Source organism: Nelumbo lutea, chromosome 3 (assembly GCF_056320005.1).
Source record: "Nelumbo lutea isolate HS-2025 chromosome 3, American lotus-T2T, whole genome shotgun sequence".
In the NCBI taxonomy this organism is placed as follows: domain Eukaryota; kingdom Viridiplantae; phylum Streptophyta; class Magnoliopsida; order Proteales; family Nelumbonaceae; genus Nelumbo; species Nelumbo lutea.
Window position 1 is genome coordinate 102,373,727 of NC_142686.1, and position 135,412 is coordinate 102,509,138.

A 135,412-nucleotide genomic window follows, 5' to 3' on the forward strand; every position below is an offset into this window, starting at 1 on the left:
TTAACTAGTTTCCAATCTGCTGCGCAGTTGGGCTTCTTTGTATGGCGTGGGATCCAAGCATTGATCTACACACCAATCCCATGGGTTCGGCCCAACCTTTATTACAAGGCCCAGCCGAATTCACTAAAAAAGCTCAGTGTACCCCTGAGCCCATCACATGGACCCTATGGGCCCAACACTTACGTTAAGAGGTCCCTGTGCCAATCCATCTTATAAAAACCCAGGGACTGTGGGCAGGTGCAAGATTAGCCTATCAGGTACTATCTTAAATGGCCTTACACTTATCCTCTTAGCCCATAATGATCAAGCACTACCCGACAAGAGAGGACATCTCCCTCAGCTGCAAGGAACAGTGTTGCACTCTCCACTCACATGGATCCTGGGAATTAAAACCATTTGCAAACATTTTGAAACCATACATATATATATATATATATATATTTATTTATATATTTTAATTTTGCAAAACAAAATTCTAATGATTGAAATCAACTGCCGGCAGTTTGGTTTCCATCAGAGAGTGCATTCCCGATCATTACATTTGTCCGACAAAGAGGATGATTCTGTCACTATGATCACCCACTCAGATGAATTCTCAGACTGCCCCAACATGCCTAGGTTTTGACCCCCCACTAAGGATCTCACTGATTGGCATATCAAAGATAGCCCAATCTGACACCCAGTGAAGTATCATAATCGAGTCTAGGGGTCAGCTGTAACGTTTCAGTTTTGCCCATCTGTCTCCAAGGTCCAAGGCAATACTGAAAATCTGGTCTGGTTAAAGGATTCGAGTAATCCCATACTGCATGTGCCTTGGGTCTTACCCTGGTGGCCGAGATAGGCCGTCCCAAAACTTGGCGGCACACCAGTATCAGCCTTGGCAGGAAAAATCTCCCCAGACTTATCCAATGGCTATGGGCATTTAAAACTAACACGAGCCTCAATAAGTGTCCTGTTTTAGGTTCTTACACAGAATTATACCAAACAACATGAATCAAACATGCACTTTATTTATTTACACTAAATATCAAAAGTACATCAATTCAGATTGAAGCTAAGGGCATACAATACAGTCTAACAACCACAGCCTCCCTTAATTGTATGACAACCTCCTCTGTTCCCATAAGAACCACCTCGAGTACTAACTAATGTTGATCTGTCAGAAGTTATGTTAATCCTTGAGGGTCTAAGAGATATCCTACGGAGACGGGAAAACACTTCTAGAGTAGGGAGAACAGATCCTCCTAATATCTGTGCCCTAACAGGTTCATACTCTGCTTTCAGTTCCATCAAGAATACCGTAACATCTAGTTGTTCCATTTAGTGTTGCTAAATTTTAACGTCCAATGTTAAGGGACGATAGACATTAAGTTAATTCCAAAGATTTTTCATGCTGGCATAATATTCTTCAATATTCTAATTTCCTTGTTACAAACTAAAGTATTCTTGATAAATCTAATAAACCCTTGTAGTGTTGTCTTGTTCAAAATGGAGTTTCTTGGCATGTTCCCATATATCCCTTGCTGTATCTAAAAACATGAAGTTAACACTAATTTTAGGCTCCATACTGTTCCACAACCACTTCATGATCCAAGCATCCTCTTGCTTCCAGTCACTAAAACCCAAGGATTCAACACTCAATTTCTTCTCTCATACATATTTCACTTTCTTTTTTGCCTTCAGAAACACTTCCACTAACTTGGCCCATAGAACATAGTTTAAACTATTGAGTTTGATGGATGTCATTTGGACACTTAAAAAATCAGAGGAGATCATCGCACTCGATTTCTGGTCACCACTTGAATCACCCACTAATGCCATTTCACTCTACAAAACTGGTTCTGCCTATCACACACACAAAAGGAGAAGTTTCAACTACTGCACTACTGTTCTTCAACTTCCACACCAACACACTTATAGTCACCACTAGCTTGCCCTAGCATGCATTCAACCACTTTGAACACCATTGATCTATGAACAGGCAGATTTAAAAACACAGAGAATTCCTCTTGAAACAGTTTGTTAGAGGGTTCAAACCACAACCACTACACCTACTTGACCACCACAGTTGTCACACATAGTGAAAGCAGTCCATACACATTTTTTTTTTATTGTTCACTCAAACTGCTGCAGTCGTCTACTATCACGAGAAACATGGGTTTCTTCACAGTCCTCTAACCCAAATTTCTCACACCATAAAAAATGTTGCCGTAGAACCCTTACTGTCACAAAATCTTAAATGTTGCCACAGAAATCCTACTGTCACGATGAACTAGATGTTGCCGCAGAGACCTAGGTTTCTTCTCTAACCCAACATCCACACCAAAGAAAAAAAAAAGGAAAAGAAAGAAGAAGGAGAAGAGAAAAGGTTGCAGTCGACTTCTATTAGTGGTGTTCTGATACCATGTAAGCGTTCAGTTGAACTGAGAAAAGAGAGAAGAGAAAAAGTGTCGAACTAAGAAGACTATCCGTCTAACCAATTGGCCATATACTTAATCTTGAAAAAATAAATTACAAAGACTGAAATGCCCCTACATATGAAGAAACATACAACCAACACCTTACATAAAGGGAAAAGACCAAAATACCCTTCTCTAATCGACTCTAACAGTGGTTTTATGGAAATGGAAATGGTGGGAAACCAATTTATTTGGAAAAATAGGACTACTTGGGAACGATTTAATTGGGTTTTGGTGAATGAGAATTGGAGAAGACTATTCCCTTGCTCTATTTTAAAAAATCTTCCTTTTTTACCTTTTGACCATACTCCCCTTGTTCTTCAAACTGATGTACCTCATACTAATGGCCCCAAATCGTTTAGATTTGAATCAATGTGGTGTCTTGACCCCACGATAACAGATATTGTTTCCCAAGCCTAGAATATTGAAGATGATGGAACAAGAGCAGTACAATTCATTAAGAAAAGGAATAGTGTGGTTAATAATTTAAGGAATTGGAATAAAAACCATTTTGACAATATCTTTAAGAAAAAACATGACATCCTCAAATCCCTTGAGGAATACCAAGTTAGCATCTAATTAGACTCATATTTCTGTTCAGGGCATGAAAGAAGGTATCAAGAGCAAAGAAAGACAAATTGGATGATTTTTCACAGTTTCAACATCATTCAGTAATCTGGGCTTAACTCGCATATCTGAACCCTGTATGGGCTGATTCAAGATCCACTAGAAAGTTAAAAGAAAATGCCACATGTTTTGGGCTTTTGCAGATTCGGCCTACATCGAAGTCAAATCCGGGCCCAAAGTTGGGGAAATTCGTAAGAAGGCCCAATCCGCAGCAGAAGCCCAACTTGCAGAAAAGTCTGGCTGAAGCCCAATTCACAGAGGAGGTCTAATACGAATCCAACAACAAGAAACTGAGAAGAGTCCTTCCAAATCTAAATTCTTGATGTAATCTTAGAAAGATAAAGGGATTGAGTTCATTAGATAAAAAGATAATATTAGAATTAGGATATGACTCTCTATTCTTGTAAAGATTAACTTCAAGAGGAAGTAGGAGACCACCCCCTCCCCTTTAAGCTATATAAAGGAGGTGGCAGACCAGCTTTAGGAATAGACAATCACTCAATCTTGGGGATTGAATCAAGAAGAAAGGAGCAAGAATTCAAGAAGAAGGTGGCAGTAAGAGGAGGAGATCTCAGCATCATGGGCGATTCCAAGAGTTCTTTCTTTCCTTTTGTTTGCTTTAATTCTTCTATCATGAACTGATTTGTTTCTTACTAGGGCTGAGGAAAGCCTAATCATGTTAATGAATATATTTTTATCTTTATGATTTATCCAACATTGTGATTTTCATATAGTCTATGAATTATTGTGCTTAATGCAATCAATAGCTTGACCACCTCTTGATTGATTTGAGTTATGTGAATGAATCGAGATAGGAATTCACATAATCGACTGAATAATTCATAGTGTGAATTGAATAGTATATATAGATATATATACATGATTCATCTAAATTTCATGGTCTTCTTGGACTTAATGCATTCCCATCTTGAGAGTTCTACTCGAGAGATCGAAGGGCTACCTGATGGGCGTAGGTTTAGTATATCTCGAGAGAGAATATTAAATAAAATTTGGAAAGACCTCAGCTTATGAGAATGACAAATAATCTTGGCTAATCGAACCCATCAATAATCATTGCATTGGTGAGGTGGACCAATAGCCCTAGCGATTCCATCCATTACAGATTTGATTAGCGATCACCTTCATTTTTATTTTCTTATGCTAATTTTTATTCACAATAGTTCTTGCTCAATCTAAAATTCGGTTGTCTAGATAATTAGGGACGATTGTGATTCTAATACTTATTTTGTTAAATCCCTGTGGGAACGATATTTTATACTACTTTATAACTAGTGCACTTGCTAGGGTTATATATTTATAGCTATCACCATCCCTTCTAATCTCCACTATCTATTCTAGGGCACTCTCTTTTTAGCATTCTAACCCTATGAGACCTAACTTCTAATCTTCACCATTCAGCCTTTAGCCATTTAATCTCAGCCTTACATAATATTTGGTGCCTTCTCCTTTTCTTTTCAGCCTTAAGATCACCCTAGAACCATCCTAACCCTTTATTCTAAACCCTAGGGCACCCATATTTTTGCTAAAACCCAGCTATCGCCCCCTATTTCTCTCTAATTCCAGTTATATCCACCCTTCTCTATAAAAAAGACCCTAGGGGCCCTGGAGAAGGGATCGGTCAATTCACCCAATTACAAGGCTAGGTTTTTTGAGAAGTTCAAGGGTTGTAGAAGGGGATGATGCCCAGATCTTCTCAGGAGGGTTTCCTACAAGCTATTCAACCATTCTGAAACTACTGCCACTGGATCTGATCAACCATTCTTTTCTTTTCTTTATTTTCTTTTCTGTTATTTTTATTTCTACAATCTTTTAGACTTAATTATTTTTTGTTTCTCTATTTTGTATATCCGAATTCATGCGGTTCAAGGCTAAGGTGTCTCGAGGGTTGTAGAAAAGACAAACGCCCGGTTCTTGTCAGGAGGGGTTTCTACAAGTTGTCTGGATTTTGGATCATTTTTTTTATTTATTTCTTTTATTTCCTTTGTTGATTCCCATACTTTATTAAATTCTTATTTTTATTTATTGTCTTGTTTAAATGTGAAACATTTACTTTCAGCAATAATAGATTTTATTTTCATATTTTCTACCATTACTGAATGCACTCTCTTGTCTGGATCTAAGTATATATTAATTTTTCACTTGCTTCCCTGTGGATATGACATGTTCTCACCCATTTACTACGTTAGTAGTTGTTTGAGAAACGGTAAAAATTATAAATGTTTAAAACTGGTGTTCTGGATTGTTTAACGACACGCTTCTGGACACACTAGTTTCCCTCACTCTTATTTTGATAGTGAGCTCAGCAAAGAGCAAGTGAGGACTCTTTCCGAGATGTACCATATCCCAGGGGGCTATACGGTTAAAGTCCCCTGTGTTGGTAACCGACCATTGTATCCCATCGAGGGGGAGTTGTGTGTGCATGAGCACTACCTCCACTTCGGCCTTCATTTCCCTTTGCCTCCTCTTATCCCTGAAATCCTCAACCACTATAATATTTCCCTTAGTTAACTTCCTCCAAACGTTGTTAGGATCAAAGTGGCTATGTTGGTGATGGCTTTCCTACAAGGTGTGTATGTGACCCTGAAAGTCTTTCAGAGACTATTCAACTTAAGGAAGCATCCCGATGGGGACGATCTATGGTACTTGCAAGGCCGACGGGGTAGGGTAGTGGACAACCCATCATCCATCCACAACTAGAAGAAGAAATGTTTCTTCATTCATTGTCCAGAGGGATGATTCTTCCGGTGTGACTGGGGGACGTCGGACACACTGGCCAAGAGGTTTAGGTCGTATGTCAGACGTCGGACTCACTGGTCTCCAGTAGTTCGATCTCCTACACTCTACAGGAGTAATCAAGATCTGATCTTGATACCAATCGTTTGGGGAAAAGATTGATTGGAGTTGTATTCACAAGCCATCATGTTGATTCTTGCGAAGGGTCAAATTCTTTTGGAAGAACATTGTTGATTTTGCTCCATCCTGCACTGCGCCATCTTCAGTGGGAGCAGATTTTGGATCCTTCCTTGGACGTGAACACCTCCATTGGGAGATACTGTTTCTCTATATCAGGTACATCCTCATTCTTACTCTTTTTGGTTCAGATCTGGTTTGGTTAATGGTTCAAGATTGATCATTGAAAAATATGTTTTTCTAAAATAGGGAATTCAATTCCCTACAAAGATGGGAGACATTTTTGAAATTCGCCCCCCTTATTCCGCAATCTTTGGGCATCCATAGGATGGATCTCTCATCCCTTCAGTGGTATCAGAACCATGGTTCAAATCTTGAACCAATTTGTTTCAGATCTGAACCTGTGCAAATGGGCAGAAGGTGTTCTACCCGATTTGCGCAGATATGGGTTTTGGGAAATTTGTTCCCAAAATTGATGGACAAATAATCTAAAATTTTATTTAAATCTGATTATTATTTAGAATAGTTCTTTATGATTTTCTTGATTTATGGGTTGTTCATACAAGAGGAGATCGAATTCTTGGTTTACGCAGGGAACTTGCAAGATTTGCAGTTTCTTGATTTATTTATTACATTTGGTCTGTAAATAATTTTTTTTTAATTTTAGACTCAATGTATTAGGCATTCAATCTGATGTAATCATTAATAGAAATAGGATTTCTATTTATTTTATTTTTGGATCGAAGATGGCGGTGCAGAAAAGGAGATTTCATAGAGAAGAAGATTTCACAGATGAGAGAAATACAATCTGCGATTTGCAGTTTATGAAACAGCAAACTGTGATCTAACCTCTGTTTTGCAGGATGGATTGTGTGAACAGCCCTCTTTGACTGATTCTTGATTTTGCTTTATCAGTTCTTTAATTTCAGATTATTTTCTTGAATTAAAGATTTAATTAAAGATCAAACCCTAGACCCATTCGAACCAAGATTGGTTCAAACTGTTTGGACCAAATCTAGGGTTTAATCAAGGCTGAAAGTCAGCCCTAATTTTTCCCACTAATGGGCCTGAGGATTGATATTTAATTAAATGGTTAATTCGGCCCAACCTATAAAGGCCCAGTTTTAAATAGTTAAAACTGCCAAAAGCCCACTTCAAAGGTTAAAGCTATATGGGCCGAACTAAGTAACCCTTATTCAGCCCATATACCTATATAATATTAATGGTTAATATTATGAATTTAAAACGGGCTTCCAATGGGCCTTACAGATGATTAATTGATTGGATCAATTTATCCCTGCATGAGATGTATGGATGTGTGATGTGCTACGTACATGGGCCATAAGTGCTTGGCCCATGCTCAATCGACAGTGGCTCTTGCGCACACCATGGCTGAATGCACATCATTGCCATAGTGCCCCTTTTGGTCATTGGTTGACCTCCCTCAATGGTGGGCCCCACACCTCATCAATAGGTTACATGTAGAACCATAGCCGATTAAGGCCCACCAAAATCTGACTTTATGAAAGTCAGTGGGAGCCACTTTGGTTTGACCTAAATCAAACTAGGGCGTAATAATTGTTCCCTCCAGCTAATATGAGTCCATGTGATAGGGAGATTCATATGATGAACTCTCTAAAGGCCTTCCATCATTAGCATGAGGATGGGTCCTTCAGTAATGAGGAAATGCACCAGAAAAATGGGCTATCCATTTGCTGTTGGGCTTGTCTGAGTGTTTCATAAGATGATAGGGACATCATAGACCGATGTGGGAGGGGCTTCACTAGAAAATGGGAACTCTCTCACAGTACCTTGGCGTTCACGAACATGATGGGTAAGCACTCATTGGACAGAAAGGTTTACCTGAAAATGGCTCTGAACCTTGTCTAACAGAGGCCAAAGGGAAAACTCATATGATGAGTGGATATGATCCTTCACAGAAAGGTGGTGGGGTTATGCAACTCAAACAGTTGGCTCCATGCGCCCTATGTGATTTCCCACATTTCCAGAGACAACCCGTAGTCTCCGTCACTAAGAAAGGAGGGAAATCTCAGAGATGAATAAATGGAAATGAATCGTAGATTAAAATCCATATCTATGTAATGAACATGAATCATATTAGGTTGTGGACTGATGTTTGTTCTTTTATCAGAAAATGGCAAACGGATCAATTGCAAAGCTTCTTGACGACAACAAGCTTAATGGCCCAAACTATGCCGACTGGTACAGGAACCTTATGTTGGTCCTAGCTTCTGAAAAGCTAGACAAAGTGACAAAGAATCCTACCCCGAAGCGTCCGGGTGACAAGGCTTCTGAGGCCCGAAGGAGAGACTATCAGGAATGGGAGGAGAAAAACTCCCTTGCCCGGTGTTACATCATTGCCTCCTTGGACAACCCAATACAGAGGCAGTTCGATCAGATTGAACTAGCCAATGACATATTGGACAGTCTCAGGATGATGTATGAAGAGCAAAATCGTTCTACTCGACAAAAGGTCTTGAAACAGTTCATGACCACACAAATGACCAAGGGCCAACAAATTCACGACCATTATCTTCGGATGATGGGATACATCAGCGAACTGGAGGCTCTTGGATCCGGGCTGGACCTTGCGACCCAGATAGATGCTAACCAAAATTCTTTGCCTCCTTCCTTTAATTCGTTCATTATGAACTATAATATGAATAAGTTGAATGTCAGCTTGCAAGAGCTTAGCAATATGTTGCAAAGAGCTGAAGAGCTTAGTAGAAAGGATGAGCCTGTAGCTATGCTTGTTGAAGCTAGCAAGACAGGCAAGAGAAAGAGAAAGGCAAAGAAGCCTGAGAAGAAAGCCACTAAGGGTAAGAAGTAGAAGAAAGACAAAGCATCAGATGCCTGTCACTTCTGCAAGAAGACCGGCCACTAGAAAAGGAACTATCCTACCTACCTGGAATCCAAGAAAGGTAATTTCAAAACTTGTGTTATAGAAACCAATATGTTGGTAGCTTCTGCATCCTGGCGTATTGACTCTGGGGCTTGAACTCATGCGTGTGACTCACTACAGGGGTTCAAGGTAAGCAGAAGGCTGAGTGAAGGAGAAGTCACACTCTACTTGGGGACTACTGCAACTGTTGTAGCAGCGGCCTTAGGAACCGTGGAATTATTGTTTAGAGAATGAACAATTGTACTGAAAGATTGTCTTTATGTACAAAATTTAAGGAGAATTTTGATTTCTATCTCAAAACTGTGTACATATGGTTATTCTGTCTTCTTTAGTGATACGATTACTATTAAAAGAAATAACAGATTCATCGCATACGGGGAACTGGAGAAACTATGTCAGCTGAAATCCCCAAGAAGAGAACCCGTGATACAGTTAATCCCACATGTTTGTGGCATTACCGACTTGGCCACATCGGTGTTGACTGAATCACAAGGTTGGTAAAGGATGGTCCTTTGGATTTTCTAACTATAGAAGATCTTCCCACCTATGAGCCTTGCCTATAAGGCAAGATGACAAAACGGCCATTTAACGGTAAGCCTGAAAGATGTATGGCCACACTTGACCTAATACATGCTGATGTATGTAGTCCCCTGAGTGTTAGGACATGAAATCAACACGTGTATTTCATCACCTTCATAGATGATTTTTCACGATATGGTTACGTGTACCTAATGAGACACAAGTCTTAATCCTATGAAAAGTTCAAAGAATTTAAACAAGAGGTCAAGAAACAGTTAGAGAGAGAAATTAAAGCCCTTCAATCAGATCGAGGTAACGAGTATCCCTTTGATGAATTCAGGGACTACTTAAAGGACAATGGGATAGTATCACAATTAATTCCTCCTGCTACACCACAACTTAACGGTGTTTCAGAGAAGAAGAATAGGACCTTATTGGATATGGTTTGGTCGCTTCTCATACACTCAGAGTTACCCACATCCTTTTGGGGTTACACATTAGAGACTGTGATTTACGTGCTGAATCGGTTCCCACCAAATCTGTTCTAAATACTCCATATGAACTTTGAACCGAAAAGAAACCAAGTGTCAGACACTTGAAGATTTGGGGTTGTCCAGCACACATTAAAAGAACGAGTGCAGACAAGTTGGAATCCAAGACCAGTCGTTGCCTGTTTGTAGGCTACCCAAAAGGCTCTGTAGGTTACCTATTCTATGGCCCAAGTGAGCAGAAAGTGTTCTGCAGTCAAAATGCACAATTCTTGAAAACAGATTTTATCCTGGACACCCATCGTCAGGAAGTTGTTCTTGATGAGGAGAGCTCAGGAGCAGTGGGAGATGTCCCACAAGTTCCAGGTAGTGACCAACCTAGAAGATCCACTCGGGTATCTAGGCCACCAGTCCGTTATGGTTATGACTAGGATAGTTACCTGGTGGAAACCTTGACTAGTGAGGAGGATCCTGTAACTTACGCGGAAGCTATGTTGGACATAGATTCCCAGAAGTGGGTGGAGGCCATGAGAGCAGAGATGGACTCAATGGAGACCAATGGAGTCCGGACTCTAGTAGATCCACCCTCCGGGGTAAAAGCAATCAGTTGCAAATGGATTTACAAGAGGAAGAAGGGCCCCAATGGTAGGGTTGAGACCTTCAAAGCTTGTCTGGTGGCAAAAGGGTACACTCAGAAAGAGGGCATCGATTATGAGGAAACCTTTTTGCCTGTGGCCATGCTTAAATCCATTAGGATCCTGTTAGCTATAGCACCGTACCATGATTATGAGATTTGGCAGATGGATGTCAAAACTACATTGCTGAATGGAGATCTTACTGAAGATATCTATATGCAGCAGCCGCAAGGCTTCATTGTTGCAGGTCAGGAAAACATGGTATGTAAACTTAATAGATCCATTTATGGACTTAAGCAAGTTTCTAGAAGTTGGAACATCCATTTTGACTCTGTTGTCAAATCATTTGACTTCGAGCAGAATCCAGATGAACCCTGTGTCTACAGGAAGTACAGTGGAGATAAGGTTACCTTCTTGGTTCTGTATGTAGATGACATTCTACTCATTGGAAATGATGTAGGAATGCTAACTATGGTGAAAGTATGGTTTTCACAGCAATTCTCCATGAAAGATCTTGGAGAAGCCTCCTATATACTGGGTCTTCGACTCTATAGAGATAGATCGAAGTGGATAATAGGATTATCCCAATCAGCATGGAGAACTCCAAAAAAGGAAATGTTCCTTTCAGGCACAGAGTCACTCTCTCCAAGAAGATGTCTCCCAAGACATCTAAGAAGATTGATGGCATGAAAGACGTTCCCTATGCCTCTGCCGTAGGAAGCATCATGTATGCCATTCCGTGCCCTCGTCCTGACATTGCTCAGGCAGTGAGTGTAGTAAGCAAAATTCAGGCCAACCCAGGGCAAGAGCACTGGACTGCTGTGAAAAACATACTTAAGTACCTTCGAAGGACAAAAGAGTTTTGTCTAGTATTTGATGGTAGCTCACTACAGATCCAAGGATATACAGATGTTGATTTCCAGTCGGATCCATATGATAGAAAGTCTACATCTGGAAATATTTTCACGATAGGATCGTGTGTTGTTTGCTGGAAAAGCAGCAAACAGGGGTTCACTACAGACTCCACAACCAAGGCCGAGTACATTGCCGCAAGTGAAGCTGCCAAAGAAGCCGTGTGGATGAAGAAGTTCATTCACAAGTTGGGAGTAGTTTCGTCCAGCACATCACCCATCTCATTGTTGTATGACAACAATGGAGCCATTGCTCACGCTAAGGAGCCACGAGCCCACTCGAAGTCGAAGCACATCGAGAGGAAGTACCACATATTGTGGGATATTGTTGGTAGAGGGGATGTCCTGATTCAGAAGGTAGCATCAACAGAAAATGTAGAAGGCCCATCGACGAAGCCACTATCATAGAAAGTGTTTGAGAAACACATGAAAAGCATGGGACTCCGGCTTGTAGCTGATTGAACCTAAGTGCAAGTGGGAGCTGTTAGACAGTTTTGTATGCCCTTAGCTTCAATCTGAATGATGTATTTTATGAGTTTATTGTAAATGAATAAAAGTGCATATTTGATTCATGTTCCCTTGGTATGTTTCTATGTAATACCCTTAAACTGGACACTTAATGAGATTCATGTTAGTTTAGAATGTTCACTGCCAGTGGGTCAGTCTGGGGAGACCTATTCTGACAAGGCTGACACTGTGGTGCCACCAAGTCGGTTGCGGTGGCTTGTCTCAGCTGCCAGGGTGAGACCCTAGGCACATACAGTGTAGGATTAATTGAATCTTTGAACTAGACCAAATTTCTAGTATTGCCCTAGACCTTGGAGATTGATGGGCAAAAAACTGGAAAGTTACACCCGACCCCTAGACTCGATTATGATACTGCACTAGGTGTCGGGTTGGGCTGTCTTTGATATATCAATCATTGAGATCCTTAGCGGGGGTTAAAACCTGGGTATGTTGGGACAGTCTGAGAATTCATCTGAGTGGGTGATCATAGTGACAGGATCAGCCCCTTTGTCGGACAAAGGTAATGATCGGGGATGCATTCTCACTGATGGAAACCAAGACTGCCGGCAGTCGATTTCAATCGTTGAGATTTGTTTAGCAAAATATATTTTATATGAGATATAAAAGTATATATATATATATATATATATTATGGTTTCGAAATGATTTGCAAATGGTTCTAATTCTCAGGATCCATATAAGAAGAGAGTGCAACACTGTTCCTTGTAGCCGAGGGAGAGGTCCTCTCTTGTCGGGCAGTGTATGATCATTATGGGCTGAGAGGTACAACCAACACATTCTTGTCTTCAGAGCTGAAATCACAAGAAGAGAGAATTCTACACCCTGCGAATACTCTCTTGCCGCTTCCTTCCTGCAGCCGCTGCCTCTAGCAGTTCGATCTCCTACACTCTACATGAGTAATCAAGATCTGATCTTGATACCAATCTTTTGGGGAAAAGATTGATTGGAGTTGTATTCACAAGCCATCCTGTTGATTATTGCGAAGGGTCAAGTTCTTTTGGAAGAACACTGCTGATTCTGCTCCATCCTGCACTGCGCCATCTTCAGTGGGAGCAAATTTTGGATCCTTCCTTGGGCGTGAACACCTCCATTGGGAGATACTATTTCTCTGTATCAGGTACATCCTCCCTCTTACTCTTTTTGGTCCAGATCTGGTTTAGTTAATGGTTCAAGATTGATCATTGAAAAATATGTTTTTCTAAAATAGGGAATTTGATTCCCTGCAAAGATGGGAGAAATTTTTGAAATTCGCCCCCCTTATTCCGCAATCTTTGGGCATCCATAGGATGGATCTCTCATCCTTTCACATCATTTCTCGGATCTGCATGATGACATCCCGTTAGTGGCATGCCGACTATTCCGCCCTAATTGGAATGTCTAGGAGGGTGACTCTCTTAGCAACCTAGTCATCTGTCATGCCTTAGTCACTAGGGTGCTTCCCATGGGGGATCGGCACTCGTGGACCCAACTCTCAATCCAAGCCATTTGGGACACCCTACTCGACAAGCTGGTCGAGGTAAGGCTTGATCTTCACTTGCTTAGTGCTACTCTCCTACTACTTAGTTTTTTCAACTGTCTAAGGTTCCTTGTGTCTTTGCAGACATCTTCTTGCGTCGTCAGTCTATGTGATTAGATTGAGGTTTTGTTACAGCACCTCCGATTGTCGTAAGAGGAGAACAAGCAGCTGAAGCACCAACTGGCCGAGGAGTGGGCTAGCTGGGAGGCCATTGCTGAGCTGGCCCGTGGGGAACACGAGTGATGCAAGAAGCTCAAGGCCAAGCTAGTGGCTATGAGGGAGCAGCTGAGGACTGCCAGGGCCTCCTTGGACAAGGTGAGGAAAAGCTTTAAGAGGCCTCCGTTCGAGCCATTGAGAACAATAAGGCCTCTGAGGCCCACAAGGATGATTTAGCTGTGTTCAGCGTTGCTTCATACTTGGAGGGCATTGAGGATACTAAGTCTCATGTGCTGGTCCTCCTCCCAAATTTTGATGTCAGCCAGCTGGGGCCTCGTCTTCCAAGCCAACAAGCGGCTGAGGTGGTGGGGCCGGCCAAGGGCCAAGGTGGTGCTAAGAAGCTTGTGCAATAGGAGGTGGCTGACGACAAGCACATCAATATTGAGGCTGAATGAAGACTTCCGTGTAGGGCTGAGGCTCCCTCCGAATAGATTTTTGCTTCTTTTCCTTTTTTGTTTTTGTAATCTTTTTGTTAAGGGCTCGACTTCCCCCATAAGAGGTCTCTTTTTTGTAAAAGAAAGTTGAACGATGAATACACTGAATACAATGAGTTTTTTCTTAAATTTGTGCCCTTTTCTTCATCTTCTCTTTTCTTTCTACGTAAGGGGTCAATGCCCCCTGAAGAGGCATAATTTGCAAAGAAACTCATGACTTCTAGCTTAGCTACTCGCAAAGGCGTTCTCCCTTAAGATTGTGAAACCGAGGCCGACTCTTGTCGTTGAGGTTTTGGGACCCACTTCCTTAGTGAGAAGGGAGGCTATAGCCCGCTTGGTGAATTCTTCCTTAAGGGTTTAGGGACTAGACCTGTGCATGGTCGAGGCCCAGTGGATGGTGCTCGGCTGAGACCGCAAAGTGCCATTGCCTTATGAGGTAGCATTATTTGTTTAGTGTATTTGTTCATCGTGTTTTGTGTTAAGTGATGGATCGATGTCAGCTCTTTGGCTTACACAAAGATTTGCTTCTTTTGAGGGTCTCTAAGGCCTAAGTCGATGTCAAAGGTCGCTTATTAACAATGTCGAGGTCCCGTAAGCTTTGGACTTAGCTAGAAAAAGCAATTAGGTGTATAACCCTCCAGGAGTCATGTGCCTTGGGCCAACATCCAGTTTGAGAGTATATTCTTGGTGAAGGTTGTGTGCTACGGCCAGTCATTTAGTCGAGGGGTCCTAGCGATTGGATGAGACGAGAAGTTTACACGAAAGTGACTTAAGCCGAGGTGAGAGGAATTTGCATACTTTATTCACAAAGTTTCTACAAACCATATTTACATCATTAACAAGGGGTCTACCGAGGTGAGAGGAATTTGCATACTTTATTCAGATGTCCTCAGAGTTCCAGGCACAAGGCATTGGTCTTCCATTCACAAGTAGAGTGCAGGCAAGTTGAAGCCTGGCCGAAGACTTGATTACCTGATGGGTTTTATCTTACTTAAGTCCATTATCCTTGGGTCTTCAAATGATGGTTGAATTCATGGATCATTTACACATAAATGTTGGGCCCGTATTGAGCCACAGTGCTCAGGGGTTCACTGCGTTTAGTAGTGAATTCGGCCAAGCTTTTTTACAAAGGTTGGACTGAACCCATGTGGACTTATGTGAGGTCATTATGGGGTCACATGCCATACAAATCAGGACTAAGTTGGCCATACAACATCTTGGGCTGTGAGCTTTTGAAGCAAATGGACCTAAGGCCCATAATTAATAAGATTAAGTAAGTTGTCACATGACAACTTAATAAGATTAATAAGATTAAGTTGTCATGTGCTTTGAATCAAATTTGGGTTTGGAAATGGGTATGGAGCACCCACCCTCTTAAGAGGATAAGGCTTATCACTTACTAGAGTTCAGATCCAAATTAGATTTGGATAATTTCCTAATTTGATTAGGAGAAGTGCTTCATAAAGAGAAAAAAGAATAAGAGGGTGAACTAGACTAGAACATCACTCTCTCTCATTCTCTCTTCTTCTCGTTTGCCTTCCAAGAAACCCTACCATGACCTAGTGTTGTATGATTTCTGCAAGTATACAGATCGTGGGCAAGTAATAGTGTGTGAATAGTGTGTCGATCCCATAGGGAAGGTGTTGCCAAGTACCAAATTTTAAGATTTCTCTATTATTTAGAAATTAGAAATTCAATTCTCAAGCCAAATTAAAGAAATGATAATGCAAGTAAATAGATTTAATTCAGAATATTATAAAAAGCCTAGGATTCGGGTTTCATCAAATGATTACCTATGACATACTTATGTTTTCTTAGATTGGTTTATTGTTGTAGTAATTTATGATTAGATTTCCCCAAATTACATGAAATTCTCTCTCAAGATATAACACATGTGTTTATGCTAGCTGCATGTCTACTCTTGTGATCATGGGCAATGAACACAAACCCATTAAGGTCAATGAAAATCAGTTTAATGATCACAAAGGAGTGTTCTTATCTCTAAGCAACACATACCCTAGGTCAATTATCTCAATGAACTATTATTATGCTCCCACTCTCGCTACTTCACACAATACCTTAATTCCAAGTAATTAATGGCCAATTAATTACTAGCATTAAGCCCTAAGATAAAAGATAAGTCCCAACAATCAATGACCCAATCAATTAAACAAAGTCTATCATAGGCAAATCAAAAGACTACATCCAAATCCTAGATCAAGAAATTTAGCTATTCATATTATTAATGAAAAGAATCATTCCAACGATAAGATTTAGATTAAATATAAGTGAAATTGAATAATAACAGAGAGTAAAGTTCGAAGAAAAAAAAATCTTGAATAGAAGTTGATTGAGGGGAACTCCTCGCCCTTGAATCTTCAATTCTCCTCTTCGTCGCCTTTCTTCTCCTCCTGGGTTGTTGACTGCTTCCTTGGAGGCTGAAGCTCTCTTGGAGGATTTCTCCTTGATCTCTTGATTGATTGATGCCCGGTGCTAGTCCCCCCCCCCTTTTATATAGCTTTAGGAGGAGGGACTGTTTCCAACTCCTTTTTGGAGTTCTTTCTCAAAAAATAGAAAGTCCTAATTCCAAATGATTAGTTTAGATCAAATCATATCCTATCTCTCATCTGGTAATCTCAATCTCCTTTATCTTTCTATAATTACATAAGAAAATTAAATCTGATAGGACTCTTTGTAGTTTGCTTATTCTTGCATTCGTATTGGACTTCTTCAACGAATTGAGCTGCTGCAAGGCTTCTCTGTGAACTGGGCTTCTGCTGCGAGTTGGGCTTCTTTATGAATTTACTCAGAATTCGGGCCCAATTTTGTCTTTGATGCAGTCCGAATCTATCAAAACACAAAACATGAAAATTATAGAGTTTTTCCTTATCTTTCCAATCCATCTTGAATCATATCAATCGGATTCTGGATATGAGAGTTATACCCAGATTACTATGCGGTGCCGAAACTGTGCAAAATTACTCGATTAGCCTTGTTTTTCTCCCAACGCCTTCTTTCATGCCCTGAATCGAAATACAAGCATAATGAGTCCAATTAAGTGCTAATTAAGTATGAAAGACTGAATATTTATGGATAAAAATATGATAATTTTTATTCTTATCACCTAGGCTTTCAAGGACTGATTGAGATCAATTTTCTTCTGATTTTTGCAAGAAAAATTTATAGGAACTTCAGGCTAACCTTCTCCAATTCGATCAAAGCAGTTGGGTTGCAGTTTTGCTGAAAACTATGTTGCTAAACCAACTTCAGGAACACACTACGCCATCTTCAGTGGAGGTTGGTTTTAGGACTGATTTAGGCAAGAACTTCCACCTTGGGATATGCATTTATGGTATCCATATCAGGTATACATCTCCCTCTTTGTTTGGTTTCATATCTGGTTCGGTTCAGTTCAAGACCGATCCTGAAAAATGCAATTTTCAAAACATAGGGAATTCAATTCCCAGAAGGATTAGGAAATTTTTGAAATTTTGCCCAGCCATCTAGCATGGTTTGGCCATCTAGGGCTATTCATAAGAAGGCCCAACCTGACCAAACCGACCAACCCGGACCGACCCAACCCGAGTCAGCTGGGTTTTCATCAGCACCGGTCGGTTTTGGGATGTACAAATTCATAAACCGATGGTTCATGTCAGTTTCAATTTTCTTGTGTGAAAACCAAAACCGAACCGAACCGAACCGACTTAGTTCCTACTTAACTAAAAGCTGAAATATCCAAAAATATATATTCCAATATCTATATCTAAAAAATATATATTATGAAATATGCCTGATATATATTTCTAGAAAATATATATTCCAATATATTTGTATGTATAATATATGTATATATATATATATATATATATATATATATATATATATATTTCTAAAATACATATTTTAGTTTTAAATATATTTCCAGAAAACTAGGCGGCCATGGGGGGCATGGATGAACTTAGAGTCGAAACCAACCCAAATCGACTCAAACCGACCAGGTCGGTTTTGCTTAACACTAGGTCGGTTTCGGTTTCCATCTCAGGTAAACCGGCCAAGTCGGGTCGGTTGGAAAAACCTCAATAAACCGACCCAACCTGACCCATGAACAGCCTTACGACCATCCATATGATGGATCTTAACCCTTCCAATATGGATAACTTCTCTGGCTGGGGATCCAAGAGTTCTTCGATGGGGAATTGCTGGCCCATCGACTGCTATTGTTGGACGTTGAGGGGTCAGCCTTCCCTGGACTGATCAGGTGCCTGTCCAATGGAGCATGAGTGGATCGTCCATTGTATTGTTCTTGGCTTCCGATGGGGCAGCTACCGTGCAAGCGGCCTCCTGCCGGATGCCCCAACTCATCCAATCTTTGGGCCAGGTTGTCTAGTCTGTCGAGGACCATCTTGAATTGGTCCATAGTGACTAAGTTCTGAGCATTCTAGGTGTGGTCTTGCTTATCGACCAAGTTGGATATTTCATTAATTAAGTTAAGTTATTCTTAAAGGGAAGTCTTGAAAATGTTCCCATAGATGGTGCCAATTGTTGTTACCAAAGATGGGGCCGAGGGCAACAAGGGATTTTCGCTGGTATCCAAGGCCGACGAGTCCAACCTATAAGTAGGAGAAGAATACATGTCAGAGGCCCCGGGTGTTATCCTAGGGGCGGAGCCCTTGTCAAATTACACAAGGGCTCAGAGCTTAGTCCTTAATAGCCAAGGATAATTCTATTGGGATTCCGAATGCAAGAAAGTAACTGTAAGTGCCTTTACCTTGAGATGAGCACCCCCTTTTATTGCTGAGCTTGCCTTGGAGTGGTTGGAGGTAGTTAGTGATGTGCAGCTAGGACTTGATCTAGCCGATGCCATATGGCGCAATCTGAGGCCTACCAAGTATACCTACATCAATAACCATAACCAAAATTTTGCTTCACCAAAATCAAAGGGGGGTTATGCAATGTGCATAATTGATGTGGCATGTTTTCTCTTCCCCTTTTGCTTTAAAGGCTATATTTGCAGTGATACAAACATATGGGAGTACAAAGGCAAACGGCTGAAAATTCTGGTTCAACTTTCCTTAGATCTTTATTTTACTTTACCTCTGGTTTTCTTATACCTTACCCACACCATAAAGAAACAAAGGGTAAAAGTTTAAACTAAAATAGCTAAGAATTTGCACTCAAATAATTAGACTCCCATACTTTTGATCGAATTCAATTCAAAATCTCATGACCATAAGGTTGCATTTGCACTCCGACGCTTAAGTCAGTAGGATCAAGAAGGATGAGGCCGAGCCGATCAGGTTGAAATGGTTCTGGTCCGGGCCGAAGAGATAGTACAAAGAAGTATTCAAAGAGTATCATCCCAAAAGAATGTCCCTTACCTTGAGCAGGGAATACCTATTTATAGTTGGGTGTTTGAACTAGATGGATAGAACTTCCGGGGTGGTCAAGATGAGGGCATTCACGAGGTCTTTGGATGGTTTCCTCTTTCCCAACAAAGTCCGCTTCCTTGTCCATGCAGGGCACTCCTTCTTAGTCGTACTCTTCCATAACGTGTGGTGCCAATGTGACTTGAGAGGGGGGAAACCACAGAGATAGCCACGTGGCATCCTTGGCCAGCTAACCATCACCTGAACACCACTCCCCCAGTTATGAAGTTGAGCATAGTGCTTGGTCGTGGCTGGATGTGGAAGAATTTTGTAGTATCTAGCTAAGGAACTTTAATTTTTCGAGTTGGATGACTCGGGGTAAGATTGATTCGCTGGGCAGGCCGGCTGCTTCAACGCCTATGTCATTTCCTTTATGTGTTGATAGGTGGGTCGTTTCGTCTTCCCGAAGTCACGCGCGTGCGAAGTGTAGTGCCAAATCGGCACCGTTGATCTGATTTGGTCTAAGCCATTGGCTGCATTTATAAAGAGGGGGTGGGTGAGCCATTTCACTTTGTCATTTGGGAAGAGTCTACCGATGTTTAGATACTTTCTCCACTTGAAGAAACACAAGTAGGGTACTATTTGTCGGCCAAGTCGAACACCAAGGTGTTCATTGGGGCCCTCTCTTCCATTAAGCACTAGAAAGAGGGTGTTCTTTGTGAAGTACCAAGGAGGTTAGATGTTCTCCCTCGCCCTATCCATTCCGAGGACCAAGGATAAGGGTCCTTCCCAGGCCAAGATGTTGAGAAGGAGATAGCTGCTGTGAGGAGGATAGTCTAGGTGCACATCGGGGAGTACACATCGTCCCGATTGCTAACCTTGATTTGGCTAATGTGCCCTTTAGCCGACCAACCCTTGTCCAGTCCATGGGTTGCGTAGTCTCATTTTTCACTTGGTTCTAACTTTGTGGTGAATTGGGTATATTCAGACATGACTGGTACTAAGGAGAGATCTTGGCATATGAAAGTTGCGACCACGAGGAAAGCATAGGTGGATAGGGCCTCAGGTGGCAGCCCAATTACATGGATCTCCAATTTCGTTCAGTAGAGTGTACATCTCGACAAGGGAGGCCAAGGTCGATAGGGGAAGAGGTCAAGGTCAATAGAAGAAGTCATGGTAGTTGACTCTGAGGAGGCCATGACTTAGCTCGAACAGTCTTCATTGTAGAGGAGTGCACTCCAGAATACGCTTTGACTGAGGGCTTGGATGGTGTCTGTGTTTCACAATGATCGGTTCGGCTGGAGGACACCCTTGAGACAAAGGGGGTGGTCGAGCAGCTTGCCTTGGTTATGATGCCCCCTGGTATTAGGAAGGAAGGCAGTAGTCACACCAGCAACTTCTTGGAGAGCGAGACTCTCCATTAAATCATGGTTGTAAGTCCAGCTTTACTTGTTCTTCCTTGTTTCTCTTCTTTTATACTAACTATTTGATGCCCTATAGTCAATTTGTTCGGTCATCAGCCTTGTCGATCACCTCCTTGGGTTGTGGTGATTTTATGAGTTGCGACAAATTGAGAATGCCCAGTTGAAGGTGGAATTGGCTTGAGATGAAGAGCGACATCAAGGAAAGGGATGAAATTGTTTGCAAGCTAAAGGGCCGCATCCATGATCTCAAAGAGGCATGGGATGTGCTAAGGAGGGAGTTTGAGGAGGCCAAGGCAAAGATAACTCGAGTAAAGGGGGAGGGCATCTTCAAGTATAGAGCTTCGGAGACCCATCAGAATGAGCTAGACGACTATGCTACCGACTCTTGGTAGGAGGGATTCGATCTTTGTTAGTAGAGGGTGATGCGTCAATTCTCGGAGGTGGTTGGTGTCGTTCAAGGGCTTGGCCTGTTTGATATCGAAGAGCCTAATGCTGGAGATGCTATCGTCACTGATGCCTAGGAGCGTGCCGAGAACCCCCCAATGGACAATTGATGTGATGTCTCTTTCTCCCCCCTCCCCTTTTTGTTGTACACAGCTCGGTATACCGAGCTTATAAAATTGTATCAACTTTTTCATTAATGGAAGTTTGGTCTTTTTGCCAAGCACATTATGTGTTGTTTTCCCTTCTTTTTCTAAGTTGTTGTGCTTCGGAATTAGATTGGTTGGTAGGGACCATAGGCTGTGCTTCTATACTTGCTCTTAAGCTAGTCGAGGTTTTGGATTTGATGTTGTGGCCGGAGTCTTTGGCTTTGCAACATCAGTCTTACGTTGGCTGAGGTCTTTGGCTCTAATTCTCACCGGCCAAGGTCTTTGGCTTAGTGGCATTGGTCTTATCCTGGCCGAGATCTTCAACTTTGTGGCCTCGGTCTTATGCTGGCCAAGGTGCTCCCAAGCTCTCAACATTGTTAGGGAGCTCAATGGCAACTAGTCTTGGAGAGCTTCACACTCTACTCCAACTACAAGTCGGGATGGTGTGCAGAGTTCGATGGCAGTCCTCTTGCCATTATGTGGCAGGGATATTGTTCCCGCAGTGCCCATTGAGGTTTTGTTCTAGCCTCGACCGTCTGTGATTGGTCGAGTCTTTCATAAGGTTGTTGTTGCATTGTGACCATTGGTCAATGCGGAGTTCATCCATTGGAGTTCGGTTGAGCTATAAGCAAGCGTTTGAATTCATGTGTTTAGAAAATTCTTCGTTTATTGAACTTGTACAGCCCGGTCTCCATTAGTGCTTGCATTGATCATCATCAATACATCTTACTCATGGTACTCTAGCTCCTCGAAGTAGGTCTTCCGCGCCTAGTTTCCCCTTTTAAGGGCTGTCCCCCCCAAGATGATAGAGATGACCCAAACCGAGGGAGCTCGGGTTGGGGGCTCATCGACATGGAGCAGTTCTTTTTTGGGTTTATGCTCTTTGATATCGATGAATCCACAAAGGTATCTGTGTCGAACGGGGTCTTCTAGGTGGTGGCAAAGGTCGTGGCAACTTTCGGTGTCATAATTGTGGCCTTGGTGGAAATAGAAATACTTGTCTTGATTTCTCTTGTTGCCTTGGGTTTTCATCTTCTCTGGCCACTTGACAAAGTTGTGGTCATGGATTTGCATCAATATGTCAGCCCATGGAGTGTTGAGTGGAGTGAATTTGTGATACGTCGGCAGCGTGGTCCTCGGTTTGTGGTTAGGTCGACGATCTTGTCTCTTGGCATCTCGGACTAGTGGTTGGCCATCATGGTCTCGGTCGTGTTGGTCTTCATCCTCCTTGTGCAATGCTTGGGTCTCTTCAGCATTCACATACTTCTATGCATGTTTCATGAGCGTGGTTAAGTTGGGCAGAGGGTTCTTTTGCAGCAAGAAGCTAAACATTAAGGAGCGCCGTCCGTTCATGATGGTTGTCATAGCTATTAACTGGTCCAGAGCTCGAACATAGAGGGCCTCAACGTTGAATCTCGCCAAGTATTCCCTCAAGTTTCTCCTTTCCTTTGTTGTACTTGCATGAGACTGGCCGACGTCTTCCAGGGCCTTTACCTGACGATGAACTATGCCAGGAACTATGTTTCTAGCTGCTCCCAAGAGGATATGGACCACGGTGGAAGGGGGCATACCAAGTTCTAGTGACTCCGTGGAGGGTGGCGATGAAGGCCTTGCACATGAGGCCCTCGGAGGAGCCGTACAACATCATTATTGCCTTGAACTCTTCAATATGGTTTTTGGGGTTTGAGGCCCCATCGTACTTTTCGAATTAAGAAGGTTGCCATCTGCCTAGGGGAAGTTCATCGACAATCTCTTGGACAAAGGCGGGCTCTTTAGTGGATTGCTAACTATGACATTGCTCTATTGGTCAAGCCGTCGGAGGGGCTGCACTTCTATCTGCTTGGCTGCGCTCTAGTTCGGCCAGCCACTTTCTCAGTCCTCTAATCTTGACATCTCTCTTGCTTGGGATGATGTTTGCAGACTTTTTCTTTTTGGGGATCGTAGGTTTGTTTCAAACCAAACTGGATTATGCTATCGAGATCAGAGGGTGTAGTAGACGTTGGCCAAGTCGTTCTTTCACCAGCACTCAAGCAGAATGATGGGATCTACTATGGGTGTCGTGCATGCGAGGTCGGGCTGGGGACTCGGGTCTTCTGAACAACTGTAGTCACTCACGATCGGATTGGGCCCTATGCTTGTTTGAGTGGCACCTTTTGGAGTCCGTGGTGCAAGGATTGGCCATGGCATGTGCCTACGCGGCAAGGCGAGTGGCTTGGGGGGTTGTGCACTTGTTGTCCCAACATCTCCATCATGGTGAGGATACAGTCAACTTTTTGCTACATGGCGAGGAACTATATGGGGTCAATTGCTGCTTAATATTGGGGCTCCCGAAGTGGGGAGCTGTGAAGTGAGCGGGATCCCCAAGATGGGGAACAAGCTCTGGAACGGTCGAATGTGTTCTTAGGCATAGTTGCTTTTAGTGCACGGGAAGGGGTTTGGAAAATAACTTTTTATATGTTTTCCACAGACGATGGCAATCCGAGGTGTTTCGAAATGATGACACAGTCAGATAATCCTGCCAACTGGATGAGGCTAAGGTGGAAGGATGAAACTGTGCACGAAGGTCTACAACCAGGAGAAAGGTCAAAGGCCTAAGGATTTGTTCCTCGGGTAGGTACTCCGATGCTCAAGTTAGTAGGATCAAGAAGGATGTGGTTGGGCCAAGCAAGTTGAAATGGTACTGGTCTGGGCCGAAGATATAGTACAAAGAGGTATTCAAAAGAGTGTCATTCCAAAAAAATGTCCTTACCTCGAGAAGGGAATACCTATTTATAGTTGGGTGCCCATGTCCCAAATGGATAGGGCTTCTGGGATTGTCAAGATGAGGGTATCCGCCAAGGTCTTCAGGATGTTTCCTCTTTCCTGATGGATTTCGCTTCCTTGTCCGTATAGGACACTCCTTCTTAGTCATGTTTTTTCGTTACACAACATCAATGTAGTCTAAAAGGAGGGCGACCATGGAAATAACCACGTGGCATCCTTGCCCAATTCAACCATCACCCGAACATCTGGTACAAAAAACTTATATTATTTACAAAATAATATATTTCTTATTTATTTTTAATTTTGACTTAATTTGCTAGGCTAAGGCTCCAACGGAAGAGCAGCCGGTCGTGCATATCACGTGAAGCACGTGAAAGCATGAAGTAATGCAACCAAAGCCACGTGCAGGGTGAATTGCTGACGTGTGAGGCCCACGTTGAATATCAGGGTGACGTGGCGCACCAATAGTAACTCGTACCGCCCTGAGTGTTCCCGTTTCCGAATATACGAACAATAATAATTGTAGGAGTTGGGAGATTCTGCGTTTATTATTAGGCATCAGATCCATACGCTCCAACATTTGTCAATATGATCTGTCATCGTACATCTCACTCGTGATAAAAGTGAGTGCGACCCACAATTTACAAAGTCAGACCATGGAGACCGGAGAGCAAACAAGAATGGGACCCGCCCTCCACCTCCAGGATCCCTCTCTTTTTTGGAGATAAATGTTTGTCGGGGCTACCCTGGATGTGGATCCCATTCCCATCAAAATTATTGTCAGGTTTTATAACTTGTTGACGTGGACATTCCAGTACAATTTTGTCACAGTCAACAGCACAGTTATTACAATTTTGCCATTCTCTTTTTTATTTTACAATTTTGTCTCATTCTTTTCAAAATTATTGGGCTTTTTGCACATTATAAAATTCGGAGAAGTAAGGATTTGCCCAATGCAGATTTTTTATTAACACTGTAGGGGTATAAACATTTAAATGAACCTATATCCACATTCTATATGCATTCACAGCTGTTCATAAATTGGCATCAATTCCGAATTGGCACCTATTCCATACATTAAACATACAAATTCTGATATTGGAGGTATTGGTCATTCTCCCTATAAAATTTCCTCATTTGACAAATTCAGTTGTCTTTTCAAAATAATTGCAAAAAAGTGGGCGGAAGAGATTTTAAATGTTAGGGTTTTTACTATCCACTCCAGTTTGGGATGCCAAATTAATGGGATGGTATTTATAGGGGGAGCTGGTAATAAATACATTTTGAGAAAATTCCAATTCTGAGATAGATTGAACATTAAAAATCCCTTTAATTAATTAATTTTTTCATTTTAAAAATCTATGATGCAGAAAAGATACAGTATGAAAAGGGTTTTATCAATCAAAACTCACCCATGAATTTTGTTCACTATCATGTTTATGATTCTGATTTATTGGTTAGTTGTTTTTCAGATCTTATATCTTTTCCATATTATAGTGAAACCCTTATGACTATATATATATATATATTTATATTATATTTGCAGGCATGCACACCACATATATAGATCGAAGGCACAACCAGTTTGGCCTCTTCTTTAAAACATTGATCTCATTATTAGAAATAAAGATAATTTTGTGAATTCACATCAGGCCCCACAAAGGGGGCACCCCACAATGGCCCACTCCCGATGACATTTGATAAGCATCTGAATCTACTGTACTCTCGACCAATAAAACACGTCCCAACCCTCTACCAATCTCATCTAACACCACACATCTCACCACGGGAGTGAGACCCATCATAAATAAATAAGATGTGCGAGTTGAAATCAGCCCCCAAATAAGATAGTTTCCCATAATGTCCCACACCGCATCCTCACCATGTATTGATAACATTTCATGATGATGCTTCATCATTTCTTTTACTATCACCGGGAGATATTCTCAATACACAGCAGGGATATACTGTGGGACGTTGTGGGAAACCATATTGTGGGGGGCTGATTTGAAGTTTTGAACTCGAGATGTGCGGTCTCAATTCATGTTGGTAGATCCAGACTCTCTCTATCAGCTCCAATTATCTGGATACAACTCACAACAAGGGTAAGAATAAATCTAATCAAATGATCCAGGCTAATTGCGAAAACAACCCAAAACCAAGATCTAATCAATTTTGACATCCAGGTGCTCTATAACTTGCTAAAAAAAAACCACAAACATATTTGAACATCAAAAACCTTTGAACACAACTTTTATTCACTATCAGACCGTTTAATAATGGCTGAAATCGTTCTTTCAGTAGGAAAATTCATTACAGAGAAGATACAGCAAGACAAGCCACCCAACAAAAGGCGTATAAGCCAGAGGGCGGTTCGGATTCTAAAAACACATTGAAGATTCCTTCTACGAGCCATATTCGCAAGGTTATGAGACACAGTATTTTCCGATAAATTTACATACAAAATGATACAGAGATAAAAAACACAGTATTCGCAAGGTTATATTGAACCTGTGTTGTTAACACAACAAGACAACAACAAAAAAAAAAAATTCTGTGCTGTAATTCTGATCTGCTCTGCTCAGTGCCGTAGCAACGATTCAATTGCTTAGTCATGGATTGTCCCTTGTTATAGTGAATAAAATAATCATATAGTAAAAAATTAGGCATATTCTAACCAACCCAACATGCCATTCAGTAATAAGGATTGCCTAAAAGGGCTAAGCAATTATGTTAGTTCAACTACTTCGGCGGTTATCCCACAATTCCTAAAGCCACTTTGGGCCAAAACATGCATGGATTGGGGGATAAGATAGATGTTATAAATAAGTTACAACCAATTAAACATCTTTAAATATGTTAGAAATAACTCACTACTTAGAAATTGTATACAACATCTTAAAAAGATGCAGACCTAGATATGAAGAAAATATTAGAAATTACATTACAAACATTTGGGCAATGTACAAAAGTGAAGAAGAAAGAATTCCCATGTAATCAGAACTTAGATAAGTAAGCATTGATCAGTCAAATTAAAACACACAATCACAGCCTTTGCACAGAAGATAGTTAGCACAAAACCAGTAGAATGGGTCAAGAGTCTGTTTGTTACTCTTTATTTTCCCATTTTCCATTGTTTCATGGTTTCAACTTGTTTCTGTTTGTTACTACTTATTTCTGTTTCTGGTAGTGAGAGGAGGGAGGGTCAAGAGTCTGTGGCAAGAACATATACATTGGCATAAAAGACACCCCTTGTATTTCTCTAATTAATACTTTCTTTTATTTCATTTTTTTTCCTCATATTTTCATTTCCACTTTTTTCTTCAATCATTTTGCTTTCGCCCATATGTAGAACAAAAAAGAAAAGGTCCAAAAACAGTTAATTAGGATGCTTGCTTCAACCAATTCAACCTTGATTGCTGCAAATGGAGATTAGACAAGATCACATGAATAATATCTGCTAACCCAAGTAATAAAAACATATTTAGAATAAAATAATATAGCCACAAGGATTCTATACATCAAGGCCCAAGTATGAGAGTTGAATCTGAAAATTTTCATGAACAACTATAGTTAAACAGACGATTGAGATCAGATACCTTGCCAACTAATTGTGAAATATTTTAATGACAGAATCTTTTAAAGACCAAAGATATCATGTTTCACTGTGATTGAAATCTATATCCTTTGGTTCCAAGTTATAGAATAATGCCAAATAGACAAATTACATACCACATGAATAGAAATAGGCTGTATTTGATTCAGGGAATTGGAGGTTCAGGTTAGAAATTGAATTCAGTTAGGACATTCATCCCTCCCTCCCCACAAATATTGCCCTTCATCGCCATGCAGACTGTATATTTCTTCAACAATTTATAAATTGGAAAGCTCTTCAAATTCCACAGAAAAAGAAAAATGAAAGAAAATCGAGGCATCATTAATCATTTTTTTTATCAGTGAAGCATCTATAATCATTGTTCTCAAAAGATTTACTCAATCCAGTCATGCAAAGCAAAAGGTTGAGTAGACCCTATCATTTCATTAGGCGAATAACCCTGTCAAAAGATTTACTCAATCGAGTCTTTTTTTTTTTTTGTTAAAATAAGAAAAAAAAAATAGAACAAGCTACCAAGGTTCAGTGACTGTGATAATGAAAATATCCCAATTGCCATTTTAAAGAACACGGTGACAACATGGTTCTTCAGTTGGAATCATTGAGTATCACAGTCTCTAAACAAGAACTAACTTCCTTCATCATTATAATTGTTTTTTAAGGTTGGCCCGGTTGGGGTATTTGGGTAGAATCACTCTTCAATGGATGTGATCCGTGGTGAAGTTAAAGAAACAATTGATTTGTAGGAGAACCATAGAGAATGAGGTTTTCTGCTACTTATCAGGAAAAGGAATCATTTCATGACTGTTTGAACTTTGAAGTCACTACCAGTTCTTGTTCTCCTAGCTGCCATCAAAGCAAACTCCTGATTGTCATTTATACACCAAAATGGCAGTTCCATGAAATTCAAATTACTTAAATTGGAATTTCTTGACCCAATTCCAATTTAAGAAACAAAACAAACCGTACACACAGTTTAACCATCTTAAACGCAGCAGTGAGGCATAAAAACCCGAGACAGGTTTTACAGTACTAATTAATATTCATTCATAACAAGTTCTCAATTACAATGATATTGAAGAAAGGAATGAAACATTACATAGACCAGATGCCTGCAATACCTATGTGATCACCGAAGAAGAGTACACTTCTCCACGAAGTGTACTTAATCTACCTCATTTTTATTTCTTCATTCAAACCAACTTCGTTTCTTTCTTGTATGCTTCCAATTCATTCACCCACAGCTCAGCGAACTCACAATTCTTGTAGGACTCAAACCAAGGACCACCAGAAGTATAATGTATGGCCTTGGGGGATGTTGCCGGGTCGTTCTCATCGACGTTGTTATGACCCACTAGAAAATTCCATACAAATGGGATCGACCCAATCTCATGATCCTCGAGCCACATAAATCTGTGAAGGTAAGCACCTGTCTGTGAATTCACCACGTCGGGCGTCAAGATCCGATTTTTCTGATGCCCACAGTTATAAAGCACCATGGAAGACCAGTTCTTTCGTGGGTAAATAGTCTGCACAACCCCATCCATCTTGGTGCTTTCTTTGGGCGCATAATCGTGCTGAACGCACATAATTGCGTACTTATCATCGACCAGATCCCTCAATTCCTTTATATCTGCCGTGTAAAGAAAGTCACAGTCCACGAACATTACCCAGCCATCGAAATTGGCAAGATAAGGAGTCAAGAACCGAGTGAAAGAGAACTCTGTGCTCTCAGTCGAGCCACGCTCACGCCAGTAAAGGCCCTTACTCCTCAGATCCTGCTGCTTGATGGGTATGACCTCCACCGGAATTGAGGACCGCTTCAGCAGCGAATAGCGGCAGACCTCGAAAGCAATATCCTCGCGGGGATCATATCCCACGAAGACCTTGAAAGTCTTCTTTGCATCGCCATTGCAAGCTGGGGCATCAACCTTTCCGTTCAAAGTCATCTCAGCCGATTCCAAAAACAGAAGCCTTATATCTGGAAAGACGAAAAACAGACAGAATTAGTGTCCAATTCCTGCCAACAGAAACGCACAACGTGATTCTATTCTTCGCTCCTTCAACAAAAAACTTTCATAGAGAAAAAGAAACAAATGTACATTCGAGCTTTCAGTACAAGTTTTTGAATAACAGAATCACCGAAATGGAATCAAATCGAGCATACATAACAATCTCAAGGCGAAAATGCAGATAAAAACAGTCAAAAGATGAACGAATTTCGTTGAAAACGAATTGAAAAGGCAAAGACCGAGAGATTTAAGGGGGGAGAGAGGAGGGAGGAGGGTACCAAGAGAAGAGAGAGTGTGTTAGCGAGAAACTCGAGAGCACTGGCTTTGAGTTTTGATGGAAAAACGGGGATTGAGGGGTTGGACTTATATAACAACATCGGCCACGAGAGTTCCTCTTCGCCATCTCTTAACGCACTCTGTTAAGAGAGTGCGTACGAGATTTACTTCTTATGCCTTCTTCTGTGCTTCGCGTTTTCCCGCGCCTAAAGATTTCTCTTCCTTGTGCGGTAAAAAACCGCCTACCGATACAAACGTATCCTACGTTTGTAGGATTATGCTTTGGAAATTGAAAAAGATGTGGTATGAGAAATTGCTCGTTTTGCTGTTTTATATCAATTGTATCAAATAGAAAATTTGAGAAAATGTTTCTTTCAGCACCATTTTTAAAGAAAACACCTCAAAACAGCATCGATCCCAAACACCACGTAAAATAAAAGAGTTCAGCTAATCCCATCTCTATTCTAACGCGCTAAGCCGCTAACAATAGAAAAGGCTGCAAAGGCTGGAGTCCATACTTTGTGAGCAATTCAGTAGCACTAAAATTGGGTTTGGGTACTCCTGGGTCTGCTTGTGACTGTTCATCAAAACGAATGTAAGCTAAGTGTTCAGATGATGGCTGAGTTGGCTAGGGAGGCCACGTGGCAGCTTATGCAGCTGTCCTCTATTTAGCCATGTCGACATCACGCATAACAAAAGAGTACAACTAAGGAGTGTCTTATACAAACACCCCAATAACCCCAGAAGCCCTATCCATGTAGGACACAAACACCCAATTATAAATAGGTATTCCTTGCTCGAGGTAAGAGACTTTTGAAAACTTTTCTCCAAGTATCCTTGCATTATCTCTTCGACAAAGACCAACATTATTTTCACCTGCTCAGCCCAATTACCTTTCTCTATTCAACTAACTTGAGCGTCGAGGTACCTACTTGGGGAATAACTCCTCGGGCCTCTAACTTTTCTCATGGTTGTAGATCCTAGTGCACGGCTTCGTCCTTCCACCTCGGCTTAGTTTAGTTGTTAGGATTATCTAATTGTGCCCTTGGTTCAAAACACCTTAGATCAGACAGCATCAAATTGGCACCATCTGTGGAAATAGTACAAAAAGTAGTTTCCCAAACATCCTTCCGTGCACTCAAGACAACCATGCCTAAGAACACATCCAACTGCTCTGGAGCCCGTTCCCCATCTCAGGGATCCCGTTCATTCCACAACTCTCTGTCCCGAGAGCCCTAGCATCAGGTTGTGGTCAACCCTTCACAATTCCAAGCCATGTAGTAGAAAGTCGATTGCATCCTAGCAATGATGGAGACGCTGGGGCAACCAACTCAAGCCCCCCAGGCTACTTGCCCTGCCACGCAAGTGCCTACTATAGTCGATCCTCGTGTCGAGGACCCTAAAAGGCACCATGCAAATAGACACAAGGCCTAGACTGACTGCGAGCAACCACAACCGTCCAAAAGATCCGACTCCCCAGCCCAGCGTCATGCACACCATACCCACAATAGATCTTATCACTCCGCCCGAGTGTCGGTGAAAGAACGGCTCGATCAATGTCTACACCAACCGCCAATCTCGATAGCTAAATCTAGTTCACTTCGAGATCGTCCTACAATACCAAAAGGAAAGAAGTCCACAAACATGGTCCCAGCCGACAGAGGCATCAAGATCCGAGAGCTAAAAGAGCGCTTGGCCGAACTAGAGTGTAGCCAAGCAGACATAAGCACTACTCCCCAACAACCCGGCCCTTAGAACAACACTGCAATCAAGTTGCAAAGGAATTTGTCTTTGTCTAGGAGATCATTGATGTGCTCCCTCCAGCCGGTTGGAGACCCCCTTAGTTTTTGAAAAGTATGTTGGAACATCGGACCCAAACAATCACATCGAGTGGTTCAAGGCCATAATGATGCTGCATTGCTCTTCCAAAGGCTTCATGTGCAAGGTCTTCATTGCCATACTCCACGGAGTCGCCAGGACATGGTATGCCTCCCTTACTCCACAACCCATCTCCTCTTGGGAGTAGATGGAGACGCAATTCTTGGTGTAGTTCATTGCCAGCCAAAGAGACTGGAAGATGTCAACCAACCTCTTGCAAGTTCAACAAAGAGAAGAAGAAATTTTAACAGAGTACTTGGTGAGGTTCAACGCTAAGGCCCTCTAGGTTCAAGCCCTAAACCAGTCTATGGTAGTGATGGCCATCATGAGTGGATTGTGGTCCTCGATGTTCAGTTTCTCATTTCAAAATAATCCTTTGCCCAATTTAACCGTGCTTATGAAGCATGCACAAAAGTACAAGAACGCTGAAGAAGCCCAACTATTACAAAGGAGCATAGAGGAACAACTAAAACGGAAGCGGAAAGTACATGATGAGCATAAATGAAATAGGGACAATAAGAGTCAGGATTGCCGACCTGACATTAGACTGTGAACCTCGCCACCAACATACAAAAACTTCACTCCTTTGAATGCGCTACGAGCTAAGATACTGATGTAGATCCGAGACCACAACTTCGTTAAGTGGCCCAAAAATATGAAGTCATAGAGCAACAAAAGAAATTGAGATAATTATTGTGACTTCCATCGAGACCACGACCACAAGACCAAAAGTTGTCGTGACTTGCACCATCACTTGGAAGACCTTATCCAACACTGATACTTAGGCAGGTTCGTGGACATCAAGGAGCACAAACCAAAAGGAAAAGAGTGTCACCCCGACGCACCACCAACCCAAGTTCCCCCAGTAGGAGTCTTTGGTCGGCCCACACAGAGTGTTTTACGGGCCTCAATCTCCACGTACCACCTGGCCATGAAGTTTCCAACCCCATATGGGGTAAGTGTAGCTCATGGAAACCAGAGAACTGCGAGGCAATACTACTTAATGGTCTACCAAGGGAGACCACACTCCGTCGATACACTCACCATAGAAAGCATGGACCTAAGGAACGAACTATGGACACAATGTGGTCAACTCATGGAAGACCTCATCCAAGTACCTCTCTTCGACGATGACCCTGAGAAGATAATCCAAGTTGGATCTCTCCTAGAAGGCCACCACTGAGACGACATTGTACAACTCCTCAAAGACAATGCTGATGTGTTCACCTAGTCAGCAACAAACATGCTAGGGATCGACCCCAAGGTCATCACTCGTTGCTTGAATGCTGACCCGTGCTACCGAATCGTGAGACAGAAGAAGAGGCACTTCGCCTCGAAATGGTGGCAAGCAATCAACAAGGAACTGCAAAAGCTGTTTAACGGTGACTTTATCCAGGAACTGACATACCCAAACTGGATGGAGAATGTGATAATGGTCAAGAAGGCCAATGGAAAATGGAGGTTTACATCGACTTCACTGAATTGAACAGGGCTTACTCGTATGACAGTTTCCCCTGCCAAGGATCGACCAACTAGTTGTGCAACAATAGGGCACAAACTTCTGAGTTTCATGGATGCCTTCTTCAATTACAACCAGATCCAGATGCACCTGTATGACCAAGAGAAGACGGCCTTCATCACTAACCGAGGACTGTACTATAAGGTGATGCCCTTCGATCTGAAGGCCTATGTGGATGACATGCTAGTAAAGAGCAATAAATATGAGTAGCATTTAGTCAATTTAAAGGAAGTCTTCGACACACTCAAGAAATACCAGATGAAATTGAACCCGTCTTAAATGCACCTTTGGCATTGACTCTAGCAAGTTCCTAGGCTTTATTGTCACGCAAAGGGGAATCCAGGCAAGCCCAAAAAAGATCAAATCCATCCTATACGTGTAATCGCCCCAAACATACAAGGAAGTTTAGCATCTCACTGGGCGAGTAGCTACACTGAGCAGATTCATGTAAAAATCCATTGATCGGTGCTTGCCTTTCTTCAAAGCATTATAAAAGGTAAAGGACTTCTAGTGGGCCGAAGAGTGCAAATGGTCTTTCGAAGAACTAAAGCGTTACCTAAGCTCGTTGCCCTGCTTATGAAACCAAGCCCACAAGACCAACTCTTGCTCTACTTGTCCACCATCGATGAAGTGGTTATCTTTGTCTTGGTGAAGGAGGAAGGTTAGACCCAAAGGACAATTTACTACACCAGCAAGGTCCTCACGGGCATAGAAACATGGTAATCGAACCTAGAGAAGGTTGCCCTAGCTCTCCCAAACGACACCGTCTTGGAGCACGCCCTGAGGTTCAAGTTCAATGTGTCAAACAATGAGGCTGAGTATGAAGCCCTGATAGCTAGACTTTGGCTCACTTTGGACCTCGAAGCAAGGGTGTTGAAGCCTTCAGTTGTTGTTCTACGTGTTCTCGAAGCTTTGGTCCTCGAAGAAATCTGCGTTTTTGCTGTTCTTTTACATTCTTGGTCTGTAAATAATTTTTTTTTTTAATTTTTTAAACAGTGTATAGGAATTCAATTTTAATGTAATATTAATAGAAATTATGTTTTCTATTTTATTTCATTTGAAATTGAAGCAGAAAACGCAAGGAGGAGATTTTCACAAATTAGGGTTCGGTCATCTGCGATTTGTAGTTATGGAAACTATATGTTGCGATCTAACTTCTGTTTTGCTGGGTAGCAACTCTACGAATAGCCCTCCTACTAATTCTTGAATATTTTGTTTCAGTAATTTAATTTTAGATCATGTTCTTGAATTAAATCTTGAATAAAAAATCAAACCCTAGACCCATTCAACCCGGATTGGACCAAACTGGTTGGACCGAATTCGTGGTTCGATGGGGGCTGTTCTCAGCCATAATTTTCCATATATGGGTCCAAGAGTTGATGGTTAATTGCAAGATGCAATTCAGCCCATACCTATAAAACCCAATTTTAATCAGTAATATTATGGATAATTATGGGCTTTAATTATGGGTTTTACATTTATTAATTGATGGGATCAATTATATTGTTTCTGCATGTGGTGTATGGATGTATGATGTGCAATGTTCATGGACCATAAGTGTTTGGCCCATGCTGAAATGATAGTGGCCCTTGCGCACACCATGGATGAATGCACATCATTGTCATGGTGTCTTTAAGATCATTGGATGATCTCCCTTCATGGTGGGCCCCACACCAGCTTCCTCCCCAAGAGGAACCATGCAGAACCCTAGTCGTTTAGGGCCCATCTAAATCTAGCTTTATGAAAGTCAGTGGGAGCCACTTTGGTTTAACCTAAATTAAACTAGGGCGTAATATTTTGTTCCCTCTACTGAAATGTGAGTGTATGTGATAGGGAGATTCATATGATAAACTCTCTAAATGCCTTCCATCATTAGCATGAAGATGGGTCATTCAGTAATGAGAAAACACACCATAAAATTGGGCTATCCATTTGCTGTTGGATCTGTTGGATTGTTTCATAAGATGATAGGGGCATCATAGACCGATGTGGGAGGGGCCTATCCTAAAATGGAAGACTCTTTCATGGTACATTGGCATTCACGAATATGATGGGTGAGCACTCATTGGACAGAAAGGTTTAACCTAAAATGGTAATGAACCTTGTCTGACAGAGGCCAAAGGGAAAGCTCATAAGATGAGTGGATATGATCCTTCACAGAAAGGTGGTGGGGTTATGCAGCTGAAACAGTTCGCTCCATGCACCCTATGTGATTTTCCACATTTTCAGAGACATAATTTGCAGTCTCCATCATTGAGATAGGAGAGAAATCTCAGAGATAAATAAATGGAAATGGAACATTGATTAAAAGCCATATCTATATGGATAACATGAATCAAATAACATTGTGGACTAATATTTGCTTTGCCCTTTATCAGAAATGGCAAACGGACAATTCACAAAATTGTTGGACGACAACAAACTTAAGGGCCCAAATTACGCTGACTGGTACCGTAACCTCATGCTGGTCCTAACGTCCAAGAAATTGGACAAGGTAGATAAAAACCCTACTCCAGAACGTCCGGGTGATAGGACTTCTAAGGCTCATAGGAGGGACTATCAAGAATGGGAAAAGAAAAATTCCCTTGCCCATTGCTACATCATAGCATCCTTAGACAATCCGATACAGCAACAATTCGATCAAATCTAATTGTCCAAGGATATCTTAGATAGTCTGAGGATGATGTATGAGGAGCAAAATTGTTCTACTCGCCAGAAGGTCTTGAAATAGTTCATGACCGCACAGATGTCCAAGAACCAACAAGTTCATGACCATTGTTTGAAGATGATGGGATACATCAATGAACTTGAGGCTCTTGGATCCGGGCTTGTTCATGTCACCAAGGTTGATGCCATCCTAAATTGTTTGCCTCCTTCCTTCAATCAGTTCATCATGAACTACAATATGAATAAGCTAAATGTTAGCATCCAGGAATTCAACAATATATTGCAGAGGGCTGAGGAACTGATAAAGAAGGATGAGCCCATTGCCATGCTTGTTGAAGCTAGCAAATCGGGCAAGAAGAAGAGGAAGGCAAAGAACAACCTCAGAAGAAAGCTATGAAGTCCAAAATGCAGAGGAAGGACAAAGCATTAGATGCTTGTCACTTCTACAAGTAGGCCGACCACTAGAAGAGGAAATGTCCTCATTACTTGGTGATGGAGAAGTAACTCTTTACTTGGGGACTTCTACAAGTGTTGCAGCTACAGCTATAGGAACTACAGAGTTAGTTTTCAGATAAGGAATTATTGTACTGAAAGATTGTCTTTATGTACTCACATCGAGAAGAAATTTGATTTCTGTTTCAAAACTGTGTGCAGATGGATATTCTGTTCTCTTTAGTAATATGATTGCTATCAAAAGAAATAACAAATTCCTCACATATGGAGAACCTGAGAATGGTTTCTATGTTCTCCATCATTTTCTAGAAACTAACATAAGCGAAACTACATCGGATGATATCCCCAAGAAAAGATCCCGTGATACAATTAATCCCATGTGCCTGTGGCATTACCGACTTGGCCACATCAACATAGAACGTATCACAAGGTTGGTAAAGGATGGTCCTTTGGATTTTCTAACTATAGAAGATCTTCCAACCTATGAACCTTGCCTTCAGGGTAAGATGACAAAATGACCATTTAACGATAAGCCTGAAAAATGTACAGGCACGCTTTACCTTATACATACTGAAGTATGTGCCCATGAGTGTTAGGACATGTAACCAACACATTTATTTTATAGCATTTACCAATGATTACACACGGTATGGTTACGTGTACCTAATGAGACACAAGTTTGAATCCTTTGAAAAGTTCAGAGAGTTCAAACAACAGGTCGAAAAGCAGTTAAGGAGATAAATTAAGATCCTTCGATCGGATCAAGGTGGCGAGTATCTCTCTAACGAATTCAGGTACTACTTAAAGGACAATGGAATAGTATCACAACTAGCTCCTCCTGCTACACCACAGCTAAACGATGTGTCAGAGAGGAGGAACCAGACTTTATTGGATATGATCCGATCACTTCTTGTACACTTAGAGTTACCCACATCCTTTTGGGGTTATGCATTAGAGACTGTGATATACGTGCTGAACTGGGTTCCAACCAAATCAGTTCCGAAGACTCCCTCTAAACTTTGGACTGGTAAGAAACCAAGTGTGAGACACTTGAAGATTTGGGGTTGTCTAGCACATGTTAAAAAAATGAGTGCGGACAAATTGGAATCCAAGACTAGTCGTTGCCTATTCATAGGCTACCCCAAAGGCTCTGTGGGTTACTTATTCTATGACCCAGGAGAACAAAAGGTGTTCTATAGTCGAAATAACCATTTATTGGAAAATGATTACATCTTGAACAATCATTGTCAAGAAGTTGTTCTTTATGAGGAGAGCTTAGGGATAGTGGGAGATGTCTCGCAAGCTCCAGTAAATGACCAACCTAGAAGATCTACCCGGGTTTCCAGGACTCTAGTTCATTTCGGCTATGACCAGAACAATTACTTAATGGAACAAAACCAGTGAGAAGGATCTCGTGACTTATACGAAAGGTATGTTGGACATAGACTCCTTGAAGTGGGTAGATGCCATGAGAGATGAGATGGACACAATGGAGACCAATAGAGTCTAGACTCTAGTAGATCCACCCCGTAGGGTAAAAGCAATTGGTTGCAAATGGATCTATAAGAGGAAGAAGGGCCCCGGTGGTAAGGTTGAGACCTACAAGGCTCATCTTGTGGAGAAAGGGTACACTCAGAAAGAAGGAATCGATTATGAGGAAACCTTTTTGTGTAGATGCCATTAGAGTTGAGATGGATTCAATGGAGACCAATGGAGTCTAGACACTAGTAGATCCACCCCTTGGGGTAAAAGCAATTAGTTGCAAATGTATCTATAAGAGGAAGAAGGGCCCTGATGGTAAGGTTGAGACCTATAAGGCTCGTCTTGTGGTGAAAGGGCACACTCAAAAAGAAGGAATCGATTATGAGGAAACATTTTCGCCAGTGGCCATACCTAAATTCATTAGGATCTTGCTAGTTGTAGCAGCATACCATAATTACGAGATTTGGCAAATTGATGTCAAAACTGTGTTCCTGAATGGAGATCTTAGTGAAGATATCTATATGTAGCAACAATAAGGTTTCATAGTTGCGGATCAGGAATACATGGTAATTAAACTAAACCGGTCCATATATGGACTTAAGCAAACTTGTAGGAGTTGGAACATCCGGTTTGACTCTACCATCAAATAGTTAAACTTTGAGCAAAATCCAGATGAACCCTGTGTTTATAGGAAATCTAGTGGGGATAAGATTACGTTCCTAGTTCTGTATGCAGATGACATTCTACTCATTGGGAATGATGTAGGAATGTTAACTATGGAGAAAGTATCGCTTTCACAGCAATTCTTCATGAAAGATCTTGGAGAAGCCTCCTACATACTAGGTCTTCGGCTCTATAGAGATTGATTGAAGAGGATAATAGGATTATCCCAATCTTCTTACATTAATAAGATAGTCAAGAATTACAGCATAGAGAACTCCAAGAAAGGAAATGTTCATTTCAGGTATGGAGTCACTCTCTCCAAGTGTATGTCTCCCTAGACCCAAAGAGATTGAGGGCATGAAGGACGTTCCCTATGCCTCAGCCGTAGGGAGCTTCATGTATGTCATGCTATGCACTTGTCTTGACATCTCTTAGGCAGTGAGTGTGGTAAATAGATTCCAGTCAAACCCTGGGCAGGAGCATTAGACAGCTGTGAAAAACATATTAAAATACCTTCGAAGGACAAAAGCGTTTTTGTCTAGTATTCGATGGTAGTTCACTACAAATCCAAGGGTATACCGATGTCAATTTTCAGTCAAATCCAGATGATAGAAAGTCTACATCTGGTTATATTTCATGATGGGGTCATGTGCTGTTTGTTGGAAAAGCAGCAAACAGGGATCCAGGGCGGATTCCACAACCGAAGCAGAATACATTGCCGCAAGTGAAGCTGCCAAAGAAATTGTATGGATGAAGAAGTTCATTCATGAATTGAGAATAGTTCCATCCAGCACATCACCCATTCCATTGTTGTGTGACAACACTAGAGCCATTGTTCAGGCTAAGGAGCCACGAGCCCACTCGAAGTCAAAGCACATCGAGAGGAAGTACCATGTACTACGGGAGATAGTTGGAAGAGGGGACATCCTAATTCAGAAGGTAGCATCAGTGGAAAATGTATTAGACCCATTGACTAAGCCACTAACACAGAAAGTGTTTAAGAAATACGTGGAAAGTATGGGACTCCAACTTATACCAAATTGGACCTAAGTGCAAATGGGGGCTGTTAGACAGTGTATACCCTTAGCTCTAATCAGAATGATGTACATTATGACATTTAATGTAAATGAATAAAGTACATATTTGATTCAAGTTATCATGGTGTGCGTCTGTGTAATATCCTTAAACTGGATACATATGAGACTTGTGTTAGTTTAGAATCTTCACAACCGTTGGATAGATCTAGGGAGATTTATCCTACTAAGGCTGACACTGATGTGCCACCAAGTTGGTTGGGGTATCTTGTCTCAATTGCTAGGGTGAGACTTGAGGTACATGTAGTGTGGGTTTTCTTAAAACCCTGAATCGGACCAGAATTCCAGTATTGCCTTGGACCTTGGAGATAGATGGGCAAAACTAGAATGTTACACCTGACCCCTAGACTTGATTATGATACTTCACTAGGTGTTGGATTGGACTGTCTTTGATATGCCAATCAATGAGATCCTTAGAGGGGGTCAAAACCTGGGTATGTTGGGACAATCTAAGAATTCATCAGAGTGGATGATCATAGTGACAGGATCAGCCCCTTTGTCAGAAAAAGTGAATGATCGGGGATGCACTCTCTCTGATGGAAACCAAAACTGTCGGCAATCAATTCCAACCGTTGAAATTTGTTTTGTAAAATATATTTATATAGAGATATACATACACTCACACACACACACACACACACACACACACACACACACACACACACACACACACATATATATATATATATATATATATATATTATGGTTTCAAAATGTTTGCAAAAGATTTTAATTCTCGGGATCCATGTGAGTAGAGAGTGCAACACTGTACCTTGTAGTTGAGGGAGAGGTCCTCTCTTGTCAAGCAGTGTTTGATCATTATGGGCTAAGAGGTTAAGTGTAAGACCATTGAGGGTAATACCTAATGGGATAATCTTGCACCTGCCCACAGTCCTTGGGTTTTGGCTTGCCCAGGGACCATTTAGTGTAAATGTTGGACCAATTAAGAGCCCAAGGTGATGGACTCAGGGGTTCACTGTCTCTTACAACGAATTCGGCCAGGCCTTGTAACAGAGGCAGGGCTGAACCCATGTGGCTGATGTGTAAATCAATGTTTGGGTCCCATGCCATACAAGGATATCCAATTGGGCAGCAGTTTGGAGGGTAAGTGAGCAGATGGACTTAATTGTCCTAAAGCCCATTTCTTACTGGCTTAATGAGATTAATTAAAAAGAGGTGGCTCTGGGATTTAGATTAGCAGATAGGATAAGGGATTGTCCATATCCACTCAGAAAGTCCAGATCCAAATAAAGATTTGAATAAGGAAACTCCTAATTAGATTAGGTGGGTTGATCTTTATCTGCAGATAAGATAAGGGATTATCCTTGTCTCTTAAAGAGAGTCCAGATCCAAATACAAGATTTGGATTAGGAAATTCCTAATGGGATTAGGAGATACTCTCTTTAAAGGCTATAAATAGAGGAGCAGGGCGAACCTCCAATACACAATTCTTAGTTCAAATATTACAAAGAGAGAAGAATCTACAGTTCGACTGCTCCTGTCTTCTGCTATTTCCTACTCTTGCCACCATACCAATTCAATCTCTACCTATGAGAGCGATCAAGAAAGCGCTATTGATATTACCTTTTGGCAGAAAAGGTAATCAGAAGTCGTGCTCACTAGCCCTCCATCAAATTCTTGTTGAAGAACCATCCTATTGATTCTGCTTCACCCTACACTGTGTCATCTTCGATGGAAGCAGTCTTTGGATCCTTCCTTGGGCGTGAAGACCTCCATTGGAGGTTATTGTTACTTCATATCAGGTATAACCCTACATTCCCTTTTGGCTTCAGATCTGGTCTGGTTTAGGTTCAATAGTGATTGATCCTTGAAAATGCAGTTTTGTAAAATAGGGAATGTGATTCCCACGTGGGAGAGAGAAAAATTTTGAAAATTCGTCCAACCTTCCTGTAGGGTTTGGCCATCCATATTCAATTCAAATCCTGCAGGGTTCAGCCATCTATAGTTCAGATTCATGAATATTTAATTTCAGATCAATGGCCCAAAATCTGAGAACAAATTTCCCAGAAATCACTAATCTATGCAAACCGGGTAGAACACCTTCTACCTATTTGCGTAATTCCAGATCTGGTTAATTTTGGTTCAAGATTTGAACCTAGCTCTGATACCACTGAAGGGATGAGAGATCCATCATATGGATGGCCAAACCCTGCAGGAAGGTTGGGCAAAATTTCAAAAATTTCTCTCTCTCCCATGTGGGAATCACATTCCCTATTTTAAAAAACTACATTTTCAATGAACAATCTTGAACCCAAACCAGACCAGATCTGAAACCAAAAGGGAGTGGAGGGATATACTTGATACGAAGTAGTAATAACTTCCAATGAAGATGTTCATGCCTAAGGAAAAATCCAAAGACTGCTTCCACCGAAGATGTCAATAGGATGGTTCTTCAACAAGAACCGAATTATTTAGCAAGAATCTGATGGAGGGAAAGTGAGCACGACTTCAGATTACCTTTTCTACCAAAAGGTAATATTAAGAACCCTTCTTGATCGCTCGAACTGGTATGGCGGCAAGAGCAAGAGAGAATGAGACAATGCAATCTAACTGTGTTGTCTCTCTCTGAATTCAGCAGTCAGATTGGTGTCTGTTGTGTACTGAGGATTCGCCCTACTCTCCTATTTATAGCCGTAAAGAGAGGTTCTCCTAATCCCATCAGGAGTTTCTTAATCCAAATCTTGTATTTGTCATAAAGTGTTTTTATAAAAGTAATTTAATAAAAGTGCTTTTAAAAGGTATATTTTGAAATTTTGAAAGAAAATGAAGGACAAAATAGTCACAAATGCTTATTTAAGTGCTTATTAGAGAAAAAGACTACCAAACGCCTAATATAAAATAAGTGCTTCCTTTAAAAAATAACAACTTGAAAAAGTTGGGTGCCAAATGCAAATAAGTGCTTATTTGAATAAGCACTTGTTTTTAAGCACTTATTTTTAACTTAAGCACTCCTAAATATGGCCTAAAAGGGCTTTGAACAAACAAGAAATCTATTATTAACAATAACAACGCTCTAGTTGGTATAATCTTGTATTTTAGTTGAGAGATACTTTTATTGATTTTGTGACCTCTAGCTTTTTTCTTCTTTTGGCAAGCTATCAAATTTGATATTGAAGATCTACTCCCCCCTTACATGTTTATGTAGGTAGTCCATGTGATAGTTGATTGTAGTGCCTGTTTACATGATATATTCTATAGCTATAAAAAAAAAAAAAAACTCTTGAAAACCCACTTTTGTATCTCTTCACATATTTTATGTAGGGGTGCAAATGGATCAATCTGATCCTAAGTCCAATTTTATTTTGTTGGATTCGGATATCCCCATTTTGGATTTTTGGAACGAATCAAATCATATAATATGATCCGATTAAAAATCAAATCAGATTCGAATCACCTCTTATCTGATCCAAAAGGATTTGATCCGGTCCTTATAAATATGTTATTTATATTGCATTTTTGTAAATTTTTATATTATTTTTTAATAAAAACATGTCTATATATGATGAAAATAGTTGAAAAAATAGTTGTATTTTTTGTTTTTCTTTATTTAAACTGTTATATTTTCTTTTTTAATAATTTATTATTTTTTTAAAGATTAAATCAGAACGATCAGATTTAGATATCCAACATCCTTATCGGATTTGAATTCGAATCAATATTTGTAAGTTCTGATATATATATATATATATATATATTTGTACTTCCTAAAGGCCCAAAATAAGTGCCTCCTATTCAGGATGCTTTTGTTTTGTTTTAACCCTGTTACTTACTACTACAATTACATTGTAATTTCCTCTCATCTCATCAGAACATACAAACCACCCAATTTAGGGAATACATGTAGGAACCATCTGTATACAGGCATTATTGGTGCTCTTCTATTACTCTCATGTTACATTTGACCAAAGCATACAAAACATGAGCACATGCATTTTTAACATTTGTTGGAATTGTTGGGTGCTCGATTGAACAATGTGAGTGGTTTTAGAAGAGTTGGGATCAAATCCTATTGCCACCAGGATTGGGGGTTTATGAGTATGGGAGATGAACTACCCCTGTTTGTGCATCCCCATGTAACAAAAAAACAGAATGGTTTTGTTTTTTAAAACAAAAATAATTTCCATGCTAGCTAAGAAACATTACATTTTTTCCGATATTGCAGTTGTTTTTGCTTTAGAAAACAAAACCATATTGTCGAACATCCACTTAATCAAATAAGGAAATATATCAAGAAACAAAAATGAATGGGGAAATAGGATTCATGTAACTGACATCATAGGGTTGAGATAAGGCTTGGATGATGATGATGGTGATGATGATATCAAGGAAAAGAACACAACAATAACCACTTGACCTACAAGAGGAAGAGGTAAAACCAAATAATATCTTGCTCTTTTAAAGGTTTTACCTAAGGTTCAAAGTATTGATACGACACATTCCATATCTAGCATATTGTATCTTATCTTTGGTTGTATGAAACACCCGTCTACAGGTGTTGAGGGTTGATCTGCGCTGAATCCCTGCTAGCAGTGACAACTCAGAGATCAGTAGATGAGACCGACAGGTTGCATTTGTAAGAAAAAACATGTCAAAGAGCTCGGGAGGATGATCCCAGCAAGAGGACTCCAATGGTCAAATTAGCAACGAGCTGACAAAGTGGGTGAGAATACCTTTTGAAGGTGAAGGGTCACCCTTACATAGATAGACCTCAAGGACCGATGTAGTGTGCCCAACACATTCAGATATGGTAAGGCTTATATGCCCGTTGCTTATGGTGAATGCCTACACGACGTCGTGGTCGCCCTTATACGTCTCCCTACAAAGCAAAGGGGGCCGGGTATGTCGTTGCTAAATGGGCGTCGTGTCTGCGTGCGTTTCAGAAGCACTAAGAGGTGCGAACCGATTAGGAGGAACGTGTTGTGTAGGTCAGAGTGATCTTGAGATTGACAAAATCCCCCAGGTCGAAGAGGTAGGTCAGTGCTTATGGAAATCAATGGTCGTACGTGCCAATCATGTATCTGATATGCCAGTCTACTTAGCTTCATGAGCTGATCTATCGAGCCTTGTTCAAGCGAGGCCACATCACGTGTGATGTTGAGGTTACGTAAGACAATTTTGGCCGCCACTTGGCAGTTTGCAATTTTAAGGTCATTTTACCTCTCATCAATTGTTCTCTATGGCCACCCAATCCGGAGGGAAGATGAATGATGGATGGAATCATCATCTAAAATTTTGGATTTGAGAATTTAAGAAAACTCAAGATTTTTCAAGAAAAACATTTTGTTTTCTTGGTGATTCGTAACTGAATGGAAATGACCCAGACCAAGGTATGGTGTGGAAGGTATTAGGCACCCCATATGCGCCTGACTAAACCTGCCTCTACTTCACCAATGTTCCAAGAAAAATTTAATGATCTTGGAAATTAATAAAACACATACACACATTAGAATTAAATAAATGTGAAAAAAAAAAAGACAATTTTAGCACAAGAGAGAATAAGCTACTGATAAAAAAAGACAATGTCAAGAGAGGAGGGAAAATGATTTAATTACCAATGTATGTATGCTATGGCTATCTATAAAACAAGTGCCAAAACAGAAATTAATGAGATCCTAACGACAAACTATCCAAATGAATTCTAGAATGCAAGAATAGAAAATACAATCATTCACACTTAGGGGATACGTATGCTGAAAGGATCAATGTTAGCTAGAAAAACTCATAAAAAATCTAATGTTGCAAGGAGAGTAGAGAAATCTACAACTTAAACTACTAAAACGTAAGCTAATTAATCGTGATACTTATTGGCATGAAAGGTTAAACAATTACTAATTAAGCCCCTAATGTAAAGGTGAGAGGACTGAACCAACTAAACAATAGACCAAGGAGAAGCAAGTACACGAGTGGTGGATTATTCTATGGGTAAGGTACTTGAGCAAGGGCCAAGACCAAGATATGGAGTTAGCTGAAAGATGAATGTTGATAGGGGAAATCATAAAAAGACTAACCAAAATGCATGCTGAACTAAAGACGAGACAAACGGACTGGAATTAAATTAAGGTTGGGATGTTGCATTGGATTGATCTTAAAAAATAAATAACTAGAAAATGGGAAGGTAAACTACACTAAAATTTAAAAAGGTGAAATGGGATTTTGGTTAAAACATATTTAATGCCAATTACGCTATTAAGTAGCTGCTGAGAAAACCACGATTGTATTTGGAAATTGATGAATAACTATAAGACAAGGTAGAAGTTAAAAGCTTATTCATGCAATTATAAATGCTAGAAAGAGAAAAAGAAAACACATGAGCAAATTGATAAAATATAAACCAGAACAAAAATTGCCTAGGAAAGCAAAAAAAAAAAAAAACACGAGAAGTCATCATTCATAAGATCTAACCTAGAGAGAGTGATTATTTGACAAATTAAAGAAAATAAAAGGGGTGAAGGAACACCTTGGGGATGGCTAGTGACATAAAAAAGGTTGCCTTCTTCACGCTAACATTCAACAGTCTTCAAACATGCAATCAGAGCCATCGACCTCTCGATTGCCACCCTTGTTGCACTTCTTTTAATGCCTTTTTCTCCTTGAGAGGCCCCAAGATTTAGGATGAATTTTGGGTCATTTTGGAGGGCTAAGGATGTTGGTTATGTGGCCCAAACGGTGTGGGAGCGCTGCTGTATGACTGTGAATTTCTGTTGCATCATTGTTGTTTCAAGAATGTTTCATACTTCTTCTCTTGGGGCATCAGAGATGGGGGAGAGAGAGTTTAAGACGTGAATAATGGCTGTGTGAAGGTGTTTGCATGGGTTTCCCCTTGGGCTAGAATGTCTCTCTAGGTTAGAATCTGTACTTTGTGTGAGAAGGGGTGGGTATTTATAGTGTTTTGGGGAGGATTCTAGAAGGGAATAGAGGGATAGGATTTGAGATTGGGAAGATCAATGGATGAGATTTAAAGTGTTTTTGGAGGGAGATTGAATGAGAGAAGGGGCTGTCAAGACAGCTTTGGGAGAGATCCTCTCAATCAATCAAGATAAGAAGTCAAAAATTTTACATATTTGCATAAATTGAACATTCAAAGCTAATGTGATTGGCTTGATTGATTAGAGTCTCCTTTGCTCGTTAAATTTTAAATCTTAAGATGGTTCTAGAGTATGGCAAAATTAATCTGTCCATTTGGATCCCAAGGTTTGGAGTTGTAGTAAAGAAGATTCCAAACGGAGGGCCCGGGTTGAGTTTAGCTTTGGATTTCAAAATAGAGGGGTTAATAGTGTCGGAATTGGACGATTTTGGTATTGTTGGACTCATAATTTTGATCTATATGCATCTATGGGGTTGGATTTTTCATTTTATATGAGATATGGTTTAGGATAAAAAAAATGATCTTGATTAGACGATTAAAATCAATTCCGACTTTGGGTCTTTAGATGAGGGGTAAACAGTATCGGATTTGGGTGATCTTGGTGTTGTCGGATTATGAATTATGGGATCTACATGCCTATGGTGTTTGATATTTTATTTGACATGGGATAAGGTGTAGGATCAAAATGATCCCAATCGGGCTATCAAAATCAGTTTTGGCTTCGGTTTCGAGTCTTAAGATGAAGGGGTAAGCAATATCGGATTTGGGTGATCTTGGAGTCATCGGATTTGAAATTTTTGGCTCTATGTATCTATGGTGTTTTATTAATAATTTCATTTGAGAAGGGGTTCATGATCAAAATGACCCTAATCAGATGATTGGAATTAGTTTTAACTTTGGGTGTTAAGATGAAGAGGTAAATGATGTTAGATTTGGGTGAACTTTGTATTGTTGGATTTGGAATTTTGGTTTCTACATGCCTATGGTCTTCGGTCCTTGAGGCCCAAATTTTTTTAAAATTCCAAAATGCCCCCAAGTTGTCTGAGAAGTTAGTTAAAGCATACTTGAAGTTTAAAGTGCTACAGAAAGACTAAATAGCACAAAAATGGGGTGTCTACACCCCCCACTTCTAAGATCGAGGTGAATAGTTTGGATGAAGGAAGTAACTTGGTCTAAGGAGATTTCTATCAAGTGCTCTAGAGTCAAGTTTTCATCAAGCCATAGATTCATGTTGGTTTGATTAGTCAGGTCGAAACCATCTAATAAGCTATGTGACGGGTATGAACGGATGTAACACAAAAATTAGCTATCACAAATGCCAAAAAACACACTAAACTAATTTTGGACCTCAAAAAACGAATCGTCATTCCCTTTGTTTCCGTCGGATCCAATCGATTTGAGCCATTGATGATTTGAGACTTTTGTCTATGAATAGCAGACCCAGGGGGGGACCATTTTTACTTTTCTTTTAGTGAGAGTTGTGTTGTAGAGAGATTGGGGAGTTCGGAATGCATATAAGGAGTCCGGTGAGGTTGGTCAGGTCTCTAGCTTTTCTTCAGTGAGTCCTTCTTTGTCTCTTTTCTTTTTTGCCTTTTATTATGTCCTCGTCTAGGTTTGTGAGTAAGGAGTGGAGTGACACCCAAGACAGGGAAGGGTCCCTGGTTTTGGAGCGTCAAGGTTCCCATAAAGGGGTCTCTTGTTCTAGGAGGAAGTCTGAGTTTATTCCAACTTGGCTAACCCCTATTGGCCTCTAGAGAATGATGTAGTGGTACCGAATCCCCGAAGAGATTGATGCCATTCTCCCAGGCTCTGAATAGTGGCCCTAGGAGCACGATGGGAATGAAGTCTATGTCTATGAGCAGGCCTTTGGTTGCGGACTTTTGGTTTCCACTTCATCCTTTCATCCCCAAGGCCTTCAACTACTATGGTATAACCCTAGGTCAACTTCGCACGAATTCGATCAGGACCCTAGTTGGCACCATATTGGTTCACTACCAGTTCAACCTCCCTTTGAACATAAAAACTTTCCAGAAACTACCAAATAAATAACCTGGATGGCTAGAAGGGCTTCTTCTACCTCTCATACCGCTCCAAGCACAAACTGTTGGGAAACTTCCCCTGCAAAGTTCCGACATGGAAGAGGAAATTTTTCTAAATTGTGACTATAAGGGGTAGCCTTTCACCTCAGAGTGGAGGACGACTCTTTGTGACATAAGGGAGAAATCCTTGGATAAGCAAATAAAGGTTTGGGTGAAAGTCTTAGTTGGCAAGAAGTTACAGGTCGATGATTTCTTGGCCGATGAGGCATTAGTCTGAGCCGACAGGTGCATCTTCATACTTAACGTTTTTCATCTATTCTTGACTTTGGTTGTTCATTTGACTAGTGTTGTTATCTTTTGCAAGAGAAGTGGTGGGCATTAACACTGTTGGCGTCCTCAGTGTGTTAAGGAGGAAGAAGAGGAAGGTCACTCAAGGTGATACTTTTCGGGCTATGGATGACGAGCAACCCAAGTTAGTTGAGAGAAGAGCTACAAAGGTCATCCACATCAACCTTGTTGACGAGGAGAGGTAGGAGGACATGCTCATGCTGTCAAGTGGTCCGAATAGTCCAAGCATCTAGGCTACCGAGGAGAGCCACATGGTGCCGAGCATTAAGGGGGTCGGTACCTTGGAGCCTGCTACTAGCATGGTAGGGAGGCGATCCTTTTTGGACTCAAGGATCGCACTTGAGATGAGCAGAGTAGTTGTCATCTCAGAGGACGTGGATGAGCAAACCAAATTGCCTCCTCTATAGCTTGGCAAGAAGACCGTTTGGAACCTAATGGTGGTTAGTATCTATCATCATCACTTCATCATTTATCTTTCTTTTGGTAAGGACTAACTTGATGTCTTCTTTCAGCTAAACACCCTGGCATGTGTGCTGATGAGGAAGATGGAGTCAAGCTCTCCCCAGTGCAAAGCTATGAGGAAGGAGTTGGAAGGCTCCCAAGGGAAACTAGAGGTGGCCAGGGTAGAACTTGAGTCTCTAAGGGTCAAGCTGGAGCATGAGAGGAAGGAGAAGACCAAGCTGGAGGGGAAACTAGTCAACAGTGAGAAAAGTGTTTTCTTGCTTGTAAATGACTTGGAGCAGAAGGAAGTCAAGCTCTCTAAGCAAAGGTCAAATTTTTCTTATGAGATTCGGGTTGCTGATGCAAGGGGCGTCGAGAGCTACTCGCTTCAGACTAGTGCTAGGATGACAAGAATGACTACGCCTCTGCCACCCTAAGCAAGGGCTTCAAGTTGTGCCACCAACTTGTGGCTTCGTTCTTCTTGGAGTGCGATCTAGGAAAACTGAAGACCTCAACCATCATCAAGGAAGTGATCAAGTAGGCTGACAATGAGCCAAACTCCAAAGAGGAGGAGGATAGAGAGGATGGCAAGGATGCTGAGATCGGGGATGATAGTGTACCCCCCGCCCCCAACGACTATTGAAACTTAGCCTCTCTTCTTTGAACCTTGTACATAGTCTGATGTATTATGAGCTCCCAAGCTCAACTTATCCCATTTTTGTTCTTTCTTACCCCTTTTTTATGTATTTCCTTTCTATAATTAATGAAATGAACTTTTTGTTCAGTGCCTTGTGTTGATCTCCTTTTCTTTCTATATTAACCAATTGGGTAATAAAACGAGCTAGCCGAGTTAAGGACATTTTCTCTCGACTGAGTTTGCACAAAGCACAATGTGTAAAACAAGGTTGGTTTAAATGGAGGTCGCATAAGCAAAGGTTGTTAATACCGAGGTCGCATAAGTAAAGGTTGTTTAAACTAAGGTTGCATAAGCAGATTACTCACCCGTATTGGCTAAAACTAATGTGTGTTTTCCAATTTGGTTGGTTGAACTAAGTTAGGTGATCTAAATTGAATTGACATAATTCATACTAAAATGATGAAGTAAATTGAATTAGCAAGCTGTAAACTCTAGATGTAGTACATTTTTAGATTCTCAGCATTCCACGTATGGGAACCGACCTCCCCTCCAGGGTTTTGAAGCTTGTATGTCTCTGGTCCTAGTGCCTTAGTCTCATTGTTGGGTCTCTCCTAGTTCAAACCGAACTTTCCAAAGCCCGTCTCAGGTACCATGACCTTCTGAAGTACTAGGTCATCGACTTGGAAACATTTCCGTTGACTCTGGTGTTGTGGTAGCAAGCTACTCTCTATTGGTAGGCTGCAATACGAACTTGTGCATTGTCTCGTACCTCTTCTATTAAGTCTAGATTGGTCCAGAGTTCATTGTCGTTTTCATCCACATCGTATGTCTAGGACCTTAATGTTAGCACTTCGATCTTGGTAGGGATGACTGCTTTAGTGCCAAAAGTAAGGTTAAAGGGTATTTCTTTAGTCAATGTCATGCTCGTAGTCCAGTATGCCTACAATACACTAAGGAGTTTTTCCACCTACTGCCCCTTAGCTCAAGCAAATTGGGTTTTTAGACCACAAAGGATGGTCTTGTTGGTCACCTTGGCTTGACCATTTTCTTGAAGGTACACAACAAAGGTGAAGTTCTACTATATCCCCAGCTCGGCACACCAGTCCTAAAACTTGATATCTTCAAACTGCTTGCTACTATTTGAGATCAATACTTGAGGTAGTCCAAATTGGCATACGTTGTTGTTCCAAAAGAAATTATAGATGTTACAAGCTGTAATGGCTGCCAATGGTTCAACTTCCACTTACTTGGTAAAGAAATCCACTACCACGATTAGGTATTTACATTACTCGGTTGCTGGGGGGAAAGTGTCAACTATGTGGATTCCCCACTAAGCGAAGGGCCACGGGCTGGTGAAGTTTTGCAAGTTGGAGGCCAATTAAGGAGGTATGTTGGCGTGATATTGACATCAATCACACTATTGAACCAACTAAACTACGTCCTCCATGGTGGACTAATAGTAGCCTTACCAAAGAGCCTTTTAAGCGAGCGCTCTACCCCCAAGTGTTCACCACATATTCCTTAATGGATCTCCCTAAGCACATATTCTGCCTTGGTAAGGTCAGAAGCATCAAAGGTAGGGAGAGTAAAGGATTTCTGGTACATTTGACCACTAATGATTGCATAGAAAGCAAACTTCTATTTGATCCTCCAAGCTTCATTTTAGTTGGTAGGCAGTGTCACGTGGCATAAATATTCTAGGATTGGGTTGATCCAACTCAACTTTGTTGCCTATACAGGCACAACTTCTACTTCTTCCGCTTTCTCTATACTAGGGCACGATAGGTCTTCGATGTCAACTTTTCTCCAAGCGTTATTTGTAGAGCCGGCCAGCTTTGAAAGCACATCGGCTTGGGTGTTCTTGGACATTGGGATTTGATGGATAGAAAACGAGTCAAACTACTACACGAGCTCTTGTACCTTTGCTAAGTATTTGGCCATCGTTGGTTTTGAGCTTTGTATCATTCATTGACTTGGTTGATGACGAGTTGGGAGTCGCTGTAGGTTCAATGTTCTTCATGACAATCTCTAGGGATGATCATTTTTTGCCTGACATGAAAACCCAACCTTGCCCAACCCGCAAATTTTTTGGCCTAGGCCTAGGTTTTTGTGTGCAAGCCCAACCCGGCCTAGGCCCACATCAAGCCCAAAAAATTTTGGGCTGGGCTTGGGCCCAACACTTCAAGCTCAACCCAGGCCCGAGGTGCGACCCAGCCTATAATATAATATAATATATATTTTTAATAACATTATATTATATAGGTATATGTATATTTTATTTTATACTAATATAAAAATTCTAAGTTTTAACATATAAATAAATATAAATATTAATTAGTTGACACATGTCAATACATGTGTGAACACTTGAAGCAACTCAAGTATGTAATGTAAATTGTCCTCTAGCCTTCATTCTCATTGCCTAAGTAATGTAGGACTTGGGAAAACACTCAATGGTAGCACTCATTATTTAGTGTTGTTCTAAGTCCCACCCAATGTTGCTCAAGAATGGGAATAGAGGCCATGCCTTCATCTATAAAAGGATAGGTAAGCCATAAATCCAAGTCAAATCAACTTTAAGAATTAAATGAGGCCCACGCCTTTTTTGGTGCATAGGCCCAAAGCTTTGTCAAGCCCAATTTACCTTTGGGCTTGTGATATATTTTTTTGCATATATTACATTTAATTTAATTTAATTTAAAGTTAAAATTTTAAACAATTAAATTTTTATTATTAGATGTCATAGGCCCAGAAAGCCTATAAGTCTGGCATGAGGTGTGGGTTGGGCTTGGGCCTAGGTTAAAAAACTTATCATTAGTTCTAAACCCGGCTTGGGCCCAACCCAACCCGGCCCATGTTCACCCCTATCGATCTCCTTAGTGAGGGATAGGCCGACGATCAATGCCTCATACTCGGCTTTGTTGTTTGATGCCTGGAATCTGAATTTGAGCGCGTACTCAAGATTCACCTCCTTAGGCCCCAATAGGATCAATCCAACTCCACTCCCTTTTTGCTTGGATGAGCCATCGACATGGAGGATCCAGGGCTCTTCCTCCAATAAGGATGAAGGTTCTACACTGGTGGACACCTCTGATGTGATTGGTGGTTCGTCTGGCCCTGAGATTGATGAGTTGAACAAAGATTCTATAACGAAGTCAACTAGGAACTAAGCCTTGATAGCTAGTCGCGACTTAAATTAGATGTCATATTTTCTGAGTTCGATGGCCTATTTGGTCAATCTCCCTGAATCCTTGGGGCAAGAGTTGGCGAAGTGGCTGATACTAAAGTATGCCGATCGTATGGGCTTGGAAGTATGGATGCAGATTCCAAACTAATATGATTAGTGCAAAGGCAATCTTCTCGTTATAAAGTTATAAAATTATTATAAATCCTCGTATGGGCTTTGAAATTTTTCTATTTGTTTATATTATTTCACTTATCAATAATTCTTTATATAAAATTCAAATTATTATAAATTCAACACCTATTACATAAAGTTCATATGCTTTCCAACAATATGGAAGTTAAGGAGGATTAGGTTTAGCCTAATACCATAACCTATTCATACCCGTAGGGTTTGTAGAATCCCAAAACCCATCTCCACCCTAAAATCTTCAAGCAAAAGAAAAAACCACCCTACCAGGGAAAGTAGGTGTGAGTAGGGGAGAAACTTGGGCAGGGCTAAGCCAAGCCTGGACTGACCCAGCCCACAATTTTACACAGGCTGATTGTTGAGCTTAAATTTTCAGTCCTCGGGCTGGGCCTGGGCCAAAAGGTTCGGGCTTTAAAGTTTTTTGGGGCTGAGCTTGGGCATATCCCTTAGGAAGCCCGAACCTGGTCTGACCCCGACCTGATTATATGCATGTATATGTGCATATGCAAACACATATTTGCATGCATACATGCATAGCATATATGCATATATTTTTTTTAATAGACTATACACGTGCATACATGCATACATATACACACATGTATATCAATTTTCATTGTAGGCTAATTGACTAACCCGAGCCTGGCTCGAGCCCAAGTCCAACCGAGTGTATTAAAATTTAGCACGAGTTGGGAAACCCGACCCAGCCTGCCCAACTTGCACCCCTAGGTGTGAGCACCAACCAGGTAAAGTAGAAATTGCCATATTTATTATTGGACTCAAAAGTCAAAACTCTCTCTCTCTATCTTTGTATTATGTAATTTAATACTGCAACTATGTTGCTTCATTATATGTAAAATGACAAAGCATAAACATTGTCAAACACTCGCTGACTAAATTCATTTCAGTTACTTCAATCATATCAAACAACCTCCACCTTGGGCCAAAAGCATGGATGAGTATTCTTTCTTGCTTGACTCATGCCATTTCTGAAGAATGTGAGTGCAGGTTCTCAAAGTTACTACAACATTTTCTTCTTTCTTTCCTAGCCAAACCATATGGGTTTCCAATTTCCACACGCCCACAGAAGTTCAACAAAATAAACATCTTTACTCGTATTAGAAATTTAGGAAAACTCATAAATTAGAAATGGAACACAAGATCATCAAAACTGGCAGACCTAGATATGAAGCATGTATTAGAATAACTCATAAATTACAGTACAAAAGCACTTACACAAATAGGAAATGTGAAAGTCAAGAAGGCAGAATTCCCTCATATAAAACACACAAATCACAACCTTTTGCACAAACACAAAACCAGTAGAAAGGAAACAAGCCATTGTAGTAAATCCATTGTAGTAAAACCAGAGTTAGGATGATCCGTGTACAATAACTCAAAGCTTGAATGCCATTCCAGAAATGTCTTCCCCCTGTTTGAGTTTCACACAGTATCGTGTGATATAGGGTCGGAGGTTTCTGATTTTTAGAAGGATTCCTAGACGAACTTGTGTATCGTGGTGTCAAATTCCAAATAAGCTCTCTCAAAAATGGACCATTAATATCAAGTTTTGTTAGAGAACTGATGGTGTGAAAGCCTTCAAATGAGAAGGGATGTAACAGGGATTCAGAAAAAAAAAAAAAAAAGGATAACAGAACCTCGAAGACAGGTTTCAACTTTAATGGTACATAATTAGGACACTTGCCTAGATACAGTTGAAGGGGCTAAAACTGGGTGAGCATTCGGTTTGAACCGAAATTTTAAAAACCGAATTAAAAGAATTAAAACTGAAACCGAAATCGAAATTTTTTATTCAGTTTTCGGTTATTTTGGTTAAAACCGAAATATAATATATATACATATATATAGTATATATACTCTATTATATATATTATAGCATATAATATATATTATATATTATGAAATCAAATTTTATTTTATTATATATTATATCTTACATATTACATATTATATATTATATCTTACATATTACATATTATATATTATATATAATAATAGAAAGTTTAGTTAATTCGGCTAACTGAATTTCTAATTCTAAAAACCAAAACCGAATTAACTGAATTAACCGAACCAATTTAATCAAAAAATAAAAATAAACAAACCAAAATAATCAAAACCGAAATTTTTGGTTTGGTTTTTTGGTTTTAACCAAATAGTGCTCACCCCTAGCTAAAAGAGCTAGGGAAATATCAAAAAAAACTTGGTGGAAGTAATAAGAAATGATTTGAGCACTCATAATTTAACAATTCATACTTTAATCATGGATATGACACTAAATAGAATGGAATGACAAATAGAATTCATGTAGCCAACCCCAAATAATTGGGGCAAGGCTTAGATAATGATAAATTAGGAAACTTGCCCAAATCAATTCAACCTTTTGGATAAATGGGTTAATAATTGATGTCATAATTATAAGAAAAATTAAAGACAAGATAAGAACACAAAAACTATAAAAGATACACAAGTTTTATTAAAAACATTTTGGTACATTTCTAGTATTTTATATAAATCATACTAAAGAAAAATAAGTAACTCCACTAGTGTGAGCTTGTCTTATATTGCGGGTCCCAAGTGTAGGCAAAGGAGGAGGGTGCATTAGGTGGGTACCCAGCAGTACTAAAACTTTTTGCCAAACTCTCCTAGTTAAGATGAATGAATAGAAAACTAGAAATAATAGAATTAGAAATGAAGTTATCCATATGAACATAGAAATAGCTCCAATACATGATAAAATGAGAGAGAGAGAGAGAGAGAGAGAGAGAGAGAGTAGACTAAGATGATTTGGGCACATGCATAGAAGACCACCAACCACACTAGTTAGAAGAAATGATTGTTTTTTTGGTAGAAAGTTAGAAGAAATTATTTGTTACACATTGAAGGGGCTAAAAGAGCTCAATGTAAAATAAAAAGGACATGGGTAGAAGTAGTGAGAAATGATTTAAACACTAATAATTTAGATGTAGATATGACTTTAAATAAATGGATTGGCAAAACAGGATTCATGTAACCAACCCCATGTAGTTAGGGTAAGGCATGGATGATGATAATGATGATATTAAAAAAATATAAGTATGATAAATATAAAAGAATTGTTTTTATTGATGATGGGAATAAAATCAACCAAAAAATGAAATTATTTTTTGGTGGAAGGTGAACAGTTTGACCTTTTTGGGTCAAATGCATCAACCATTGATATTATAATTAAATAATTAAAAATAAAAAAAGTGTTGAAAAACATATATTATTACTATTATCATCATTACCATCATCTAAAATTGCCACAAACAACATACAAGGCACATTCACATTTGTTAGTTACTTATAAAAATGGTTTTTGTTAGCCATTTGTATTATTTTCTCTTTTTTTTCTCATGTATTAAAAGGGTCCAATTTTCTCAATTTTTTTCTTATAAAAATAGTTACTTATTTTTCTAATTTTTTTCTTACAATATTAAAAGGGCCCATTTATATTACTAGTTATTAAAAGAATTAGCCCAAAAGGTTGAGTTGGGTTGGGTGAAGGCCTTAGCCAACCTACCTAACCTTAAGGGTGTCAATCGACTGGTTTTGGATTCGATCCAATCCCATCCAAACCTTATCAAATTGGATTTGGATGGTCCATTAACCTACCTAACCTTATGGATGTCAATCGACTGGTTTTGGATTCGATCGAACCTGATCCAAACCTTATCAAATTGGATTTGGATGGTCCATTATTATTATTGGGTTGGGCCAATCCAAAATAAATTGGTCCATATTCTTATTGGTCCGAATTGAACATAAACCAAATTTCCAATAATCCAATCATGATGTCAAACTCATGTCCAATTTGAAACCAATCAAAACTGAAGCCGGCATAAAATCACTTTTATGAAAGTACTTTCATGAAAGCATTTTTTATGAAAACACTTTTACAAAAGCATTTTTATAAAAGTAATTTTATGAAAAGTACTTTTATGAAAGCACTTTTATAAAAACACTTTTACGAAAGCACTTTTACAAAAGTACTTTTATGAAAACACTTTTATAGAAGCATTTTTATGAAAGTACTTTTACACAAGCACTTTTATGAAATCACTTTTACAAAAGAACTCATATGGAAGTACTTTTATAAAAGCACTTTTACAAAAGTACTTGAAAGCACTTTTATAGTACTTTTATAAAAGCACTTTTACAAAAGTACTTTTATAAAAGCACTTCTGCAAAAGTACTTTTATGAAAGAATTTTTATAAAAGCACTTATACGAAAGTACTTTTACACGCACTTCTATAGATGTACTTTTATAAAAGTACTTTTAAAAAAGCATTTCTATGGAAGTACTTTTATGAAAGTACTTTTATCAAAGCACTTTTACAAAAGTGCTTTTCAATGCCAAAAGGGTATATTTCTGTAATTTTTTATTTTTCTTTATTTTAATATATTTTTTGTATTTTTATATGTTCTGTTTTTTAATATAATTTTTGATATTTCATTTGGTTTGAATTGGATCCAATCCAGTCCATTTACATTTTAATGGATTGGATTGGATTTGGACTGCATTGGGTCCAATCCATTTGTAAGTGGACTTACATTGGACGGGATCGGGTTGGACCAAATCCAGTCCAATTGACACCTCTACCTAACTTAAACCCAACAATTCTTTTATTTGTATGTAATTTTTTTGAGAAATCTTATTTGTATGTATAAATATTATAAATTTCTATGTACGCATGATTCTAATTATGCATCCTAAATAAACGTATGTTTATATATATCTATATTACTAATAAAAGAGCGGATAGCCCCATTTTCTGGACTTTTCATTAAACATTTTTACCTCTTATCTAAGCAAACATACAACGGGCATAAAAAGGGCATATATATCCTTTATTCTCACTTCAAACTAACCCGTCCTGACTTGCACCCTTAACACATTGCCTACCATAACGAGTGAACATTTCTAGTCCAGTTTTACCCAGCCCAGAAATTTTTGAGTTTGGGCCTTGGTTTTGTGTCCAGGCCCGTGCCACCATTAGGCTTGGAAATTTTCGGCTAGGTCTGGGCCTAATGCTTTAAGTTCAACTCAGGCCTGTATTACATTTTGCATATTATAAATATTACATATACGGTTATATAATATATTATATTTTTAGTACGACACATATAACACATAATATATAATATTAATGCTGATACTATATACAATATTTATACATAATTGTATAATGAAAAGATTATATATAATAAATTTAATATTTTGTAATATAGTCAGGAGACCGGACCGGGCCCAGCCCAACCCATGGCATCTCTACCTATGGGCTTGATCTGCGTTAGCCCAGGGCAGGTATGTGGCCCATGACTTGGCCCAAAAGTAGGGTCAAAATCAAATTGAGAAGTACCTCGGATCTGTGACTTTTTTTTATTGGATGAATACCTCGAATCTATGACCTACCCGTTACTTATGGCGCTGGACTTTGACTCCCCGCGTTTAGTCTGTTTCAGACGTTCGGTTCAGATCGAAATCAAGTCCCACTCATTCCTTTCATTTGCTTACTGAAGCCAATAGCAAACGAAAAGGTGATCTGAAAGACATCAATCCATCTTTCCCTTACTTTGTTCTTCTTTGATCGATCGATCGAGCAGTTGACCAGAGAGAAAAGATCGGTAGGGCGATGGGTGTTCTATAGTTATCTTGTTACGTAGGATGTTCTTCTAATGAGGAGTGATGATACGCTTTGAGAAGAAAGCCATAACATGCTTTCTTTGCGTTCAGTTCGCAGATTCTGCTCTGCTACCGGTGCCTCTGCCGCCGATTCTGGAAGAACAACTGCTCCAGCCCGCGTTCCAAAACCGAAACCATTAGATGAGCCTGCATTGGTGAAGCTCAAGGCCGAGAGGGACCCAGATAAGCTCTTCCACCTATTCAAGGCCAATGCCCACAATCGACTTGTTATCGAGAACCGCTTTGCTTTCGAGGACACCGTCTCCCGTTTAGCCGGTGCTCGACGATTTGACTATATCGAGGAACTCCTCGAGCACCATAAGACTCTTCCTGAAGGGCGTCGGGAAGGCTTCATTGTCCGCATTATAATGCTATATTGTCATGGGGCTAATCGACGGGGCCCCGTGCGGCGCTCGATTGGGGTCGAGAAAGCCTACAAATGAGAGCAACAACACACAAAAGGAAACAACAGTGCACACAAATTAGACAAAAGGCAACTTGTATTGCATTAATCAGTGGTAAGCACAAGCACACAGTACAGTGTCGAGGGGATCTCGTGCTTAACCTTTACACGCTTATGAGCTCACTCGACTACCTACCTCCCCTCAAAGAGTACGTTAAGCTTTTGGGGGAGTGACAAAAGGATACATCAAAATACTATACATTCGTACTATTATTTACATAATTGCCATGGGCATACCCCCCTTACAAAAGAGTACAAGGACCCAACCCCAGACACTTAGATGGCGTGCTGATGGCGTGCTGATGGCGCTGAAGGAGGTTGAACCGTCACAGTCTCCCCCACTCAATTCAATCTTCGTCCTCGAAGATTCTTCCTCAGGTACTCGTCCAGCTTCACTGCGAACGGAAGGAGGTCTGCTGCAAGCTCCCAGGTGTCTTCTTCTGCAGGTCCCTTCCACTTCACCAGGTACTCCCATTCTGATGTTTGGGAGGATTGGGACAACCTATGGTTGAGGATGGAGTCAAGGGATCGGTTCTTGGGCGGTCGGTATGATGGGTGTGGGCGTTGACTTTGGTTTCGGGAGGTGTCTTGGTTGTCGGCATGGTAGGGTTTAAGTTGGCTTACGTGAAAGACAGGGTGTACTTTTAACCATGGAGGTAGTTTGAGTCTGTAGGCTGAAGCTCCTACTTTGGCTAGGATTTCGCAGGGTCCCTCATATTTTCTCACAAGCCCGGGATGAACTCTTCGAAAGAACCTAAGGCAGTGGGTATGGAGTTTTACTAAGGCCAGGTCACCTACTTGGAAGTTCTCGGGTCGTCTACCCAAATCGGCCCATTTCTTCATTCTTTTAGAGGCTTTCTCTAGGGAGGCTCGAGTGATGTCAAGGCATTCTGTCCATTCTCTGGTGAAAGTGAAGGCTCGAGGGCTTTTTCCATGATGGTCGTCGACGATGCTGTGCGGACATCTTGGTAGTTGGCCGGTGATGACTTCAAAAGGACTTTGATTGGTGGAGTTCTTCTGTGTGTTGACGGAAAATTGCGCAATGTCCAGCAATCGAACCCAATTCTTCTGTGTGGCTGATACAAAATGGCGGAGGTACTCTTCAAGGAGGGAGTTCATTCTCTCTGTCTGCCCATCTGACTCTGGATGGCTGCTGCTGGAGAAGTTCAAGTTCGAGCCAAGAAGCTTGAATAGCTCTGTCCAGAACGCACTAGTGAATCGGGGATCCCGATCACTAACAATGTTCCGTGGGACTCCCCAATACTTCACCACGTGCTTGAAGAAAAGGTATGCCGTGTCTTCTGCTGAAAGGTGCTTTGGTGCTGGGGTGAAAGTGGCATACTTGGAAAATCTATCAACAACAACAACAATGGATGTATAGTCTCCCACTTTAGGAAGACCGCTGATGAAGTCCATGGAAACACTCTCCCAAGGTTGTGAGGGAGTTGGAAGAGGTTGTAGGAGTCCAAGAGGTTTGGCACGTTCGGGCTTGTCTTGTTGGCAAATCAGGCATGTCCGTGTGTATTCTCGAACATCTTGCTCCATATGGGGGCAATAGTAAGCATGTTGTAGAAGTGCCAAGGTACGCTGCCACCCAGGATGTCCTGCCCATAAGCTGTCATGACATTCACGTAGGAGAGTCTTCCTCAAGTCTTCAACTCTCGGCACAAATATCCGCCTTCCCTTGGTCAAAAGAAGGTCTTCTTCAACCCAAAACCGCCTAGTCTTCCCTTCGCAAGCCGCTGTCAATAGGCTCTGAGCAATGGGGTCCTTCTGGAGTCCTTCCTTGATGAGCTTGATGAGGTCTAGTCTGATCTGGCTTTGAGAGGGACCTTCACCTGTGGATAGTGCTGCAAGCTCGGCCTTTCTGCTAAGTGCATCAGCAACCCTATTCGTCGGGCCTGGCTTGTACTCTAGAGTCATGTCAAACTCCGCTAAGAAATCTTGCCATCGCGCTTGCTTAGGGCTCAGCTTCTTCTGAGACTGAAAGTAACTAGTAGCTATGTTGTCAGTCTTGACCACGAACTTGGAGCCAAGCAGGTAGTGTCGCCATGTGCGGAGGCAGTGGACGATGGCTGTCATCTCCTTCTCTTGTACAGTGTACCTCCTCTCTGTATCATTCAATTTGCGGCTTTCAAAGGCGATGGGATGTCCTTCTTTCATCAAGACCCCGCCAATAGCAAAATCAGAAGCATCTGTGTGTAGCTCATACGGCTTGTTTGGGTCAGGCAAGTCGAGGACAGGTTTTGCTAAGACAGCTCTCTTCAAATCATCAAAAGCTGTTTGGCAACACTCACTCCAGGTCCACATACTAGTCTTCTTTAGTAAGTTGGTGAGGGCAGTGGCTCGTGCTGAGAATCCAGAGATGAATCTTCTATAGTAGTTCACGAGGCCGAGGAAGGAGCGAAGTTCGGTGACCCTGGTGGGTGGTACCCAATCTTGAATGGCCTTGACTTTAGCTGGATCCATACTGATTGTGCCGGCTCGGATTATATGACCGAGGAAGGCCACCTCTTCTGTGGCGAAAGAGCATTTCTCCTTCTTAACAAATAGATTGTTGTCCCGCAAGACCTGTAAAACAATGCGGAGGTGGTCAACATGTTCCTCCAGGGTTCTACTGTAGATCACAATATCATCAATATACACAACAACGAATTGGTCCAGGTAGGGACGAAATATTCTGTTCATCAATGTACAAAAGGTTGCTGGAGCGTTGGTAAGCCCAAAGGGCATGACACGAAATTCAAAGGACCCATAACGGGTAACACAGGCTGTTTTGTGTTCGTCTCCTTCGGCTATGCGCACTTGATAGTATCCCGACCTCAGGTCTAACTTGGTGAAGTATTTGGCCCTGCTGAGTTGGTCAAAGAGGTCGGCCACCAATGGTATGGGATATTTGTTCTTGATGGTGAGCTTGTTGAGAGCTCGGTAGTCAATACAGAGCCGAAGAGATCCATCGTGCTTCTTCTGAAACAGGACTGGTGCTCCAAAAGGGGCCTTAGAAGGCTGAATCAACCCAGCTTCCAACAACTCATTCAACTGTCTGCGTAGCTCGGCCAGCTCAGGAGGAGACATTCTGTACGGTGGACGTGCCGGTGGTTTGGTTCCAGGCTCCAACTCAATCTTGTGATCAACTTCTCTCCTTGGGGGAAGCTTCTTTGGCAATGTGGGAGGCATGACGTCCTGAAATTCTTCTAGTGCCATTGTAATCGCTGGCGGGATATGCTCGGTTGGTGGATCAGGCAGGTCGGAGTTCACTAATGTGGCTAGGTAAGTGGTCTCTCCTTTCCGCACTCCATCCTTGAGTTGCAATGCTGAGAGCATCTTGGGGGTGGACGTGGTATCTGGCACAACTGGAACCATGCAAGGAGCCTGGTCTTCAAATATGCACACTTTGTTGAGGAAGGGCATGGGCACCGCCTTTACTTGAGTTAAGAAGTCCATGCCGAGAACAACCTGGAAATCATCCATGGGCACAACTGAGAGGTCTATCATCCCTTCCCAGTCACCAAGTTGCAAGACCACCCCATGAGCTACACCTTGTATGGGTTTGGCATTAGAGTTCACAGCCTTCAACCATCCAGCTTCCTTGGTAGGTGCCAATTCTACTCGGGATGCCTCCTCCATAGAGATAAAGTTGTGGGTAGCACCGGTATCCACCATGGCTCTTGTGGGCTTACCATTCAAGCGAATGTCTACATACATCAGTCCCTTCGGCTTGAACTTCGATGCTCCTTGTGGGTTCGTCTTTTTCTTCATTGCGTTGAGTCTTCGTAGAGCCCCCATTCTTGTCTCCCCCGATTCCTTCTCCTCCTCGCTATGCTCATCATCACTAAGCTTTGCAAGCAAGGCATTGAGCTTCCCCCGACTAGGACAATCCTTAGTCCAATGCTTTCCCTCACAGATGAAGCAAGGTGCCGGAGGTGTTCTCTTCACAAACTGGCCACCCCTGTATCCAGTGTCTCCTTCGGGTCTCCTGTAGAACTTGTAAGTGTTGGGTTTACTCGGCCCAGAGTCTCCCTTGGGCGCGTAGTAAGGTTTCTTGTCACCTCCCATCTTGCCTACGCCCTGATATGAGTTGGGTTTGGGGCAGTCTTTGCTTGGTCGCCTGTTGTCTACCAGTTGTTCAGCAACGGCCATGGCTGTGGCGAGGTCCTTTACACCTCGTCTCTGGAGTTCGAGCTCGGCCCATTGTTGTAGGCCGTCCATAAAGTTGAAGAGAAGGTCTTTGTCTGACATGTCCGTGATCTCGAGCGATAGTGCGGAGAACTCCTTCACGTACTCATGCAATGAGCCCGTGTGTTTTAGGTTCTTGAGCTTCCGACGGGCTTGGTACTCCACGTTCTCTGGATAGAACTGGCGCTTTATCTCGCTCTTGAACACGGACCACGTATTAATGGAGCATAATCCTCGCTCCACATCGGCACATCTCCTGCGCCACCATAACATAGCAACATCAGTAAGATACATAACAACAGTACGCACCTTGGCCGCCTCCTCGACGAGTTCGGCGGCAGTGAAATATTGTTCCATTTGCCAAAGGAAGTTGTCAAGCTCCCGGGCATCGCGAGTCCCTGCATATGAGGTAGGCTCGCGGACTTTGATCTTTGGAGGGGCTGGAGCAGCAGGTGTGCTGGTTGTACTGGCCATCAGCCTCTTCAGAAGGGTCACTTCGCCCTTCAAGTCTTCAAGCTGGATCTGTAGGCACTTCACCAGGTCTTCTAGTGGGTTATCCGGTCTGTTGGAGCCGTCGCCGGACTGGTCCTCCAATCTTTCCACGACCGATGCTACGGTCTCAAGGTTGATTTGAAGCTCGTCCACACGGTCACGAGTTTCACCAACCACTGCTTCACAACGCATGATGCGCTTGTCCATGGTCGCAAGCCTGTCAACTGACTTGTCACGCTTGCTATGCTTTGAGCTAACGCCTTTGTCCTTGGGAGAGCTACCTCTAGGCTCGTCCTCATCATAAACCCGTGAGACCCCTTCCTGGATCTCCTCTCGCGTATCACGATTCTTCATCCGGCTGGTGTTGTTGCGGGGCACAAAAGGGACTCGTTGCGCTTGACAACCGCTAGTGTCAACTAGCTCTGATACCAACTGTCACGGGGCTAATCGACGGGGCCCCGTGCGGCGCTCGATTGGGGTCGAGAAAGCCTACAAATGAGAGCAACAACACACAAAAGGAAACAACAGTGCACACAAATTAGACAAAAGGCAACTTGTATTGCATTAATCAGTGGTAAGCACAAGCACACAGTACAGTGTCGAGGGGATCTCGTGCTTAACCTTTACACGCTTATGAGCTCACTCGACTACCTACCTCCCCTCAAAGAGTACGTTAAGCTTTTGGGGGAGTGACAAAAGGATACATCAAAATACTATACATTCGTACTATTATTTACATAATTGCCATGGGCATACCCCCCTTACAAAAGAGTACAAGGACCCAACCCCAGACACTTAGATGGCGTGCTGATGGCGTGCTGATGGCGCTGAAGGAGGTTGAACCGTCACAATATGGCAAGGCTGGGATGACTAAGCATGCACTCCAGACATTCTACGATATGCATCTCTTTGGGTGCCGCAGGACTGTCAAGTCCTTCAACGCCGCACTCAAGGTTTTGACGCAAACCCACGATTTAGAAGCTATTCTGTTGTTCCTTGACGATGTTCCTTGGAAATTTGGCATTTCTCCAGACGTGTTTTCTCTTAATATTGTTATCAAGGCTTTCTGCGAAATGGGTATCCTTGATATTGCTTATTTGACCATGGTAGAGATGGAAAAAGTGGGAATAAGCCCTGATGTAGTTACATTTACTACACTCATATCTGCATTTTATAAGAATAATCGTCCTGAGATTGCCAATGGGTTATGGAATCTAATGATGCTTAAGGGGTGTTTCCCGAATCTTGCTACATTTAATGTTAGGATTCAGCATTTGGTTAACAATAGACTAGCTTGGAAAGCTAATGCTTTGATGAGTATGATGCGGAACCTTGGGATAAACCCAGATGCAGTGACGTTCAATTTGGTTATCAAGGGCTTTTGCCGGGCTGGTTTTCTTGAAATGGCAAAACGGGCTTATTCTGCATTACATGGTAAAGGTTATAAAGCCAACTGTAGAATTAACCAGACCATGATTCATTATCTCTGTAAGGCAGGGGAGTTAAATGCTGCCTTCGGAATGTGTAAGGTCAGCATGGGCAGGAATTGGTTTCCCAGTTTTGATACCATCGTCAAGCTACTTGAAGGCCTTCAAAAGAATGGACGGTACAGGAATGCTGAGGTTATCATGGAGTTGGTTCGGAAAAGAGCACCTCCTTATTCTGCAGATGAACTTAAGGCTTTTGGGGCCATAGTGTCCCATGGTTGAAAATGGTGAAGGACAAAAAATGGGTGTCATTCATGGATATATTCAGCTCAAAGGGGTACCATAGTTTTGTTCTAATTATACTTGTCTATGGAATTCTGAAATTAATGGGATATAGACTCTTTACTCTTAATGGGTGAGTATTTGATCTTCCAAACTTGTGCAAACTCGTTATGTTGCCTCAGTAAAGAAACTTACACTGAAATGGGAGTTCCAATAAGCACATCTCACATGAGCCCTATTGTAAGTTACTCCAAAGAATATCCTTTCCTTGCTTCATTTACTTTGATTCTTTCTATATCTCAAGAAGAAACTTTAGTGGGAGCTAAGTATTAACTAAGAATCTTCTTTGGGTTTCAATCTTGATCTGATGGCAGGTCTGACTTGTCCTCTGTCTTCAAATTGGGCTGATCACGAACATAATGGCTAAGGAGAGGGGTTCCTTCTAGCTAATTGCCTATGAAACATTATCACTGGTAAGCCACTAAATATTCTTTTCATCACTGATCTGTTATTTTCTTGAAATTGCCTTACTTCTTACCTTTAAAATAGTTGTGCTAAGTTTAGATTTTCCCCAACATTGGATTCGGAAATTGGTACTCAAGAATTTAGTTAAAGTATGCTCATAATTAAGATGCATGTGAGAGTAACAATTAATGTGCCTGTTTTGAAATCTGTCCTCTTAAGTGGAGGGGAAATTTGAATTCGGAAATGACATAGAGATGTTTGTCTGTTTCTCTAGAATGGAGAAGAATTTGAGTTATGTTCCTTTTTGATGTTTTAATATCCTACAAAGAGAATTTTGATTTCCAAGGGATATACTTAACCATAAGCTAAATTGCCATCTTTGTTAGAACCATGTAGTCATGCACTTGTGTAATTTGTGCATTTTATATGTTTGTTTTGTTGATGGTACAAAATTGATTTTAGTCTTACCTACAAGAGATTCTTTAGGGGTCTTGATAGCATGGGAAAATGATCCAAGAGGTTGTGAGGTAGAAATAGTGGGGAATTTTTCAGTGGCAATGAAATTCAAAGAGAAAAGGGATGGGTTTGAGTGGTGGTTAATGAATGTCTAGTGGAATTGTTTAGTTTAAGTAGAGTGTTAAGGACCATGGTGTGTGGCAGGAGACTTTAACAGCATCTGGTTTTGTTCTGAGAAAAATATAGGAACATATAGAATCTCCAAAAGCATGCAAAACTTTAATGATTTCATGCTGAGAGATATAAGATATCCCCCTTCTGAATGCACAGTTTGTGTGGTCCAATCAACAAACAAGAGTGGCATGTTGTAAACTGGATAGACCCCTTGTCACTTTGGAGCAGTGTTTTAAAAGGCATGGGAAGTGTATGCCTGGAGGCACGCCTCCAGGCGAGGCGCCCCCAAAGCGCCCTGAGGCATATGCCAGAGGCGCTGACACCTCTAAGGCATATGCCTCAAGTGCAAGAGGCGTACACCTTGTACATTTTTTTCATGGGGCATGCTAGAGGCGTACGCCTCATGAGCCTCATGCACACCTCTTGTAAAAAGACAGGAAAAAAAAAGAAAAAAAGGAAAGGAAGGGAAAGGAAAAGAAAGGGAAGGGGAAGAAAAAGAAAGAAAAGAAAAGGAAAGGGAAGAGAGATAAAGGTTCAAGACCTTTATCTCTTTCTACCATGAATGTTGGGTGATTATCAAAGATAGTTCGAAGATGATTTTTGATGAATTCCACCAAAGAGGAAAATTGGGAAGGAGGATGAACGCAACTTTCATTTCCTTAATTCCAAAATGTGCAGGAGCAGCCCCAACTAACTATTGTTGACCTATATGTGTTACCACTAGTTTGTACAAGATAGTGGCTAAGGTTTTATTAGTGAGACTAAAGAAGGTGTTTCATTTGGTGCTGTCAAGGAAGCCAAATCTTGGACCAAATTCTTATAGCAAATGAAGTAGTGGAGAATTTTAGGAAATCTAGGGAAAATGTTTTTGTGTTTAAATTGGATTTGGAAAAGCCTATGATCATGTAGAATATCTTTAGTGGGTGATGGATAAGATGGGTTTTGGGCATAGATGGATTAGTTAGATAATGGGTTTTTTCTAGATCCATCTAAACCTGGTGGTTGAATTTGGACCCTTTCTCCCTCTGGCTCCTTCCTTGTGAGTTCTTCTTCAAGGCTTTAATTCAACCCACTATTCATGTTTGGCATTCTTTTCCTATCAAGAAGTTTGGTTTAAACCTATCCCCCCTAGGGTTGGAGATTTTTGCTAGGAAGTCGTCCTTTAAAGAATTAATACCTGTGATCTGCTCCAAAGAGGCCTAATCGATGCTTATACCCTCTTTTTTTTATCAGCAAATCGATGCTTATCCCCTCACTGGTGTGTCCTGTGTAAGGCCAATGATGAGATATGCTATCACTTATTAATTTCCTGTCCTTTTGTTTATGCATTTGGGAATGTTTTTTTCTCTTTGTTTGGATGTAGATGGATTCCCCCATCTGATTTGCAAAGCTTATTTAGCCCAACAACCCTCATCTAGACAAGAAAAGGGGAAGGATAATGTGGAGATGTGCAAGGGCTGTTATAAGCCGGATTATATGGGAAGAAAGGAACTCAAAAATTTTCTTGGATAAGGAGAGAAGTAGAAAAGTCATAATTGAAACTATCTTGATTAGGGTGGCTCATTAGCTGAAATCTTTTATGAAATTTCAACGGCTGACATCCTTAGAAACTGGAAGGAAGTGGCTGATTCTACTACTACAAGGTTTTTTCCTAATCCTATTTGGTCTCCACCAAATAGTGGGTTTATAAAGCTCAACTTTAATGGAAGTAACTTTGGAAATCTGAGAATTTTATGCGTAGGGGGTGTATTTAGGGATGAAGAGGGCAAAATAATTGCTTTATATTCAGACGCAATAGGTGTTGGAGATTCTCTATGGGCTAAGATTATGGCATCGATTGAAGGTGTACAAAGGGCACGGAACTTGAAGGAGACTCCAAGTTGGTTCTGAGTTGGGTACAAAGTGATGAGACAAAACTGTAGAGCTACAATATTAAAAGAAAGAAATTCAAATGGCTGACATAAAATATGGAATTGAGACTCCAGTGGGTCAAAAGAATTGCCAATTCCTTTGCTAGGAAGCTGCCAATCAGGTTATTAACACCCTTGACAGAGGAAGCAGAAAAATTGGTATCTCTCACCCTTGACAGAGGAGGCAGAAAAATTGGTATCTCTCACCTCATGTGTATGACTATGTTCTCTGTCAAAGGGTGGGGAAAGCACCAATCATCTCCTTGGCAGAATGCAATTGGGTGGCACCAACTGAAGCCAAAGTATTTGTTCAGCAGAAGTGGGTTCAAAAGTTCTACGAAGAAACATTTTTCTGGCACTGTGTTCGAGGTGCTGTTTTATGGGGGCTATGGAATAAAAGAAATGCTAGAATCTTTGAGGAGAAGGCTAGGAATGCTGGAGATTCAATTGAGCACACTTTGATAAGAGTTGCTCATTGGGATTTAGTGTGTGAAGATTTCAAAGGTATCACCTTAAATGATTTGATAGGAGAGTGGGAAATTGTAGTTGACTATCAACCCAGGCAACCTAAAGGTGGTGAGGTGGACTGCACCATCTGTGGGCAAAAGTAAATTTTATTTTGATGGATGCAGTCTTGAGAATCTGGGTGGTTTAGGCACTGGGGGAGATGTTAGTGATCACAATGGACAGATTCTTCTTAGTTTCTCTGGCCCTATGGTTGGGGAAACTCCTTAGGAGCTGAATTGCATGCATTATTACATGGTCTGAAATTGATGAACATGAAAGGAATGAGGGATAGAGGTCGAAGGAGATTGCCAGACTATAATTTGCTGGATGAGAACCTATGAAGTAATTCCTTGGGAGCTTCAGGAAATGGTGAGACAGGTACAATCAGTGGCCACTACTTTGAATAGCTCATTCAATTCGGTGCCAAGGACTGCCAATTCTCTAGCTGATTCTTTAGAAAGGGCTGGGGTTCTAAGAAATCTAGAATGGGGTTGTCCAGGGCCTGGGAGCACTCTGAACAGTTTGTAATTGGTTTCCTTCTTGTGTTGTGTTGTTTCTGTTGTTATTGGTTAGTACTCCTGTTTATGGAACTTCTCTTGTACTTACTGGCTTGCTGTGTTTGTGAGTATCCAGGTGTGCTTTATTAATGAATTATTTCTGTTGCTTATGAAAAAAAACCCCAAGTTATTTCATTTTCAATTATTTACTGTAGAATCTTGTTGTCTGTTCAAAGCTTTAAGCACATGGTACTTTCCAATGAAAGACAAACTTGTGATAAACTAAAGATTATTTTTATCAAGACATCTAGGTGATAGTCCTTCTGGGTTCCAAACGAAGTCACCAATTACTTGGGATTCTTAGGGTTAAGTTTATGATAGATAAATTGATAAGGATATAGATCCATGGATATATTCACATATTTGCATATTTGATCAATAGATGATAGATAAAATGGGTTGGTTATATGAGAAGTATAGGTAATAAAATGGAGGGATGCATCCAAAGTCTTATGTGATGGGCGAATATCATTAGACGTCTAACTTTTGGCTAGTTCTCTAGTTTTATATACCATTCAGCATGCATTTAATTGAAAAATAGCAATTCTCTTATAAGAACTTAAAATTTCCTCTCAAAATGTGCCAAATCATCATATACAAAAGATAAATATATTTTAAATATATTTATTTCAATGTTATCAAAAAAGATTATTAATATAATAAGTATTTAACAGAGCAATTTCATATCAATTAGCAATGAAGGCTATAATTTTATATGATACAAATTTAAGATAGAAAGTAAAGGATAAAAAAAAAACATGGAGCTGCTGTTTTATTTAATGTCAGACAGAGAGAGAGATATATTTCTATCCTTTCTTTTCTTTTCTCTTCTCACAACCCTTTGATCATTTGAATTTCAATAGTAAACTTCGAAACAAAGTATAAATGATATACTTAGCATATAATATAAATTTAAGACAAATATTAACAGGAAAAAACAATATGAATGATATTATAATAAGGCACATGCCTTGTCACTTTTGTTGCCTAGGTAGGTGCCTACTTGCCCAGAAGGGCATCTTGTTGTACAAGTCAAGATATTTAGGCAAGGTACCCAGCGAAGGACGCCTAGTGCCTAGGCAATGCCTTGACAACTATGATTGTAAGGTTAGTAATGTTGTATGGAGTAGATTGTTGGGTAGTCAAGAAATAAAATATCCAAAAATTGAGTGTGGCATAAATGCAAATGTTGGGATGGATGAGTAAGAAAAATAGAAAGGACAGATCAGAAATGAACTCATTTTTCTTGGTGGTGTCCTTTTGCTAGGGCAATATTGTTTTATTTCCTATAGGGAGTTGTTTTTCAATGTAATGATCATCAAAGCATTTCTAGTATCATGAGTTGATTAATTTGTAATCTGATTTCAAGATCTGAAAATAAGCTTTTTCTTTGTCTTGGATTGCAATCTGTTTTTACCATATTAAAAAATGATGTGTTTGGTTTTTAAAAATGATGTGGTTTCTTACATTTAGTTTATTGCTGTATCCTGTGTGTAACAGACAGGGTCGTTTTTTGGCCACTGAAAGTTCTAATTGTGTTGTTGAGGCTTCTGTTTTTGTGAATGTTGTTCAAATTAATTGTGATGGAGTTCTTAATTCTTGCCTTAGTTCTTATGGTTTTGTAGTGTATTCTAGCAATGGTTCTTTTTTGCAGCTGCAGGTGGTGGATGTTTAATTAATACAGAATGGTGATGCTTCAGGAACTGAGCTAAGAGCCATTCTGAATGCTCTTCTTTATGCAAAAGAGGAATGACGGAAGCTGCCTCTTATAAGATCTGATTTCTCTAATGTATGTTAATGCTCTTAACCAGAAGAGCTCAGCTGTCCCTTGGACTTGCTATCATTTTTGACAAAATTAAGGACTTTGTATTAATTGTGGTGCTGTTAAATTCTGTTATGTAATTAGGAAAGAGAATGCTCAGGCCCATAGTGGCTAGGTATGCCTAAACAAGTGTCAGGGAAGTACTAGGGGCATGGTTTTCAAAACCGGACCAGACAGGACGGTCAGACCAGAAAAACTGGGAACCTGTCAGGTGACCGGTTCCGGTTTACCCCAAAACTGGATTTTCTTCAATAACTGTTGATTTTGGTCAGAAAACTGCTGACCCGGGCGGTTAACCATTCGAACCGTTTGAATGGTTTTGACCGTTTTTTATTTTTTTTATTTTTTTTATTTTTGTCAGAATGGGCCGGCCGTTCAACCCTAGAACCGGACCCCTGACCGGTTCGTTCTGTGGGTTGGTTTTAAAAACCTTGACTAGGGCAATATTGTTTTCTTGTTAATATGTTTTATTTACCTACAAAAATCTCTCCTAAAGCTTGGCTTTTAACTACACACAAATCAATTCAAAAGGATGCTGTTTGCAACTCTTAAAAAAAAAGATTTATCTCAATATTTCTTTTCAATGTTTTTGCCTTGTAGGTTTAAACAACCAATAAACTGTTCGGATTCCCTTCATGTAGCTGGCATAGTAGAGGTATCATAGCAACAAATCTCTGATGACTCGTTTGAAAAAAAAAATCTCTGTAATAACTAATGACAGATTGTAATCTGCTTTCAATCCAAATCTGATATAGGTATGATGGATAAGTTTTGGTTCAAATTCAAATATTAATGGATTAAATTTGGGTCTAGGTATATCCGAAGTGATCATCTGATCCCTTTGCAACCCCATGTACAATGCTCTTGGCTTCAGGTTGGATTTTCCAAAGTTTGAACCCAAGAGTAATCAGATTAGATGGGGTTTCGATTTTTAGGTTCAAGCTAAACACGAGTATTACAAAGCCAACCAAACTCTCCCAAAGCTTAGGTTTTGAAGTACTCCCGAGTTAACAACGGGCTATATGGACTAACCCTGTTGGGACTATTCTTTTGCATTCTTATTTTTTGTGCCATTGTTGTTGTTTTGGGGCCTCAAGAAACGTTTCATTTATCCATTTTAACATTTGATTTAACTTCTATCATTGATATTATGATTCTTGCATGCTGAAAAATAATTCTGTATTTCTTTCTAAATGTTGTTTGCAGCTCTTGAAAAAGATTTTTTCTCATACCAACTCGATATTTCTTTTCCAAGTTTTGACTTGAAGTTTAATCGACCAACATTTAAGCAACCAGTAAATTGTCTGGAGTTTTTGACATAACTAGAATAGATGACTCGTTGGAAAATTTTTTCTTTGTAAAAAGATTTTATTCCAGGGGACTCAATTGCATCTCGGTTAGTTTACACTGTTTATTGAAAAAGTAGGCTTAATTCAAGTGGATGCTTTTACATATGCCCAGTAAAGTAGTTATCATGGCTTAACTACAGCGGACAGGTTCTAAAATTTAGGGATGGCAATTTCTATCTTGACAAGGCCAAGGCGGGATTTTTACTTAAAAACAGATTTTGGAGCAGGGATGGGTTTTGAAATTTTACGACCTGTAAGGGTATGGATAGGATGCAGTATTAAGTTAAACTTGACCCTCTCAGGCCCGAGTTTAATAATATCTTGAATTTTATATCAAGAACAGTTGATAGTTTATGTGATTTTTATATGTTTTAATCAAATAATTAAAAAATTTTTATATTTGTTTTTGTTATTTTATTTATTTATTATTCATATAATAGGATATTAGATGTGGGTTTTAGGCCTAAGGAGAGAGTTTTGCATTTTCATGTATGGGGAGGGTTTACATTCTGAAAATCCAACCTGCGGGTTTTAAGGAAATTAAGGTTGAAAGATCTGAGGTAGGTTTAGAATTTACAAAATTCTCCCGAACACTAAGGTTGCCATGCCAGTAAAATTGTTAAAACTAAATTAAGTAGAAAAAGAAAAGTTAAAAGAAGAAAAAAGTTCAACTGGGAGGTTGATGCAAATTTATTACAGAATAGCTATTGGCTCACTGGAATGTGGCAGTAATCCGGGTCAAAGAATTTGAATCATACAAGATTTGTTTTTCCTTGGCTCGCTAAAATGCGGCAGAAATCCAGCACCAACCACGAAGAATTCGAATCAGAAACGAAAGCTTATAACTTATAATTTGCTTGGGGGATGTCAATGAGGACAGGTTGGATCAGAGATGTACACAATCCTAATTCATCTCCAAACTATAAAAAATGATGTTTGGAACCAGCTGATGAGGAAACTGGGTAGGTGGTTGTGTTTATGTATAACCACTTTAAACCTTCAAGAATTTAGAACTGGCCTTTGGGATTAATGACCCTAAACCAGAGAAACTAACTGTGAACTGTCTATCCTCCAATGAGAAAAGCATTTCCACTTTCAATCAACTAGGTATGCTAGAGCTAGAGGCATTATTCATGGATCACCAGTTATTGGAACCACTGTATCCGAGCAATTAAGCTCAAATAAAGTATAAGAAAAAAGAATCTCAGAACGGGGGAATGAAATAAAGTACAAGAGAAAGTCTTTTTTTCATCCAACAAATACAAGAAAGTCAAACAATTAACAAATAACAACTGAATTAATGATGAGCTCATTCCATCATACCCACATGAAGAGACTCTACATCCACTTGCCAGGTAGCAAAAAAAGACTTATTTTAATTTATGAGAGATGTTCTCTCCAAGTGGATCTTGTATTATGCGTATGGCTTGCCTAACAGAGATAACCATATGGGTTATCAGTCGTGTCATACATCCACCTGGCCAGGGTGTTAATAGCTAGGTTGGCCTTATCAACCAACCATTTATGATCCCTCAGACCAGAGCCAGAGGAATGCTTGTCACCGTGTTCAACTTTTGTTTCCTGCACTAATTTTTCTTTCTTTACCCTTCTTTTCTTTTCTAATTCTATTACCAAAGATGAAGGTTAGAATAGAAGACAAGACAATAAAAGGGAATGAATATATTGGTGGGGAATGAAGGAGTAACATGGGGATGCTAACAAACAGGTGCCTTGGCAAGTATTTGCTTTGGAAAACACCTAGAGAACTAGAAGGGCACCATACACATTTTCAAGCATTAAGTTGATCTTCTTCCTAGAAAGAACCAAGTATTTGACAATATGGATATCATCCAAAACATTCAAGCTTGTACATATAATTGGGAGCAGGAAATTATAATTTAATTCTAATTTTATTTTTAATTTTCATTATATGGTCATTTGTTCTCAGTACCTAAATGGCTATATCTAGTTCACCTCAGCAATGGAAAGTTTTTATTGTTCTATACTTCAAATTAAGTCCTAAGGTTGATCCTATAAACATATCCAAACTTCTTTTCTTGAGATTATTCCCTTTGACCAGCTGGAAGCTCTATCTGCTCAAATTAACACTATTTGGAGCCAATATGGGGTATGTACTGATTCATTTGGGCACAACTATAGAGAAGAGCCAAGCAAATAATTCTAGAGATGCACCAGAAGTCCATTATAGAAAAGACATGAATATATAAAATCCAGCTCCATCTGCTTGGAGGACTATTCGTTACAGTAAAAAATTAAATTAAATAGTAACATGCATGAAAGCACCAATTGTGACTCACCATCACCGGTTGAGATGATTCTGCCTTAATAATCACTTAGAACCACAGCCAATCCCCTCTTCTCTCTAACCTTTATCCAACTCTCTGGCTAGGAAATCATAGAGTCCGAGGCATTGGCTGGAGCTGGTGAATTGTCCAGCTCCGCCAAATGATGAGATCTCTTTGTAGTGGCTTTGGTCATATTCAATATTGCATCTAACATCATAGGATCAGTGTCTGGTCAATTAAGCTATGCATCTCCACCACCACCATCTTATGTCTATACCTTCTCTATCACCAGTCACCACCTCCGCGTTATTATCACAAGTCACCTCCTCCACCACCTCCATATCTCCATCTCCTCCACCTTATTACAAGAAGTCTCCCCCAGGACCCCCACCTCTATCACTCATCTACTTCTTTTGCAGCCATTTTATATATTTTACTGTCAGCATTTTCAAATAGGAAATAGCTTCACGACGTAGCTTGAGAAAACAAACACCAACCAGCAGTGGAAAGAAAGAAGAGATATCAGAGATGAGGGGTCAAGGTTTAGTGGTTACTAGCTAGAGTAGCTATTTTATCTTCTGATGGCCAATATTTATTTCATCTTTCTGCCATCTTGAATAGGTTTATTACGGCCATTATGCTCTTTCTTATAAAACATTAGCCTCTTTGAGCTTTACATGGCCTTTGTATTGTCTAGAAATAAATAAAAGTAATAATTTTTCCAACCTCCATGCGTATGTGAATAGTAACCTAGTTTTTTTTTTTTTTAATTTCTATACAAGTGAATGGTAACACAGTTGAAATTATAAGATTTCATCCTTCCAAATCATCGTGCACTCCTGAACATCGAAGCATTAATCTAACCCCCCCCCCCCCTAAAAAAAAAAGAAAGAAAGATAGAAAAAAAAAAAAAAAAACTCGATCCTAATTAAGCATTTGTTTTGTAAAATATTAAACAATATGTCATTAATGTATCATTTGTATTCATGATGTGTGCTTGAATGAGGCTGGTAGTGTAAATTTGGTGGGTAAAGTTTCTATCCAATCTCATGATCAGGTAGGTCTAGATCAATATATAGCCTCGAATTGAAGATTGGATTGGATCGTCTCTATCACAAGTTTTCCAGAAAGTGATTATAGATCAAGGCTTTTTTTTTTTTGACTCATATATAGGATCATTAAGGAAGCTAGATATTATAATGCAATGTGGTGTTGTTCGGCTGTTCTTAACACAAATGAAACAAACAAGAAAAGCATACGGCTGAGCCACAAAATTAATTTGTTTATCTTTTCAGTCTGAAGTCTTTACATCTGAACCTTGGTTATCTTTAAGGGCTGTTTGTCTTATCTCGATGTCATGTCAATCTTCTCTTGAAAAATGCAGTGCCCAATTCGTCACTGTATCTAAACCATTAATTCGAACAATATATGCAAATTACAACTTTCATCATTTTTAACAAGTATTCGGCAAAGAGATTGTTTTAAATCCTCTCGCAAAGAATTGGTTTTCACCCCACCATCATCATCATTACAGCCCGGTTAAACGAACTTGATATTACCAGGCTATGAAGTGTATGATTTCCAAACAGAAATGAACGGAGCAAGAATATAAGCAGATTGTGCTGAGTAAGGTTCAAAATACTGGTATTGCAAAGTATGTTGCTAAGGTAGGAAATGAATACATATTATACTTTGTAAACATATGGATAGTGGAAAGATTCGATACACATTAAAACATTAAGAAGCTCTCATTGAATTCCACACACATTAAAAGCAGTGGATCTAGGGTTGAAACATTTCTCCGTTGTTTTTGGATATTAGATTAAATAAGTCTTATTAGATCCATGAGCAAGGTTCAAAATATCATTATGTATGGGCCCATATCGGCCGATACGTATCGTATTGGGGCCTTCTTGATATGCCCTTACAGGGAGTGTATTGGGTCAGGCCATGGTTCAGAGGGTAGCCGGAACCTAAACCGATCCCTCTGAATCAGTTTTGAAAAAAATAAATAAAACATAAAAAAAAACACCTATACACCTTACCAGTGTATCAGCCTGTATCGATATTTAGAACCTTGCCCATGAGAATGTAGAAGATCCATTAATCTAATCACAAATCATCAACTATTATTATTAAAGGAACTATTCTATATGTTGCTTTTACTTATATATATTAGTGAAAAATAAGTCAACTTAATCTTAAGTTCTTAATACACTGGCTAATGGCTATATAATTTCGTAAAACTATAACATAAATTTAGAAAATTTTATAAACAATACTTTTATTTTCATAAATAATAAATATATTATTATTTATTTTAAACAATCTATTAATTAATAATTTATAAAATATATCAAATCTATTAGAATTTCCAAGATATATATTATCTTATGCAATTCATAAATTTTATTTACTAAATAATTATTCTGTTTCTATTATTTTTACTTTTGTAAACTATCAGAAATTCTTTTTTTTACATAAATTGTTGATGGATTAATGGATTTGATTGATCATTCTTTCCTACCATCAAAACCATTTGAATAAATTATTCTTATGATTTTTGGATTTTACCGATTTTTGGGTAACATCCATAGATCTGTTAATACAAGCAAAAACCACTGTTTTCAAAACCGGGAACCGTTCACCTAACCGGTTTCGTTTTCTTCCAAAACCGCTTTTTCCTCTAAAACCGTTGATTTTGGTCAGCAAACTGCTGAACCGGTCAATTAATTGTTCGAACGGTTTTGAACGTTTTCCATTTTTTTTTTGTCAGAACGGGCCGGCCGCTCGGGTCAAATGGTCGAAACGTTCGAACCGGTAACGGACCCCTGACCAGTTCGGTCACTGGTTCGTTTTTAAAAACCATGGCAAAAACACAAAGATCCAACAAAATATCAATATATTCTTGTATTTCAAACACCAAAACATGTACATCCATTGAATATTAAGGGATTAAATAAAATGAAAAAAAAAATCCTCCTTTCTAATTCCAATTGCATTGATTTTCTTCCTTTTCTATACAAGATCACAACTGTTTTGGCAGATAGACTCCCCTACAAGCATTAGGATGAAGATGAAAAACTTGCACATGGAAGTGATTAAAAAAGTTAACCAGCAAATATAAATCATTCCGCTAGCATGTGTTTTGTATGGACCCATATTTGTCTGTATTGACAGGCATACAAGTTGGATATACCACGATATGAACACTGACAGCGTGTGTGGAATGAATGGGCATTAATCCCATTAAACCCATGTCACGTGTTGGCCTCTATGGGAATGGATATGATACGCCCAACATTGTTGATATTTTAAAACATAGTGCAGAGCCACCATTGAAATAGTAATGGGACTAGGTAAATCAAATGACTTGGTGCGAACTGCAAGTGATAATAAATCAATCGAGTCCCCAATCTGCATAATTTCAAAACCATTCAGTATGAACAGATCATAGCCATATTAGAGCCAGACAAAATGATGGCATACATCAATCATCATCCAAGACTTCTCCCTACCAAATGGGGTTAGATACATGAATCCTATTTCACTACTCCCTTCGTTCAGTGTCATGCCTATCATTGGGTGATTAAATCATTTCTTATTACTTCCACCCAAGTTCTTTTTGTCCGCCCCTAACTATTCTAGCCCCTTTAAATAACAATAGATCACTTTTTCTATCAGGTGTTGTAGATGGTTTTCTATGCATGTAACCAAACCATCTCAATACACCTCATTTTATCACCTATTGGAGTAACTAGCGGGTTCCTTCATATGACTTCATTTCTAACCCTATCCTTTCTAGTTTTACCACTTTCCATCTAAGCATTCTCATTTCCACCACTCAGTTTCTGGGCATGTTAATATACAAAAATAAAAGACTATCAACCAATTTATTTTCAAGGAAAATAGAAAATCATACAAAAACACTAATTGAATAAATTTGTTCAAATAAATAAATAAATAAATAGAAAAAGAATTCAACAGACTAGTTCAACTGTAAAAGAACAAATCAGAAAACTTTTACATATTAGATAATCCAATAGTCTTCTCATTGGAATGACAACCGTCTAGCCAAATAGATTTTTCACTTAGTGATCTCAGGATCATCAAGTGGTGGATACAATCATAGAGATCATTTTGTGCAACTTGATCATTATATGATTTGTGGAAATCCTTCAAAGCCACGATAATCTGATGGCAGATCATTCTCTTAGAACATGGAAGATCTTTAACCTGTGTATATTATCTTTTATAAGTGATCCATTCAGCAAACGAATTTTTTGGCTGCCTCCGATGCCTACACACCCTGTCCACATTGAACATGAATAAAAGTTATATTCCAAAAGCAACCCTCTTGAAAATGCTTTCACTTGTTATAGTCCAAAGGCAACCCTCTGAACATAATCAGGACGTCTCTTGCTTGGCATTCGAAGCAGCCCCGTAATCTGGAGTTCTGTTACTGCCCTGCAGAACCGTGCTCTGAAGAAAACTAGGTTAAGGACAAGTTTCGAGTTCCACCTACCAGAATGTGTTGCTAAAAGGATAAATATTTTTCCACAAGACCATCTAGTTAAGAGCAGGAGCAATGGACCTTGAGATGCTTACATGTCCAAGAACATATATAGCTTCTTTTTCTCCTCAATTGCTTAATAAAATTACTAGTCTCTCCTCTGACTCAGTGTTTCTCACTTTCCACCTCTCTCTCTCTCTCTCTCTCTCTCTCTCTCTCTCTCCCCCCAAAATCCTTCTTTTGCCATTCCCTTTCTACCATTTAGACTCTGAATCCCACAAAAAATCCCATAAATAATACAATTACCATTAACTGCCCCAACTACAAAAATTTTCCTACTTGAGGTCATGTGAGTAATTGGCAGGACCATCAAAAACATACATTTTAAATCTTGAGTTCTACCCATTGTATCAGTGGCATGAAAGTGTAAAGAGAAAAGAAAATAAAAGCTATACTTTTTTTTTTCCGATCATTTAGCAAACTAGTGTCCTAAAGCTACTTAGATGCACTGAAACATAATATTTATGGTTAATATAATGGAACTGACTTTAATCCACCATAAGGCCACCAAATAATTAGAATTTGCAAGTTGTCACACAACATTTAATGAGCATACCAAACACCTATTATATATGCACCTGTTCAAATGAACAATATGAACGTGCAGTACTACTAACAAGCAGAAAATTGGCTGGAAACATATTAACAAAATGCCAACACCGAAAAAAAAAGAGAAAAGAAAAAAACACAGGATACTGAATTGAAGCCTCACTAATGTCATGTGGTTCATCTCTATCTTTTCTTTTCATACTTAGAGGTGATTGCTTCATCTTATGTTTTCCTTTGGTACTTGGCCCAAGAAGAATTTCTTTAAAAGATTGGAACCAGTCATGAAGGTTAATAAGATCACCATGCTCTTGAGCCAAAGTATACCTGAAATGACAGAGTCCATTCTAAGAATTGTATGAAGTATGACAAAAGGACCATCATGATCATCCTTGGAGAAATTTGTCATTGCATGGTCCACTTCAATATAGTTTCTACAACAAGAACCAGAAAAATTTACATAATAGAGGTATCGTGCATTGACGGTAAGAGGACATTCCCACTCCTGCTGCAACAACTACATTGGAGAAAGTTGTGGGACTTCAGAAGATCAACTTGAACCGTTCTTCTTGGATCTCCAATCAGAGCCTACAGAAGTTTAGATGTTTGAAATGCAGAGCTATTAGGACTTGATAACAAAACTTTTCAGATACAGTAATAACTACAAAATTGTAGAGGTCAGGATCATATTCCAAGTACATCACAGAACAACCATAAAATCTTTTTTTCTTTTTACTAGTGGGAAAACATACTTTTGTTTACAATATTTTATTTTATAGGTAACTGCAGAGAAATTTTATTAAAATGAGTCAAAGAGATTTATACAATAGTACAAGCATCCCAAAGAGAGATGCAAGCTGTCACCTCTCTGATGAAATAACAGAAAATACAAGATAATTACAACTCTGCCCAATATAACTGACCCCATCAATATCTTGCCTGGCTAAAGTATCAGCTAGATCACTAGCTGACCTTTGAAGATAGCTTTGAAGATAATTACAACAGTAACCCTTCTATGTGGGGGAATAACCAAGGAAGATACACTTGTGGGCTTTTGGTTCAAATTTATGTCTTTGGACACTTGGGATATGTACATAACAAGTGCAGCCAAAGACACGAAGAGGAATAGGAAAAAGATCCTTGTCCGAATGAAGAAGATTAAAGGGAGACTTAAACCCTAAAACCCCGGATGGCATACAGTTTATAAGGTAGGTAGCAGTGAGAACAGCATCACCCCAAAATTTTGCAGGGACATGTGAGGCAAATAGAATACTTCTTGCAACTTCAACAATATGTCTATTTTTTCTTTCAGCAACTCCATTCTGTTCTGGAGTCCTAACACAGGAGCTTTGATGATTAACCCCTAAATCAGTGAGATAGCAGGTCAGGTTTTTCTCAAAATTTGCATTGTCGGATCTGAAAATTTTAATTCTAGTATCAAACTGGTTTAGGACAAATTCATGGAATTGCCTCACAAGTCTGGGAATTTAATCACAGGACTTCATCAAAAATATCCAAGTAAACCGAGAAAAATCATCAATGAACAAGATAAAATTTTTGTAGCCACCCATAGAAGGTAAGTGGTAAGGCCCCCACACATCAGAGTGCACAATATTAAAAGGAGAAGAAGATCTTTTATTACTCAGAGGATAACTATTTCTACCATGTTTTGATAGTTCACAAGACTCACAATGAAGACTAGACAAATTAATTCCTTTAAACAATTCTGGGAATAAATGACTTAACGCAGAAAAAGAAAGATGACCTAAACAAAAATGACATAACATGACTTGACTGATGGACTCTGTAGATGTAGACCCAAAAGCAATTTTTCCAGGTTGTTCATGGCACTGTCCAAGAGTATCCAACAGATATATTCCATTCGCCTTACGGCCACTCCCAATCACCTTCTGAGACTCCAGATCCTAAAAAACACAATAGGAAGGGAAGAAGGTTACACAACAGTTTAATGACTTAGTTAGACTACTTACAGATAACAAGTTTGTATTTAGTCTGGGTACATGAAGAGCAGAAGGAAGAACCAAGTAGTTTGTAGCCTTGATGGTTCCCTTGCCAGAGATAGGGGCAAGAGAGCCATCGACTAGGGTGATTTTGTCACGTCCAGGAAGTAAATCATATGAAACAAACAAAGTAGAAAGGCTGGTCATATGATCAAAAGCACTAGAATCAATAATCCAAGGGATCCTACGATTACCTGAAATGGTTGCATGATTGGCAGAAGCCCGTATACCTGAATGAGCAAATGCAGAAGAGGTTGAATTTCTTGGAGGGTTGGAAGAAGAGGTCACACCCTCTAGGTGACTGATCATCCTCCCAAACTTCTCATATTCTGCCTTCATAGCTGCTAATTGCTCACTAGCCGCCATCTCTTTAGTTTGGTATCTGTCACTATCTAGACTAGCAGCAACGTTGGCACTCCCTGCCTTTATATTATCAGACTTCTTCTGAAACCGAAGTGGTAGGAGCTCAGCATGCAATTTCCAGCACTTGTCTTTAGTGTGTTTTGGCTTTTTACAGTATCTCCCTACAACCCCCTTGGGTTTTACTCCCATATTAGCAAAGTGATCATTTAGACCAGCCCCTTGGACCTAGACGAGTATTCTGCTTTCTTCACTACTTACCAAGGCATATGCTTGAGACAGTGAGACACTATCCTTGGATAAAATACTTTTCTTTGTAATGTCGAACTCTAGATTTAGCCCTGTCAAGAACTCAAACACCCTGTTTCTCTCAACCAGTTTTCTGTAGGTCTCAGCATCATTAATGGTGTCCCAAGCTATAGCTTCTATCAAATCTATTTCTTGCCAATAAAGACTTCAATGTTGAGAAGTATACAACTAATGGTTTCTCCCCATGTCTCAAATTCTTCACATCACTTCTCAACTTGTAAACCCTAGCCACATTTAATTTTTGGGAATAGGTTTCAGCAACACTATCCCAAATTTCCTTTGTTGAATTCATCCACAAATAGTGTTGACTAATCTGTGATTGCATTGAGTTCACATGCCATCTAATAATAGTATAATTTTCTTGCATCCACCTTTCATATGATGGATCATCTTCTGGAGGAGCCTTTTTGCTCCCGGAGATAAAACCCCATTTGCCTCTACTACAAATATGAATCTTTACTGATTGTGACCAAGCCAGATAATTAGTTCCATCCAGCTTGACTGTGGTCACAGCCAATAGAGAGTCTACAGAGGCTCCCGGAACCTATCCGGATTTAGCAACATGCTTGTTTTCAAAGTCTGAGGAGTTCATCTTCTTAAATACTTCAAAAATGACTTCAAACAACTTCGAATAACAACAAATGAAGACATAACAAAAACTGTGTTGTAATCCAACCTCTATGCAACTGTACCAGTAACCTGTCACACCCGGAAGCTGGGAGAAACAGAGAAAACTCAACCGCTCCTTGTAGACTTCACAAAACACCAATCCAATTGATTCGATCTTCAAGAAGAAGAATGAGAAGGCCTTCAGTCACTGAGCGCCCAAGTCAAACTCCCTGTGGGGCCTGCAATCAGATTTCTCCAAAAAATTAGGGTTTCGGGCAGCACACTTGAATTTGTCAAGAGGACGACAAAACCAGTTCCCTTCTCTCCAGAAACCACTAACAACCGGGCTTAATAGGTTTCTTTAACTATCCATACGATTCAGTTCTCCATACACACTGTGTATGGGAAAAAAAAGGTGAAATAAAAGGAAAAACGAGCCTGCTCTGATACCAAGAAGAAAAGCAGCCTTTTGAGAAGAAATGACCATTTAGAAAGTTGCAAAAATTCAAAAGAAAGTAGCAAAAATCAAAGTTCAAGAGGAGAAAAGAAGAAGAAGAAGGTAGCGGCAACTTGGGTTCAGAGAGAGATTTCCGAACATAATCTCTTCTCTTACTCCCTTAATTCTATTTCATTAAGTTAAACTTTAGTAATTTACAGAGAAGCCCCTAATTGGGTAGAAAATTAAAAAGGCATATAATAATAAAGAATAAAGCCCAAATTAAGGCCCATTACAGCAAAGAACAAAAAAGATAAAAAAGGATAAAAAAGGATAAAGCCCAGATTAAGCCCCCCACTCACTCCATTTTGACTTCCTGAAACCCCTGAAGTAGCAGAATTCTCAAAAGACATGGTAAAAACAAAATTTTAGTCTAAACTCTCAACTTAGGATCCCTCCTTATATCAGAAAAAATTGCTCCACACACAAGTGACCAGTCCACACACACTTCAGTTTTGGACTTAATCTAGGCACAAGAACAGCATCAGTTTCCAGGAAAAAAAAAAAAAAGGTACGGTCAAACTTATTTTTAGACCTGTACAGGTTAACAGTCCCAGCCTACTAATTTTCCATAAGGTCTACAAGCATTGATCATTAAGAGAGATCCTTACACACATGAAATCAAGCCAAAAAACAAAGAAAACGGGTCATCAGTGACCTACAGTCACCTTTTCACAGGTACAGGATCACATGATCCAAAACAGAAGAGGTATAAACCTCACAAGGGTCTGACGGCATTTAGTAGTTCAGATTCATTTGTTTTTTTTTTTTTCTATTGGTACACAGCCAAGGAAAGAAAAGAAAGAAAAAAATAGGGTTGTACCAGTCGCAAATCAGATTCGACCAACCTAGATTCAGTTCTCTGTTCCGTCCAAATTCAGCAAGTTGAAGAAGAAAGAAACTTGATCAATCTGCTCTCACAGTCAATAACCTTGCTCTGATACCATCTTGACAATAAAGCCAATTGAAAATAAGAGAGAAGAGAAGAGAAGAAGAAGAAAGAAGAGAAGAGAGATTGGCGACAATGGAATAGTGTTGGCGGCGCCAGCATTTATTGATATTTATAGGGTGTTTAAATTAAAAAGGGAAAAGACCCTTATGCCCCTGATGTAAGTGAAATACAATAACAGAGAATAAAACAAGAATTTAAACCAACCAAACAGACCCTAACAAGACAGAAAATAATAACTAAAACATAAAATAAACTAGTTTTAACAAATACCTCTGGCCTAGTCAGCATAAGCGTATGCCTCTAGCTTCATGTGTCCATGCTTGGCAAACAAAATACCTTTCCCTGGAGTGCCTTTCAAGTAACACAGAACTCCTTCTCCAGCTGCTAAATGTGTATCTCTAGGAGAATGCATAAACTGACTAATAACACTTACTGCATAGAAAATATATGGCCGAGTCATGCAGAGATATAACAACTTCCCGAGAAGTCTCTAGAACACTCCCCTATCAGTCAACAGCTCATCATTAGTAGTAGAAAGCTTATGGTTTAGGTCTATATGGGTTGGTTTAGGTCTATATTGGTGGAAGTTGGTTTAGCACTAAGTTCACCAGTACCCGCAAGGAGATGAAGAACATACTTGCGTTGAGAAATGAAGATACCATCCTTAGATCTAGCAACTTCAATTCCCAAGAAGTATCTAAGATCCTCCAAATCTTTTATCTCAAATTCAATGTTAAGAAATCTTTCGAGCTTAATCACTTCCTGAGTGTCATTACTCGTAACCACAATGTCATCAATATAAACAATCAGAAAAGTAGTAGCTAGAGACAACAAAATTCGAACTGAAGTCATTTTAGCCACAAGACCAAAAGTCTCAAAGTAATCAATACCATACATCTGAGTGTAACCCTTAGCAACCAATCGAGCCTTAAACCTCTCAATAGTGTCATCAGAATGATACTTGATGGTAAATACCCATTTACAACCCACTGGTTCCTTCCCTTCAAGCAAATCCACAATATCCCAGGTATGGTTCTTATGCAAAGCATCTAACTCAGTCATAAGAGCATCCCTCCATTCTGGTTTGAACAAGGCTTCTAGTACAAACCTGGGAATCACATGGGTAGAAACAAAGGCAATAAAAGAATAATAAGGGATAGAAAGTTGTAGGACAAATGTTTAGAGATACAATGTGTTGTACACTTCCGCTTGCCTTTGCGAAGGGCAATAGGAAGGTCAAGGTTTGGGAAGGTAGCAGGTGGGTTAGAGGAAGGCTGACCTGTTACCTCAGTAGTGATGGGAGGTGCAAGAGGCTTTGATGAAGGAATGGAAACAACTTGCCCATGCCTAAATCTTTGTCTTTGGTACCACCTTTGGAGAACAGGATGTCAGGAAAATATAGGTGGATGAGCTGGGGGAGGAGGGGGACCAGGAACATGTGAGTTAGACACAATGGAAGGAGAGGCAATAGAAGAAGATGACTCAACAAAAGACTCAAAAGGAACTAGAAGAGGAACTGGAGACATAGCAAATGGTTCCTCAAAATGCGCCCCCTCAAGAGGGGTACCAAAGAAACGAATTGACTCAGCAAAAGTGACATCCCTAGAGACAAAGCAGGTGCTATGAACCAGATCAAAACAGCAATATCCCTTCTATGTGGAGGCATATCCTAGAAAAATGCACTTATGTGCCTTAGGCTCAAACTTGTATTTCTAATGATTATGAACATGTACATAGCAAAGGCACCCAAAAACTCGGAGAGAAAGAGAAAAGAGATCTTCATCTAGAAAGAGAAGGCTAAATTGGGTTTCGAAACCCAGAACCCAGGAAGACATGATTAATCAAAACAGTGGCAGTAAGGATAGCGTCCCCCCAAAATTTAATAGGAACATGAGATGCAAAAAGGAGGCATTTAGCAACCTCAACCACATGGCGGTTCTTACTTTCTACTACTCCATTCTGTTGCGGAGTGTAGGAACAGAACTTTGATGAATAACCCCAAATGTCTAAAAGGAGGATGAGAGGTTCTTCTCAAAATAGTCACTAGCATTATGAAATCGAAATATTTTGGTCCAGGTGTTAAACTGGGTAAGGATAAGTTCATGAAATTTTTGCACAATAATTGATACTTCATCCCAGGATCTCATGAGATAAATCCAAGTATAGCAAAAATAATCATCCATAAAGAGGATAAAATACTTGTAGCCCCCTATAGTAGGCAAATGATATGGCCCCCACACATCAAAGTGCACAATATGAAAAGAAGAAATAGATCTTTTATTGTTTATTGAATAAGAATGTCTACAATGCTTTGCAAGTTCACAAGACTCACAATGAAAACTCGATAAAGACACTCCCTTAAACATATCAGGAAACAAATAACTCAAGGGAAGAAAAGGTAAATGACCAAACCATAAATGACATAACATGACTCTATCAATAGATTCTAACAAAACATACTCCAAAGCAACTCCAATAAATGGTCCAAGACTCTTATCAAGTGTGTTCAGCAAGTATATTTCATTCACCTCATGGCCATTCCCAATCGTCCCCTTAGATTTTATTCCTAAAAAAAAAATGGGTAGGAAAAAAGGTTATGCTACAGTTCATGGATTTATTCAAGCTACTAACAGATAAAAGTTTGGTGTTAAGCTTGAGGACATGAAGAACAAAAGATAAAACAAGTGTGTCAGAGGCCTTGATATCTCGTTTGCCAGAGATGGCAGTAAGAGACCCATCAGCAAGGGATATATTCTCTCTACCAGAGAGGAGCTTATATGAACAAAAGAGGTTAGACAAACTAGTCATATAGTATGTTGCACCAGAGTCAATAATCTAAGGGATTTTATGATTACCTGAAATTGTAGCATGATTTGCAGAAGCACGAGTACTTGAGTGAGAAAATGCGGATGATGAGGTGTTGCCTGAAGGGTTGGATGCTGAAACAATGGTCTCCAGGTGATTAAGTAGCCTCCCATACTTTTCAGACTATGCCTTTACTGTTGCCAACTACTCCATAGCTGAACTTTCTTCACTTTCCTTGTTTCTACCCTCAGGTACTGTGGCAACATTAACATTCTTAGGCTTCCCAGTCTGACCATTCTTCTTAAAGTTGATATTGTTGTTGTTCCAAAACTTGTCCAAAAGAATATCTGGATGAAGTTTCCAACAAGTGTCCTTAGTATGCTTCGACTTCTTGCAATATTCACATATTACTTCCTTCTTCTCAATCAGCCCCTTCGGCTTTATTCCAGCATGTAGAAAGTGTTCTGTAGGTGGTCCTTGTAACTGTACTTGTCACATACTCTCTTCACTAATTACCATGGCATATGCTTGGGCAAGAATGACCTCATCTTTAGCCAAGATGTTCTACCTAGTAATGTTGAACTCAGGGTTGAGTCTTGTGAGAAACTCAAACACCCTGTTTCGTTCCACCAGTTTTCTAAATGCCTCTGCATCTTTAGTACTCTCCCATACAAATGTCTCCATAACATCAATTTCCTACCATAGTGACTTCAACATGGAGTAATAAACCGCTAAACTCTTCTCACCCTGTCTTAGATTGTTCACGTCACTCTTCAACTTATAGGCTCTTGCAACATTTAACTTCTATGAATATGTTTCTGTAACACTATCCCAAATCTCCTTGGTTGAGGTCATCTAGAGGTAATGCTGACTTATATGAGGCTGCATAGAGTTGACCAACCACCTAATCACCCCATGCATTCATTTCTCATATGCAGGGTCTGTCTCTACAGGTTTCACATTACTACCTGTGAAATACCCTAATTTACCTCTACTGCAAACATAAACCCGTATGGATTGTGCCCAGGCTAGATAATTGGTTCCATCTAATTTAATTGTGGTCACACCAATCAAAAAGGAATCAACTGAACCAACCCCAGATATCGGCATCTTCATCATTTCACTTCCAGATTGCTCCATTGATCAAACGAAAATCAAAAAAACTAGTTTTTCAATCTTTATAGACATAACTGAGGTCAATACAGTACCTGGAGATTCAAACACGGATTTCACTGCACCCAGCTACCAGAGCTTCCCAACCTTCTTCAAATCTCAATCGCACACTTCTGGGGATCAAACTACACCTCCCAAGCCCTAAGCACCACACCCAATCCTTCTCCTTAACCTGTAACTTGAAATTTCTATAGTCAGCTAGGGTTTTAGGCAGAAAAATTACAGCTTCATTTCCTAGCAATTTTTAAGCAGATTCTAACTCTCCAAACCCTCTACCAACTAGGCAAATAGTCCTCTGATTGATCAACAACTTATCTCTCCATACACTCTTCTAATCGAAGGGTGTATGGGAAAAAAAAAGAGAAAAAGAAAAGAGGAAGAACTGCTATAATACCAAGATGTGAATCTGTCCTTCAAATTTGATACAAAACTGATAAAAATTAAGAAAAGTGAGAGAGAAAAGAAGGTTACAGTTAGAATAGAAGAAGAGAAAGGAGAAGAGAGTTTGATGGGTTTCTCTCTCCCTTCACTAATCTTCTATTAATCTTAATAAATTATGCTAATTACAAGTCTGCCCTTTAAGTGGGCAGCCAGCAAAGCAAGAACTTAAAAGAAATTAAAAAGAGATCAACAGGCCCATTAACTCATAAAATAGATAGAAAACTACTTAAACATAAAACAAATATTAGGGCCCATTCGGCCCAGTCTCTCTACAGAACCCGCTGAGCCTGTATAGACATGTTGCTGTTTAACCATTTGAGCTTCTTAATTTCATCCCTCTATAGCCACACCACAGCCTCCAGACTCCTTAGCCAGCTCACCACCTTCGAATTCCCTTCATTGACTAATCCTTCAATGTTTACTTCTCTTGCTATACCAATTGGATTTCAGCCCTTAAGGAGTCCCCTATACCAATTGGACCAAAATACAAAGATATTATGTTGTCCTCTTCATTTCTGAAAACTTCCCCTAGCCTTGACTACTCCCATTTTGGGTACTAAATTACCAACCCATAGGTCTTCCAAAAACAAAATTTTATTCCCAGAACAAGTTTTTCAAGTGTTATAAATAAAATATAGTGGGCTGGGCTGACTATATGTCTTTTTATTTTTCTCTTTATTTGTTAGCCTATGTTATTGGGTCATATGTTTTTGTTCCTGTTGCCACCTAATGAGGCACATATGTGTTCTTCTCTTTCTCCTGTTTCTTCTTTTTCTTCCTTCACAGGTTTGTATACACGGTATCAGAGCACTGAAATCAACTAGAGAATCTAATTTAATCCTGCTTCTTCCTATTCTCAGATATGTCTTTTGTTTGTCCTTTTTGATTTGCACCATCCAGCAGCCCTAGATCTGATCATAAGTTATGAAAACCAGACTCTAAGGTTCTTCCTTGGGTGTAGGAACCAAGGAGAGACCTAAGTTGAATGAGTTATGCCCTACTAGGGTTTATTTTTCTGTCAGTAGCCACTCAGCTACGAGAGATCTGATTTAATATCAGATCTAGATTTTCGACTGAGAAGAACAGATCAGGAGATTAGTTAAAAGAGGTATGTAGCTGTCAAGTGAGAGAAGCTTCACTAGAAAACAGAATTAAAAGGATTTCAGCCCGAGATTACTTTCAAAATTGATCAGCTGCAAGTTTCTTTGTTTTCAAGACTCAAAATGTCTTCAGGCATAGGGGAAGTGACTTCCAGATATTATAGGTCAGGAGAGACCACAACAAACATTGAAAATCCCAACCTATCCAGCCCTCAAATCACCAATGTGAAGCTTCATGAATATAACTACAGGGAGTGGTTGATTTCAACCATGATGTTCATCATCTTCTGAGAACTTTTGGGATATATTTGAAAAATCAAGGAACCTAAGGAGGAAGAACCTAACTATAAGACTTGGTGTAGAGAAAATGCTGCTGTCATGTCTTGGTTACTGCCTTCTGACTCCCAAAATTTCTAGAAAATCCATTTCCCTACAGCCTTCAAGACTTCAGAGAATATGTCAAAAATCTATGGACAACAAAATGGAAAATGGGTCAAGAAAGCTCGAATGAGGAACGTGAACAATTTCTCAAGTGTTGAGCCTTGACGTCTTCGCTTGGCATTACGAGGGCAGGGATACAAACGAGGAGAATTGGGTCGACCTCCTCTTTCTCTAGTAGTATCCGCTGTCCACATACCATCTCGAAGCCCCAGTAGCACCTGCTATTAGATAATCAAGCTCTCTTGCCGGCTAGAGGAAGGGAAAGAAGAAGCGTAGTGTCCAACTTTTTGCCTTGTGAGAAGTTCCCAGCTATAGTCACTGCCATGCCCTTTTGAAAAGCCTTGTCTTAAGATCAGATGCCCTTGCTCGGCTAGTAGCTGGCATCCTCTTCCCTTGCATAGAAGGGAGAATTCTTCATACTGGATGTTGACTCCTACTCCCGAAAGAAAAGATCTAAGGCGTCTTGGATAAAGTCAGAAATAGATAGCCTGCCTTGGCGGCACATCAGTGTCAGCCTTGGCAAGGTAAATCTCCCCAGATTTATCCAACGGCTGTAAAGATTCTAAACTAACACGAATCTCATGTGTCCAGTTTAAGGGTATTACATAAAAACACACCATAATAACATGAATCAAATATGTACTTTATTCAGTTACATTAAATGTCATAATGTATATCATTCTGAGTGGAGCTAAGGGCATACACTGTCTAACAACCTACTCCTATCTCCCTATTCTTTCTCAGGTTTCTCAAGTTTGAATCATATTGACATGGTATCAGAGCACTAGAGGCATGCAGCTGTCAGATTTTTTCCTCTCCACTCTTTCCACTTGCTCTGTATCTCCACCTCTCAGATCTAATACCACAGCTCCCATAAGAAACCAGGGCTGAGAAGATTAGAAAAGGGATGCAAATGGACTCCAAAAGTCCAAAACCTGATATGACAAAAGATTCAATTGATATTCAGGTCTGATTAAATTTTATAATATATTATTATATATAACTTGTAATAATAAATTCAATATTTTATATTTACATAGATCTATTATTATATAAATCAAAAAGTAATTTACTGTCTTTTTAATATTTTAGTTTTTTCTTTATTTTAAAGACATAAAATGGACTTGGATTAAATCTGAATCTTATCCAAGTAATAGGATCCAAATCCAATTCAAGATCCCCTAGATCCAAATGGATTCTGGATCGGTTTTGGATTTCAATTTTCAATAATTGGACCGAGTTCGGATAAGATCTAATCCAAATTCAACCTAGTTACAGCCTAGTTTAGTGATTTCAGCAGCTTGAATGGTCACTTGAAGCAACCGCATGGTGGTGTAAAGACCCTCTACTTGATGTTCCAAAGAGAATAATGGTGAACGAAGTGAGTACTACTCAAGATTGATAGCAGTAGATATATAGAAGTAATATGGCTTCCTCTAATGGTGAATCAAAACTTGGATTGATGGTGTGAAACCATATTGTCTTACCACTGAATTGACTCCATTCAAGTTGAATGCTGAGAAATATGTTCCCTGGATTAAGTCTACAGAAGCTTTCCTAACACAGAAAACATCAATACCTCCTTGATTCTAAGCCATTACATGGTTCTACTGGATACAGTGAGTGGGTCCAAGAAAATGCCCATACTATGAAATGGCTGTGGAATAACATGGAAACTAAAATAAGCATTGATCTTTATGTTCATGAACATGGAAAATGATTTTTTTACTGTAAATAAAAATTACAAGAATTACTTTAAACAATAGGTCTCAAAATCACCATAATTAGTAATTAAAATTTACTAATAATTTCTATGATGCCTGAAAGAGTGCCATATTGTGTTGGATACTTCAATTTTTAGTGTAAATTTTGTATCCAATACCACCCCCCGGCCAAACAAAAGAAAAACTCAAAATTCTGTTCACTGAAATCTAGTGATTCTCAATTCTCATTATCACCTTCTAGATAGATAAAGTAGATGAAGTTTCATTGTTCTGCCTTATCTTCAGTTATTAAGCATTAAGATATATTCTCTAATCTTTATGTATTTTATGCTTTATATACATATAACTGTTATCATGTATCCAAATTTTTCCAGCATAGCTACAATATAGATTGCCTTTGCAATATGCCACTTGATAGTGATCTTTTAACATTTATTCTATTTCTAATTTCTCACACTCTCTACTTTATCCCCTCCTTGATGAGACCTAAAATGTTGAACTTATCTTGCAAAATTTAATTAACTAACCAAAAGAACTATACTTTTCTTGTATTCATATTGTATTAATTAAATATCACATCAAATAAGGTTTTTATATAAGAATTATGCCCAAGGTTGGTATAATTGATTGCCTAATAATGATCCTCTAGGCCCTACTGTTAGCTTATGGTTTAATACTTTAATTACACTAGAGTGAAGACTAAACAGGACAAGTTTAACCTCAACATTTGTGGTACCATAGAAAATGGTGCATGCAAGTCAAGCCCAATATTTGTAAATAGAAAGTACTCCATTCTGCATTGACAGTTTAACAGAGATTGCCAGCATTAATTAGAACTTTGGAAATTTACTCCCTTTTCCTTTTATTTATTTTAATTAATCATGGCATAGGTCACAAGTACAGGGAAAGGAAACATGTTTTCTCTTAAAAGGAGGTTGACCTATTCACTTAGTCAAAATAGGAAAACTTTCAATGGCAAAGCTCATGCAAGTATATCAATAAAAGCTAAATGTCAACAAATACTTACTGATTGAAGCAATTCAACATTCTTAAAACATATAATTTCATGAAAAGGTATACACTCGATTGGCTGCAGATAATTCCTGTTCCATAATCCAAGGATTAGCCAGAAAAGAAAAAGTATTAGATAATTGACAATATCATTTAGAAAAGCTTATAGTCCTGATGAAACACACCATTTTGTTTCTATGCTTTAATGCTATGTAAGAGAAATTAGAACTCTACAATCAAGAAGTATCATGGCAGACAAATTACTTTGTTAAGGGTAGGCAACTTATTTAGATTCATATTAAGGGCTTTATTTTTGCATTGGAAATACCACAACAAATGCATGAAAGTGATAAACAAGGGAGTACAATCCAAGGAAGGACCACCAAAAACTAACAGTTTTCTGCATATAGACTGAGTCTAAAGAAGACAAGAACAAGAGCTGGAGAAAACAATGATGGAAGCTTAACCATCAATTACCCCCTAATCATTATATGATCTAAATATTCTATACAATTGCTAAAATGACCCTTGTTACGGGTAGGCAAGTTATTTAGATACATATGAAAGGTTTTTTATTCAGTGGCAATACCACAACAAATGCATGAAAGTGATAAACAAGGAAATATAATCCAAGGACGGACTACCAAAAACTAAGTTTTCTGCAAATAGACTGATTCTAAAGAATACAAGAGGACAAGAGATGGAGAAAACAATGATCAAAGCTTAACCATCAACTATCCCCTATTCTTATTATATGATCTAAATATTCTCAAATTCCACTAGGAGTGGCTAAACAGAAATACACAAAAAGAGATTTGCAAATAAGAAAATAATACTATATGACATGAAGTTGCACTAAAAATATAAAATCATCATCTATCAGCCTTATTTTCTTCAACTCCCCCTTGAACAGATGTAGCGACACGAAGATCATGATGCAAATGAGTCATGGCCTTGATGAAGATATCTGGAACTTGAATATCAGTAACTATGTATGAAGTACAGTCCACACTAATATGCTTTGTACGCTTATGGAAGATTGGATGTTAAGTAATCTAAATGTTACTCATCTTATTGGCATATAATGGTTTAGGAGATAAATTAGTGACATTAAGATCAGTAAACAGACCTCCAAGCCAAATAATTAAACTATAAGCTGAATGCATTGCCCTGTACTCGGCTTTCAAGTTAACATACCTTGATTTGCACTCCCATTATTATTAAATTTACATACATACATACATAAAATTAAGTTACATGTTATTTTCAAGTTTATATATATATATATATATATATATATATATATATATATCACCTATTGGTTTGGCTAGTCTTACTAGGACTAGGAAAAACAGAAATTACAGAATTGCCAGACTAATCAAATCAAACTACAGGTCAGACTCCACAAACATATAAAATAACCAAAACACTCCTACCATCTAAACATTCAAAAATACATAAAAAATCAAAAATTTTGATATTTAGCTCTTTGTCTCCTACGTCAGTATTGAATGGTTAAACCAATCTAAGAAAAGAATATTACACATCACTATGTACCCACGAAAGTACAACAAATCAATTAAAGCACTTAACGTAGAAAATAAAATTGTGAAAGTTTCAAGATATATTAGAAAGGATGAGCCTACACAATCATGTACTCCATCAAAGTAGCAGATTTCTCATTAACTGTTTTTTTGTCCTCCATATTCATAGTACCCCGAGATGAAGGCCTCCTACAACATGAAGACAAATAAATGGAACAGTTAGCATATAATGCCTTTACCTGGTATAAAGCTCAGAGTACATCATGAAGCAATATCAGAATCAGCTATCTAAATTCCTTTTTCATCAAAATGTAACAACCACGTAAAGGATAACTTTTTTCATACATAAACGATTCCTCTTTGTGTTTAAACATACTAGTATAATTGCAAAAACCTAGTAAGAACCAAGGAATGCATTGAGTGTTATTGCCCCAATTGAAGAAAAGAATTGTGGATGAAAAAAATAATGCCATAAAAAGAAAGTAAAATATGCTAGTAACATTAAGATATCCATGCAAGCAATAACCAATAAGATGCAAGGAAAGACTTATTTTATGGACAAGACATGAATGTGATATTACCACTAACTTAGCCGTGGTATGTAACGTAGCATGTAACATCCTTACATTAAGGAAATCTTCCTGTTTTCTTACTTTGTTTTTGTTGGAAGATAAATAAAGAAGAAAATTTATTAGAGAACAACCAGCAGAAAATACAGGAAGGGACAAGGTATCACCCAAGAAACTCAAAATAAACCAACCCAAACCAACTTCCAGGCAAACCCTCAAACAAAACAAAAGGCACTAAACTCAAAAACCTGCCACAAACAGACCTGAATCAAAGCCAGAACCCCTACTTATAGCTTATCTCCCCTCTTTCCAAAAACCAAACAATCAGACACCCAACCCAAAACCCTTCCCAACAGCAGAGCTCACACCCTTCCTTCAAGACCTTCATCAGTAGGAATCAGAACCTCTTTTCTCCTCTTCGTAGTTTTTCTTATCTTCTTTGCCCTTTTATTTATACCAACTCCAAAAAGGTCACCCCTTAGTCTAGGAAAAATCATTGAAACTGTCATATTTCGGCTTTGCCCCCCCCCCATTATCATTAATCCTTTCCAACTCTATGACTGTGTTCTTCTCAAATACTTGTTCCACTGTCACACCCTCTTCATTCTCCACTTCAAAGGCAGAACCGCAAGCCTTAGAAGATGGAAACTCCACCCGTCATTTCTTCCTACGAAAAATAGACACCAAATTTTACTTACCTCCACCTCTTTGTTGATGACCATCTCCAAGTCAGCTTTCTTTTTTCAATTTCATGTGTTTCATCCATCAGAATCTCACCTTCCTTGCTTTCCGCTTCCTCTTCACAATCTTTCTCAAGAGGTTTTGTTCTGTAGGCTCTTTTTCTCTGGTAAATCTTTGTTTGCTTTGCTCCAAACTCATTTGTTTCCTCCCTGTCATTTGCTTTTATGTCAGGTGACTGGTCCCCACCCACCTCCTTTTCCGCATTCTCCTTAGAATCAGTTCCTTCCTCCTCCTGAACATCAATTGTGATAACTCCAGTTATATCATTCTCCAAGTTCATCTTCTGGACCAGCATCAAAATGGAAAATGATGGACCAACATTATCGTCCATCAACCCCCAACCTTTTCCAGACTTTACGCTCGACCCACGTGACCACATACACAATCACATGGACCTCTCTTCCTCATTCAACCAAGCTCCTGCCCTAGTTCAACCTCCTGATATTTTACTCTCTTTGTCCAGTTCAACTGTATTAAATTTCTGTTGCACCTTACTACCTCTGGTCCCCACCTTTCATGTGAAGAGGCACCCACCTTTACACTCTTTGCGAAAGTTTTAATACCCACCCTCTATTTTCGAAATGGCTTAAATTATTCTCCTTTTCCAAAGTAAACTCCCCATCTTCACTCGTTCAACCCATTTCATCTTCCCTAGGACCTCGACCCTCCACAATCTTACCTTTCTCCAATCTCTCTCCTCCACATGTTCTCCATTCCTCCAAGATTCCATCGTCTTCAACCTTGAAGCAACTATTTCATAGAATCACTTCAACTTCCAAAAGAATCCGAACCTTGAACCAGTGACCATCTACAAGCAAATCCCAAGCTCAAGGAACATCATCTAGTTTTATTCACACTACCCTAAGGCTCACAGCATGGAAATCTTGAAGATTAAGACTGACTGTTAATCTTAAATTGTTCAAATGTACATTGATTTGGTCCAAAATTCAGGCATCTATGACAAATACAAAGACTGACTGTTAAATCAAGCTGAAAGTGAAGAAAAATATAGAGAGATAAAACACAACACCTATAAGCATACAAAATTTTTAATCCAATTAATATTGTATTTAAATCAAACTGGCATTGCATTCGGTGGATTTCATTTGATTTAGGATGCTAGGGGGGATTAGTTATGGGTGTATTGTTATCATTATGCAGTTGGGGACTTTTCTCTTTGTTCTGTCAGGGATGATAAGGGAGCTTGAGAGGGGGTTTTGGTTCTTCATTGTAGTCTTTGGTATAATATTATCTAGGGTGGCATTGTTTTTGTTTCATCTTTTAGGTGACTGTAATCACCTTCTTTGTATCTTCATTTTTCTTCTCTCAATAAATTTTACTTTACTACAAAAAAAAATATTGTGTTTAACCAAAAACAAAACAGACTGATCATTTTCTTAAAGTAAACAATCAAAAGAAAAAAAAAGGGTAACATAATAGGTAAAACTTTTCATCTTAAAAGGAAAAAATGAATAAAGAAATAAAGATGCATAATTTCTCACTTGACTCTTGGTTGAGTATGCTGAAGATTCTAGCACATTGGCATCATGATGATGTTTCTGACTAAAGTAGAAGCCACTCCTAGGGGTGGCAATTTCTCACCCAACCCGTTAAACCCACCCAGTATGCATAATTTCTCACTTGACTCTTGGTTGAGTATGCTGAAGATTCTAGCACATTAAAATCATGACGATGTTTCTGACTAAAGTAGAAGCCACTCCTAGGGGTGGCAATTTCTCACCCAACCCGTTAAACCCACCCAGTATCTAACCCACCCATTTACTTGGCGGGTTGGAAATGAGTTGATCGCCCATTGGGTCAATTTAAATGGGTTGTCTTGGGTTAGGTTATGGATAACCATTGGGTTAACAACTAATGGTACAAGTGTGAATTCCTTAGCCATTTTTCTTTAATTTTCTTCATTTGAGTGAAATAATTTATAATAAATGCATTAATTTTCTATTAATCATTAACTAAAATTAGTTTTGACTTGAATCAACATAGTTCACCCAAATTGACATAAATCCAAATCAACCCAACCCGAGTCCAGACCGGTCCAGCTCAGTTCAGCCTGGTTCAAATACGAACAGACCCAATCACCTCGGTTTGATCTGTTTGGGTCGAGTTGTCGACCGGTACAGTTTGAACCCAGTCCAATCCAGGTCAGTTCGATACGAACACCCCAACTCTGATCCGGTTAGCCTGGGCTGATTACCTTGACCCGGTTCGAATTGGCCAACTCCGTCCAGAACCCTATGCAACCCGATATAGATTGGTCTGGTCTGACCCAAAACCATACCAGTCTAGACTGCCCACCTTGACCCAATTCGGATTGGTCGGCTCAATCCCAAACCTTTGCACAACCCGATATGGACCGATTTGAGTCAACCCATCATATGTTGAACTGGTCCGACCAAACCAATCCGAATCCAAACGCTTCAACCACTCTTGATGTGATTAACTTGAAGATAAATCCAGTTAGATAGTTCAAGTTGGTCTGATCGATTTGAACCTAAGTGGTTCGATAAAACTTGAAACCTAAACATAGTCAAATGGCTCAAGCGATTAACTTCTTTTTATTCTCCTTCTAAAAATAATATGCATGTAATGTGATTTGAACCTTCACCACTTGTGTAAACAATAGCTTCCATGACCAACTTATTTGTCAAAAGGGAGTTAGTTTTTACTTTTAAGTACAAAAATATAAGATTAATGGGTTTGGGTTGAACCCAACCCATTTAATTTTATATAACTGGGCCATTAATAGGTTGGCGGGTTAGATGGGTTAGATTGAAGCTCAAACCAACCAAACCAAACCCAGCCCTGCTCAATTGCCACTGCTAGCCACTCCAGACTAACCCAATCTAGCCCCTCATGGACCCAAATGCGGGCCCAGCTAAAACCCAAGCCTAATCCTTGAAAAATTTTAGTCTCAAAGTCCAACTGAGCCATAGTCCAATTAAAACAAACTTGTACAATTCAGCCAAATCTGATATCAGCCAACTCCAAGAGTGATGTCGTGCTAACTTTGACACCAGATCTAGAGACAAAAAGAAAGTGAAATAGAGTTCCAAACAGAAACAAGAAGTAACAAGGTGTCTCTTCTTTTCTTCCTTTTATCTCTATTCAATCAAATATTCTTGAATATATATCACCAAAAATACAGCAATTATTTCCAGAAGTACACAATATACACATATTTTCTGCTACTCATCCTCAAAACAAAAAGAAAAGAAGAATGATACATGTATTATGCAAGTTAGTAAACCCAGATTGGGGCTGGACACATAGTCATACTGCCCACCAGACATGTACCATGTATCAAGCAGTCCATACTCCAAGCCAGGCCAACCTATGTTAAATCCCTAGTTTCAGTTGACATATTGACTCATTGAATGCAACCAACATTAAAGATTAAGAGCTTATGCAATCTGATAGTGCAAACATTTGGAATTAGGAGAGCTGACAAACTAAATTGGACCACTTAACCCAATTTCTACTGGGAAAAAAATGCTGGCTCCCCTTATACCATATGAAATAAATGGAGGGAAAATTTTTGGAACATGTCTGGAACTACCAAAACATAGTAATGACATGTAGGATAGTTATTTTCCCAAGAAAGGTACAAAGGTATGGTTTTTGTTGCAAATTTGAACTTCACCATGAGTTTCCATAGCAACACCACCTTGAAGACATTTTGATCCATGGTGATAGAATGTATAATGCGGGTAATCGATGCTTCATTCTGTTATAATTGAACACCAATATGCTTAAATATTAAAGGCACTTCAACAAATCAGCGTGAAATGTAGTCTGAAATAACTCCTTAGGATTATGAAAATCTTTCATCATTTCAATGCCCTTGGTGAATAAAAAGACCTTGACAAGATAAAGCAATGGCTAAAAATAAAACATTTATATTCACCAAAAAAATTTGGTATAGTGCAGAACATGTTCATACTTATTCCATTTGTCTGTATCTAAGCTCAGAGAATATATGGTCCATTAAGGTTAATCAAGCAATACAAGAATGATAAGATGTTTATACAGTGCAATTGCAAGAATGGATGAAATGGTAGAAAATTACTTGGGTGTGTCTTTAGAATCTTGTTTCAGACTCTTCCCATTGTCCTCAAATTTCAACATAGACTGAAGCTCTTTTACTTTGTCATGGATCTAAAAGAAACACAGGGTTCGGTAAAAGTGATATAAACAATGGGAAAGCAAGTTTGGACATGAAAGTATCATAAAATGAAAAGAAATACTGAAACAAAGAAGAGTAAAAATACCATACACAAGTAAACATCTAAAAATTTGAACAAATGATAATGACCAGCAGCCATAAGTATATGTGCAATTTGGTCAGGGTTAGCCCTACCCAAACCCAAAAAAGTCAGGTTGAGTTGGATCATATTGTAGGTTAGCTTAGAGCTAGGATTGAAAATATGAACCCAATTTAACTTCAGGTTGGGCTAGTGTGAGTCCTGGAGCAACCCAAACCTGACATGTCTATTCATATGGGAATACATGGTTCTTGCATCCTGGTTTGGATGTCACAACTAGGGCTGTCAACAATATTCGAATTCGAATTCGGATATTAATTTTCAATATTCGTCAGATATTGAATTTTCTAATTGGATTTGAATTTGGATATTGCCTGATTTTACACCCCTAGTCACAATCTGGTTTTGGACAATGATATGAGCTTGTTCTTGGTTATGGGATTGGGATTTGATATGGGCCTAAATATGGCCTTGAGTTTGGGTTGGATTTTGGGCTTGGGGTGGATTGTAGAGTGTAGAAGCCCAAATAGAGGTCTAATTAGGAGATCATTTAGTGCAAGTTTATGAATTGAAGTTCAAATATATGTTCTATTGGTATGCTCCTGCATTAGGAAGCACCATTAATTACAAGACCTCGATCAAAAGCATAACTCAATTGCATTCTACCAGTCACATAGATACTTTAGATGAAATAAATATTTCTTTAAACCCATAGCTTTAAATAACCATTTTTTCCAATCTAATAGCTTTACCTCAGAGATTCCCTTGGTGTGTTTTCTCCAAATGTTAAGCAATTGAGATAGCAATGCCACAGGAAGATCCCTAATCCAACAAAAATCCATATCTTAAGTGAAACCATCAAACGGGAGAACTTATGAATCAAATGGTTAATAGGAAGGTTACAAATTTCATGTTGAATATCATACTATGATGAACAAAACCACAAAGGTAGTAATATCTATTTTCTCATCATAATATCTTTCTTTTTCTCTTTTCTTTTTTATGAACCCAAAGATCAAAAAGAAAAAAGAAAAAAAAAGAAGAAAATAATTCTTAAAAACATGATTTACTGAATCCTGCCTAAGAAGGAAAATTGTTCACTTTCAGCACAATATAGGCATAAAGCATGCTCTTCTAGGGAAGCAATTATGGCAGAAGTCAGAACTGGAAAGAAAATAATTGCCTTTGGAAAGCAATAGTGATATCTAACTTAAGACTATCTAGGCTTGAAATGGAAAAAGACGCCAATGTGATGATAGGATGGATTAAAGATGGAAGAAAAGACCCACATCATGTCATTAGGGATGTTTGGTTGCTGGCCTCATGAATGAAGACTTCATTCAATTGGGCTCAAAGATTGGCTAACTTCTTGAAGATTCTTTACCTATAGAGAAAATAGGGAGAGAATTATATGGAGGCAGCATAGTTTTCAAGGCACCAAAGTAAGGCTAGGCAACAGGGGCATGCTTTGTCACCTAGTCACCTAGGCAGGTGCCTAGGTGTTGCCTACGCAATTGAATTTTTTAAGTTAAAACCATGAATCCCAGGGTAATTCCCTAGGTTTCATAGCAACTATCAGCCATCTTTCACTGATAATTACCTATAATTTTCATGAAAAAAGGTATAAACTTAACATTAAAAGTTTAAAACATAGAAAATCAACATATTCATGAGAAAAAAAAAAAAAAGAAAGAAATTTCTGAAAATATAGGGACTGAGACCCTGTTTTTTTCCTATGAAAAGAAGAAAAGAAAGAGTGGAAGAAGAAGAAGAAGAAGAATGTATTCATTAGACTAAACATTATGTCCTTCCTTGCTTATTGGTTCAGGGTTTGAAGACTCAAGAGTTCAAAACAGCATACACCAACATGTGTTTCGATGGAACCCCAACAAAAATAAAATAATAAAAATAAACTAGTAACAAAATGAATAATTTAATTTAATAATGATGTCTATTTTATAATTATAATCTCAAAAGATAAAGAATATAATACATTGGAACTTGGAAATCTTATTGGGGACCAGTGTTCTTCCACCTTTCTTTGTATATCTTTTCAAATATAAGTACACAATAAGAAATTTTTATTGCCCACCACAAAATGCATCTAGCAATAAGGGATAAATTGTGTTTGAGTGCCATGTGGTCATGTTGTTTTCTGTTCTTGACTTCTTGTAATTGTGCCTGTGCTCTCATGCACTGGAAGTTGATATTGCACTTTCTTCATTTCATCTTAGTGAAATATTTTTGATCTCGTCACTGATTAAAATAAAAGTGTTGAATATTAAACCTGTTAGTATAAAATAGAGAATAAAAACCTACAGAACCAAGGTTCAAAATATCGACTCGCTCTTCTTTTTTTTTTAGTTTTTTTCTTCGAAACTTGTTCAGGGGGATCAGTTTAAGGCCCATCTAACCCCTGAAATAAGTGGGACCCCGAAACACCTTGTGCAGGGGCATATCGGAGGGGCCCCAATACGTGACGAAATTTTGACCCTTGTACAGAACCATGTAATGGGGAGTGAGATGTCGAAAGGCATTCAGGTCAAGAATTGGAATTTACAGTTTGACGAACCCTTGAAGACTAACTTGTCTTCCTTCGACTATCAATAGATCTTCTATTGATAAGACATATGGATAACTTCTTTCAAAGAGGTCCAAGAGTGCAGTTTGAAGTTTGGCATTTAGAGAAAGAGACTCAAAGATCAGGAGATTGTGGCATTTACAGATTTTCTGTGAAGATAACTATGGACAATGAAGAGGATACTGACTAGGGAGTAGAGGAATAGGATATGAAAGTGATAAATTTAATCTTAACATGTATTTTCTTTGCAGGAAGCATGTGGAATAGCCGAATAGATTGTCACTGTAGAAGAGAGTAAAAATGCCCTTAGCCAATGTTGATCCCAGCTACTAGGGGTCTTGGGAGGGGAAGAAAGAGTGAATTAGTTTTTGTTTTTCTGCTTGTTCTTAATTTTAATTGAATTGTAGATAGTGAGACGTGGGCCTATTTTAATTTTATTGGATTTTAATTGTTCTACTGCCTAACTAGGGACTGACATGTAATTTGCTCATATTTCAGCAGTTATTTAAGATAATGGGGTCTCCCATTGATAGTTACTCACCTGAAAACAATTTCTCATATGGTTTAATCAATTTTAAGTAGTAACTGTCATATTCATAACAGTCAATGGAAATTAGAAAGGGGGATTTTTTATTAAAAAGTTACCACAAAAAGGTGGAGTATTTTAAGCATTTGGATTAGATCATGTGGCTTTTGAAGTTCAAAGGAATGATGTAAAAGGGTGGGAAAAGGAAAACAATGAATTTGTGTCTTTAGCACATGGAGGCCTTGATGAGCTCCATGACATTTTGGGGAACTTCATTCAAAATGCCTGCTGGAGCCTTGAAGAACGGTCAGAATATCATTCCAGACAGCAAAGAAGCACTGCTAATAAGTTCTCTGGTGATATGAGTTAGCCGAGGTGAAGATGATGGGAAGAGGAAGCGACAGAGTTTCAGGCGGTGAATAGGTGGAAGACTGTACTGGACATTGAAGCAAAGAAACTTCTTCTGGAAAGCGGAAAGGCAAGAGGTAGAAATCTCTTAAAGGTAAGAGAAGGTAGGAGGGCAACGATAATTTTATTTGAGGAAGCAATCCTCTGGTTGAAAGGTTTCATCGATGGAGTACTTCAGTCTATCAAAAATGTAGGGTGGAGAAATGTATTGGAAATTGAAAGGAAGAAATATGTAGTGGAACTAAGATGAAACAGGAAAGGATGGTTCTTTACCATCACAGAATACTACTTCGGTGACCCGAAACAAATGGTCTGCTTACCGGAAGGGAAGCAAACACAAGGTTGGATAACTTTTGCGGTTGAGTTACAGAAGTTCCTTGCTGCGGTTGATAACCATCTGCAAATGGAACACGAACAATAACAGAGCAAAGATAAGAGTATCCCTAAGTCCTCGAGTCAGGCCTTGAAGCAGGAATCATTCAGCTGCGGAAAGGCAATAGCACTCTCATGTAGGGGTTCGAAAGTCTGGTTTGAGGCTGAGAAGGATGAAATGGAGGAAGCTGTTGAAAGCCGTGGTGAACAATCTGAAGCTGGATTCGGAGGTTGCCTTGAAGCCATTTTCAAACTGGAAGGCAGCTCTAAAAATCAAAGATGGGGTAAACAGAGGATTCACAGCATTCGAATGGGAAGAAAGGTTGGTTTACGTACAAAACTGGAAACCGCTGTGTAATGAGATGGTGCCTTCCAGAGGGAGTTTCATGCTAAAAATGTTTGGACTTCCATTTCATCTCTGGAACAAATCAAGCTTAGAAAATATAGTAAAGATGCTGGGTGGGGTGTTGGAGGAAATCAAAATGCAAGACTTTCAAGCTGTGGAGGTTAGGATTAAGGGGGTGAAACCAGAATCGATCCCAAGGGTAGTCGAAGTGTTGGTTGATGAAGTCTGGTACAAGATCTGGCTGGTTTCAGAGACGGAGGTGGAGCTCTGGGGGCGAAGCACCAAGGTAGAAGATGAAGGTGACGTGGCAGGCTGATTCACGTGTGGTAGACAGGGGTTAGTGGGACTGGAGGTTGAACAGCAGAGGTCTAAGGGGGAAGCTGAAAAGGTGCAAGTGGAAAATCAAGAGAGGGGTTGGCGGGACTGGAGGTTGAACAGCAGAGGTCTAAGGGGGAAGCTGAAAAGGTGCAAGTGGAAAATCAAGAGACACGCAAACCATTTAAAGAAAAAATTTTAAAAAACTTTGAAGTCTCTCGAAGTTTAGGGGCCCGGGCTTCTTTTGCTGATGCGGTCAAGAAGAGGGTTGGACCAACTAAGGGTTTGATGCGATCCGGTTTGTCTGAACCGGTAGAAGGATTGGACGGGTCAACCAAGATTTCGAACCTGGGGCCACATGAATGTTTAAGTGAGCACATGGCCCATGACAAGACGAAGGGGATTATAGACGCCAGAATGCGTCTATCTTCTTCTTCCTCGAAGAGGATCTTCGGTGGCGTATCACCTTCGACCAGGCGGAAAGAGAGAACCGTCGGCCCTCTACAATGGGTCCCCAAATTAGTGCCTGAACCATCTGGGGGAAGTCACTCAATACAAGATCGTCCAAATCCCAGATACGTAAGGGAGTGCGGTGAGGAGGGAGTCGACGAGGGCTGGGTAAACTGTCAGTTGGAAGACCCAGAGTTGGAAGAAGACTCGGATGAACAGTCCAGCATTGGTAGTGTTGAGATAGACAAATCGTCAGAGGCAGATTTGGCAGCAACATTAAATCTCGGCACCCTGTTTTCAGAAGATGCAGCAGAAGGAGCTGACTCGGAGCGGCTTCTACACCAGGAGAATGATAAAATAACAGAGCACATCAACAATGTTGGGGGCAAAAACTATGACCTGATCTTAGAAGTTCCATTACCAAAACTTGCTAACGGGCAGGAGGTTTGTAAGGAAGTGTCTGCAACTCTCCTGAAGCAAAGCAGGAACGAAGTAGTGAGGGACAAACTGGTGGTTGCAGAGAGGGATACCACCTCAGACCCAAGCCAAGGAGTTAGTTGACACTCGCACAATTTATCAGGATCTGACTGCTTCCAAATCCAGTTCCCCTCTTCATTCCCAGCTAAACCCACGTAACTGTGTGTCCATTCAATTTTTGTTAATAATGAGTGCTCTGTGTCCTGTGTGCCAGATTCCAATCCCAATTCAGAGGCTTTAGCCTATATAGGAGGGGGAGGGGCAAGTAATAGAAACAGTGTTAGAGAGGATTTGGAGAGGGAGGTAGAAAGAGAGGTGGAAGCAAATAGTATTAACAGAATTCTGGGAAACATTGAGAATATGATATATGAAGTGGAGAATAACTCTCTGAAGGAAGGATTAGATGAGCTTCAGATAGAAAGAAGTCAAGAGGAAGAAGGTAGAGGTAGGGACATAGGCCAGGAGGAGAGAAATAGAAAGACAGACAAAAGAGAGCTGGCAAGTGAGGACTCTGTGGCAGCATTCATACAGAAACTGGGGCGTAAACCGAAAAATCCAAATGAGCTGAAAGGATTCCTACAAAAAAAGAGAGAAGAAGTTAAGAATAAAAGGAGAAAAATGAGTGAGGTTGAAAGACTGATGAAGGATGTGGTAGGAGATAGAAGCTTTGGAGCTAGAGGGGAAAAGAGGAAAGGAAATATGTGAGGGTAATAGGTGTAAGGGGTGGATAATAAAGAATAATGAGGATTATTAGCTGGAATGTGAGGAGACTGGGTAGTGCAAGAAAGAGAGCATTAATAAAAGAGGCCACCAAGAAAATAGACCCAGATGTGGTACTGTTACAAGAAGCTAAAAGAGTGGAGTTTGACATCAAATGGGCAAAGAGTGTGTGGAAGAATCAATATCTGAAAGAAGAATCAAGGAATGGAATCTATTAGAGTTTGGGAGATTGGAGGAAAGGAAGCAGAGTGTGATTACACGAATTAAAGATCTGGACAGCAAAGAAGGGAGAGGCAGCCTAATAGTAGAGGATAAGGAACAAAGACGGAGATTGCGTAAACAGTTAGAGGATTATATTCTTTAGGAGGAAATAAGCTAGAGGCAGAAGTCAAGATGCAAGTGGCTAAAAGAGGGGGACAAGAACACTAAGTTCTTTCATGCTTTGGCAAGTGGCAGAAGGAGAAGAAATTTTATTACCAGATTGGAGATTGAAGGGGAAATAATCACGTCAAAGAGAAATTACAGAAGCATTTGCAGATCATTTTCGGCATATATTTAGAAGGCCCCTAAATAAAAGGGTGTGGCTGGAAGGTTTGGAATGGCCAACACTGAAGAGAGAAGATAGGGAGTGGTTGGAAAAGAAGTTTGAGTTGGAAGAAATAAAAGAGGTGGTTTTCTCAATGGATAGATCAAAGGCACCAGGCCTAGATGGATTTACGATGGCTTTTTACCAGGATTGTTGGGAGATACTAAAGAACATAATGTTGGTATTCAATGAATTCCATACCAGAGGAGTAATCAATCCTGTGTTAAACTCCACCTTCATTGCTTTGGTACCCAAGAAAAGTGATGCAAATCATCCAAAGGATTATAGGCCGATCAGTCTAGTAAATGGCCTTTATAAGATCATCTCTAAGGTGTTGTCCTTTAGAATTAGAAAGGTGCTCCCAACTATCATAACAAGCAATCAATGAGCTTTTGTGAAGGGGAGGCAAATAACAATATAACATATCAGATACTTGTAGCAAATGAGAGTTTAGAGGACTATAAGAGATTCATGAGAAGAGGTGTAGTTTGTAAATTAGATCTGGAAAAGGCTTCTGACTTGGTTGATTGGTCCTTCCTTTTGGAGGTGATGATTAACTTTGGGTTTGGAGACATCTGGTGCAAATGGGTGATGGGTTGCATTAAGGATTGTCATTATTCCATTTTGGTGAATGGAACAATGGTGGACTACTTCCCAGCTTTGAGGGGGGTGGGTTGCATTAAGGATTGTCATTATTCTATTTTGGTGAATGGAACAATGGTGGACTACTTCCTAGCTTTGAGGAGGATTAGACAAGGAGACCCTTTATCCCCTTTCTTGTTTACATTGGTTGCAGAAGTGTTGGGGGGACTAATATCCAAAGCATATTCCAGAGAGTTAATAAGAGGGTGGAAAGTTGGAAGAGACAATATACCGCTTACACACCTACATTCTTGTTTACATTGGTTGTAGAAGTGTTGGGGGGGACTTAATATCCAAAGCATATTCCAGGGAGTTAATAAGAGGGTGGAGAGTTGGAAGAGACAATATACCGCTTACACACCTACAATTTGCAGACAACACAATTCTGTTTTGTGAAGGAGGGGATATCAATTGGATTAGAAACTTGAAGCTCACTATACAACTTTTTGAGCAAATTTCAAACCCTAGGGTGAACTTTGAGAAAAGTTGTATAGTTAAAGTCAATATGGAGGAAGGGGAGATTGGTGAGTATGCAGACATGTTGGGATGTGTAGTTTCTAATTGGCCCTTAAATTACCTTGGTTTACTCTGGCTAACCTTCCTGTCTATTTTTTGTCAGTCTCTAAGATTCCGACTAAGGTGGCTAGTAGGCTGGAAAAACTAACGAGAGATTTTCTTTGGGAGCCGGAGGAGGAGAAGAAGGACCATAGGGTTAGGTGGGAGATAGTATGTAGGGGTAAAAATGAGGGAGGTTTGGGGATTGGGAACATTAGGACTAGGAACCTAGCATTACTAGGGAAATGGTTGTGGAGATTCTCATTGGAGAAAGAAAGACTGTGGGTTAAGATAGTGGGAAGTATACATGGGCTGGCAGACAATGCATGGGATACTAGGATTCTAGCTATGACTACAAGAGCTTCTCCTTGGAAAGCTATTCAAGCCATTTTGCCCTTGTTCTCTCCATGGATCAGGTACGACTTGCACTCAGGTAACCTCATTAAGTTTTGGGAACATGTTTGGGTTGGGGATTCCTTATTGAAAGATCAATTTCCAAGCCTTTTCGCCATTTCTACTCTTAAAAATGTACCAGTCTCCTCCTTTCTTGTTCCTTCTAATTCACCTTTTGGGTTTGGATGGAACTTGAGTTTGAGAAGAGATGCCAGGGACACAGAGTTAGCCTGTACTTTAGCCTTACTTTCCATTCTTGAAGGGGTCTTCATTGAGACATCAAAGATAGATAGCAGAATATGAACACCCACTCCCTCGGGTTCCTACACTTGTGCCTCTTTCTTTAAAGCACCGTTACCCTCTCCTCCTGTTGGATCGTCTTCCCCTGTTAAAGATGTGTGGTGTCAACCTATACCTCCAAAGGTTGGGAGTTTCTGTTAGGATGCCTTTCTGGAAAGAGTTAATACAAGGGATCTACTCCAAAGAAAAAGACCCAACAGTTGTTTGTCTCCTCACTGGTGTGTTCTCTGTAAATCCAATGGTGAGTTTGGATACCATTTACTAATTTCTTGTCAGTTTGTTAAAGTTATTTGGGAATGGTTTACTTCTTTGTTTGGGTGCAGGTGGACTCCCCCTTTAAATGTGCAAAGCTTATTTACTTCCATGCCTAACTGTCCAACCAAAAGGGTCAAGATCATGTGGAGATGTGGTAGGGTTGCGGTATGTTGGACTGTTTGGGAGGAGAGAAACTCGAGGATATCCTCAAATAAGGAGAGAAGTTTGGAAGAAATCCTAGAGACTATCCACATTAGGATGATACATTGGTTGAGAACATTGGAATTGTTTAAAGTGTTCTCGGTTGATGAGATGACAAGGAGCTGGAAGGTGATTGCAGAATCAGGTTCAAGTAGAAAGAATTTAAACTCTTGTTGGACACCCCCACCTCATGGGTTTACCAAACTGAATTTTGATGGTAGCAGCATAGGCAATCTAGGGCCTTTCAGAGTAAAGGGAGTAATAAGGGATGAAATAGAGAATTTGTTAGCCATGTACTCTGGTCCGATTGGGGTAGGAGATTCTTTGAGGGCTGAGTTCCTAGGAGCTATTGAAGGGATACAAAGGGTCAAAGGAAATGAATATTAAAAAGTTGATTATAGAAGGTGACTCTGAAATTGTGGTGAATTGGCTTAAAGAGGACAGTTATATGCTCTGGAAATACAACAATGAAAAGAGGAAGTTCAAGTGGCTCACCAAGGACATGGAAATTCATTGTACATGGATAAAGAGAAGTGCAAATGCATTGGCAGATGGTCTAGCTAGGCAAGGGGTAAACAGAAACACTATATTTTGGGCTGTTTTGTAATTGCTTCATAGTCAAGATGTACCTTGGGTAGTTGGGAGTTAAGATTCTTTAGCTCCTTCCTTTGTAATTCCGATTTTCTCAATCATTAATAAAATAAAATTTCATTGTTATTGATCAAAAAAAAAAGTTCTCTGGTGCTGCTTTTTGGGTTGCTGTGTTTGGTAATCGTTGTTTTGTTGTAGTTAAAGTGATAGGTTTGTCCATGGATCTCAGGATTATGTTTTTGTTGTGCTTTACAGTGATGGAATTATTTTCTTGGTTGCTTTTCAATGAGGGTGGTCTTTGATATTGATTTGGGACTGGCATAAAGGAATTCTTGTTGTATAAGGAGGAGGGGGTTTATGTAATTTTTTTGTTTCTATGCCTCTTCAACCCTCCTCAAGATAAAAATCCTGAACTTTACTTTTTTTGTCTTCCTTTTGTCTTGTTTTGCATTTTGTTTCATTTTGTACACTTTCTCATACAGTTGTGATCTTTAATATAACATTGTTATCAACCTTTGCATCCTAAGATAAGAATCTAACTACATGGATCAAATAATCAAAAAGCAAATATTACCTAAACAAACCAAGAAACTTACCTTACCCTGTGTACTACCTGACTAATAATACCTCCCTTACTCTTCCCTGAATATTGTCCAGCATGCAAACAACAATCTGACGGAGAAGACTTTGAAAATTCATTCCCTATTCCCAAGTGATTATCTGAAGCATTTTTGTTGTATGTTGCTGGATCAAGTGCCTCACAGACTATGTCTAATAGATGCATTTTCTGAAACTTTCCAACTTCATGTAAGCACTGCAATGAACATTTATTTGTCAAGAAGCATAAGTTCATCCATGACAAAATATGCTAATGTATGGTCAACAAATGACAAGCTGATCAAAAAAATCAGGAAGTTATCAGCGACAAGTACAAGATAGAAAAGGGAATTCATGAAGTTTTAAGGCATAACCTTAGCAAAAACAATCCAATTTGCAGAAAGATAAAATTCATCAAAACCAGTACATTATTAATCCAAAAAAGATATAATACAAGTATAATCATGTAAGCACTGAAACAAACATCCATCTGTCAAATGACAGAGATGGATGTTGCAAGGCCTGAAGCTTGCAAAGCAGCTAAATTTAAAACAGGTGGAGATTGAATGGGACTCTATGATGCTAGTGGGATGGATAATTAATAACAGCCAAGGACCTTGGGTGTACCGACAGCTCATGATGAAAATCAGACAATTAGCAAGAGAGGTAGAGGCCAACTTTAGGTGGGTCAACAAATCAGAAAATGGTTTGGCTAATTCATTAGCCAAACAAGGGGTATCTAGGGAGTAACTTTTTTGGGGGATAATTTGTATGCATAATGTGATAAGGAGGATCGGCTCCTGATGTGAGCTGTGAACTGTAAAATTTAACATTATTACTCTAATTTAATACAAGATATCTTTTACTTATCGGAAAATGGATCATAACAATAATATAACTTTGAGTAAATAAAAAACTTAAGAAAACACAATAACCTTTGCATCAAACTTGACTTGGATTAGTATTCACGTCATGAATAAAACACACAAATCAAGAATAACCTTAAAGAGGGGCTAATCAAGGAAAGACTGAAACTTTAGTACTCTGAATGGCCTCTTCTTAATCAAATAGGCAATTATTTCTACAGCAGCTCCCCAAAATTGAATAGGGATATATGTACTGAATCTGATAACCTCCAACACATGGTTCTTATTTTTCCTTACACCATTCTGCTGTGGTGTATAGATACAAGAGCCTTGGTGCAGACCTTTCTCTTCTAGATATTGAGTTTTCTCTCAAAGTGGATTTCCACCAAACTATAAAAATTCTTGATATTTTCAAGAACTTCATCTCTTGATTTCAACATATACAATCATGTGTGTCAATGAAAACTATCCAAACATCAGTATGCACAATATTGAAGGGAAAAGAAGTACTGTTTCTTTGGAAAAAAAATCTACAATGTTTAGCAAGTTGATAGGTTTTGCATTGCAAACTTAAAATAGAAACATACCAGAATAACTCGGGGTACTAGGCCAATTGTTTTGGGGATTGGTCATTTAGGGAATTTGTAAGAAAAACAGATGGGTGGCTAGTGGTACTAGGCCTGAAGAGATGCATCTGGAATATAACTATGTATAAATAATTCTTCTTAGCACATCAATAAAGCTTTTTCAATCTGATCAAAAAATTTGTAAAATTCACTTAGATATCTGGAAAACCCAAGAATATTAGGAAATTCTTTAAAATATTAAAAAGAATATAGAATTTATTAAATTTTTTTATGAATGAAGATAAATATAGAATTTATTAATGAAACTTCAAGAAATGTTATAAAGGATTATTAGACACTTAAAAAAAATAAAAACTCACTATATACCTCAAAACAATAGAAGATTAAAAATTTTAAATATGCATTGATGGGAAGATCTAGCTACTATCATGCAAGTTGAGTACCATTAAAAACTAAGTAGGTTTTTTAAAATAATATCTATCTATAATTTTGAGGCCATATTAATTATTACTATGGTTCATATTATTGTATGATTATTATAACGAGCAAAATAATTTTATATCAATTATTCAACTAAAATTCTTAAAATAAATTTATATTCTGAAAACCTAGTCAATAAAAAGGTCCAGAATCACTATTCCAGAATGTTTTCATTTTGTCCATTAGGGAAATGGAGAAACTTCACTATGTTTTGGAAAAATTCTGAATAACTAGTAAAAGAGTATTTTAGGCCTTACACGAACCACTGAACTCCAATTCTTCTGCAATTTCTTCAACTCAAATAAACCAGAAGCCAAATTCTCGCTTGTCCCTTCAGTCATTTTACACCTGGTCACAGTTTTTGCAATCCATGTTTACATTCTTGTCCAGATAGTGCACATTATTAAGCCTGTAGATTTGAAGAGGCATAGTGCATATCCTCAACTGTAAAATACTCTGAAGTACCTTTGACAAGATGGAAAATTAAAAGCATTCTTGAGCATCACTTCCGGCAAAAGAGCACATTTCTCACTCCAGAAACCCTGCACTGGAAAACCCATCAATAGGTAAATAATGAAAGATAAGTCAAACTTAGGATGTGCATTGAAGGGACAAACCTTTCAAAAGGAAATATGAATAAATTAACAAACTGATGCAAACCTAATCATAAATTAATTTGTTAGCAATATAAACATGATATAACATAGATATCATTTGACACTTCTAATAGAGAGACAGGGATCAAAATGGCTTTTCATTCCTTGGAAGAAAAAAGAAATATCATCTTAAACCAACTTCTTTGTCATGAATACCAAAAGGCAAAAACATTACCCAAATAATATTCCTAAGCAATGGGCGTCATGTAAGGCCTGTGTACATGCATGTGCATTCATGTCTCTGTATAACTAGATTCCACAACCATTTTTCATTATGGTACTTCAAATGACTTTTTACTAAACGAGAGAGAACAAAACATTCAAATAACTCAGCATACTCACACCATAGTGGAAAAAGAAAAAAAAAATAATGTTGGAAATTCTCAGAACTAAATCCTGAGTTTTCTCACCCATTTTCCCCAATTATAGCATAAAATCCAGTGAAGGATGCCATCTCCATATGCAGAAAAAGACAGGGCATAATGAACACTGGACCAGCACAGCTCCAGCAAGGCCATTGAACCTAAAACACTAGCTCAACCTAGACCTAAGTGTAGACCTTACCAGACAACTCAGCCTGCAGAGATGGCATAAAAAATGCCAACCCCTATCAGTTCTATGTCAACATACTATGCATTTCTGTGATTAGTGAAAGTACACTACTGGTTTAACATAGATTACCGGTTACATAGTATGTGTTTATATGGTTATACATGTGAGATGTGTAGATTTTATAAACTTAAGTGTGCAATTATGTATAAATATATATAATTTATATGTGTGCACTTATATACACTAGATAACCAGGTCATTCCAAGCTTAGAACTGCCTGTATCTACCCTGCTGTAAAGTTAGCTGACTAACTAGACCATCCATTGACACCACAAAGAAGAAAAACAATAATCAAACAAGAATTAGGGGACATTCAGTAACAGCTGAAGTGAATGAACTGAATAACTTATTCTTTGTCTTGTAGTGAACAAGAATTAGGGGACATTCAGTAACAGCTGAAGTGAATGAACTGAATAACTTATTCTTTGTCTTGTAGTGAAAAAGTCATAAAGGAGGTTGTTAGCTCCTTAATGGCTGATGCTGAAATTGGGTTGATTAGCATACCCTTGAATAATTTATTAATTAACTCTTTTATCCACTAAAAGACAAAAACAAGTCATTAATTTGAGCCACTTCAACTATTATCTAACAACCCATTAGGCTTTGAAACAACTTGTTACAGCCCTTATTTTCCAAAGAAAGAAGGAAAAGCAATTTCACCTCGCAATCATCATTGAGTAAATCTCTGCATAAGAAACTTAGAGGCTCTGTGGAAAAATGTTTAGCACATGCAATCTGCATAAAAGTTGTGAAGGCATATTGTCAACAGAGATCCAATCATGTTGGCCAGATAAAGCACATGCTAGGAGTTGCTTCACAGTAAAGACGATAAAAATGAGAGCAATACAGTATAACAACGTAACAATACCAACCACTTGCACATAAGATTGAAAATACAAACCTTTAAGGCCTTAATGAAAGATGTCACTGTTCCATCCTGCCTTTGGAAGTAGTTTCTCAAGAAGAAGACCACTTTGTGGCCAACATTAAATCCAAAACAAGTTTTAAGCAGAACAGCCTCAACAATTGCATCCATTCTCTCGTATGGAGATCCCAGACTGAACTTAAAAGGGCACAAATGTTTCAATGCATTTGATGGAAGTAGGTTTCTTGGGGCATCAATAGTTGTAGCAACACCCATTACTAAAATAATCGGAATCTTAACCACCCATTCCCTAAAGAAAACCAAGAGTGAACATTTATTACCTGATATAGATATTGCATAAAACAAAGAAGCACTAACACTATACACTATTGATATGACAATAGAATTAAACACAAAGCATAGAAGGTGTTGGAATACATTGCTGAAGCATGTCAATGACCGATCCACTTAATTCCATAAACATGACAAAAATTGCGTAGATATTAATATATAAGATGAAACTTGACTTCAAAACTGTTATTAAAAAATATGAAAAGGAGAAAACATTTTTTTAGCACGAAGTACTAAAAGAATCACCTGAGCTATTATTATCTGCTAGTTTCAGGTAATGCAACCAGAGAAAATAGTTTCAAGAAAAAGTACAAGGTAAAAGTGACTGGTTGATATGTTGGACAAGTAGATAGGAGTCAGCTGTTTTGGGGCATGCTGGGGAACCAGTAGTGTAATAGCATTAACTGAATAAATGTAATTTGATGGGGGTGGAAAAACCTGTTTCTACACCAGGAATGCCTGACATCATTGATCTTTTTATCCATTCCTAATAAATGTTACTGTTATCCATCAAAAAAAGCACAAGGTAAAAGTCTTTCGAATCACTTGGTAAGATACCTGATATCAAGGCTAAACTAAGTTGCAATCAACAGAGTTGGAAAAGGAAACCACAGAACTACAAATCACACAAAGAGGATAAGAAACTTAGCCATAAGGAGTCAAAACTTTTGGCTCAAGTATCCAATCACTAAATTTTTAGATGCATTATAAAGTATTTTTCCAAGATCTCCAACATTTATGATGACTGAAAATTCTGATTTTAAGTCCTTTACAAAGTTGATGGTGTTTTAATTGTAACAACTTTTTTCCAGTGCACATCATATGCAGGGATGTTGTTGACAATTAAAACATTAAATAGTGGATAATTTTATATGGTAAAGATAAGCACGGCACGTTTAAAAAGAAAAAAAAGACTAAGTAGTAAGGGCCAAAGATAACAAATTAAATGAAGATTGATCTTACATGTGTTTTAGATGCATAAGTTGCAAAAAAAAACAAGACAAAAAACCTCCAAAACTGAAAAAAAAATAGAAATATATTAAACATAATATTAATTAAAATATAAACTTAAGTTTTAAAAAACCTATTATCTCAAATTAAAATACATAAACATAACATATAAAACATATTCAAAATGAAAATTTTAAAAATAAAATCAAGCATAAGTACATAACCTATAAAACGTATTATGTTTGATTATTCATATAAAACATATAACCGTTTACAATTAAAAAAACATATAAAACATATTCAAGCATGTAAAACTCTCAATCTCTTTATTTTTTTCCCAATTGCACTGTTTCATATAACTAATGTGATGTTAAACATTTTGCACTCCTGACCATGAGCCACCTTTGCACCAAGCCCCTTGCGGCAACCCCAAATAGGTTTAAAAGACAATTAAAATTATAAAATCTCTTTTTTGTAGGGATTAGGAATTTTAAGACCCCAATATGGACCTATTTGAATTTGCCTCAAGGGGCTTGGTCAGGGGTCAAGGGGTAGAGATCCCAACCAAGCTGCTAGCTTAAAAAAGAGAAAATGTGCAAATTTTGAAAAGGTATGCACCTGGGTTGAAGCATAAGGTGCACCAGGCGCATGGCTGGCACCTTTTGAAAGTGTTGCTCCTGGGGCCTAAGCGCAGCCCATACCTTAAAATGCACCTCACCTGTGCGCCTAGGCATGCCTTTCAAATTACTGGATCTTACAAAAAATCTATGGATAAACTAATAGAAGACCCTTATCGATTCAATTCTTTTTTTCTTATCAGCAACAAAAGAGAGCTTCCGACTTCCATAGAAGAAAATGGAAAATTAAAGAAGTAATTGGGTAGCTGATAGTAGGGGTGTCAATTGGACTGGATTTGGTCCAATCCAATGCAGTCCAACGTGAGTCCATTATAAATGGATCAGGTCCAATCCAATCCAATGAATGTTTTGGACCAATTTGGATTGGTCCAATTGAATGTTGTCTGGACCATTCAATCTGTTCAAATTCATTTGGATTTAGATTGGTTTCAACCCAAACCCAGTCCATTGACACATAATTCTTATCTTATATCAATGGACCAGATATTGGCTTAATCCAACCCAATCCAATATAAATTTGTTACGAACAGACCAGGTCCAATCCAATCTAATAAATATTTTGGACCAGATTGGTCCAATCCAATATGTCTCGTTGGTCCATCCAGTCCATCCAAAATGATTTTGGACTGGACGGAGTCCAATCCAAAACCGGTCCATTAACACCCTTAGCTGATAGTCTACAAAAGCCAAAGTGATATGAGTGGGAAGAGTGTGTGTGTGTGAGAGAGAGAGGGAGAGAGAGAATACATGTACTCATTAGCTTGGACATACAATTTGTTTAGGGAACCAGGTAGCACATGTGCTTTGCTTAAATGTATGAGAAAGATTACCTTAACATCAAGATAAACTCAGCTAATACAGATCCACTACATCGCTCCATATCCCCAATTATCACAACCAAGGGATTATTGTAGTTCTCTTGTTCACTATACCATGAAGCTAAAACAGCTATATCAGGTGCCTGTTTTAAATCAACACTGGGAAATATAAGACAAGGATTGAAGAGACACCTTGAGAAATTCTTACTTTTATAGTAAAGACACTTACATCCAAGGAAACCATAACTAACTGTCTCAATAGACTTCTGAGGCATCCACCAATCCCATTCTTGACAGAAAAGTCCAATGAAGAAAGATTAGCCACATGGCATCCTTTAGATTTCAAATGCAATCCAAGCTCTTCAAATGTCAAGAGATCATCAACAAATTCTATGTTCTCTGCAAACCATAATTAGCCTTTAAATTACATCTATATAGCTTAAAAACAGTCTTTAGTATGCTATTAAATAGAGAAAATGAGTCAAAGGCTGTTTTACCCTCTTTAACAATGGTTCATTTCATATAAAACGCATGGTGTCATGCATAATGCACACACATAGGGAGATAGAAAAATAATACAAATGTAATTAATCCAATTTATAAACAGTTCAATATTTCTCTTCGATAAATGCTAGATAATTTGAGTGCTGATAATTACGAAAAAAAGAAGATAACTTTAAATTCTAGAATAGAAAAGAACTTACTTGTAAGCACCAGGGCTGTAAAAATCTGTTTGCAATTGATATCAGTGACAAGAGGGTATGGACGAACTGCTTCAGGTGCTCCAGAGGACTTAATAGTCGAGAAACATTCACAAACCCATCGGTGTACCTCATCAAATGCACTGATATTAATTTCCCTTAGAACGTCCTGCCACCAGCAAGTAAGGACGAAATTTCGATCAAGTGCCATAAATTGCAATGAGATTGAAAGAGAGTCATAAGTGTGGAGGATATCCACGAACCTTTATTTTTGTTTCGATCTCCGACCACACCGCATTGAAAGCTTCAACACGCAACTGTTCGTAGTAATAATCATCTTCTTCTTCGACGTGGTTGGCATCTGATTTCCCTTCTGATTTAGGAGATGCTGGAGACAAAACTATCTTTCTTCTGGTTTTTCCGGGTCCAGAGGATTTTCTACTAGATTTTCGAGGCAATGCTTTGTGTAGAACGAAGAATTGCTGCATGACAAGAACCAGGCAAGCATTAGTGAAGGCGCAAATGTGAAAATTGAAGAACAATAAAACTTTAATGGAGTAAAAAAAGTTCGAGAAAATAAATAATAACTTGAAGATTGTTTTCTTCGTTGTCAGATACTGTAGGTGGAGATGGAGAATCAGGAATCGCAGAGGGCGCCATAGAATGACTTGGAGAAAATTAGGGTTTTCTTCGGCAGTTATTCCTCTGGCTTTCCAGTCAGTATTTTTTGGCGCGAAAACTTCACCAAGGAAAGGTAGGCGATACTCAACTCGAGCCGTCGAGCGAGTTGGGCCGGTTTGGGGCCAAGCCGATATGCTGAACCTGAACCCAAGTACCCAACTCGTTGAGCTGCTTTAACCGGGCTACATGGGGAAGCCATTTATTCACTCCCGTCTGGAAGGGCTTTCAGAACACGCGCAGCTTATATTGTTACAGGTTGGCCCCACATGTGAACATCAGAAGTTGTATTTCGTGAAAATTCGTAAAGCCGATCACTGTCTAAAACACAGGTGAAATAGGAAGCTACTCTATGTAGTTTTTCCGAAACATTGGTCCTCAACAACACGGTTAAATCACCGCACCTCACCTTAAAACGCAGAAGCCCTCCCAAATAAGTTTTTTGTATGGAACGATGGATAACAAATAGGGCTGTCTGATACCCGATCGAATTGTTTGATACCCGAACGAGACCTAATCCAATTGTTTCAAGACCTTCGTATCAAAGAGTTTTTCCTTCAAATACATTTCATCCTATTATTTCAAGAAATATAGTCTAAGAAATGAGTAGTTCCACTCCTAAACATTATTAAAGAAAATCTTTATAGTTTAGACAAGTGTTAATACACACTCAATTAAATAAAAAGGATGGGATCCTTTAGAAAACCAGAGCACAAACCCCAGTATGCTTTTAAATGATTTTTTTTCAATAAAAATTATTTTTCAGTTTTCTTACCCTCTCCCAGTGAAACCATCTTTGATCATTTTTGCATATTAATCTTTGTTTCTTTCAACTCACAAAAACATTATTTACAGCATTGAATCAAGGCATATTCACAATTGTTGGAGGGAGGAGATATATATTACAAGGTAAGCCCTTTAATCAGCAACAATATTCCTGATTCACCATGGTGGTGTGAAATCAGAATCCAACAAACTCGAGATGATAGTGTGAGAATCACCCTCAATAAAACTGATGGCATGCCAAATTTCTGAGGCAAATGGATAGGATATAGGGCTGCATTGGCTTCAATTTCTAGGGGATATACCCAAAGGTAACTTGATAGCTCTACCAAAACAGAATTTACCATTGGAATCTCTAGGTGAAAAAAAAAATAAAATAAAACTGCACTACTATTATAGCCATTCAAAGATCCATCAAAGTTCAACTTTAGGGTGGAGGAAGTGTTGAAAGGGCTGATTTGTGACCAAAAAGGTCAAACCTTGTTGGGTTTGCAGGTATAAATTTTAAATCTTTTATCAGCCCAATAAAGAAGAATTCAAAATCTCATGGAGAAACAATTTTCTCCTAGGTTTGATCTAGGTTTAGATTATCAAATTTGATGTCAATGATGAGTTGGGGTTGTACCTGATATGGTTGTCACAAATTGCAACTCCCAAAGTGGTAATTCACCCCAAAATTCAAGTGTGAATCGGGCCCAAGAACTGAAGATGGCGTAACTTTAATCCAAGAATTCAATTTAGCAAGTTGGTGTGAATCAATGTACACTCCAAAAGCCTCCTTTGTGTGCAGCTATTAATCAATGTTTTCAACCCACTATTTGGCATGGTTGGTTAAACCGCTTAAACCGCTTAAACCATCACCTAATCAAGATTTTGGGTCTGATTTTAGTAAAACCCAAAAAGATGGTCAAAAACCATTGACTTGTTCAAAAAACATCCAATCCGAATGGTTGGACCATTGACTCATTCGACCCGGTGACTAGGTAATAGGTTGCACACTAAATGTGTATGGTTGAACCAGTAAATTGTGATCCATGACTCGGAGGCAAAATTGGTTCGAACTGCAGGTCAATTTTTTTAAAAAAAATATTGCTATTAATGACCTGAGTATTATGTTTTTTTGTTGAAAAACTCAAACAAAAAAGAGAGAAAAGTCCCCCCTTAGATCCTTGGTCGAACTAGGGTTTGGAGACACGAGAATATGCGATAATCTCTTTCAAAATTCTTTCTTACTCTATCTCATATAGAGATGGAAAGTCATAATCCTACTAGGAGTTTCAAAATCTGATTTCTAACTTAATTAGAAGTTCTCTAATTTGAAAACCCTCATAACCATACTAGAAATAAGAAAAATACGAGCCCATATCAAATTTGACTCATATAGCCCAATTATCCATTTGTTTAGTCAAACTAGTCTTTAATGTGAATTTGACCAATCACTCAATCATTTAAAGTCACATATTTATCTGACCCATCAAACACATATATTGTATGGCATGGGACCTACTAAGTCCTTACACTAATGCATATGGGTTTTGCCTATATAAAGAACCATATGTGCTGAATTCACTAGATATACCTAACGAACCTCCTACCCAATCTTATTGGACTTAGAATAGGCTTGACACTTTAACATAAATGGACTTTGGTTTCAACCAACTTATGAAGCCCAAAACCAATGAATTAGTATGAGAAAGAAGCTTATCAGGTTTCGGTCCAAAAGACTTTTGCTTTTAAACTCTCAACCAAGGACTTATTCCCTAATTGTGAAATGCAATGTCACACTCTTTGCTTAAATGGATACCAAGATTAAAACCTTTTGCAAATATTTTCATAAAAAAAATTATTTATAAATATACATACACTTTGCAAATTAATCTCAAAACACTTTGAAATTCACTATTAACAGTTTTAGATTTCCACCAAAGAGATAAAGAGTAATATTCTCTTTGTCTAACAAAGTGGTCAATGTTATTTTTATCACAATGATCACCCACTCAAGTGATATTCCAAATTGCTCCAACATACCTAAGTACTTGACCCTTAGATGAATTCATTGTTTGATATACCGAAAGCAACACAGTCTAACACTTATGGTAGTACCATTACTAAGCCTGAAGTTAATTGTAAGTTTTATTTTTTCCCATTTGTCTCCAAGGTCTATGGCATAAATAGAAATGGTCCATATCCAGTGTTTTAACAAACACCCACTGATTACACCTTGGGTATAACCTATTAGTTGAAACAAACTACTTCACTAATTTGACAACACATCAATAGTGGCCTTGGCATGATCAACTCTCCGAGTTCATCAAACAATTGGGAACATTCTAAACTAACAGTTATGTCATATATGTTTAGTTTAACAGGTAATACATAGAAATATACCAAACACGCATGAAATAATAATGATTTGAATTTATATTAGTAACAAATGTCAAAATACATCAATTTAATCGAAGCTAAGGGCATACACTGTCTAATAAGAATGAGGCTTAGTCTAGCAATTGGTGCTAGAATTTGAGGTCCAATATTTTTCATTGAAAAATACGCTACTATATATGAATGAATTTTATCACTTTGTAAGTTAGTAGCAAATACCAGCGAAAAAGGGTGAAATAACCAATATTCAATCATTGTCTTACAATGGGCCTTCCAAATAGCCCACATGATAATTACCCCCTATGCCAAAATGGACAAGTGAGTCAATTGTCTAGGATCATCCAACAAGTATTACTGACGCAACCAATCATAAAAATTAACCATGATCTAGATATTAATCCACTTAAATAGACAACCTTAAGGCAAACCAAATGCTTTAAATCACTGGACTAGTAAAAAACATATGATAAATATCATTTTCCACTAGCCCACACAATTGACATACATGATCAATTTTATGTGAATGTTAAGCAAAAGATTTAGCAACAAGTGGGATAGGACACCTCCATAAGAAGAAATGTACTCTAGACAAAGCAAATACTTAATCAACCAAAAAGATTCTATATGATATCACTGAAGGCATAGAGTAATGATGACAACCGTAAGAGAGTTCTCTGTAGGTTGAAGAAGTAATCAAATGACCATGAGGAGTATGTCTCAAAATCAAAACATCATCCACCTGTTGGGAATTCAAAGGAAGATGAATAGAAGAAACTATATTGACCATTAGGTCCAAAAAATAATCAATAAGTTGATATCATATAGCATCCAAGAGTTAGAATTTTGATCAATAAAAATTGTTACATGTAAAGACGAAGCATTGCTATTGAAAGTTGATGAGAAAGTTTTTGGGGACTCACCGAAAGACAACCAAGGGCCATTGTAACAACTGATTGACTAGTTATTACCAACAATCAAATGATATCTTTGCCTTAAAACAGAATGACATTTAAGCATGCTAGCCAAGTATAAGATGTTTAAGACCAAGAAAGACAATTGAAAATTTTTTATTACCATGTAAATACTTGATGCAAATATTTGAGCCTATAATTTATGACCATCAATCAAAAAGTTTCATAATATGGGTCATATTCAAAAGCCTAAAATCCCTAAAGTCCAATGCTCATTGTGATTTAGGCACAAAGAAAGAAGCCTAATTTTCAAGATAGATGTGTTAACCATCATCCAAATAACCCTATCATAACTTTCTTATGAGAGAAGTCAGTTGATTACAATATACATTTGCAAATTTAATGAACATGACATAGGTAGGTAAGGGGAGAATTGTACTTTGAATTAACATTGATTGACCAACATGAGATACAAATTTCCTTTTCCAACTCTCTAGTTTGGTTTTGACTTTATCCATAACTCTCTTAGCATCACCTTTACAACCTAAAAATTTGTGAAAGTGACAACCAAAGTGCACTTCTTTGCCAATCATCATTTATCTCTAAGAAGGCAGTTATTCTATTGTAACATAGGTGATGGGCATTACTACTAAAAAATTATTTGAGTTTGTTATTTAATTCAATAAAATGATACTTAAATATTGTTGGCCTTCTTCTCCCTTCACTGCCAAACACAAAATAGGAAAATAGTGGCACTTCCCTCTTTCATGTTCTTTGTAAAATATAGAGGTGAAACTTTTCCTCTATATTTTTTTTGGATGATTGATCAGTTTTTTTTTTCTTAGAATACGAAAAGATGATAATTTTCATAGTTCTAAGATTTGAGATAATTAGTGCAAAATAAAAGAAATTGAGAGATCAAAGGAATTTACAATAAAAAAAAACAAATCTTATAATGAGAAAATCTCTTTGAAGACAAAGAACTAAACCTAGAACACCAACAACAAAAAAAAAATTGATATCACATTTAATAAGCGAATGAAAATTGTAAATAAATGATTAAAATATTATAAAAAAAAAGAAAAAGAAAAAGCTGAAAGATAATGGTGATTATCTTAGGAAATTATGTATGTCAGTGAATACATGGGTTCATTTAGGGCATGCTTGACAATTATAGTCACTTTAAGTAGAAAACAATAATAGATCAATGCCACATAAGCATGGTTGATATAGTTTTCAAAAAACAAAAATAACTATCACATCAACAAAATTGTATGTTTTTGTTTAAAAATAAAAAATAAAACCAATATTGTTGTCCAATACCCCCTAAAAAAGTTGTTTGATTAAAGTCATTTATGTTTATAACCTAAAAAACAATTATGCATTGAAAATCAAAAAGGAGTTAAAAGATGAAATACTGAATTGACGTTCTCCTTAGTAGGCATTACTGCTCACAATGCTTGCGGGTGATGTGATAATAATTTGTCCTACATTCTATGGTGAAAAATATCATGTTGCATTACCTATTCTTATATTATTTATAACATTTCCACATTTAAAGCAAGATTCTTGCAACAATGTCTAGCTAGAAAACAATGACGACAATATTTGCATGATTTACAAACACAAATCATAACAGAAAAAAATTATACTATGTAAAAATTGCACTGCTCCATGGCACATAAATTATCATTTCATTCAACCTGAAAGTCTGAAATCATGCATCAATGTTTAGAGTGGGTAGATATACCAACGGTATTTGAAAATATGATTTCAAATATTCGAAAATATGATTTCAAATTTAACATTCGAAATAATTGAATCAAATTTGGATAATAAAAATATTTTAATTAGTTGAATTCAGATATGACCTAATTCAATTCATTAAATATCCAAAATTTGATGGGTTATATAATTCATATATATAATATAAAAAATATTTAAATATTTTAAGTAATTCATATATCCAATATTTGAATTATATAAGTAATTTATATACTTTATATAAACAACATCTATTAATTACTTCAAAGAATTAATCTATTGAATTCAAAACAAATTGAATATTTGAATGTCTGGTTGAATTCAAATTTGAATATTAATATTCAATATCTATTAAATATAGAATTGGATTTGGATATCAAAATTTTTAATCAAATTCAAATTAGAATATTGACTAATTCCATTTAAATTCAATTAATTTATACTCCTAACAATGAGAATGTATCGATTGTTGTTTCTAAATGCTAATACGTTAAAAACCAATCATTAAAAATTTAGTTGCACTTAAAAAAGATTTAGTGATTGTAGTTAGATGATTAAAATTGATGAATTGCTAATTAAGCAAATGATAGCAAAGAGATAAAAGGATATGATCTATAGAATAGCTACAGTCATGCATAATCTTGATCAATAAAAGTGCATGACAAAGGTAAAGAGTTGAGAAAGTGATATATTTGTCAATGGAAGCCTTAATTGTTATTTTTGTATGTAATTGACTTATCAACCATTATGGTGAGTGATTTACTTTCAGTCATATTCTATATGCAATTAGTTTGATGGATGAGAAATTTCTTCTATTTTAATCATATAGGACATGCAAACTACTTCAATCAATTAGCAATTAATGCATTATATATATAATTAATCAAAACAATTAAAAATTTACCAATTAAGTACTCAAATCAAGTATCAATTAATGCATAATACACTATTAATCAATACATAATAATGAATCAATCCATATAGCACATTGATTATATAATATTTTTGTGAAATTAAATAATATGATTAGTCAATCTATATAGCACATGGTTTTGAAATATTTATCTACATTGTAATTGGAATAGCTTTCAATATACACTTTAATTCCAACAACACTTTATTAATAACCTAGTGTAGTATATTATCATTGGTCCCACAATTTGTTGAACAACTATTGCATTTAAGTAATTTATTTCTAAATAAGATGAAAGATCTTTAAATTGTGGATTTATTAATAATGATCATTAATAATTTATTTTGAGAAGGCAATCAAGTTTTGGATCTAATCTTATTAAATAATATTGATTATTGTCTTAGTTTCATGTCAAAATGACCATCAACACGAAGTTTTGATTCATTTGTTTTCTCATTTTCCACTATATTCATATTTTCTCTAACTTTCTTTTTCATATCTTAATTATTTACATTAAAAAAAGATAATTATCAAAGGTTATATCGAAATTATTTATAAACTTATTGATTTTACATTTTATATTTTCTCATAGATAATAAATTATGCAATAAGGTAATTTATTTTCCAAACCATCACTATAATCAGTATGAGACTTTGATTATTTTAACAACACTGAACTAAAGTTCAAAATATTGATACACATTAATATGCCAGAATGGGTGTATCAATACTTTGCATTTTGTGCTTCTTATTTTTTTTAATTTTTTTTCAAAATTTTATAAGGATTGGATTTTATAAATCTTACCACTAGTTACATCAAATTTTAAAAATATCTATTATTTTTCATATTAGGGCAAAACCGTTATAATACAATATATTTGATATGCCCTAATGCATGACAAGATTTTCAAACTTTGCACCAAACTAAATTGCTTTGAATTTTAAAATTTTTATTTATCATTTAATTAAGCATCTAAATAAATCTCCTAATTCAATAGGCTAATCACATTTCAAAAAATCCAATAAAAAAATAATTAGATAATATTGACATTTGATAATTTTACAATTGTCCATAGAAATTCTATATATGATAAGTATACATTAAAGTTCTATATATTATAATATGATATAAGTATACTATATTATATAATATAACATGTAAAATTTTATAATTTAGTATTTTAATATTGTTCTAATATGTAAAATATAAAATGGTTTCATTATATTTGAAGTTCAATAAATGTTATACCACCATTAACACTAATCTAATAAGTTAATAATTTGATGCATAATTGTTTATTATAATTCATTCTAATATTTAAAAAATGACAATTAATATTAATGCATTTATTGCATTGTGCAACCAAATACATGATTGATTGAATGTGATCGTAAATATATGTTATTAAATATGAAAGTATACTTTATTAAATGTAAACAAATGAAAACTAAATAAACTTTAATGTGATTGGTTAAGATTCAGATTTAACATATAATCAATATTAATAAATACATCATAGTTAAACTCTTAAAAAAGACATCATTATTGTATAATGCAGATATATATTTCCAAACTTTTAAAATTTAAAAATTCAATCACTATGGTAAAACATTAGAAAATATATATATTAAAAAAATAAAATTATTTAATTCAAAATTATGTTTTTTGACAAATACTTAAACCTTTTATATAATTTGACATTTATAAAAATATATCTTTGTATCTCAAATAATATTTTGAAATTTAAAAATAATGTTTTTACATTCTTTTACCTTCTCATATTGTACATATACTATATAAATGTGCTTAAATTAGTTCTTAATAATAAATTAGAAAAAAAAAGAAAATAACAATGAGATATTAAAAAAATATTAAAGAAATATTAATCATCTCTTACAACACTATTTTTTCAACCAAATACACTTTTTTCAACAATATTGAATTACTTTTACATATATAAATTTCTCTTTATAAAGTTTGAGAATGTGGTTATTTGTTATAATTATTTTCTTATATTTAGAAAAAGACAATATTAATGATGCATTGGTTACATTATGCAATAAAAAACATAATTGATTAAATGTAATGGTAAATACACATTATTAAGCATGAAAATAAATTTTATAAAATATGAACCAATGACAACTATGCAAAATTTAATGTAATTGGTTGATATATGGATTTAATGTACAACTAATAATAGTAAATATATTATAGTTGAACTGTTGGAAATGTAACATTTCAATATAATACCGAATTTATTTCTAAATATTTTAATATTTAAATATTTAAATATTAAGGGAATGTTGACAATGTAGGATTAAAAAAAGATAACAATGGGATATTAAGTGAATATTAACAATTTCTTATAATACTATTTTTTCAACTTTTTATAATTTCAATAATAACTCTCATTTTCCACATATTCAAGTTTTTATTTATAAAATTTTACGGGTAACAATTATAAAGCTATGAAAATTTGTCAATAAGAGTTGCTCTTTAAAAAAGACATATAAGGATTGATTATGTGTATGCTTTATATAGTAATTATGAAGAATATTATGAGTATTTATACTTCTAATGCTCCGCTATTATAAAGCAATGTGTATATTTGTTTCTCTGATAAACCTCATTATATTTTATTATTTTGAAATACAATAATGAAATATTTAATTGTATATGCTATTCAACCTCATTATATTTTATTGTTTATTATTTTGCTTTATTGGAATATTTGAAAAGTAACGTATGCAACTACCATCTTTGATAAACCTTTTGAACCTTATCTTATTTTTGGAATTATTAATACTTAAAATAATTGATTTTTCTTGAATTATCATAGAAGAAAACTATTTTACTAATATGATTATTGTTATATTAAATTGAAGAACTTGTATATGCATGTATAATTTATACATAAGAACTAAAATCTACATTTAATTCAAAAGCTTAAGTTATTAGATTGTAGACCAATAATTATATATAAATTACCTATACCTCTCATTTCTTTCTAATTTGTGAATATATTTCATACACTCATATTTGTATCCCATATAAGTTATTTGTACTTTTTGAATGAAAATTATTTTCATATTGCCAAGCTTTATGTAAGTCAATAAAGAAACTTTTACTTATGACTATAAGACAGCTAATTATGAGAATACATTCATATGGGTTGAGTTATCATGGGAAATTACTTATTAGTAAAGCTATGAGAGTTACTATGTGCATTGGTTAATATTTATATCTAACTGAAATTTCAGTTCTAATACTGTTGTATATCGATTCACAAAAAATAGGGAGTTTGTACACATGCATATGATTTGAACACAAGAGTTGGACACCACTTTTAATCTAAAAGCTTAAATCACTTTTAATTTAAAAGATTAAGTTATTATATTTTAAATCAATCTTTGTATATAAGTCCCTGACACCTCTCATTTCTTTCTAATATGGGATTGCATTTCACACACTCACATGTGCATTATAACAACTATTTCCTATTTTCTAATCCACTTATTTTTTATGAAAAGATTTCATTACCACAAACTTATGTGATAAATTTTAATAGAACTTTTATTAGTCAATTTGTCAGAATAGGTTATGTTTTCTTTGTAATTAATAAGGTGAATTAATTATTACTTAAGCTATAAACATCTAAGTGGACTCCCTTTTACAAGTTAAAGTTGTCTCTTTACCTCTTTCATGAATTCAACAAATTATCACCAACTACAGAAGTGTTTTTCTATACATCCCTCATTTCTTGATTTAGTTTTATCATCAACCTTATAATTCATTGCTCATTTGATTATTAATCAAGTTCTTTATCTACCTCATGTTACCACTACGGTGGCATTCGGTAGCGTGTAAATATCGTGAATGAAACCATTTTAGTCATGTCCATGGTAAGATATGGTGTTCTGTTATGTGTGGACGGTCCCCATAAACAAAATAGCATGGACAAGGATGTGCTACACCTCAATTTATTGTCCACATTATTTTGTCATGAATGGTCCACACTATAGTGTAGACAGTTTGTGGGAAGGTTTCAATGTAATGCACTTACGTTACGTTACATTGGTCCAATTACTCTCATTTTATTTAATCTTCTAATGATCTTTAAATTTTAAATTTTTAATATTTTATCAATAAAATAATAATTTTAATGTTAATTATAGTACAAGTCTAACGATTCTCTTTCTTAACTCTTTTTCATTATTTAAATATATTTTTTTAATATTTGTATCAATAAAATAATATTTTTTATTTTTTAATATTTAAAATAATATTTTTTAAAATTATTAAAAAAATGCAATTGTTGTTTACATATTAATGCTTTTTTTTAATTTATTTATCATGTAAAATAAAAAAATTAGACATTTATGATCAGCTGTGTAGATCTCCCATAAAATATATATGAAATACGTAGAATAAACAAGTATGACAGTTTACACCACACTTACAGAACGCCACCGTGGGTGTGGACTAGTCTTGTCCACACAATCTATCCACAGTTTAGAACAATTGTAGACTGTGGTGTGGTGTGGTGTGGATTGGTCCCTACCATAGGGTGTAGTGTGGACTACTCTATACCCACTGATTTCTCATCTACACTACAGAACACCCCTACATGGTCAAGGGCTCTTAACTTTCTTGGTCATTAATTGTATTCTAACGACAAACTAATAAACATTTAATAGGAAAACTATACAATTATACGTAACATTAATATAATTTACAACTCAAAATTAAAATCAATAAAATTAGGAACTTGCTCTTTAAAGATGGGCAACTGTAAAAAAATAAAATAATTGCAGGAGTGAAGTATAATAAATTACAAATGGTGTTAACAACTTAGGTTGACAATTAACATGTTAATAACAAGGATGTAAGGTGTTTGCTCATAATCAACAATGTGAATGGCTTTAAAGTAGCATTGGGCGACCAATAAGAGAAGTTTTGGAGTATTATCGGTGATGGTGTATATTTGTTTATTTGTGAATTATTTATGAATTAATAAAACAAATATTGGTTAGGTTAATCATATTTTTTTTATACTAATTAAATCTTTGTAGAGTTAAAGGACTATCAACCTATCATCCTTATAAAGTTTTGTATATAGTCGTGACTTAATTGTTAGCTAATAGGTTGAAGCTTTTATTAGAGAAATGTATTTATCCTTATACAATATTTATTCCTGAAATATAAGCTTCATGATAACATGAATTTATTGGAGGTCTAATGGTTGTTAACTTAGATAATTTTAAAAGCTTTTAGCTCTCTTGAATGGAATTCTCTTTTGTAGGTTTTAAAATCTTTGACATTATTTTTGAGTGGTATAACCTTTTTACAGTTATGTATTTTTTCTGTTAAAATCTTTGTCGTAATAGGTATTTGTAAGGATTATTTTGAAGCATCTAGGGATACTAGAAAAAGGGAATCCTATCTCTCCTTATTTGTTTGTTTTGGCTATTGAAGAATTGTCTCTTTTGATTCTTAAAGTTAATGAGAATGACAAAACAAAGGGAATTAAGATTCATAAGAAGGATCCTAGAATTTTACATTTGATTATTTATTGATAATGTTTTTCTTTTTTTTTTTTGTTTGGTAAAGTGATATAGAAGAAACAACTGGTTTTGTGAATTTGTTGAAGGAGTTTCAAAGAATTTCAAGGTTAATTATTAATTTTCAAAAAACAAGAATTTGGTTTAGTAAAAATACTCTTACAAAGAGAGCTAAAATGATTCATAGGCAAATGTAAATATCTCCTTTGACAATAGATTGTACATATTTGGGAGTTCCTCTTCTTTGGAAAAAAAAAAAAAAAACTTAATTTAGCCTCATTCAACTTTAATTTAGATAAAATGAAGGGTAAATTGGCTAAATGGAGAGCCATTTCTTTGTCTTATGCAAGTATAAATGTACTGTTTCAATTTGCGCTACAAACTATTCCTATGCTTTGTATGAATTTGATTCAATTTCCCAATAAAGTTATGAATGAAATGAAAAGAAATCCAAAGAAAATTTTGATGAAATTGTAATGAGAATCATTATCATTATCATCCATGCATTATCCCAACTATATGGGGTTAACTACATGAATCTTGTTTAGCTAATACGCCATTTTATTTAAAGTCATATCCATAATTGTAATGAAAAACATAGTGTGAGTTAAATTGACTAATTGGGTTAATCTTTGTGCTCCTAAGGATTTTAAATAAATCATTGATTTTATAAGCTAGTTTGTAAATTTTTTATTGGAAACAATTTATTATGGATCAAGTTGTCGTAGAACAGATATTTGACTAACAATAAAATGTGGAGTGTTCCTTGTATCTTGGAGAATAACTTCTTAATTCTCTTATTGTTCTGACTACTAAAAATGATAAGAATGTTGAGGTTAAAGACTTGATTGATCAAGGAATATGATGTTGGAAATGTAACAAAATTATGTAGGTATTCTCAAAAAGGGAATGCAATTATATGTTCTATTTTTTTGGTAGAAGGAGATATATGTTTTAGGAATAGGAATTATGATCAATTCATTTGGGCGAATGTTGCTAATGGTAAATTTTCTATAGATCATTTTGTTTTGAATGAAAAAAAAAACTACTCATAATGTTTCAAATAGGTCTAACTTAAATATAATTAATAAAATTTGGAAACTTAAAATTCCACTTAGGTTTAAAATGCTTTTATGGAGGTTGTGTATAGATTTTGTTGTGTCAAAGTCCGTGTTTCTTAATAGAGGTGTAAATGTGAATGTTTTGTGTTTACTCCATCAACAAGGTTCTAAAATAATTTGTATCTTTTTTTTTTCTATTATTATTTGCTAGCCTATGGTCTTTCATCAATATTTTAGATATTTGTAATTCTATCTTGGAGTTTATGTTGCTTTTCCTAAATTTGGATCTTAGTATGTTTGATTTTATTGATATCATGTCTTTTAGTTGTTACCCTTAATTTTGTGCATACAGCTAGAAATGATACTAGATCTCTTTTTTAATGCAAGTAGATCAATTAAGTAATTGGGTAATTAAGTTTATTCCAAATGTTCTTTAGAACATTGTGTTTAAGAATATAGATTCAAATATTTTTTTATTATATGGACATTTTTCTTTTGAATTGAGGTTGCGTTTGGTTGCAATGCAATTTTATTTGAACTAGCACAAATGCATAAGAGTGCAAATAAAAAGAATGCAAATTCTAGTTTAATTTTGTTTTGCTTTAGATTTTATTTCACTTCATTTGTACTATAACCAAACAAGATAAAATAAAATTTAAAGTAAAAATACATTAAAATTTGCAACCAAATCATTTGTACTACTAGAATAAATTTACAGCACAACCAAACATAGTCTAAAGAATATATTTTTCAACATGACAGAAATGATAGATAGTAATTATGGAGGTACTTTTGGATTTTGTGTTTATGATCTCACAATAAAAGTTTTCTATTAGTTGTAAGTGGATGTTCTCAAAAAAGTGGATAGAGATGTTGAAGATAAACTAAACTTTAAAAGCTAATACCTTTTTCTAGAATCAATGATGGAAGTCTATCAATTTGTTTTCATATGTAAAACTTATAATCCATAATCTATTATCTTAAAAATTAGGCTTCATCATTAGCCTAAAATATCATGGCCTTGTAGACAAAATTTTAAATGTTTTGTGTTTGTTAAATTTATGTATATTCATAGAAAGTATACTTTATCTACTCATATGTTAGCTCCGAAAGCTAAACATCTTGAGGATGTCTGTTGGTGGAATGATTCATCGCTCTAGTCATAACCTTTTGTTGTATAGTCTTTTTGCTTAGTTAATGAATTGTTTTGTTTATCAAAAAAAAAAAAGACATATATTGATTGACATATGTACATGCTACAATATTATTGCATTGCAACCTAAGGTCCATTTGTTCATAGTTGGAATCGAATTGGAATGATATATTTCCTCAATCTGTTTGGTTCATGGGAGAATCGAAATATGTTGGAATGGGATGGAGGGAATGACCATTCCCTCAAACAAGAGAATGCCATTTAACTAAGATTAGTAATTGAATTTCGATTCTGCCTAATCAAGCAGTTGGAATTAAAATGAGCCATTCCAATTCCGATTTCAAACCCCTATATCCATTCAGATTTTGCTTAGTTCACGAGAACAGTTTTCTAGAATCAAAATCAGAATGGGCCATTTTGATTCTCACTATTTGGTTGGGCAAAATCAGAATCCCATTCCCATTCATGATGGAATGACATTCCTACATTTGAGGGAATAGTCATTCCCTCATCTTGCCTTATGGAATCCCATTCTGATTCTTATTTAAACCAAACATACTATGGGGGAATAGACCACTTTGATTCCGATTCCAACTATAAACAAAACGGACCCTATATGTAACAATAAGCTTGGATTTTGATTTGATTGGGTTGTACAAGTGATCAAACCTAACCCAACTTGAAGTCAAATCGAGTTGACAAAATTCAACCCTAACCCCTAGAGGTGTAAGACGGGTCGTGCCTCTCACGGCCCGATACGATGGCATGCGAGCCGTGCTGGGCCAAGGGTTTCAAGCCTATGGGCTGGCATGACTACCCGACGGCTTGTGTGCTGGCCCAG

General features: G+C 38.0%; 3 protein-coding genes across 6 annotated transcripts; 1 reads left to right on the forward strand and 2 right to left on the reverse strand.

Annotated features, from left to right (window-relative positions):
- Positions 1–28,965: 28,965 nt before the first annotated feature.
- Positions 28,966–30,374, reverse strand: LOC148867247 (protein CDI-like). Of its 2 annotated transcripts, none has more exons than XM_088980006.1 (2): positions 30,234–30,374; positions 28,966–29,924 (listed from the first exon to the last, which is right to left on the reverse strand). In XM_088980006.1, the coding sequence occupies exon 2, from the start codon at positions 29,890–29,892 to the stop codon at positions 29,137–29,139; it is 756 nt and encodes a 251-aa protein (XP_088836132.1). In that variant the 5' UTR covers positions 29,893–29,924; positions 30,234–30,374; the 3' UTR covers positions 28,966–29,136. The 2 variants fall into 2 exon arrangements, with proteins under 2 accessions (XP_088836132.1, XP_088836133.1); XM_088980007.1 differs by having other exon boundaries at positions 28,966–29,926; positions 30,238–30,347.
- Positions 30,375–59,469: 29,095 nt separating this feature from the next.
- Positions 59,470–72,451, forward strand: LOC148867248 (pentatricopeptide repeat-containing protein At1g80150, mitochondrial-like). Its single transcript, XM_088981615.1, has 4 exons — positions 59,470–59,810; positions 65,419–66,517; positions 66,652–66,750; positions 72,001–72,451. The coding sequence occupies exons 1-2, from the start codon at positions 59,470–59,472 to the stop codon at positions 66,275–66,277; spliced, it is 1,200 nt and encodes a 399-aa protein (XP_088837741.1). The 3' UTR covers positions 66,278–66,517; positions 66,652–66,750; positions 72,001–72,451.
- Positions 72,452–79,756: 7,305 nt separating this feature from the next.
- Positions 79,757–120,257, reverse strand: ORC3 (origin recognition complex subunit 3). 3 transcript variants are annotated; one of them, XM_088981212.1, is made up of 18 exons: positions 119,950–120,108; positions 119,625–119,843; positions 119,365–119,530; positions 118,890–119,059; positions 118,673–118,803; positions 117,823–117,930; positions 115,939–116,212; positions 115,698–115,772; positions 114,235–114,311; positions 114,033–114,117; positions 111,836–112,053; positions 102,274–102,343; positions 101,326–101,414; positions 96,031–96,117; positions 94,401–94,476; positions 81,403–81,530; positions 81,093–81,269; positions 79,757–80,305 (listed from the first exon to the last, which is right to left on the reverse strand). In XM_088981212.1, the coding sequence occupies exons 1-18, from the start codon at positions 120,019–120,021 to the stop codon at positions 80,200–80,202; spliced, it is 2,328 nt and encodes a 775-aa protein (XP_088837338.1). In that variant the 5' UTR covers positions 120,022–120,108; the 3' UTR covers positions 79,757–80,199. The 3 variants fall into 3 exon arrangements, with proteins under 3 accessions (XP_088837338.1, XP_088837337.1, XP_088837340.1); XM_088981211.1 differs by having other exon boundaries at positions 114,027–114,117; XM_088981214.1 differs by lacking the exon at positions 117,823–117,930 and having other exon boundaries at positions 114,027–114,117; positions 119,950–120,257.
- Positions 120,258–135,412: the final 15,155 nt, after the last annotated feature.

What these genes read in the sequence shown, in the direction of transcription:
- LOC148867247 (XM_088980007.1), bottom strand. Translation starts at nt 30,332, where the DNA reads ATGTTGTTATATAAGTCCAACCCCTCAATCCCCGTTTTTCCATCAAAA. An exon ending in GCTAACACACTCTCTCTTCT is followed by an intron (nt 29,927 to 30,237) that starts CTTGGTACCCTC and finishes TTTCGTCTTTCC; the next exon opens with AGATATAAGGCTTCTGTTTT.
- LOC148867248 (XM_088981615.1), top strand. Translation starts at nt 59,470, where the DNA reads ATGCTTTCTTTGCGTTCAGTTCGCAGATTCTGCTCTGCTACCGGTGCC. An exon ending in ATTGTCCGCATTATAATGCT is followed by an intron (nt 59,811 to 65,418) that starts ATATTGTCATGG and finishes TGAACCGTCACA; the next exon opens with ATATGGCAAGGCTGGGATGA.
- ORC3 (XM_088981211.1), bottom strand. Translation starts at nt 120,021, where the DNA reads ATGGCGCCCTCTGCGATTCCTGATTCTCCATCTCCACCTACAGTATCT. An exon ending in AGATCGAAACAAAAATAAAG is followed by an intron (nt 119,531 to 119,624) that starts GTTCGTGGATAT and finishes TGCTGGTGGCAG; the next exon opens with GACGTTCTAAGGGAAATTAA. An exon ending in GAGTTTATCTTGATGTTAAG is followed by an intron (nt 117,931 to 118,672) that starts GTAATCTTTCTC and finishes AGGCATGCCTAG; the next exon opens with GCGCACAGGTGAGGTGCATT.